Source organism: Somniosus microcephalus, chromosome 23 (genome assembly GCF_052327205.1).
Source record: "Somniosus microcephalus isolate GS21.2 chromosome 23, FLI_Smic_1.0, whole genome shotgun sequence".
Taxonomy (NCBI): Eukaryota; Metazoa; Chordata; class Chondrichthyes; order Squaliformes; family Somniosidae; genus Somniosus; species Somniosus microcephalus.
The window spans coordinates 16,772,705-16,916,883 of NC_141009.1; the positions used below are offsets into that span (position 1 = coordinate 16,772,705).

The 144,179-nt window shown below is 45.8% G+C and overlaps 3 protein-coding genes across 10 annotated transcripts in view; 1 reads left to right on the top strand and 2 right to left on the bottom strand.

Annotated features, from left to right (window-relative positions):
- Positions 1–15,911: 15,911 nt before the first annotated feature.
- Positions 15,912–65,211, bottom strand: LOC147101686 (bile salt-activated lipase-like). 2 transcript variants are annotated; one of them, XM_085965490.1, is made up of 13 exons: positions 65,136–65,211; positions 63,161–63,308; positions 62,596–62,744; positions 59,366–59,507; positions 52,190–52,285; positions 45,734–45,910; positions 42,116–42,246; positions 39,536–39,643; positions 36,517–36,628; positions 33,749–33,923; positions 23,268–23,471; positions 18,382–18,561; positions 15,912–16,199 (listed from the first exon to the last, which is right to left on the bottom strand). In XM_085965490.1, the coding sequence occupies exons 2-13, from the start codon at positions 63,216–63,218 to the stop codon at positions 16,034–16,036; spliced, it is 1,698 nt and encodes a 565-aa protein (XP_085821616.1). In that variant the 5' UTR covers positions 63,219–63,308; positions 65,136–65,211; the 3' UTR covers positions 15,912–16,033. The 2 variants fall into 2 exon arrangements, with proteins under 2 accessions (XP_085821616.1, XP_085821617.1); XM_085965491.1 differs by having other exon boundaries at positions 63,161–63,304; positions 65,136–65,209.
- Positions 65,212–102,765: 37,554 nt separating this feature from the next.
- kyat1 (kynurenine aminotransferase 1) lies at positions 102,766–141,180 on the bottom strand. 3 transcript variants are annotated; one of them, XM_085965496.1, is made up of 14 exons: positions 141,064–141,180; positions 134,658–134,757; positions 129,489–129,547; positions 127,516–127,657; positions 124,097–124,246; positions 122,434–122,520; positions 120,067–120,192; positions 115,495–115,615; positions 112,243–112,319; positions 110,294–110,383; positions 108,057–108,243; positions 106,120–106,196; positions 105,371–105,457; positions 102,766–103,811 (listed from the first exon to the last, which is right to left on the bottom strand). In XM_085965496.1, exons 2-14 carry the CDS (start codon positions 134,727–134,729, stop codon positions 103,743–103,745), a joined length of 1,344 nt encoding a protein of 447 aa, XP_085821622.1. In that variant the 5' UTR covers positions 134,730–134,757; positions 141,064–141,180; the 3' UTR covers positions 102,766–103,742. The 3 variants fall into 3 exon arrangements, with proteins under 3 accessions (XP_085821622.1, XP_085821623.1, XP_085821624.1); XM_085965497.1 differs by having other exon boundaries at positions 141,090–141,178; XM_085965498.1 differs by lacking the exons at positions 127,516–127,657; positions 129,489–129,547; positions 134,658–134,757; positions 141,064–141,180 and adding an exon at positions 127,305–127,323.
- Positions 140,866–144,179, top strand: part of lrrc8aa (leucine rich repeat containing 8 VRAC subunit Aa) — a 61,907-nt gene continuing 58,593 nt past the window's right edge. For 2 of the 5 annotated variants that reach the window (XM_085965493.1, XM_085965495.1), the window contains exon 1: positions 141,401–141,622. The gene's annotated coding sequence lies outside the window, so the exon portion shown is untranslated. Of the gene's footprint in view, positions 141,323–141,400; positions 141,623–144,179 lie in introns of those variants that run through there. The other 3 variants (XR_015073340.1, XR_015073339.1, XM_085965494.1) reach the window with 2 other exon arrangements.

Genomic DNA, 144,179 nt, shown 5'->3' on the forward strand with positions numbered 1-144,179 from the left:
GTGCTGTTGCTGCCTTGTGAGTGTTTGATGGGACAGTGCAGAGGGAGCTTTACTCTCTATGTCTGGAGTCACATATCGGCCAGACTGGGTAAGGACAGCAGATTTCCTTCCCTAGAGGACATTAGCGAAACAGATGGTTTTTAAAATGATAATCCAGTAGTTTCATGGTCACCATTACTGATTCTAGCTTTTTATGCCAGACTTATTTAATTAACTGAATTAAAATTTCCCAGCTGCCATGGTGGGATTTGACTCATGTCTCCGGATCATTAGTCCAGGCCTCTGGATTACTAGTCCAGTAAAATAACCATTATGCTACTGTACCCCTAACTCTTCCAAAGCTATCCCTTTAATAGAAGACACCCGTTCATGTTTTCCCATCAATATGATTGCATCTCTCAATATGATTGCATCCTTTCTTTACCTAGAGAGTGGTTAGAACATGGAGTAGTTGAGGCGAATAGCATTGATGCATTTAAGGGGAAGCTAGATAAGTACACGAGGGAGCAAGGAATAGAAGGATATGCTGATAGGGTTAGATAGGATTAGATGAAGTAGGGTCGAAGGAGGCTCGTGTGGAGAATAAACACTGGCATAGACCAGTTGGGTTGAATGGCCAGTTACTGTGCTGTAAATGGTATGTAATTTACATCAAACGGTATGAACTAAACTAAATTTTAATTTAAACAATATAAAATGTTGCAATTCTGATCAGCGCTATACTTCTTCAAACAGTATAATTTTTAAGTATAAATTACGTGCTTGTTTCACATGGGTGATGCAATCTCTATTTCCCACGATTTCTTTGATTGTAATTTTCAAATGATTCAATCCGTCCCTGAACAGCCATTAATCAATAAGCAGCAGCAAATTAGATCCCAACTCCACACAAACCGAATAAGCAGCAGGCTCATACCAAACTCTTAATAAAGAAGAATAATAGACATCATGAAGCTAAAGGAGCACCGTAAACCCTGTTCTGTCAAAAATGTAAGTAACTCTGCATGGTTTTATTCCAACATTACAAGCACTATAGAAATCACGTGGGAAATATAAGGAGCAGAGGGTCAACAATTGTTCAACCAAACCAGATGGGATTGCAAAACGTACGTCTCATTGCTAAAGAATAACTATTTTCTCTCAATATGTGTTTCTGTCTTTTTGGAATTTTGTTTTTGCTTTATTAATTCTTTCCACTAGTAATCATGAGCTGCTTAAACATTTAGGGAGATGAAAACTAATTGGCAAGAGTCATCATGGATTTATCAAAGGGAGCTCATGCAAGTAACAAAGGTTGTAGATAGGAGGTGACAATGCAGATGTGGTTTACTTTCTGTCTCAGGGAAAACTACTTGAGAAAATTAACAGCATTTGGCTGAGATAGAATGGCTAAGTGGTAGTAATCAAAGAGCCTGTAAATGACAAATATTCCAGATGGAGGAATGTGATGAGTGAGGGCTCGATGTTGGGACTGATGCTCACTGTTTCCTAAATCATCTGGAGGAAGGTGTTGGTAACTTCATCTCAAAGTTTATGTTAGAGCGGTTAATACTGTGGAAGATGAGGAAAAGCTACAGTAGCTACTTATATTGTTTGAGGAGGTGGGCTGATAACTGGCTGATGCAATTTATAATGTAGATAAATATAAAGTCATGCACTTAGGAATATGAAATAAGCAGAGGGATTATAGGACTAATGGGAAAAAAATCATCTACTTGTCATTGCCCGGATTTTCCAATTTGGTGGGAATCCCCCACCCCCAATATTGTTGGTCAAGCAAGCACTTCTGTCCATCCATCTCACTCCTTCCTCATCCTAGTAGATCTTCTGTGGTCAAACTAATTACAAACTAATTACAATCATTGTGGTGGTCTCCTGGCGGTATGTAAACCCCGCTGGGTTGTCCATCTTGGGTAGGGGGTGGGAACTCATTGCAGTACAGGTGTCTGCCGTGGCTCAGTTGGTAGCACTTCACCTCTGAGTCAGAAGGGCTCAAGTCCCAATCCAGAAACTGGAGCACAAAATCTAGGCTGTCACTGAGGGAGTGCTGCACTGTTGGAGGGTTCATCTTTCGGATGAGGCGTTAAAAGTCTGTCCTCACAGGTGGACGTAAAAGATCCATGGCGCTATTTCGAAGAAGAGCAGGGGAATTCTGCCCAGAGTCCTGGCCAATATTTATCCCTCAACCAACATCACTAAAAAACAGATTATCTGGTCATTATAAGAGGTGGTAGACAGTGGGAAAGAGTGGCCCTTGGAGTCCTCAACAATCACTCCAGACCTCATGAAGTCTCATGGAATCAAGTCTAACATGGGCAAGGAAGCCTCCTGCTGATTACCACCCTCCCTCAGCTGATAAATCTCCTCCATGTTGACCACCACTTGGAAGAAGCACTGAGGGTAGCAAGTGTAATGATCAGTAACCTGTCATTCTAGAATGGTACACTAGGTGGAGCTGTATGTTGCTGTATGTTTAGCTGTATATGTATATATAAGAGTGGGCTACCCACGATGCACTAGGCTACCCAGAAGGCAGTAGTCAAGATGGATGCTATAGAAGTCCACATGGCATGAATAAAGTGACTAGCTAGAAGCTAGCTGTTCATAATGAAAATGACTAGTTATTAATGAACATAACATGGTACCAGGATTGGTAAAATCTGCTGAATATTGTGAAACGCGACATGGAGCATTTGAAGCCACCATAGGGTTTGAAACTCACGGGGAATGTCGACTGCAATTGGCGGACTTTCAAACAACAATTCGAACTTTACATTGCTGCCATCGGATTCGGTACGAAGCCAGACGCAAGGAAAATAGCGTTGCTGCTCACGGTTGCAGGCCCGCAGGCGATAGAGGTATTTAATACGTTTGTATTTGATCAAGAGCAGGACAGAAAAAAATTGGACGATGTGCTAAAGAAATTTGATACACATTGTTCTCCCAAAAAGAACGAAACCTATGAGAGATACGTGTTCTGTTCACGGACACAGCAGCAAAATGAGACTTTTGATAGCTTTGTGACCGATCTAAAACTGAAAGCACAGACATGTAATTTCTCTGATCTGAAATTATCCATGATTCGTGACCAGATTGTGTTTGGTATTCATGATAAAAAGGGCAGGGAACGTCTGTTGAGAGAAACCGAACTAACATTGGAAAATGCTGTGAAAATATGCCAAGCCAGTGAGCTAGCTCAGAAGCACGCGAAGACTTTCAGTGAAATTAATAATAATGCGATTGTAGTAAGTGATAGTGCTACTGTCGGTGCTGTGTCCTACAAAGGAAAGAAACGTGGGCAGAACAGAAATGAAAAGCAATCGGAGGAAGGAATTTTGAATTGTAAACGCTGTGGTTACAAACACCAGTCACGAAAATGCCCAGCATTTGGAAAAATGTGCACAAAATGTTGTGGAAAGAATCACTTTGCCAAACAATGCTTTTCAAAAGTAAAAACACAAGAAACTATCCAAGAGCAAATCGATGACAATGCCGCAACTGAATCTTGTCAATCACCACCAGAACAATCTAACACAAACACACATACAGGCTCTCATGAAAACACATCAGACTTACCTGTGCTGAGAAGATCCACATGTGAAGTAAAAAAGCCTGATAGACTTAATCTTTGAGTATAAAGTAAAGCTTTGAAAATGTGTTGACTGTTGTGAAAATGTTTATGTTTATAGAGCACTAACAAAAGTATTACTGATATCATCTTTATCATTTTTCTTGAAAGTTGATTGATATTGATTTTGTTTAACCTCAAAGAAAGGGGGATGTAATGATCAGTAACCTGTCATTCTAGAATGGTACACTAGGTGGAGCTGTATGTTGCTGTATGTTTAGCTGTATGTATATAAGAGTGGGCTACCCACGATGCACTAGGCTACCCAGAAGGCAGTAGTCAAGATGGATGCTATAGAAGTCCATATGGCATGAATAAAGTGACTAGCTAGAAGCTAGCTGTTCATAATGAAAACGACTAGTTATTAATGAACATAACTAGTGGCAGCACGGTGGCATAGTGGTTAGCACTGTTGCCTCACAGTGCCAGGGACCCGGGTTCGAATCCGGCCTCGGGTGACTGTCTGTGTGGAGTTTGCACATTCTCCCCGTGTTTGCGTGGGTTTCCTCCGGGTGCTCCGGTTTCCTCCCACAGTCCAAAGATGTGCGGGTTAGGTTGATTGGCTATGATAAAAATTGACCCTTAGTGTTAGGGGGATTAAATACGTGGGGTTACGGGGATAGGGTGGGATATGTATTGGTGTAGGGGTTACGGGGATCGGGTGGGATAAGTGTCGGTGCAGGCTCGATGGGCCGAAATGGCCTCTATCTGCACTGTGGGGTTTCTGTGATTCTGTGATAACAGCAAGGGCACAGAATATACTCTAGGTGGGGGACTTCAATGTCCATCACCAAGAGTGGCTAAGTAGCACCACTACTGACCAAGCTGCCGAGTCCTGAAGGACAAAGCTGCCAGACTGGGCCAGTGGCAGATGGTGAGAGAACCAACACAAGGGAAAAACCTACTTGACCTCAACCTCACCAATCCACCTGTTGCAGATGCATCTGTAGGCGTGACCACCTCACAGTCCTTGTGGAGACAAAGTCCTGTCTTCACACTGAGGATACCGTCTATCGTGTTGTGTGGCACTACCACTGAGCCAAATGGGATAGATTCAGAACAGATCTAGCAGCTCAAAACTGGACATGCATGAGGTACTGTGGGCTATCAGCAGCAGCAGAATTGTATTCCACCACAATCTGTAACCTTGTAGCCTGGCACATCCCGCACTCTACCATTACCATCAAGCCAGGGACCAACCCTACTTCAATGAGGAGTGTAGAAGAGCATGCCATGAACAGCACCAGGCATACCTAAAAATGAGGTTCCAACCTGGTGAAGCTGCAACACAGGATTACATCCATGCTAAACAGTGGAAGCAACATGCTATAGACAGCTAAGTATCCCACAATCAATGGATCAGATCAAAGCTCTGCAGTCCTATCACATTCAATCATGAATAGTGGTGAACAATTAAAAAACTAACGGGAGGAGGAGGCTCCATGAACATCCCCATCCTCAATGATGGCGGAGCCCAGCACGCAAGTGCAAAAGACAAGGCTGAAGCATTTGCAACCATTTTCAGCCTGAAGTATTGAGTTAATGATCCATATCGGCCTTCTCCTGAGGTCTCCACCATCACAGAAGCCAGTCTTCAGCCAATTCGATTCACTATTTGTGATGTCAAGGAACGGCTGAACGCACTGGATACAGCAAAGGCTATGGGATCCGATAACATCCTGGCTGTAGTGCAGAAGACTTGCGCACCAGAACTAATTGGCCTCTAGCCAAGTTGCTCCAGTACAGCTACAACACTGGCCTCTACCCGACAAAGTGGAAAATTGCCCAGTTATGTCCTGTCCACAAAAAGCAGGACAAATCCAATCCAGCTAATTACTACCCCATCAGCCTACTCTCAATCATCAGCAAAGTGATGGAAGGTGTCGTCAACAGCACTGGTGACCAGCACTAAGCCACCAATAACCTGCTCACCAATGCTCAGTTCGGGTTCCACCAGGACCACTTGGCTCCAGACCTCATTACAGCCTTGGTCCAAACATGGTCAAAAGAGCTGAATTCTAGAGATGAGGTGAGAGTGACAGCCCTTGACAACAAGGCAGCATTTCACCGAGTGTGGCATCAAGGAACCCTAGCAAAATTGTAGCCATTGGGAATCAGGGAGACAACGCTCCACTGGCTGGAGTCATACCTAGCACAAAGGAAGGTGATTGTGGTTGTTGGAGGCCAATCATCTCGGCCCTAGGACATTGCTGCAGGAGTTCCTCAGGGCAGTGTCCTAGGCCCAACCATTTTCAGCTGCTTCATCAATGACCTTCCCTCCATCATAAAGTCAGAAGTGGGGAGGTTCGCTGATGATTGCACAGTGTAAAGTTCCATTTGCAACTGCTCAGATAATGAAGCAGTCTGTACCTGCATGCAGCAAGACTGGGACAACATTCAGGCTTTGGCTGATAAGTGGCACGTAACATTCGCGCCACACAAGCACCAGGAAATGACCATCTCCAATAAGAGAGCGTCTAACAACCCACCTTTACATTCAATGGGATTACCATAGCTGAATCCCCCACCATTGGGGGTCACCATTGACCAGAAACTTAAGTGGACCAGCCACATAAATACTGTGGCTAGAAGATCAGGTCAGAGGCTGGGTATTCTGCGGCGAGTGACTCACCTCCTGACACCCCAAAGTTTTTCCACCATCTACAAGGCACAAGTCAGGAATGTGATGGAATACTCTTCACTTGCCTGGATGAGTGCAGCTCCAACAACACTCGAGAAGCTCAACACCATCCCAGACAAAGCAGACCGCTTGATTTGCACCCCATTTACCCCCTTAAACATTCACTCCCTCCACCACCGGCACACTGTGGCTGCAGTGTGTACCATCTACAAGATGCATTGCAGCAGCTCACCAAGGCTTCTTCGACAGCACCTCCCAAACCCGCGACTTCTACCACCTGGAAGGACAAGGGCAGCAGACACATGGGAACACCATCACATAGAAACATAGAAGATAGGAGCAGGAGTAGGCCATTCGGCCCCTTGAGCCTGCTCCGCCATTCAATGCGATCATGGCTGATCATCCAAATTCAGTACCCTGTCCCTGCTTTCTCCCCATATCCCTTGATCCCTTTAGCCTTAAGAAATATATCCAACTCCTTCTTGAATATATTTAATGAATTGGCCTCTACTGCCTTCTGTGGTAGAGAATTCCACAGGTTCACCACTCTCTGGGTGAAGAAATTCCTCGACCCAATCTCTCCTCATACGTCATTCCTGCCATCCCAGGTATCAGCCTGGTGAATCTTCGCTGCACTCCTTCCATGGCAAGAACATCCTTCCTCAGATAAGGCGACCAAAACTGCACACAATACTCAAGATGTGGTCTCACCAAGGCCCTGTACAACTGCAGCAAGACATCCTTGTTCCTGTACTCAAACCCTCTCACTACGATGGCCAACATACCATTTGCCTTCTTAACCACCTGCTGCACCTGCATGCTTACCTTCAGCGACTGGTGCATAAGGATGCCCAGGTCTCGTTGCACTTCCCCTTCTCCCAATCTATTGCCATTCAGATAATAATCTGCCTTCTTGTTTTTGACACCAAAATGGATAACCTCACATTTATCCACGTTATATTGCATCTGCCATGCTTCTGCCCAATCGCCCAACCTGTCCAAATCATACTAGAGTTTCTCGGCATCCTCCTCACAGCACACACGCCCACCCAGCTTTGTGTCGTCTTCAAACTTGGAGATATTACATCTAGTTCCCTCGTCCAGATCATTTATATATATTATGAATAGCTGGGGCCCAAGGACCGATCCCTGCGGTACTCCACTAGTCACTGCCTGCCACTCGGAAAAAGAGCCGTTTATTCCAACTCTTTGCTTTCTGTCTGCCAACCAGTTCTCTATCCAAGTCAATACCTTGCCCTCAATCCCATGTGCCTTAACTTTACACGCTAATCTCTTATGCGGGACCTTATCGAAAGCCTTTTGAAAGTCTAAATACACCACATCCACTGGTTCTCCCTTATCTATTTTACCAGTTACATCCTCAAAAAATTCCAGTAAATTAGTCAAGCACGATTTACCTTTTGTAAATCCATGTTGACTTTGTTCGATCCGGTCACTGTTTTCCAAGTGCTCTGTTATTACATCTTTTATAATGGACTCTAGCATTTTCCCCACTACCGATGTCAGGCTTACCGGTCTGTAATTCCCCGTTTTCTCTCTACCACCTTTTTTGAACAGTGGGGTAACATTAGCTACCCGCCAATCCGTGGGTACTGTTCCAGAGTCTATCAAATTTTGGAAGATGACCAGCAATGCATCTACTATTTCTAGGGCCACTTCCTTAAGTACCCTAGGACCTTTGTCCTCCTTTGTTGAATCCTAAACTGCTCCCAAACCTCAGGTTTACTGCTTTTTCTTGCCAATTTATATGTCCTCTCCTTGGATCTTATGCTATCTCTAATTTCCCTTGTTAGCCACGGTTGAGTCACCTTTTTTGTTTAATTTTTATGCCAAACTGGGATGAACAAATTCTGTAGTTCATCCATGCGATCTGTGAATGTTTGCCATTGCCTATCCACCGTCAACCCTTTGAGTGACATTCCCCAATCAATCCTACCCAACTCGCGCCTCATACCATCGTAGTTTCCTTTATTTAAATTCAGGACCCTAGTCTCTGAGTCAACTACTTCACTCTCCATCTTAATGAAGAATTCGATCATATTATGATCGCTCCTCCCCAAGGGGCCTCGCACAACAAGATTGCTATTTAATCCTTTCTCATTACATAATACCCAGTCTAAGATGGCCTGATCTCTAGTTGGTTCCTCGACATATTGGTCCAGGAAACCATCCCGTATACACTCCAGGAATTCCTCCTCCACAGTATTGTTACTAATTTGGTTAGACCAATCTATATGTAGATTAAAGTCACCCATGATAACTGCTGTGCCCTTATTGCACACTTCTCTAATTTCCCTTTTAATGCCATCCCCGACCTCCGCATTACTGCTTGGAGGTCTATATACCACTCCCACTAACGTTTTCTGCCCCTTGGTATTTCTCAGTTCTACCCATACAGATTCCACATCATCAGAGCTAATATCCTTCCTTACAATTGTGTTAATCCCCTCTTTAACCAGCAATGCTACCCCACCTCCTTTTCCTTTTTGCCTATCTTTCCTGAATATTGAATACCCCTGGATGTTGAGTTCCCAAACTTGTCCACCCTGGAGCCATGTTTCCGTAATCCCAATCATATCATATTCGTTCACCTCTATTTGTGCAGCTAATTCATCCACCTTATTACGAATGCTCCTCGCATTAAGACATAAAGCCTTCAGGCTTGTTTTTTTAACGCTCTTAGATCTTTTAGAATTATTTAAACCCTTGATTTCTCTGCCACTTTTGTTTTTCTCCTTCCTGTCTTTTGCTTTTATCCTTGTTTCCCTTTCCTCTGTCTCCCCGCTCAGGTTTCCAACCCCCTGCCATTTTAGTTTAAACCCTCCCCCAGAGCACTAGCAAACACTCCCCCTAGGACATCGGTCCCGGCCCTGCCCAGGTGCAAATCGTCCGTTTTGTACTGGTCCCATCTCCCCCAGAACTGGTTCCAATGTCCCAGGAATTTGAATCCCTCCCCCTTGCACCATTCCTCTAGCCACATATTCATCTAAAATATCCTTCTATTTCTACTCTGACTAGCATGTGGCACTGGTAGCAATCCTGAGATTACTACCTTTGAGGTCCTATTTTTTAATTTACCTCCTAACTCCCTATATTCAGCTTTTAGGACCTCCTCCCGGTTTTTACCTATATCGTTGGTACCTATATGCACCACGACAACTGGCTGTTCACCCTCCCCTTCCAAAATGTTCTGCAGCCGCTCTGAGACATCCTTGACCCTTGCACCAGGGAGGCAACACACCATCCTGGAGTCCCGTTTGCGGCCGCAGAAACGCCTATCTATTCCCCTTACAATAGAATCCCCTATCACTATAGCTCTCCCACTCTTTTTCCTCCCATCCTGTGCAGCAGAACCACCCCTGGTGCCAGGAAGTTGGCTGCTGCTGCCTTCCCCTGGTAAGCCAAACCCCCCCCATCAGTATCCAAAGTGGTATATCTGTTTGAGAGGGGGATGGCCACAGGGATCACCTCCAAGTTCCCCTCCAAGTCGCACACCATCCTGACTTGAAAGTATATCGCTGTTCCTTCATCGTCGGTGGGTCAAAATCCTGGAATTCCCTCCCTAACAGCACTGTGGGAGTACCTTCACCTCACGGACTGCAGCGGTTCAAGATGGCAACGCACCACCACCTTCTCGAGGGCAGTTCGGGATGAGCAGTAAATGCTGGCTTTGCCAGCAACGGCCACATCCCATGAATTAATAATAAAAAATATTGCATTACTGCTTGTGGGGCTTTGCTGTGCGCAAATTGGTTGTGGTGTTTCCTACATTACAATAATGACTACACTTCAGAAGTACTTCATTCATTGTAAAGCACTTTGGGACGTCCTGAAGTCATGAAAGGTGCTAATATAAATGCAAGCCTTTCTTTAGTACTTGCCATAGCGTGGCATGGTTGGTATAGCTGGTCATGGTGAAAGAAACTGTTTATTAAAAATATTTTCACAGTACGATCAATTGCACAATGAATATGCAGTCATTCACAACCTTAACATCATGACACTAGGAACACAACAGCATTTCTGGCACCACCTTTGCTAAAGGATTGATGACTGAAAATATGTCAGATGACAAATTTTTATCAATAACATTTAATTTGAATAAACTGGGCAGGTGTGTTCAACACCTTAGACCACAGTGGCCAGGAAGCTGATGAAAAGACTCCCTAACTTATTTCCCACCCCTGATTTCCCAGAAACTGCCTGAAAATGGATGGAAACAGCTCAAAAATCCACTCCCTTGTCTCTTCAAGTATATTATCTATTCAATCCTACATGAACCTGCAGTGTTCAGGAGAGACAAGTAGGCTTGCTTCTATGAACACAGTATGTTATGGAGCACATTTCTTGCTTTTTGCTTTAAATCACATTTTGTCTCTGTCTTCACCATATGCTACTTGCATTGATGTATTTCGCAAGAGTATATAACACTCCATAACCACAACGATTGCTGGTCTATATTGAGTTGCTGAGAATCGAGATTGTTACAGGAAATGAGCAGGATCAGCACATTATTTTCTCCTGTATTATGACAGAGCTCCACATAGTGGTCAAACTGATTAGAAATGTGAAGTTTACAAAATCAACTTGCATTTATTTGGCACTCATCACATGGCTAAGCAACATGGCATTAGAGAGAATTTGAGAACACGGGCATAGTACTGAACTCTGACGGTGGAGCAGGATTGGAACAGTAATCTACAGGCAGAAGAGCAGAGAGTGCGAGCAGGGACATATGGCTAGAGAAAACTGCTCAGAAAGGGTGAAACAAGGTTCTGGAGGGATTTGAAGACAAGAATGAGGATCTTGAAGTTGATTTCTTGGGGTACAGGGTGCCAGTGGAGATTGGCAAAGACAGCATTGATCTGCCAGGAGTGGACGTAACCTGTGGAATTCTGGATTAACTAAATTTGTAAACGATGGAGGCAGAGAGGCTGATGAGGAGGGCATTTGAGAAATTAATCCTCAATGATGAAAGCATTAGGATTGCACTGGTGGCGGAGGACAAGTGAGATTTTAGCAGCAATGTTATGGAGATGAAAAAATGTGGTCTTGGCAACAGGTTGGATCTGGAATTAAAAAATCAACTTGGGTTCAAACGAGATGCTAAGGTTGCACATGATAGTTCACCTGAGAGGGGACTCAGGCAGGTTGATGGAGTTACAGCCAGCGACACACAGGCACTGACAGGCGGCAGAAATTATGACTTAATTTTATTTTGATATTGAACTGAAGGAAATTTTGACTCATACAGAACTTGTTGTTAGATAGGTGGTTGGAGGCAGTGCTAGTAATGGACAAGTAAAGTTGGATGCGGAAGATGATATGCTTATGAATGATGTCAAATGGTAGCGTATAAATGATGAAATGCCTGTTGTTTTCTATGACTGTGACCATGGTGCATCATTCTCCTTTACCTTTCTGCATGCTTTCATGCCATCCGCCTGCAGAGCCTCTCCTGCATTGTTTGGCTCAGTGGGACTGCCCTCACTGGTTCCACTCTTTCCTATCTGATCATAGCCACAGCATCTCCAGAAATGGTTTCTTTTCCTGTCCTGCATCATTAGCTCTGGAGTCCTCCAAGGATCTATCCTTGGCCCCTGCTCTTCCTCATCGACATGCTGCTCTTGGTGACACCATCCGCAGACAATTTATTTCTCGCATGTTGGCAGCCAGAAGAATTTTTTCCCATCGACATAGCAGCCAATTGTCCTAGCAGACAGCTAAGTTCCTTGACCTATACACTTAAATCCACTTGCCATTGTTGGGATGAGTTTTATCAGTTCTTAGCCAGGCTGTGTGGAGAGCCTCATGAAATTAAAGCACTTAGTTGCAGTGGCATAGCAAGGTGTTGTGGAATAATGTGATACAGATTTAGTTCCCCACTTGCCAAGTTCCCATTCCCAGCCTTGGTGCACAAGGTGGTGTGAAGCAAAAAGAAGAAAAGATCCAATAAATGGTAAGACAATTTTTTTTCTAGTTTGGCTACTCAGCGGGTAAGAGTGCTGTCAACAACAAGAAAATGAACTAAAGGGGCAGTTGGGGGCAAGGCTTATATATGGTGAAATAAGGAAAGATCACATGAACAATGAAGCTAATTACTCACATAAGAAGTAGGAGCAGGAGTAGGCCATACGGCCCCTCGAGCCTGCTCGCCATTCAATAGGATCATGGCTGATCTGAACCTAGACTCACGTCGACTTCCCTGCCCACTCCCCATAACCCCTAATTCCCTTATCAGCTAGGAAACTGTCTATCTCCATTTTAAATTTATTTAATGTCGCAGCTTCCACAGCTCTCTGAGGTAGCAAATTCCATAGATTTACTACCCTCTGAGTGAAGAAGTTTCTCCTCATCTCAGTTTTGAAAGGGCAGCCCCTTATTCTAAGATTATGCCCCCTAGTTCTAGTCTCACCCATCAGTGGAAACATCCTCACCGCACCCACCCGATCAAGCCCCCTCACAATCTTATATGTTTGGATAAGATCGCCTCTCATTCTTCTGAATTCCAATGAGTAGAGGCCCAACCTACTCAACCTTTCCTCATAAGTCAACCCCTCATCTCTGGAATCAACCAAGTGAACCTTCTCTGAACTGCCTCGAGAGCAAGCATATCTTTTCTTACATATGGAAACCAAAACTGTACGCAGTATTCCAGGTGTGGCCTCACCAGTACCCTGTATCACAATGCACAGTATTCAGTTTCACCCATGGAAGTAATGGCAATTACAGAATTATGTAAATATTGAATTTCTTTGGACGAGGAAGCTCACACTATAGTAAGTTACCCAACAGTTTGTTAAAGTTATTCCTGATTTTGCACAATGTTGCTCAATACCGTAGTTTTCTACTGTACTATAAAAAAAATATGCAATGTGACAATCTTTCCAAACTACAGAAAGCTTTTTGCGTGGTGTCAATTTGAACAAAATTGGCTAATCACATCTTGCCTTGATTTCTTAGCCAAAAGTAACTTTTTGTTCAGTTGAATATGGAACTATTACAGTTGGCAAAATAACCAACTCTCAGCAGAGGAAGAACAAAAATTGAATAAAATGTTTAAAATTGAAAGTTTGTTTTACTTGGGACCTCTTGGTTTTAGTTCTGAATTGCTCGTCTCTATTTTTTTTATCCTTTCATATTCCTTTTTTTCCCCCCAAAATGTTCTGCTCTCCTCTCCTGAAGGTTCTGACTCAACAGGGGTATCAGAGGACTACCATTCTTGTGTGTGCACCTAGAAAATGAGTGTTTGTGAGCTATTCAGCTGTGGATAGCTTCACAGCTAAGCTTGATCTGAGGAAATTAGGGAAGGGGGAAGAGAAGGGAAAAAAATAAAATTATTAAAGGCAATGGTTGTGTCCTCGGTAACTGAATTTTTCATTATATAAAAATGAAGGTGGATTAACCACTCCTGATGCAGAAGCAGCAGAACTGGATCGCAACAAGCGCACCACTCGCAGATTTTCTCAAAAGGTGATCTTCCACAATCTTGCAAAGTCAGCTCATTAACATATGAGCATGGATTTTCCTCTTTCCTGTGCCCGGTCAAGAACAGTTTCCTGGGGCTCCCTTAAGGTACATCACTGGACTTGCGCCTGTAGCAGACGCAGGCCCAGTGTTAGGATTTTAACAAGGCAGGAAGGTCATACCGTTATGGACAGATATCAGGAAATTCTTCTTCCTACAAAGAGCAATCCTAAGACCACGCACTGTTTTTAATATATAATAGATTGCTGTCATGCGAAACAAACTTGGTATTTCATGTTAAAACCTTGTTAACCTAGGGCCCAAAATAATGATGTGAGCTAGTAACATACGAATGATTAATCCAATTGTCCAAAATACCCCTTTGCATTATCTTAGCAGAGATACTAACCCACTTATTTTAGATGGGCTTGTGTCTCCATTGAAATAACAGAGGGGAATTTCAGACAAACTCTAGGGGCTGGATTTTCATTGAGGAGTCGGGTAGGAGGCGGGACTACAACATTCGGGGTTGTAGTCCCGCCTCCATCGAGTTCTAGCCAACCCACGCGATTTTGACTTGATTGACCTTATTGAGCCCGCCCAGTGGGCTCAGCAGGCCAATTAAGGGCCACCTGGCAACAGGTGACATCACAGATTGATATTTCATCTGTCAAGACCTTTCGACAGATGAAATATCAGCGTTTCACAGCTGTTTGAAGCTGTCAAACACTGACAATCTGTATTCTGAGTTAATTCCTTCCTCTCAGGATGATTTAGAGATCTCCCCGGAACAGAAAGCTGAATGCTGCAATTTTTGACAGCTCGCAGCCATTCTGCTTTCTGTGCCGGTGAGATGAGGGACTCCCGAGACCTGAAGGAAGGAAGGCTGTAAAGGTAAGTAAAAGTATGTAAAACTTCTTTAAACACACCAAACACACTTACCTTTGCACTCATGCACCCATCACTCACCTGAACACCGGACATCTCGGCCCCTCCAAGCCCTTCATCCCGACGGTCCGCCTCCTCTAACTTGGTGTGGTTTGGAGCCGTCAGGAATCCCACACTTCAACACTAAAAATAGGGATTAGGCTAAAAATTGCCTGTTAACTACCTGTTAACAGGCAGTTAATTGGCACTAATCCCCTTCCCGTCTCGGGGAGGCGGGTCCCAGTGCGGGGCGGGTACCCGCCTCCTTTGAAACTGGGTTGGGGGCGGGATGGGGTCAGGACCCCCCACACGCCTCCAATCCCGCCTCCACGGCCCAATGAAAATCCTGCCCTAAGCATTTGTATGTTTGCATTACATAGCTTAATTTCAGGGCCCTGGTAAGCAATGCTAGGATATATTAAACTTAAGAAGATTGTTTATATTTTTTTATTTAAAGACTTAAGTGAAAGGCCAATGCCCATTGTGTAGAATACCACCTGGGTTTAAAGTAGCAGGAGAAAAAACAAGGCAAAGTATTGTTTAACTGATGCCAAATTTAGATTTTAAAAGTCTGAAAGTTGTACAAAGATGGGAGAGATGATTAGGCCCTTTACGGCAGGTCTTTGCCCACTTTGCGTTCACACGTACTTCCATGGTTTTACCAATTCAGAGACCAGAGACCATACCTATGAGGCAGGAGTGATGTCAACATGCCTCCCGCCTCATTTTTCTGGTTCTCCACCTGGTAGAGGCCCATGCAAATTGGCTTCCTAGGTTGTGCCCAGCCCCCTCGGATTGGAGAATCTGAGAAGAGGCTGTGAGCAACCTCTTTCTACCTCCAACAAGCTAAGTGATTTGTATTTCAGGAACAGCAGGAAGATCGCGGAGACCCAAGACCCTCTGGCTACTGGTTTTGGACAGCAGCCAGAAAATGCCAAAGCCAATAGCAATTACTGCCGCTGCAAGCCGAAGAGGCCTTCGGCGTGGCAAACTTTCTTCCCCTGCTTTTAGGTGCGTCTTTTCTAAGAGGCATTTCTGTGTCATGCGAAGGTCAAGGGCCATAGAAATGACTTGGACCTGCAAATATGAGTTGATTCAGATTCTTTCTGGCACCAATGAATTGCAGTTTTGAAGTCAGAGTAAAAGGCAAGTTAGCATAGGAGACAATGCAATGAAACTGGATTTGAACAGCGAGGGTCCAGACTACAAATTAACCACACCAAAATCAAAAAGCAAATACTTCTTTATTTGTATTTTTGGCATAAGAGATTTGAAAGCTGCAAAGGACATTAATCACTCAGAAAGTTAACAAAAATGGCATGCGCATTTGGGTTGCCACTCATTTGAGTTTACAAGTTTGGGAATGTGAGAGTCCAGAATGTTACAAAATCTTCACGCAGATGCTGCTTCACAGATTCCTCAGTGAGGGGATTATTGATCTCCAAATAGTATGCATCTGTAATATCATACGGTTGCCAAAGATCAGGAACTACAGAGCCTCCTTCATTAGGATTTCTGTAACAAGCAAAAATATTTAGTCCATTGTAACACAACAACTTGTATTTATATAGCATCTAGTAATGTAGAAGAAATCTCAAAGTGCTTCACAAAAGAGTAATCAGACAACAATTGACACCAAGCCAAAAGGATGCAGATATTTGGAGAGGTGACTGAAGTGGGTTTTAATGAGGGTCTTAAGGAGGAGAGGGAGGTGAAGAGGTAGAGAACTTTAGGGTGAGAATTCTAGAGCATGGGGCCAAGACAGCTGAAGGCACACCACCAATGGTGGGGTGACTAGAATAGGGGATGCACAAGAGGCTAGAGTTGGGGAAAACGCAGAGATCTTGGAGGATTGTAGGGCTGGAGAAAGTTAGAGATGGGGGGAAAAATTCAGTATCACCCTGTTTGGGGCGCCATTAGCGGCCGTGCGCAAAGTTTAGCACCTGGCGCTAATTATCGCCTCTGACGGCAAACTTGGCTGGAGGTGATTGGAGCGCTAAATCAGATGCTTCACACCTGTCTTAAGGCGCAAAGACCGAGGAGCGAGGCGCTACCTCAGAGCGCTGGCGAAGCTCATGTGATGTCAGTCAGCAATGGAACACAGACAGACTGGCGCCGGCCAGTTCTTAAAGGGGAGGTCTGACGAAAGGTCATCGACCTGAAATGTTAACTCTGTTTCTCTCTTCACAGGTGCTGCTTGACCTGCTGAGTTTCTCCAGCATTTTTCTGTTTTTATCTTAAAGGGGAGGGTTAATTTTGCACTCCATCCACTCCTGCTCATTGCAGCCTTGAATCTCGGCCTGGAGAGACCTGTACATCAAATATACTGGAAAGAACAATGGAGAGACCCAAGGAAAGAGCTCAGAGTGCAGCCCCCACAGTCTCTTCTAAATAGATACAAGGAAGGGCAAATCAAAATGAACCTGCAAAGTGCTGCTCAGTATGCAAAACTCCTTCACACAGTGTTGAATCTCTCCAGAAGTCTCTCTCTCAGAATGCGTGGTGCAAAAATGTCACCAACAAAAAAAGGCAGGAAGCAGTCGCCTTTAAATAGCGCTCCCCCAGTCCCTTCCTGACTGCAAAACGTTCCCCTCAACCTGTCATTGCTAGCAGCAGGCGGTAAGGCAGGGGGCGCCACTCAATACCCGGTCCGGGGTGCTACCAGGGCGTTGCGCACTCGACTGACGTCACGATCTGCCGGCGCAGGAGATTGTGGCGGTAGTGTTTAGTGCCGCCGCAAAATGTCTAGTTAATTTCGCAAGCAGCGCAAACATCGCCGCACCCGGGCACTAGTTGCTTTGCGCCCCATTAGAGCCCTCTTAAGGCGCTAACAGGAGGCGCAAACAACTGAATTTTTCCCCCAGGGAAAGGTGATGTCATGAAGGGATTTAAATGCGAGAATGAGAATTTTAACTTTGAGGCATTGGGGAACCAAGAGCCCAGTTGGGTCAGTGAGCACAAGTGGATTTGAGTGAGCGGGACCCGGTGTGGGATAGGGTACCGGTGGATGAGCTGAAGTTTACGGAGGGTGGATGATGGGTAGCCAGCCACGAGACATTAGAATACTGGAATCTGGAGGTGACTAAAGCATAGATAGGGTTTCAGAGGCAGGTGGGCTGGGGCACACGTGGAGACGTGTGATTTTAGAGGTGGAAGTAGGCAGTCTTTGTAATGGGGAGAATATGGGGTCAGGAGCAAAGCCCAGGTTCAAATAAGATGCTGAGGATCCGAACCGTCTGTTTCAACTTGAGACAGTGGCTGAGGAGGGGAAATGGAATCGATGGTGAAGGTACGGAGTTTGTGGCAGAGGCCAAAGACGTGGTTTGGTGTTTTTTTTATTGGAGGAAAATTTTAACTGGAGGAAATTGTGGTTCATCCAAGACTGATCAACTATAGAGGGACAAAAGTCTATCCTAATCATTTGAAGGAACAAAACTTCCTTAATATGCTAATATTTGAATTACAAAGACATTGGGTGTCGGTGTTCCACAGGATCGCTACCTGATTACTATTTGAATGATTGGCATCTGATTGGTAAATCTTGCAAACACTCTATTCTAAACGAAAGCAAAATACTGAAAATGCTTTTAATTCTCCTTCAGATGCAAAGGCAGGTTCCAGTCAGACCTGAGCCTTTAAATAAAATCAGACTGAATATTCTTTTAAAATTATTATTATTATTATTCAGTTTGCTTACCCAGTATAAGCGAAGTTAGTCCAATACCCAATCATGTACTCAGAGATTTTACGATCAGTCGGAGAGTACTTCTGTGATTTACTGAATGGTATTCCAAAGACGTAGGGCAACTCCTCACAGTGGGAAACTCCTTTTCTTATGTTTGTATAAGAAAACACATAGCTATATGTATATGCATTCCTGAAAAAGGAAGTAAAGGGTAACAGTAAAATAAAGATAAAAACTGACGTACCATAGAACCAAAAAAGCTTACAGCAACGAAGAAGCCGTCTGGCCCAAATTGTCTGTACAGCTCTTTACCAAACTAATCCCACTGCCCTGCTCTCTCCTCATAATCCTGTATCTTCCTCTGCTTGAAGGGGTAGAATTTCCTATGTATTTGCACCCAGAGACTCGTGTAAATGGAGTGTAAAGCAAATAGCTGATGTAAAGATCAAGGAAACTTGGGCACAAGTGTGTTACACAGGTAGTCACACTACGCCCGAATTTCCACACTCTTATATGCCCATCTATCGATTCCTGACCCTGAATGCACTTTGGCTCATTATAATAGCTCCGCCCCAAGCAAATAGCCGTACACATGAATTTCCTGCAATTACGCTGGTTCAAAACTTTAAAAAGCATATTTTAGGTGCAGCAGGAAAACAAAGTCATTTTTCTGATGTTTTAGTGCTATTTTTGAGCGATGTTTAAGATATATATATCCTCACTGAGACCTCCCACTTATTTTCTGTTTCGTTGAATCCATTGTTATGGCATACATATAAGTCATGTTAAAAATTTAATCGCATATTCTAAAACATGCTTTGGCTAATGTGCCTGGATGATAGTTAGATTTCAATGTGACAACCATTTCAGATCAAAGTTGCAGCCTGTATTTGTGTTGCAGTGCTTTATGGCCAAGAATGCTTTGCATTCATAGAACTCTAAGGTTATATGGCAGCGTTGGATGGGCGATTAGTGAAGAAAGAAGGACGGACTTGCATTTATGTCATGCTTTTCACATCCTGGGGACATGTTTCACAGCCAATAAAATACTTTTGAAGTGTAGCCGCTGTAGTTATGTAGGTAAACACGGTAGCCTAAAAGAGTAACAGGTCTATAGATGCATTTTATGACATGTATACTTGGGGCAGATACTCAGTATAGGAAACATTTAGGTAGCCTTACCTTGGCATCGCCCCTCTAGTCTACCATCTTCTTCTATAGCTATATGCTTTAGGTGTTACGGAGAGCATTTACCCTGTCAGCTATCTCATGCCAGGCATCTTTCAACAGTTCTTTTCTGGGGAGGGTGCCCTTGAGTGTCAACCAGGGCAGCCCTCCTTTACCTCGCTTCTTGCAGTAGTACCTCAAAGACAACATCCATAAATGTGGTTGTGCAGTGGCTAGAGTTCTCTATTGCACAGAAATAGTGCATCCCTTCCCTTTTTATATAGCGAATTTAAGTTGAGAACAGCTGTGTGAGAAAAGTCAGTGGGATTCCCATGTTGTGAAGTTTCCGATAAATTAACGCATGGGAAGGAATCTCTATCCTTTAGGTTATTACGCTTTGTCTTCCACTTTATCCAAACCAGTTTGAAAGGGTTATGTTGAATGGGATATCAACATCTACAAACAACCCAACTGCTCACACATGTTGGTGTATTTGGCAGGTCTTGGTTGTCCTGAAATCATTCACAAAATCTTCAATACCGTGAAATGGTTTCAAACATTTTCTAACATATCTCTGATATTGTACCAAAATACTGTATAAGCAATTTCTATGTATAAGGTTAAACTTAGTTGGTTGTTTGTCTAGAAGTTCAAAGATTTATTATTTTTTATACTTTTAACCTGCATTATATTAAAACAAATGGAGTCAAAACATCATCGCAGACGGGGGTGAAATTGGATTCAACCTGAAAATAGGCGCAGGGATCGCGGTGCGCGACCTGCCCATGCCCGTTGAAAGTAGTGCAGGCAGCATGCAAAATTTGTGCTGCCTGCTTATTAACATGATTGCAGCGCTGAGCACAGCGCTAAACGCGATGCTGGTTGGCTCAGCGCTCAACAGGGGGACCAATATCGGGTGCAGCTGCTGTCCAATTAAAGTTTGCCTGCAGAGTGAAAGGCTGTCTGCACTTCTTAAGGTGCTTTGTTGCAGAAGTACCTCATTGTCACTAGCTGCAGCAATGGCACAACAGGGGAGAGAAAGGGCACCTCGCTTCTCTGATGCAGCACTGGGGGCCTTGGCCCAGGGGGTATATAGAAGGAGACAGGTCCTCTACCCGCAGGGGGGCAGGAGACCTTTGAGACACACCGTCAGAAGGCAGTGGGAGGAGATTGCGCAAGCCGTCAGTGTCACCAGCATTGCTGCCAGGACCTAGATCCAGTGCCACAAAATGTTTAATGACCTCACACGAGTGGTCAAGGTGAGTGAATGCATCTTCAAATGCCATATCCCACCAGCTGCACCACTAGCCTCACACACTGCTCAATGCATCATACCTCCATCACTCACCTACCAGCAATCTCTAGCAATCACGACTCATACCTCACCCTCACACACTTACCACTGCTGCAAGCCTTACACCCACATCTCACACCTTGCACACAATGTCAGCTATTCAACTATGACAGGCAGATCACCCAAACACATTGTACCACACTCACTGACACACTGCACCCAAACACATTGTACCACACTCACTGACACACTTCCCTTTCTCTTGCAGGCCACGGTAGCTCACAACTGGCGTGAGCAGAAACAGACAGGCGAAGGGCAAGCACGGCTGCGCAACCTTACTGCATTGGAGGAGACTGTGCTGCAGATAATTGGAGGGGCCGTCACTGAGGCCGTGGTGAGCAGCGAGGTTGAAAGCATTGATGGACGGTATGCAGGATATGCACATGGTGAGTCACCGGGCACGAGTGGGATGCAGCCAGGCTAGGGGAAAGGGTAGCGCAGGTGCCAGCTCCCCGGAGGGCGAGTTCGCACACGAGTTCTGCTACACAGGACTCATATGAGGACTTTGATGGGGTGGCCTTCAGAAAAAGGGTAATGGGCATCCACACAAAATTGCTTGGTGCAATGGCAGACCTGCCAGAGAGGCTCTTGTCACTGTCAAGGAGCATGGAGGAGTCCGGCTCTAACATTGCACGGGGGCTTTGTGCGGAGCTTGGAGCCTGTGATTTCCAGGATGGAAGTGATGGGCAACTCCATTAGAGCACTTGAGGATCCAACCATGATGTTGGGTGTGATGGTCGATATCGCAGCTTCCATTGCAGTACAAATGGAAGTGACCCAACATCAGAGTGCTGCAGTGGAAGCTCAGACTGCTCTCATGCAAGTTCAGCTTGCTGCCACCCAAGCTCAGCCAGCTCTCATGCAGGATCAACTTGCTGTCACCCAAGCATCATGAAATGGGATACCCGCTCCAGCAGCATTATATGAGTGCTGGCCACGTGTGGTGGAATTGCGAAGGGGAGTTATCAGCCAGGTGTAGAGGGGACAGCCCTTGTCTCTGAGCAGCCACACTCAGGTTCGACGTGGTGACTGGACTGGCGCAGGATGAAGGCATCATGACTGCTGCCAGGATACCGGGCATTCACCATCATGATGTGCTGGGCGTGGTCGCACACCAACTGCACATTAAGAGAGTGGTAGCCTTTGCGGTTGGGGTACATCTCAGAATTGATATGCGCCACCCGCAAAGCCACGTGTGTGTAGTCGATGGCGCTCTGCACCGATATCTTGGCAAAGCCACATGCGCGCTCCTCCTCCTCTCTTTTCAGAGAGAAGACTATGAAGTCCCTTCTCCTGGAGTACAGAGCCTCTATGACCTCCCAGATGCAGTGATGGACGACGCATTGGAAAATGTTAGCTATGCCGCCTGCTCCAGCCTGGAAGGATCTGGTAGTGAAAAGATTCAGGGCCACGGTCACCTTGAGGGCCACTGGCAGCGCCATCTTCACCCTGCTCTGAGGCCGCAGGTCTGATTCCAAGAGGTGGCAGAGTTCTGTGACCACCTCCTTGGTGAAGCGGAGCCTCCGAATACACAGCTCCTGGCTTGTGCAGGTTGGAGAAATGCTCCCTGAAGACCCTAGGTGGGTAAGGCTGCTGAGAGCCCTCCTCCCCCTCCTCCTCCCTCTGCAAGCAGCTTGTCTTTGCTGCCTCTGCTCCATCTCCCTATCATGCTGCAGCGTGAGGGGAACTGCAAGTAGAGCCGCAATGACTGGGAGCAAGTGGTGTAGTCACAGACCTTCCAGTAGCAGCCAATGCCTTCCCAATGTCCAGCAGCACTCCCTGCACACTTTACCAACTTTATAAATGTGTTCCAGCAAGCCAGTATTGATATAAACTCTGCAAGAGCCAGTGCAAGAGAAAAAATCAATTTACCTCTAAGTTGGATGTATCCCTTTAAATTGTGCTGGTCCCTCCAGCAGCTGAACTCGCATTCAGCTGTGCGTGTTTAGGAGAGGGTATTGATTGTAACGGCGACATCCAAAATGGCAGGTCGCGCGTCAAATCAGCGTTGCCCTCTGATTGGCGTCACGATCGGCCTCATTTGAATTCTACCGCAGCACGCAGGCAATGGCCTCGCTACCGACCTGTCCAAAATGGCATCCACTGTGGCCCTCGCTGGAAGTGAGGCAGCCGCCATTATTTTGCCAAAACAGACCTTAACTGCTGGTGCTAAGCAGAGAAATTTCGCGACCAATATTTCTAGAAGATTGTATGTAAATTATTACACAATAGTTACAGCACGAGAATATCCAATTACCTTCTTAAAAGTCCCCTTAGCCTATTCATCACAAAATTGAATTTCTCACACTTTCCCCAACCATGGAGCCACACAGGAAATTAGCAATTGATTTAAAAAATATATCCTTGCGTGACTTACTTGGCATTTTTTTGGTGTAAATCAAGAGTTACTTGGGTAGGAACCAAGAAGATCAAATCTGTTTCAAAATCAATAATTGCTTGTTTAATTTCTTTCTGGGTGTTTAAGTTTCCATTTGCCTGGCTGTATATGTCGTAAACACTATCTATAGCTTCCTTGTCCTTATTGGGGAAGACTACCTTAATCAAGGTGTAAAAGCTCTGCCTGTGGAAAAAAATGTTTTGAAATGTTATTTCCACCAAACCAAATATTTTAAACATTGTATCCCTTCTTATTTGTGACTATGCATTGCTAAGATCTGCTTTCACATATTTCTTTATCAACACCTGCCTCCACCTCTCATTCACCCCACATGGATTCCTGTTAAAGTTTCACTCTTCCTCATTTGGAGCCATTCATGACCAATAATACCTTTATGATACTCAGTGCTTTGCTGACGACTGCTCATGACTACATACGGTCCACCCTGACATGGCATTGCATGTATACTCTCAAACTGTCTCTTCAACAGCATCCGCTCAATCTATACCATAGCTTTTTCGGTCTTCAGTTCCATGTCGTCCTTCTCATCTGAAGTTTTAACAAAAAACTTATTTTTTCCTTTCAGATATTAAGAACCAAAGGCTCAACCAACTTTTGGTTGCCATCCCACCCTGTGATTCCTCTTTCACCTTTATTCTGCTTGTATCTCTCTAAACGTCATTCCTTGCCAAGTTTTCAACATCTCCTCTGACCTTCCCTTTTCTGACCATGAGTGATACCACTACACCCACCCCTCCAACATGGAGCTGAGCTCTTCTTTCACCACCTCCAACTCTGTGCCTTTCTTCTTGGCTACCCTCTTGCCCCTTCTGATCCCTTCTTCTGTCTCCAATATTCTCAATCCTCCTAAATCCCGCTCTCTGTCTGCCTTCCCTTCCCTAGATATCAGCCAAGTTAAGTTTCTCTACTACCTTTACCCACTCCAATCTATCTCGCTCTAAACTTGTAGCTCTCCTTTTCTGTAGCTCCAACCCTGATAGCATCATCAAAACTGCTGTCAAAGGCGGCACTTTTGTAGGACAGAGGAACCTCTACCTGGCTGAGGCTGAGTATCAAATATCTGACTCCTTCTGTCTTCTCTGGACCATAATCTTCAATATCCCACTGCCTTCAATCTCATTGTATCCCAAACCTGTGCAACCCATTTCTACCCCTCCTCAAGATGCACAAGCAGGACTGTCCTGGAAGATAAATTGCTTCAGCCTGCTTCTGTCCCACGGGAACTAATGTTCTTTCATCGAGACTCTGTGGGGGAAATTTTTGTCTGTTGTGCTAACTGGGCGAGTGGCAAATGTTGCAATTGCACCAACTGCATCATCTTGGTGATCGGGCCTCTTTAGCATGCAGCGATAAGCACCAAAGCAGCTCGCCATTCGGGAAGGATGGACAATTAGTCAGCTCCTATGCCCAAATGACTGACAGACTGGGCCTAGAGGGTGAGGCGATCCTGGGGGTGGGGGGTAGGAGGGGCGTGGAATTGAAGGCTGCACAGGGACTGGTAGCAGTCACCTTATTATCCTTTATCTCAATCCATAACGTCTCTACTTATATCTGGAATAAGTCCAAGTTTAATTATTTTGCTTACCTTCATATCTTTTACATAAATAACAACACTCCCTCCTGGCCTATCCTCTATCCTTATGTATCAATCTATATCCTTTGAGTTGTACCACCCACTCTGCATCATTATTTAGCCACAACTCTGTAATATTATAACATCATGATCCTTGTCACCAGCATTTAGCTCAAGATTACCTAATTTATTCTTAACGTTCCTTGCCTCCACTCGTTGATGCAGTTCTTGCCAGAATTCCCATTTCTCCTGACCTCTCTTACTTCTTTGGTTTACTTTCATTCTTTACATGCTCTACATTCCCTGCTTTCACATACTTTCTACGTGATTCAGTTCTATGCTGTCTATTTCCTGATCTTTAAATGCCCCTCTGTCAGCTATACCACTTGAAATCCACCCTCGCTATCCTTTTTATCCTCTTCACCAGTACATTGGTGCCAGCACAGTTCAGATGATGGCCCCCCTCCTGTCCCAGAACTCACCCTAGCGCCCCAACAATAACCTTCTCTTCTACAATATGTTTCTGGCTACATTTTGAACAGTCTAATCCTATCATACCTATGCTGTCCAGCAAGTGTCACCAGTAGTAAATCAGAGATTATGAGACTCGAGGTCCTTTTCTTTATTTAGCACCCAGTTCCTAAAAATCGAATTGCGGGAACTCCAGCCTACTCTTGCCGAATATTTCTGGTTCCCTCATGATCTATAACAGCTAGCTGATCCCCATCCCTTGCCAGAAGTTTGTCTAGCTGCTGCATCACGTCTCTTACCCCATCACCAGGGAGGCAACACACTATGCAGGACTCCGTCATGGTTGCAAAGCATGCTATCTATGCCTCTGCTTACAGAATCCCCTACTAGGACTATATTTGTCTTTTTTGCAACATTTCCTTCCACCTCTTGGATATCCTCTTCCATTGTGAAGCCCAATTGTTCATCCGGATTACCTTATCTCAAGTCACTGTTGCTGTCTTCCTCATAGCAATCTAAATCATATAGCCTAGTGGTGTCCTGCATGTTCTCTCTCTTCCTCCTCTCCCTGCAGATGGTCAATCATTCCTATCCTCTCCCCAAACTCTCCTCTTTCACTCAACTATCTGCTTGTGGGGTGGCCACCCTCTGGAACATGTGATCTTGAATCTCCTTGCTGTGCTACATGTTATGCTGTGGAGATTTGCTCCACAAGCTCATCAATCTTGCAACAGCAACAACTTGCATGTATATAGCACTTCAACATAGAAAAATGTCCTAAGACACATAACCGAGGTGTAATGAGACCAAAATGTGTGACAAGACAAAGAAGGGTGAACAAAAGCTTAGTCAAAGAGGTGGATTTTAAGGAAGACCCTAAAGGAGGAAGTAGAGGGGTTCAGGGAGGGGATTCCAAAGAATGGGGCGGTTGAAGGCACAGCAGCTAATGGTAGAGTGAAGGTTTGGGGGTGGAGAGAGGGGAAGCAAAAAAGTCCAGTCAGAAGAGCAGAGATATGTCCGTGTGTAATTGAGACACGGACTGCAGGAGTAGGTTACAACAGGTGTTTACTGAGTGGAGACAAAACTGGAACTACTATGCAAAGTTACTACACAGGCTTATATACAGGGTGGTCACTACTGGTACTGCAGTACACAGGGGCTGCAGAATATAGTTCCTTCTGCAAAGTACATACACTACAATTCCTCCCCTTTTAGCTAAACAGTACATAACATTCGATTAATAATTAAACAACATATTTACAATTACAGTTGCTCGATACATTAGCTGAAGTTAAGCAATTATAAGTTCAGTCTTTGAGGAGGCTTCCTGATTCTGTCTGGATAACGCCTCGTTGGGGTATCAGGTTCTTCTGGCAAAGTTGATTCGGGATCAACGTCGTTGTTTGGTTCGTCTGCTTCCAATATCACCGATTCTGAGGTAGATGCAGTTGGTACTTCGGTTTCATCACCAGGTGTATCGGATCGTGGTGTGGAATTCACGTTTTCCAGTGACTCTAGAATCTGGTCAGCATGGCGTCTTACAATGCTCCCTCCAACGTCCACGTTATACATTAGAGGTCCTTGCCGTGTGCAGATCGTTCCTGGCTGCCATTTCTCTGTGCGGTAGTCCCGGGCCAAAACTGGTTGACCTATCTTAAAACTCCTGGTCGGCCTTTCATTCATATTCTGAAACTGCCTGTTCTCCACATCTCTTCTGATGTTTGGCTTAACCAAATCCAAGTGGCATCGTAGTCTTCGATTGAAGAACATCATGGCTGGAGTTTGGTTGGTAACCGCCTGTGTCGCATTCCGGTAGGCAAACAAGAAGTTATCCACCTTGTGTTGTAGGGGTATGTCTTCATTACACATTGCCTTGATAGCCTTCCTGAATGTTTGAACGAACCTCTCAGCCAATCCATTGGTGGCTGGATGATATGGGGCGGATGTGTAATGTTTAACACCATTGTTCTTTAAGAACCTCCGGAACTCTTCAGACACAAACTGTGGTCCATTGTCGGAGCAAATCTGTTCAGGCAGCCCATTTCTGGCGAATATGGTTCGTAAGACTGTGATAGTTTTTTCTGTGGTGGTTGAGGACATTTTTATTACCTCTGGCCACTTTGAATGTGCATCCACCGCAATTAAAAACATCGAGTCCATAAATGGACCAGCAAAATCAATGTGTACCCTTTGCCATGGAGATGAGGGCCACTCCCATGGATGTGGTGGGGCGTTTTGGGCCTTCTGGCATCCTGTACAGCTCTTGGTCATCTCTTCGATTTCTCTATCGATTCCCGGCCACCACACAAACGCTCTGGCTAAGTTCTTCATTTTTACTCCTCCCAGATGACCCTCATGAAGCTCATTGAGCACTCTATCCTTCAATTTGGGTGGAATTACTACTCTGGATCCACACATCAAGGTTCCTCTGCACACTGACAGCTGTTCTCTTCTCGGCGAGAATGCTGGCAACAGTGGTTCGTCATGTGCTGGCCATCCCTTCACCGTTAAATCATAGACCCTGGAGAGTGTCGGGTCATTTCGTGTTTCCTTTTCTATGTTTGCATTCGTCACAGGTAGACATTCGACTATGGTCGAGTGGAATATCTCCACAGGATCCACTGCAGGTGTTTCTTCCACCGTCGGCAACGGTAGGCGCGACAATCCATCAGCATTCCCATGCTGTTTAGTTCCTTTGTACTCGATGTCATATTGGTGTGCCCCTAGGAAAAGGGACCACCTCTGTAGCCGTTGTGCTGTCATTATCGGGACGCCCTTCTGAGGGTTGAAAATGGAGACAAGAGGTTGATGATCAGTTAGTAGAGTAAATTTCTGACCGTGCAGGTAGTGATTGAACTTCTTCACCCCCCACACCAGGCTGAGGGCCTCTCTGTCAATCTGGGCGTAGTTACGCTCGGCAGAAGTTAACGAGCGTGACGCAAAAGCTATCGGCCTCTCTGAACCATCAAGGAATTTATGTGACAGTACCGCTCCAATGCCGTAGGGAGACGCATCACACGCCAGTCTTATCGGTAGTGATGGGTTGTACTGAGCCAATACTTCTCTTGAAGTGATTAGGTCTTTACTCTTCTGAAAGGCCCACTTACATTCATCGCTCCATTTCCATGCTACTCCAGTTTGTAGTAGAGCGTTCAGTGGGTGCAGAATTGTGGACAAATTCAGCAAAAACTTACGGTAGTAATTCACCAATCCGAGGAATGACCTCAGTTGCGACACATTTTCAGGCGCTGGATCCTTAACTACCGCTTCAATTTTGTCAGGGGACTTATGTAACCCCTCTTCATCAATCACGTGGCCACAATACGATATCTGTTTCTTAAAAAACTCGCACTTGGGGCGATTGGCTCGTAGCCCATGTTCTCTTAGTCTAGTGAGCACCTGCTCTAGGTTGGCAAGGTGTTCACTGTCATCTTCACCTGTCACTAGGATGTCGTCCAAGTAACACTGAGTCCCTGGAATCCCTTGCAGGACTTGTTCCACCGCTCTTTGCCATATCGCCGGAGCTGAGGCTACTCCGAATACCAGTCGATTATACTGGTAAAGACCTTTATGAGTGTTTATCGTGAGATACTTCCTAGAGGATTCTTCAACCTCCATCTGCAAATATGCTTGCGCTAGGTCAATTTTTGTAAAACGCTTCCCTCCAGATAGTGAGGCGAAAATGTCTTCTATCCTCGGGAGAGGATACTGCACTGTGTGAAGGACTGGGTTCACCGTCACCTTGAAGTCCCCACAGATGCGAACCTTCCTTGGCTCCTCAGACTTATTGTTTAACGTATTCTTCATGACAGGAACGATGGGTGTCGCCCACTCGCTCCAGCCTACCTTAGATAACATGCCTGCATTCTCCAGATTCTCCAGCTCTGCCTCGACGGCTGGGCGAATTGCATACGGTACCGGTCTTGCTTTGAAAAACTTGGGAATTGCATTCTCTTCTATTTTTATCGAGGCGGTTACGCCTTTAAGAGTTCCCAGTTCTTGTTGAAATACCTCTTTGGCGTTAGCTAAGATTTTTGACAATCGTCCAGGTGTGACGTCGTCATCCTTTTTACCAGCCACAGTCAGTGCCTGAATGGAGTGCCAGTCTAAACTTATCTTTCTGATCCATTCACGTCCCAATAACGGTGGTCCACCATCTTGCAGTATGTACAGATACAATTTCTGTATTTCCTTGCCGTTGTATTCGACAGGCACCCTTATTTTCCCTCTGGGGTATACTTTCTGCCCCGTATATGTCTTCAAAACAAGGGTATGTGTGAGAATAGCCGCTCATAGTCTCGTCGATTCATGACGGTCAGGGCTGATCCTGTATCCAATTCCATTTTGACTTGGGACCCTGCTATCGTGAGGGTGACCCAAATGGTTCGGTGATCCTCTTTTGCGATTACATTGTGAAGTTTGAGACAGCTTAGTCTCTTGTTCCCGGATTCACTATCGCTCTTCTGGTCTTCGGAACTACTGTCCGTCATCTTTTGTACTTTCCTGTACTGTTCCTTAGTAGCCTTTTTGTTGTCGTTAGTCTTCTTTCCAGACCTGCAAACTCGTGCAATGTGTCCCATCTTTCCACATTGCCTGCATATTTTGTCCTTGGACCAGCAGTCCTTCTGGTCATGGGTTGTTCTGCCGCAGCGATAACATTTTTCAAATCCCCGCGTCATTTCATGGGTGCCGTATTCTTGTGGCTTTTGCTGTATTTCCGCAGCTCCCCTTGCTGCTGCTTCGTACGATACTGCCACGCTGAAAGCCTTATCTAGCGTCAGCTCTTTCTCTGAGAGTAACCTCTTCTGGGTTCCTTCACTCAGGAGTCCACAGACAAATTTGTCCCGTAGAGTGTCTGTCAGTCCTGCTCCGAACTGGCAGTGCTTTGATAGCTTGCGTAGTTCCGTAAGGTAATCAGCATTGCTCTCATCTTTATGCTGATTTCTCCTGTGGAATTTAAATCTTTCTGCTATCAGCAGCGGTGTAGGATTTAGGTGTTCCTGTAGGATATCAACAATTTCGTTAAAACTCTTCGCCATCGGTTTGGCTGGAGTGATCAGGTTCCGCAATAGGCCGTATGTTCTTGCGCCCATTAAGTTTAGTAGTACCGATGCCTTTTTCTCATCGGCTGCTTCATTTGCTTTGCAATATACTTCGACTCTTTCCACATACGTGGTCCAGTCTTCTATTGCATTATCGAAGGCAGTGATATTGCCAGTCTTCGGCATCTTGGAAATCTAAGATGGCGCCTCCCGCGCTTTGCCTTCTTCCCCGATTGAACAAAATGGCGCCTCCCGCACTTTCTGTCTTCTCCGCTGCTGCTAGCGCTGTTACTGGCGTTTTTATGCCTTGATGGCGACGCCCTATGGTTTTCACGCACTTCCCCCCCGCGCTGCTGCTAACGCCGCTCTCCGCGGTCCCCGTGGCAAACTGCAGCTCCTCGCGGCTTTCTGCGCTTCTAATTTCTTTTATTTTCCCGTCGTCTGAGCAAACCCTCCGGGACACTTTCCTCCCTCTTCTCGGGTCTGTACGCTGCCCGGCTTCGTAGCACCGGCCGCGCCCTGTGTGCTCCACCCTCTCTCCCTCTCTATTCTCTTCCCGACAACGCTGCTCGGCCCCGTTGAAAAGCCACCCGATCGAGCTCTAGCCCGCCGCAGCCCAGGAAGGATCAGTGTACTACCTGCCACCAGCCCGATTAGCTGGAACACCAGAGACAGGATAACCAAGCCCCGCTCTCGACAGCCTCTCCTGCAAATCTTCAACTCCGATGAATCAGAGGCGGTTGTCCACGGTCGACGCCCGTTTCTTCTGTTTGTTTGTTTTTTCTTTCTTCCTTCTGGCCTCGACCTCCAACAACTTCGCTTCAGGGATGGATCCCCATGAGGTGGTGCAGAACTAGGTAAGTTCGGATCTGCTCGTCGCCAGTATTATGTCCGTGTGTAATTGAGGCACGGACTGCAGGAGTAGGTTACAACAGGTGTTTACTGAGTGGAGACAAAACTGGAACTACTGTGCAAAGTTACTACACAGGCTTATATACAGGGGTGGTCACTACTGGTACTGCAGTATACAGGGGCTGCAGAATATAGTTCCTTCTGCAAAGTACATACACTACAAGAGAGTTCAGGGGAGGTAAGTTGTAGGACTGCAGGAGGTTACAGAGATAGAGGGGGGGAAAGTTGTGAAGGGGTTTAAACACGACAATTAGAATTTTAAATTGGAGGCATTGGGGGGCAGGGGGCCGGGAGCCAGTGTAGGTCAGAAAGCACGGGGTAATGAGTCAACTTGGTTTTGAATGAGCTGAGGTTTACTGAGGGTGGAAAATGGGGCTGGCCAGGAGATCATTGGAGTGGTCGAGTCTGGAGGCGACAGAGGCGTGGATGAGCGTTTCAGGAACAGATGGGCTGAGCTAGGGATGGAGGTGGGCAGTGTTATGGAGGTGGAAGTAGGTGGTCTTTGTGATGGAGAGGATATGAGGTCGAAAGCTCAGCCCTGGATCGAGTAGGACACCGATTGCAAATAGTCTGGTTCAGCATGAGACGATGGCTGCAAGAAAAATCCTGAAGTAATGTCAGTGAATCGGAATGTACAAATTTGTTATTCTGCTTAATTTCCTAATTACCCTCTCGGGCTGAATTAACACTAGTGAAGTTTAAGCCATTTGAGAGCCTCAAAATAGAATTATTGTGGGAATCCTATAGAACAAGCTGATTAATTAAAAAACTAAAATAATTAACATTTCTATTTAATATTGTTGAAATAAACAAAAAATTGCAACATTAACGTTCTGATTTCCAAAACAAAGGAAACATGACCCTCAATTACTAATCTCACTCAGAGAGGCAATAAGGACATCCGATGTGAGAAATGGAAATATTACCAGTGCCACAGGGGTTGCTGTCCTAAGGGCTACTGCTTATTGCTGGGCATATTAGAGTGATTTACCCTACAGGTGGCAATGATATACCTGACCTGGGAGTGTTTGATGTTGACACTATTGTAAAAACCCAACTGGATCACTGATGTCCTTTAGGGAAGGAAATCTACCGTCCTTACCCGGTCTAGCCTATATGTGACTTCAGACCCACAGCAATGTGGTTGACTCTTAACTGCCCTCTGCAAGCCACTCTGTCGTATCAAAAAAAAACTGCTACGATGAACTGCAGCAGTTCAAGAAGGTGGCTCACCACCACCTTACCAAGGGCAATTAGCGATGGGCAATAAATGCTGGCCTTGCCAGCGACACCCACATCCCATGAATTAATACATTTTTAAAAAACGAGTCACAAAAAGATGCATTAGGACAGGTGACCAAAAGCTTGGCCAAAGAGGTAGATTTTAAGGAGCGTCTTAAAAGGAGGAGAAAGTGGTGGAGAGGTTTAGGGAGGAAATTCCAGAGTTAGGGCCTAGGCAGCTGAAGACATGGTCGCCAGTGGTGGAGCGATTAAAATCGGGGATGTGCAAGAGGCCAGAATTAGAGGAGCGCAGAGATCTCAGAGGGTTTTAGGGCTGGAGGTGGTTACAGAGATAGGGAGGAGCGAAGACATGGAGGGATTTGAAAACAAGGATGAGAATTTGAAAATCGAGGCGCTGCCAGACCAGGAGCCAATGTAGGTCAGTGAGCACAGGGGTGATGGGACTAAGTGCAAATTAGAATATGGGCAGCAGAGTTTTGGATGAGCTCAGGTTTATGGAGGGTGGAAGATGGGAGGTTGCCAGGAGAGCATTGGAATAGTCGAGTCTAGATCAGTGGTTATTGACAACCTGCCATTAAATAATGGCTAGGTATTTCTTATTACTTTTATGAGATCTTCGTCTATTGTATCTTCATCCTAGCTTTAACATTTCATGATCCTTGGGTTATTAATGTACAGTAAAGTATCTAAAACCTTGTAACTGAGTAATATATGCATTAAACAAATTCATTATTCATGTTAAATTAAAAATGTTCTAAACCTTTACGTAACTACACTTCTTCTTTGCTGATACAGGAAACTTTGTGCTATCCGGCACCGACGGGACCGAGCTGTTGCCGTTCCCTCAAAACTGCCGGACAAACCAGCGCTAATGTTGAAAGATACGGAGATTTTGAGCTCCGTATCTGGCAACAAATCCTGTTGCTTAGCAACAGCTTCTAAACAGTCCAAGCGTCTCTGTAGCGTCTCTGTAGCTTAGCAACAGCTTCAGCGAGACCTTGCAGAGCTTGACTGTTGAGAGAAAAAAGCAACGAAAAGAAAAAAAACCTAACTAAACGGCTCCTGATTTTTGCCAGTGGCTCGAGCATTCCGGACAGTTAGCCTCCGGATAACACAAAGTTTCCTGTACATTGATAAATAACTTTTCCTAGCAAAAAAATTGAACACTAAATGCATAGTTTTATTTTTAAATATTTTACCTTGTAACTACGGTCAAGTCGTCAACATCAAACATCGCAAACATGAAACCATCCCAGTTGTTAACACCAGCAATGTAGTCCACATCAGCAGCATTTGAGAACAGATTCTCAGGATCATCAGGAATAAAGTCACCATCAATCACAGGAGCCCAGATTACTGCTCGTAAAGCAGGAACTATATGACAGAAAGGCAAGATTTAATTAGCTCCCTAAACTAAAAGAACCTCTACCACCACCACTGTTTTCTAGGATCAGTTAAGAAACTGTTGACCCATCCAGATGGAGTCACAGCATTTGTCTGAGCTAAACTTTTTTCAATCAACTGCAGAGAGAAGGGGAAATAAAGAAGGAAACGCGAGAGGTGCATAATATGGAAGAAAATGTTGCAGGAGTAATGTGAACGTTGATGGCGTTAGTATTTTTAAATCAGCTTAATTAATGCCCATCAAATTCTGTTACAGCTTGGTGCATATATAACAATATTTGGGAAGCCTGTCTTAGGAGTCACTTGTGCCACCCCGATGGACGATAGCACCACGGCATGATAATGTTTGGAACTGAGCACATGGCAAGGAAATTGGATATTAATTTGAGTGCATTGTTTCCCTTTTACAGTACATTTAACTGTATAGGGCATTGCCAGGATTGACGATAATCTGGAAATTGTTCAACTATTAGTGGATGTCTTCCAACCTTGGTAATCCTGTGAGGACGAATGTTCTTTAGAACAGGAGACCTGGAGTTCTGTCACTGCCTGGTTCCATGCTTATCTATCTAATCGTAGCCAGAGAATCACCTGTAATGGCTTCTCTTCCCACTCCCGCACCCTTACCTTTAGAGTCCACCAAGGATCTATCCTTGGGTCCCTCCTATTTCTCATCTACATGCTACCCCTCGGCAACATCATCCGAAAACATGACGTCAAGTTCCACATATATGCTGATGACACCCAGCTCTACTTCACCACCACCTCTCTCGACCCCTCCACTGCCTCTGATTTGCTACACTGCTTCTCCGACATCCAGTCCTGGATGGGCAGAAACTTCCTCCAACTAAATATTGGGAAGACCAAAGCCGTTGTCTTTGGTTGCCGCCACAAACTCTGTTCCCTAGCCACTGACTCCATCCCTCTCCCTGGTGAGGCTGAACCAGACCGTTTGCAACCTTGGCGTCCTAGTTGATCCTCACGTGAGCTTCCAACTGTTAAGTCTGTGAGTTGTTCAAGTAATTAATACTCAGACTTAATCAGTAACAATAAAACAGGTCTTTACTGGTTGGAGGTAGGGACTACACTGAATACAAGATTACTGCACAGTGCTTATATACCGGTGTGTTCACCCCCGGTATTACGTCTACAGCAGCCTGAGAAAGTAGTACATCTCTTAAGGTGGAACAGGCTTAAGCTCTCTTAAGGTGGAACAGGTTACATACACAACACCAACCACATGTCTGCTCCATCACCAAGACCGCCTACTTCCACCTATTGACTATTCCAACGCTCTCCTGGCTGGCTTTCCATCTTCCACCCTCCATAAACTTGAACTCGTCCCAAACTCTGCTGCTATCCTAACCCATTCACCCATCAGCCCTATGCTTGCTGACCTACATTGGTCCAGCAAGCTCTCGATTTTAAAATTCTCATCCTTATTTTCAAATCCCTCCATGGCCTCGCCCCTCCCTATCTCTGTAACCTCCTCCAGGCCTGCAACCCTCCAAGCTCCCTGTGCTCCTCCAATTCTGGCCTCTTGCGCATCCCCACATTCCATCACTCCACCATTGGCAACCATGCCTTCAGCTGCCTAGACCCTAGGCTTGGAATTCCCTCCCTAAGCCTCTCTGCCTCTCTACTCTCTCTTCCTTCAAGACACTGCTTAAATCCTACCTCTTCCGGAACATCGCCCGACTCCACCCTTGCCTCAGCTCATCTGCTGCTGAAACCCTCATGCATGCCATTATCACCTCTAGACTTGACTATTCCAATGCACTCCTGGCCGACCTCCCATGTTCTACCCTCCATAAACTTGAGGTCATCCAAAACTCTGCTGCCCATGTCCTAACTCGCACCAAGTCCCGTTCACCCCTCACCCCTGTGCTTGCTGACCTACATTGGCTCCCAGTTAAGCAATGCCTCGATTTTAAATCGAGCCTTGGTTCCGAATCCCTCCATGGCCTCGCCTCTCCCTATCTCTATAATCTCCTCCGGCCCCACAACCCTCTGAGATATCTGCGCTCTTCCAATTCTAGCCTCCTGAGCATCCCCAATTTTAACCGCCCCACCATTGGTGGCCGTGCCTTCAGCTGCCAAGGCCATAAGCTCTGGAATTCCTGGTTCGGTGTCAAATTTTGTTTTATAATGCTCCTGTGAAGCGCCTTGGGACATTTTACTACGCTAAAGGCGCTATATAATACAAGTTGTTGTTGTTGATTGCTCTTGAGAAATGTCAGCGTAAAAATTTTACTTTAACTCAAAAGGACATCACCTTTACCCACTATTGTTTCATTTGCAGAATGCACCATTACGTCACTTGCACTTGATTCCATCGCAAAAAGTGATAAAGATCTGGCTTTTCTTGCTCCTTAAACAAAAAGATTTGCCAAGCACTTTTCAAGAAGACATTACCTCTTTAATCCAGTTATCAATGGACATATGCCCAAAGTACAAGAATTGCAAACACATTCAGCATCAGACATCTTAAAAATAGAGAAATTAAGAAAATAACATATCATAGAATCATGGAACTAAGTTAACAGTTGTCATATTAACTTACTCAGTGGTACCCTGAAAGGCATGGCCAAGGCTAGGATTGTTGCATCAACTTCTCTTAAACAGTTTATCATCATTTCAGTGTCAATGCTTGGACAGTCCACTATCTCTGCAATCTACCAGTCAAAAATAAAGACTTTATTTATACCACTTCTTTTAGTACATGTACAATAACATTTCATTGTTATATTAGCGAAAAAGAACCCAGGAAGGATAGTACTTTCAACCTAAAGTATTACATTCCCACCCACTACCCTCCACCCCATAACAGAGAGCTGCACCACTCAAACTTAGCAGATGTTTCTCCTTTTGAATTGAATTGACTTGCTTTCCAGTCCTGGACGTTGTACCCTGTGCTCCCACAGCACCAGAAAATGTAGTTCCTCGTTGGGATTCATGTTCTCAGGTAACACTGAAATTCCAAATGTCACTGGAGTATCACATTCACATTAAGTCCCGAGAATGCCAATTTATAAAACAATGAGCATTTCTTTGCACAACTCTCTTCGGGCTGGGCGACCTAAAATGGTAGGTCAGCATCAAGGTGCCTTGTGACTGTTCAGATTTGGACTTTTTCTTAACAGATAGGAGAAATAAACAAAACATTTTTAGAAACTTTATATATATTTTATATTGAATATATATATACACCCCACAATACCGTTCTCCTGTAAATGATAAGCAGTCTGCTTTAATACAATGGGCCCAATTAAGATCAATGCTGATAATCTTAAATTAATTACAATTTAAAAATGTCTCTGTCCAAAATCATTTCCATTCAGTAGAATATAAAACATTGTGGCTGAAGGAGGGAGTTTCCACATCAGACATAGACTATTTCTGCTGGCTTATAGTTTTATTTAAACAGTTGTGATGTTACATAGAATTACATAGAATGTACAGCACAGAAACAGGCCAGTCAGCTCAACTAGTCTGTGCTGGTGTTAGAACATAAGAAATAGGTGCAGGAATAGGCCATTCGGCCCTTCAAACCTGCTCTGCCATTCAATAAGATTATGGCTGATCTTCTACCTCAACTCTACATACCCACACTTTTCCCATATCCCTTAATTCCCTCAGTATCCAAAAATCTATCGATCTCTGTCTTGAATATGCTCAACGACTGAATATACTATTCTATATATTCTACCTATCTCATCTCAGCCTTTCAGCATATCTTTATTACAAAGGATTGGAGTACAAGAGTTGTCAAAGTTAGGAAAGTTAGTAATCTTATTGCAGTGCAGCTGCATTTTTAAAATTGATAATATAGAAGAAGGGTCAATGCACACAATACCAAAACAAACATAAACACAGTTAAAATGATATAATTGGCATAAAAGGTTCACATTTGAGCTACGCACAGTGTTGCCAATGCTGCTCTGAAGAGATTCACAAAACCACCCCCTGGTGAGACTCAGATTCTAATGCTCCCTGTGAGAAAGCATTCTACTCAGTGCATCCAGTGGCACGTCAAGGATTGGAAACTCACTCTGTGGAGATTTGTAAGGATGAACCAACATCTTACTGCTTTCGAAGCAACTAATAGATGCACCAACTGGCTGTGCCCAGGGGCCTACAATTTGGGTTACTCAATATACTAGCCTGCGAATTGGGGCGGAAGCCACTTCCACTCATTTTTTGCTCCAAAATCGATGCGCCCACATGCCAGCCATTTTTGGGGTCTTTCACTCTGCAATCTGCCTGGCAAGTCCTCACGCAGTTTATTTAAATATATTAAAATGTGGACCAGTGGCATTGGTGCACTGAAATTCTGAAAGTTACGCTCGCAGTGCTCCAGGAGGTAACTTGGAATGAAATGTTTAAAGCCTACCTGTTGGCCAGGATCAGCTCAGACTGGCAGAAATTAGGAACTTTCCTTTCATGCAATTTTCATCGACAGTGCTGGATGTGCCTCTGACTGCCTGTGAGACTGTGAAACCCCAAGATATTTCACGCCCACTCCCCACCCACAGTGAGAGGTACTGAAAACCATGGATGGGATTCCAAGGGGAATTACTTTGTCGTTATAATGAAGGAGGTAAAGCAGCAGGATAGGATGGAGGGTAGAAAAAGAAAGCAGCATATGAGGAGGATTTAAGATATTACACCACCCCTCAATGAATTTGCATGCCACATAGGACTTAAGCAAACCATGGTGAGGATCTGTTGGGAGCTGGATGGTGGACCAGAAGATAAGTTTTAAAGTTTTATTTTAGGCTTCCTGGTGGGCCAGGAGGTTGGAGGCCTTGGGCCACGGGTCCCCAACTGTGGCTTCCTGCCGCCAAATACCCACTGCCGCCAGCCAGCCAGGTAGTCAATCTGGCCGGGTGTCGGGCGAGAATCTGGAAAGATTTATTCAAATGAGGCCCTGTCATTAAGACCGTCGGGGCCTCCACGTCCCAACGACCTTCCCTGTAAGCTGCGCTTTGTTCCACGCGGCCTGCTTCTTTTAATGCGCGGTCCTTTTAAATTTCTGTGCATGAGCGGTACTTACAATGGAAGAGCCGGTGAGCGGCCTGCGCGGAATCTTGCCGGTTGCAGCCTCACAGCTTAGAGTGAACATTGGTTCCCGACCTTGCTGGGTTTGTCACCCACTATCGGGCTCCCGTACACCCTTCCTACGCTCCCCCTGTAACAATCGAGGCCGTTGTCTCCACTGGGAATTTCTAAGGAGAGCTTATTTGTCCGTTTACAAAAATGTGACATATCTATAGTACTCTCATTGAAGAATGCCAATGTATTGCTTGCATTTGACATAATTGTGATAAAGCGACGCTGATTTCTTCTAAAAGTGGAACTACTAATTGTTGAAAATAACTGGGTTAATACCTGCATGAAAATAATGCACACAGGAATGTAGAAAAGTGTCTTAAGCATTTGGATGTGAACTTGGCTTGATCGAAAGTACTACCTCTATACGCTTTCCCTCCAGAATTCGGTGATGATCCTGCTTTAAACAACTGAAAGTTTAGCATAATAATGGTAATTCCTTCCCAGTGCTTTTCAGTTGTTCTGCCTACCTGTTGGGCCCAATGAAGAGGATCATTTACTAAAGCAAATGGACTATTCGCGACTCCACTCTCAGAAATGGCTCCCTTGATTATACCTTTGTTGTGTGGGCTCAGTATCTGTGGAGGAAGAAGAATCCAGATAAAATCAAGTTTAGATGGAATAGGTTGGTCAAGTGCCAAATTATAATGAGGTCTGTATGCCCTCTTAGCCAGAGCTGTTGTTGTATGTGGCTGCTTGATATGAATGAGTTACTGAAGAAATCATTTTTTTTAATTGGTCATTCCATACAATGAGCAAATGATGTTCTACTAACTTTTTTCTTTTTGGCTCACAGTTTCACAATTAGATTTTGACTTTGCTACTCAGCTCTTTCACACATGGATACCCCCAACTTTTTGTTATTTTTACTAGTTAACCAGCTCATCATTTGCTTTAGATACTCATCTAAAGGATCTTTATTACAGATTTATTGTGATCGGCTGTTTTTTTTCTCCATCCCTACTAACAAAATAGTATTCAGTGAAATAGCACACAATACCTATAGGCATGCATTCCACTGATACTTCTTCTGTCAGCTGTGGCTCAGTGGGTAGCACCTTCGCCTCTGAGTCAGAAGGGTGTGGGTTCAAGCCCCACTCCAGAGACTTGAGCGAAAAATCTAGGCTGATACTCCAGTGCAGTGCTGAGGGAGTGCTGCACTATCGGATGAGACATTAAACCAAGGCCCTGTCTCAGGTGGACGTAAAAGATCCCATGGCACTATTTTGAAGAAGAGCAAGGGAGTTATCCCAGGTGTCCTGGCCAATATTTATCCCTCAATCAACATTACTAAAAAAGACAGATTATCTGGTTATTATCACATGCTGTTTGTGGGAGCTTGCTGCGCGTAAATTGATTGCCATGTTTCCTACATTACAACAGTGACTACACTTCAAAAAGTACTTCATTGGCTGGAAAACGCTTTGGGGCGTCTGGTGGTCGTGAAGGGCGCTTTATCAATGATCAGCCATGAATGGTGGAGCAGGCTCGAGGGGTCAACCTAGATTTTTTGCTCAAGTCTCTGGCGTGGGACTTGAACCCACAACTCCTGCTCTTATTTCTTATGTTTCTTATGTTCTTTATAAATGCAAGTTTTTCTTTTTTTTCCTCTGTGCTTATTTGAGTTTAACTGAAACAAACAATCACAGAGAAGAAATATCAATGCAATGATATAACGCATCAAGCAATAAAAGACATTAAAGAAATAAAGGACATGTGAATAGCTGTGGAAGTGGGAAGCCGAAGGAAAATGGGAAAGATGGAAAACCTGGAGGTCAAGTTTGAAATTAAGACATGTTTGACTATAACTACACTAAGGGATTCTGGTCAGAATATACAGTAAAGGCAATCCAGTATAAGTGCAGCTCCAGCTTTTGTCGTGCTCAGATGATGGTTAATTATTTTGGCTGAGATTTTCTGATTTGTTTAAAGTGGGAGTCCATCCTCACATAATGTGGTCAGGCTGATTATTTCTTGCACTTAAAACAAATATTATTATCCAATAATGTGAATTAGGTGATGGAAATAATACGGAATGTCGGAATTTAGTGCTAAAAAAGTTGATTTATCAAATAATTTGAATTAAGCAACTTTGAATTGTGAGGAGCAGACTGAATTACATTTATCAGCTGTAAGAGTCAACCCTGCTTAGCTTAACTGGGTTAATATGTTGGAGACATGATCGAGGTATTCTTCATATGTCCAACAAAAAATGGCTATGTTATCAAAATATACTTGGTGTAATAGGACGCAACCTTAGCATCCTCTTTGACCGTGAGCTGAGTTTCCAAACACATATCCTCTCCATCACAAATTCTGCCTCCGTAACATCATTCGTCTTCACCCCTGCCTCAGCTTATCTGCTGCTGAAACCCTTATCCATGCTTTTGTTAATTCCAGACTTGACCATTCCAACGCTCTCCTGGCCATCTTCCACCCACCATAAACTCTACTACCCGAATCCTAACCCGTTCACCCATCGCCCCTGTTCGCTGACCTACATTGGGTCCGCCAATGCCTCAATTTTAAAATTCTCATTCTCGTGTTCAAATCTCTCCATGGCCTCGCCCCTCACTATCTCTGAAACTTCCTCCAACCCTCCAAGAACTCTGCATTCCTCCAACTCTGGCCTCTTCTGAATCCCCACTCCCTTCGCCCCACCATTAGTGGCTGTGCCTTCAACCGTCTCGGCCCTACGCTCTGGAATTCCCTCCCTAAATCTTTCGGCTTCCACCTCTGTCTCCTCATTTAAGACCCTCCTTAAAACCTACCTCTTTTAGTCGCCCATCCTAATATCTCCACCTTTGGCTCGGTGTCAGTTTTTGTCTGATTACACTCCTGTGAAGCTTCTTTGGAATGTTTCCTACGTTAAAGGCGCTATATAAATGCAAATTGATGTTAAAATCCCTACCCCCTGTCAGAATGGAATCCACCAGCTGCTGGAATGTGGAATGTTTTACAGTGCTGTAAATTACACTTGTTTCTATTTGATAACTACATTGCTACAACCCTGGCCACACTACCAGAGCTATAAATTAACTTTTTTTTACCTGAAAATTGACACTTGCGCCTCCTGCTGACTCTCCAAAGAGACTGATAAGGTTTGGGTCTCCACCAAATGCTTTGATGTTTCTTGTTACCCAAGTAATGGCTTCATGCTGATCCCAGAGCCCATAGTTACCTGGATTAGAGAAGTTAGTTGGAAGTTATACATTCTTATGGTGAAAGAGTCAGGTTGTTTACAAATCAAACATTCTTGTACCCTTTTCATACCAGACTTACTTCCTATTTATTGGCCCATAATTTCCGATAGGAGGCTTCCTGCGTGCAGATGCCTCCTATCGGAAAAAAATCCACGAGGTGTGTACACTTCCGCTCCTGGGCCTGTCCACAGTCGAAATGCGCAGGGCCCACGTAGCCCAGGGGTGCACGCGGTTCGCTAGCGTCCCTGGGATCACATGGGCCAGGCCAGCAAATGAAAGAAGGGATTCCCCCTTCATACTTTTGACAGATAGAACTGTCAAGAGTATGAATGGGGATGACTGAAAAAAGACACTAAAACATTAAATAATTTTTTTTTTAAATATCACGTTTTTAAAATGAGTTAAAATTACATTACATGAAATATTTTAAACAAAAATGTAAATATTTTGAAAAAAAAATTAAAGTTTTTAACGGGACTAAAAATAAACTTACCTTTTTTTAAAGTATTTTAAAATTATAAATGAGTGAAAAAATTTTTTTTTACTTTTTTTAAACTCTTATGCTGGATTCTTGACAGATCGGAAATGCCAGTTTTCAGCGCATGCCTGAAACCGGCATTTCCGATGTCCCTATGGGTGTGTACACAGCTCGTATACACCTGTAGGCATCAGAAAATACGGGCTAATGTTCCCCTAAACTGTGGCTCAGCTGGTAGCACTCTCGCCTCTGAGTCAGAAGGTTGTGGGTTCAAGTCCCACTCCAGAGACTTGATCGCAAAATCTAGGCTGACGCTCCCATTGCAGTGCTGAGGGAGTGCTGCACTGTTCGGAGGTGCCGTCTTTTGGCATGAGGCGTTAAACCGAGGCCCCGTCTGCACATAAAAAAACAATAAAAGAAAGGTGGTGCCCAATATAATCACCTCCTACACTCAAAACCTTCAACACCATCCAGGATAGAGCAGTCCCTTGCCACCGGACTTGGTATCCATCCTTTCTATCATAAGCACACCATAGCTGCAGTATGTACAATCTACAGGATTCATTGCAACAACTCACCAAGGTTAGTTTGACAGCTCATCCCTCCCCTTGCACTACATGGAAATAATTATCCATCAAGGACTGCAGTGGTTCAAGGAGAAGGCCTACTGACATCTTCTGAGGGCAACTAGGGATGGGCAATAATTGTGGCCTTGCCAGCATCGCTCACATCACAAGAACAAAGGTGTGAGATTCATGCTCATGGCTTCTAATCGCAATACAGAGTATGCACGTTTCCGACTAAAATGAGAAAATCGTAGAGCAAGTCACTCCAAGCCACTCGCACTTCCTAATCACTTGCCCAAGAGCCAACTTGGGCAGAGGCATTGCAGCAGGCTCAGATTTTATTAAAGTATTCTACAAATAAAAGATGCACAACTTTAAATCTCTTCAGAGTAATAATTAGGTTGCTGCGCACTACATGGCAGGAAGATAATAGAGGAGTTCAGTTGGCACATTGAATGTTGAAAACACAACTCAAGTAGTTTATCAATGTCATCTGAACCCAGAGATGTGTTCTGCCATTGTGCAATTTTTGGGCACATCATTTTTGCTGGGATGGGGGGCTGCCTACAGATATGGGATCAGCTTCCACAATTATGCCAATGACACCCAGCTCTAACTCTCCACAAGATCTCTCAACCGCTCCACTACCTCTGTTCTATCAAACTACTTGTCCGACATCCAGTCTTAGATGAGCCACAGTATCCTCCAGCTAAACATTGGGCAACTGAAACTGTTGTCTTCAGTCCTTGTCACTAACTCCGTTCCCTCACCACTGACTCCATCTCTCTCCCTTGCCATTGCTTCAGGCTGCACCAGATGTTTGCAATCTCGGCATCCGATGCATCTTGAGCTGAGTTTCAAACCCCATAATCCTTTCCATCTCAAAGACTGCTTAGTTTCATCCCTGTAACTTCTCTTGCCTCCGAACCTATCTTAGCCCATTCGCTGCTGATACCCTCATACATACATGCCTTTGTCACCTCCAGACTTGGTTACTCCAATACTCTCCTTGCTGCTCTTCCATCCACCATCTTCCAGAAATTCCACCTCATCCAACATATCCTATCTTGCACCAAAATCCTGCTTGCCCATTACTCCCACCCTGGCCAACACTGGTTCCTGGGCTCCAAACGCCACTAATTTATAAGTTCCATTCATTGGTCTGGAATTTAGATTGTGCCTGAATCGGGCACGATCCTGATGCAGCGCACACTGCGCGTGCCTAATGAGGCCAGTGGCAGAACCACGGCAAATTGGTCCGCCAGTCACTTTAGGATACTACTGAAGAGCTACAGGCGCCATTTTCAGTCATAGAGTTAGCTCGCCGGTTGCATGAGGGGACAGCAAGATCAGCCGGCTCAGAGGAGGGCCTCATGAGAGTCCGGGGCCAGAGGAAATTGGGAGGGGGGATGGGCGACAGCCGGCAGCGGCCCACAGTTTTCATGGGGAGCCAGGAGGAGCACATGTGCTCCTCCTGGGTCCGCAATAAGGTAAGTAAAAAATATTAAACTTACCTTTTGTGCAGCAGCCTCCAGCGGTTCCTTTAAGGACCGCTCGTATGGCTACTGAGCGCCTGAAGAAAATGACTAGCATGCATGCCACATGCTGTGACCATTCGCAAAGCAATTTGGCAAAGAGGCCTGAAACCGGCATTAAGCCCCCGGTTGGCATATGGAGTGAGCCTAACGTCAGTTTCAGGCAGGCGCCCTGGATGCCCATTGAGCGGCCCTAACCAATATGGCAGGCGACACACTTCCAGCGCAGAAAGAGTGTACGCACACCGCCCACCATATCGGACCCTTAGGCACCCGTTTTACATCTGTGAAACGGGTGCAGCACGATCCAATTTCTAGGCCATTGTCTTCAAATCCTTTCATTGGCCTTGCCCCTCCCTATCTCTGTAACCTCCTTTAGCCCTACATCTCCTCCCGCCAAACTCTCAATTCGTCTGGCTCCTGCCTCTTTTAACCCATGCCATTGGCCGTCATGCTTTGAACCACCTAGATCACATTCTCTAGAACTCCCTCCCTAAACTCCTGCATCTCTTCACCTTCTTTTCCTCCTTTAAGACCCTCCTGTTTTAGTCATCCTTCCTAATCTCTCCTCTCTGGCTTGCCGTTTGTTTTCCTCGCATTGCTGTGAAGCTCTGTTGGCTATTTCTCTATACTAAAGGCACTGTGTAAATGTAAGATGTCGTTCTGATAGCATGCCCAAGATTGAAAATTCACCAGACCGAGAAACATGAGCCCAAACACACATCCTGTCAGGGGATATTTTATAATGAGGTGGGGGCATGAAAAACCTGACTTTTATTTAAGGTTCTGATACCTGCTGCAGCCTTATACTGTAAATGGCATGCTGAAATTTTGTTCATACCTGTAGTTCTCATTAAATGGTTTCAGCAACATTGGTGAAACTGACCTGGTGCATTTGCATCTCCTGTACTTAAGAAACCCAGGGGTCCCAGGCGGTAGTTAAATGACACGATGACAACATCCCCTCGGGCAGCGATTTGCGCTCCGTCGTATAAGCTGGCTGCAGATGATCCAATAATGAAAGCACCTCCATGGATCCAAATCATGACTGGTAAATCCTTTCCTGGATAAATGATGTTTAAAAAAAATATATATTTGTTTTTAATAGAAATTCTTTTTTCAATCCATTTATACACAGAAAAGAAGTGGAGGTATGAATTCCATCATTAAATTAATCATCAGAAAATTGCGCGCAGTGAAGGCTTTCAGTCAGAAGTGCAAAGCTGGAAGATTATCCTTTATGTGTATACAGAAAATAAGGGGGGATGAGAGAAGGATTTCACAGTGACAGGCCAGTTAGTCTGACATTAGTTGTCGGGAAAATGCTGGAATCCATTATTAAGGAAGTGGTAACAGGGCACTTAGAAAATCATAATATGATTCGGCAGATTCAGCATGGGTTTTATGAAAGGGAAATTGTGTTTGACAAATTTATTACAGTTCTTTGAGGGTGTAACTACCAGGGTAGATAAAGGGGAACCAGTGGATGTAGTATACTTGGATTTCCAAAAGGCATTCGATAAGGTGCCACATAAAAGGTAAGGGCCCATGGGATTGGGGGTAGTATATTAGCATGGACAGACGATTGGTTAACAGACATAAAACAGAGATTACGGATAAATGGGTTATTTTCAGGTTGGCAGGTTGTAACTAGTTGGGTGCCGCAAGGATCAGTGCTTGGGCCTCAGCTATTTACAATCTATATTAATGGCTTAGATGAAGGGACCGAGTGTAATGTATCCAAGTTTGCTGATGATACAAAGCTAGGTGGGAAAGTAAGCTGTGAGGAGGACACAAAGGACTGGATTTTCTCATTGGAGGCGGGACTTCTGGTTTACAGGTTTCAGTCCCACCCCCAGCGACGTCTGACTAACCCATGCTTTTTTCCCGTGATTGGCCTTGTTAAGCCCGCCTTACCGGCCAATTAAGGGAATGCCAATGACAGATGACATCAGCGTATGACGCTTCATCTGTCGAAAAAATTTTGACATGATTTGTCAGCGTTTGACAGCTTTAAGAAGCTGTCTTATTGCAAGGGGATTGGAGCACAAGAGTAAGGAAGTCTTGCTACAATTGTACAGGGCTTTGGTAAGACCACACCTGGAGTACTGTGCACAGTTTTGGTCTCCTTATCTAAGGAATGATATGCTTGCCTTAGAGGCAGTGCAACTAAGGTTCACTAGATTGATTCCTGGGATGAGAGGGTTGTTCTATGAGGAGAGATTGAGCCCATACTCCCTGGAGTTTAGAAGAATGAGAGGTGATCTCATTGAAACATATAAGATTCAGAGGGGGATTGACAGGGTAGCTGGAGAGTCTAGAACTAAGAGGCATAGTCTCAGGAAAAGGGGTCAGCCATTATAAGACTAAGATTAGGAGGAATTTCGTCACTCAGAGAGGGTTGTGAATCTTTGGAATTCTCTACTTTCTTAAATTCTTTTATGGGAGTCGCTAGCAAGGCCAGCATTTATTGCCTATTCCCTAATTGCCCTTGAAAAGGTGGTGGTGAGCCGCCTCCTTGAACCGCGGTGAAGGTACTCCCACAGTGTTGTGAGGGAGGGAGTTCCATGATTTTGACCCAGCGACGATATACTTCCAAGTCAGGATGGTGTGTGATTTGGAGGTGGTGGTGTTCCCAAGTGCCTGCTGCCCTTGTCCTTCTAAGTGGAAGAGGTCACGCATTTGGGAGGTGCTGCCAAAGAAGCCTTGGCGAGTTACTACAGTGCATCTTGTAGATGGTGTACACTGTAGCCATGGTACACCAGTGAATGGGGTGCCAATCAAGCGGGCTACTTTGTCCTGGATGGTGTCGAGCTTCTTGAGTGTTGTTGGAGCTTTGTCTTTTGCACTCGCGTGCTGGGCTCCACCATCATTGAGGATGGGGATATTCATTAGAGCCTCCCCCTCCTCCCATTAGTTGTTTAATGGTCCACCACCATTCACGACTGGATGTGGCAGGACTGAGAGCTTTGATCTGATCCGTTGATTGTGGGATCTCTTAGCCCTGTCTATAGCATGCTGCTTCCGCTGTTTACAGATTGTGGTGGAATATAATTCTGCTGCTGCTGATGGCCCACTGTGCCGTATGAATGCCCGGTTTTGAACTGCTAGATCTGTTCTGAATCTATCCCATTTAGCACGGTGGTAGTGCCACACAACACGATGGAGGGTGTCTTCAGTGTGAAGACGGGACTTTGTCTCCACAATGTGCGGTGGTCACTGCTACCAATGCTGTCATGGACAGATGCATCTGCGACAGGTAGATTGGTGAGGACGAGGTCAAGCAGGTTTTTCCCTCATGTTGGTTCTCTCACCACCTGTCGCAGGCCCAGACTGGCAGCTATGTTCTTCAGGACTCGGCCAGTAGTGGTGCTACCAAGCCACTCTTTTGTGATGGACATTGAAGTCCCCCACCCAGAGTACATTCTGTGCCCTTGCAAATCTCAGTGCTTCCAAGTGGTGTTCAACATGGAGGAGTACTGATTCATCAGCTGAGGGAGGGCAGTAGGTGGTAATCAGCATGAGGTTTCCTTGCCCATGCTTGGCCTGGCCTGAAGTCATGAGACTTCATGGGGTCCAGAGTCAATGTTGAGGACTCCCAGGCCCACTCCTTCCCAACTGTATACCATAGTGCTACCACCCCTGTTGCGTCTATCCTGCCGGTGAGATAGGACATACCCAGGGATGATGATGGAGGAGTTTGGGACATTAGCTGAAAGGTATGATTCTGTGAGTATGACTATAACAGGCTTGACTAGTCTGTGGGACAGCTCCCCCAATTTTGGCACAAGTCCCCAGATGTTGGTGAGGAGGACAATTAAGGTCTGGCATCACATATAGGCCAGACCAGGTAAGGATGGCAGATTTCTTTTCCTAAAGGACATTAGTGAACCAGATGGGTTTTTACGACAATCCGATAGTTTCATGGTTACCATTACTGATACTAGCTTTTTATTCATGGTGGGATTTGAACTCACGTCTCTGGATCATTAGTCCAGGCCTTTAGATTACTAGCCTAGTAACATTACCACTATGCTACCATTCCCTGCTCCAAAGGGCTGTGGATGCTGAATCGTTGAGTATATTCATGACTGAGATAGATAGATTTTTGGACTCTAGGGGAATCAAGGGATATGGGGATCAGGCAGGAAAGTGGAATTGAGGCTGAAGATCAGCCATGATCTTATTGAATGGTGGAGCAGGCTCGCGGGGGCGTATGGCCTACTCCTGCTCCTAATTCTTATGTTCTTACTGAGAACAGTAACCTGATTCCAAAATAACTTGAAAAGAGTACAAAAGCAAAATACTGCAGATACTGAAAATCTGAAATCTAAACAGAAAATGCTGGAAACACTCAGCAGGTCAGACAGCATCTGTGGAGAGTGAGTAACAAAGTTAACGTTTCAGGTCGATGACCTTTCGTCAGAACTGGAAAAGGTTGGAGATGTAACAGGTTTTAAGCAAGGGGCAGGGAAAGTGGGGAGGGGAGGAAAGAACATAGGGAAGGTGACGTAAGAAAACTACTAGGCACTTGGTCTAAGCGTTAAAGCTTTAATCAACTGTTTTACAGCATGGAGATCTAGTTGTGTCCTTCACTAGTTCCTGTTAAGGAATGTCCTGAGCAAGCTGGGCCCATGCCCGATTATTTATACTCTCCCTGGACAGCGCCACCAGCAGGCCGCCCAGTATTATTTCATAAGTCATTTCCACATGAATGACAAGATTCATGTCAGAAGGTCTGTGATAGGGTGGAAGGCAGGAGAGATTAAAAGACAAAAGGGATGATGGTGCAAGGTGAAAGGAGATGGTAATGGGACAAGTAAAGAAACAAAAGATGGGTCTAGAGGAGGTGTAAATGGGAATATCAGAATCTTGAGCAACAGCTGCCGTCCAAAAAAATGGGGGCAGAAGATATGATCTGAAATTGTTGAACTCAATGTTGAGTCCGGAAGGCTGTAAAGTGCCTAATAGACAGATGCGGTGATGTTCCTCGAGCTTCCGTTGAGCTTCCTTGGAACAGTGTAGGAGGCCGAGGACAGAGTGGTCAGAGTGGGAGTGGTCCGGAGAATTAAAATGATCGGCGACCGGAGGCTCGAGGTCACGCTTGCGGACTGAAATTAAAATTACATTTTTCCTCAGCTTTCTTCCCCCCCCCCCACCTGAATAAATGGTTGAATGGAAGAATACCTTTCAAATTGTAGCATTCATGATCACTACAGATTTAAAACAATGTCTTCCTGTGATATAGAGACAGACAGCAACACAGTGGTGGTAAAGGTGGAGGCATGCATTCATCTGTTTGGTTAGCTGTATGACCGTTTCTGCCATAATGTAGGGAGAAAAGTTGCTCAAAAGGGCTTCTCAGATTGTCTCTAACATTATTGCCCTTCCTTTCATTTTGGAGTTGAGTTTGGTTGTAACAACTTTCTGCTTGTGAGCTTCCTGCTCACAATTCCCCCCCCCCCCCCACATTAATTTTTGGAAAAGAAAATTCTAAGTCTGGCGAGTGCAGAAGCGAAATACCCTGGCCAGTAAGTAGAGGAATGTGATTTTTTTAATACTTTGTGGCTTCTTTCATTAGATCCATGGGGCTATAAATCGGCGCAATCCCGCCCAACAGGGACAGCAGAATGAGATGCATAGCTTGTCCCTGGCTTGGTGGAAGAGTGTCAGGCAGGTATGCCAATTACGAGCAGGCTTATCGGCCCGCCATCCAGTCAAAGTGGGACCCTACTGGGGCCTAAGCCTGGATCGTATCCAGGACCCCTGAAGATTGGCAACATTTTGAAAGTATTTTTGAGCCCCTTATAAAGAAGGCCAACGGGCAAATGTCGGTCATTTTACCTGGGAGGGGGGCCCAGCATTCTTCACCAGGATTCCCAGCCAACCCCTCTGGCAGATGTCTAATGCAATGCTAGCGGGAGCGGCTCCTAGGAAATTCAACCCCCCGCCCCCATTGTTTCCCTTTGAACCAGTGCAAGTTTCATTTTCTTTTCCATTTTCTCTCTATTTTTCTACCCGCCTTTTCTGAAGGGTCCAGCAGCACGGGCACTAATGACACTCTGGTATGTCAACCAAATGGCAGTTCCTCACATGTCAACCCCCCACAGTGAGTGTTGGCAGGCAATGTTGTGAGGGGCATTGCAGAGAAACCCAATCTTCTGGCCTGACATCCACACATGCAGTTTCTAGCTGAGTTTATTCGATAGTAGACAGGAGCCTGGCTGATATTTCCTCTCCTTAAACTAGGGTTCCTGTGGGTGACTGTAGCACCCCAAGTGCTGCTTGATTGAAATCCACCTGGGAGCTTCTGGTCTGTATGACTTAGTATTACATTAGGCAATGAACTTTTGACGAGATCATTGTGAGTTATTGAAGTTACATGATTTGAGCAGTTACATACAGCTTAGAAGTTGCACTGATGTGGCTCCTGAATTCATCGGAGCTGTTGGGAAAGAGTTTTTGGGGGTGAAATTCTCCTCATTTGTGCCTCCAGTGGGAGGTGCTAACAGGGCGCAAATGGCTTTTCGTCCCCCCGAAGCGATAACCGCGCCTCCCGCGAAATTCCGCGGGAGGTTAGCGGCGGTGCTGCCAGGTATCTTCTGCACCCAGAGATCATGATGTCATCTCCAGGCGCAGCACCCCGGTTGCGCCTCGGAAGAAAAATCCGCACGCGCGCCTCACAGCAGCGCCGAGCGATGTTACTGACTGCTGCAGGGGTCGCGAACAGTGAGGCCGGACACTCGGGGGGGGGGGGCACAACTTGGGCGGCCGGCCAAAAAAGAAAGCCAATTTTTGTTTGGTTTGATTTTCGGCCACCAGTCGCTGCGTCCGTGCCGTGATCGCTCTGCTTGTTGCCTGGCACACCCGCACCCCGGTGGCCCAGAAATCTACAATGAAATCTGCAGAGCTCGCAGCAGGGGGGGCTTTCTCTTTAATGCAGGGAAGAGCCCCTGCAACGCGGCAGCGCCACGCGTGGCCACACGTAGCACTGCTGAGCACATCGCCCCGGATCGGGACATTCCCCGCCTCTTGCGCTCCAAGAGGCAAGGGGAGCGCTTGATTTAGCGCTCCACTTCCCTCGTGGAGCAAAAAGAGGGAATTTAACAAATGTTTGAAAAGGTTCGTGCCTGATGCTAACTTTACAAACATTTTTCACTTAGCGCCCCAAACGGCCCTCTAGGGGAACTTCTCCCCCTTTGTGTCCAACAGCTTGAAAATAACCAAAAATACATGCACAATAAAACAAAAATCTGAAAGTATTTGTAGCACCACAAGCTTCTATGTAAATTTTCCTTCATTAAAGAAAACTGCAGCATTTGACAAATTTATGTTACCATACCTGATTGTGGAGACCAAACATTTAGGTAGAGGCAGTCTTCCTTCCCAATATTCAATTGTAAGCATGGACTTCCATACTTCGTAGCATCCAAGATGTCTGTAGAAAGGACAGAATTGTAAATAAATGTAGGCAAGAAGTATTGCAGACACAAACATTGCATTCATATTCCTCTTTGATCCATTTTGTGTTCATCACATTTACCGTATACTGCTACTTTATTTAATTCCATGGCTCCCTTCAATCTAACTTCTCCCTCATCATCTCCTTTCTTTCCTTTGCTTTGTGTCAGCTGTGGCTCAGTGGGTAGCATACTCGCTTCTGAGTCAGAAGGTTGTGGGTTCAAGTTCCACTCCAGAGACTTGAGCAGATAAAGCTAGGCTGACACTCCCAGTGCAGTGCTGAGGGAGTGCCGCACTGTCAGAGGTGCTGTTTTTCGGATGAGGTGTTAAATCAGAGGCCCCGGCTCTTCTCTCAGGTGGACGTAAAAGATCCCATGGCACTATTTCGAAGAAGAGCAGGGGAGTTATCCCTGGTGTCCTGGGCAATATTTATCCCTCAATCAACATTGCTAAAAAAAATAGATTATCAGGTCATTATCCCATTGCTGTTTGTGGGAGCTTGCTGTGCACAAATTGGCTGCTGCATTTTCCCACATTACAACAGTGACTCCACTTTTGAAAAGTACTTCATTAGCTGTAAAGCGCTTTGAGACGTCCGGTGGTCGTGAAAGGCGCTATATAAATGCAAGTCTTTCTTTCTTTCCCTTATTATACAATATTGAGACCATCTAACTAATTATCCAAGTATGTCCAATTGACACTGCATCATGGGGACAACCATGTCAGTTTGAAGCAGAATGCGGAACATGCCTGCCAATGTGCAACCTGATTGCAATAACTTTCTGCCCATTGTACAATTAGCTACAGTTAAGTGTGAAAGTTATATTTGTGTCACTTCAGACCTCAGCATTTATTATACAGAAATTAATTTTCCAAAAATGCGTGGCCAGCCAGTGAGGCTCCTCATTGATACTGCGCGTTCAAAAGTTTGGACCTCTAGTCCCTAAAATGCAGTATACGATTAGTGAGCTCTTAAAAAAAAGCATGGGCCACTCAAGAGCAGTTAGCTTGAATTTCTGCACAGCAAGACATGCATGACGAATCTGATTGAACTTTTTTTTTGAGGAAATCATATAGGTTTTGAAAGTCTGTTGGAGGGGAGTGCATCCCCGGTGGAAGTATGGGGATGTGCCCAAATGCAACCTCCACTGTCTGAGCCCAGAAAAAGCTCATTGGGGTCATAGAGGACCCACCAGTCTTGGGACTTTAGCAGGTCAGGGTGACGCCATACTAAAGAGTCTAGAAAGGCAGACTGAAGGCGAGGACAAGGGATGATGGGCCATTCCTCACAAAGGGGATGTGGCTTCCCCCAGCAGTCCCCAGTGTAAAGGGCCACTTGCAATAATTTTTACAAAAGCATCGTGACCTTGATCTATGGATGTCCCAGTCCCGATGATGGCCTGGTCCTCCATGTGGGATTCACAGCCACCCCATTGGCGAGGAACGCCTGGTAAGACCAGGTGCACCTACACTGATCCTACACTGGGGTGTGACTGAGGGCCAGTTGCAGGAACCCCCCGACTTAGTGAAGTTGAATTAGTACTGTGATGAAATATGCCATTCATCACTCACAGTATTCTCTGCCTGTGACTGTGGTTTAGTTTCAGTTTCATTTCCCTTACCTCAGTTCCGTTTCCTCACCATTGTATTGTAATGTATTGTGTGTAGGGCTCCGCCCATACCTGGCCCCTATGTAAGCTGGCTCAGCCTGCCTCGCATCCAGTACAGCAGACCTCTGGATGGAAGATACCTCTCCACTGTGTGTTACCTTCTAAGTTAATAAAAGCCTTGTTTTGTTCCGCTAACATTGAGTCTCGGATTTATTGAGGCACATCAATTTTATTAACTTACTTTTCAACACAATGGATCAACTCTTGAAACCCGAACGTTTGGATTTGGACCAGCATGCTTCGGACGCATCGGCACGCTTCGGACACTGGTTTATGTGTATGGAATTCTTCCTGGACAATTCCGCAGCCGTCAAAGGCGCCACGGACGCTGCAAGTATGAAACTCGGAATCCTGCGGAATTGGGTAAGCCACCGGGTTTACCCCCTCATCCAAGACGCCGACACGTACCTGGCCACCTGCGACATCTTAAAGGCGCATTACCAGCAGCCTACGAATGAGGTGTATACTAGACATCTGCTCGCTACTCGCGCACAGCGACCTGGGGAATCGCTGGATGAGTTCCTAGGCACCCTGAAAACGCTTGGCAAAGACTGCAAGTGCCAAGATGTAAAAGCCGCAGTGTACACTGACGAGCTTGTTCGCGATGCCTTTATCACAGGCCTCAGCTCCACTTACATCCGGCAGAGACTGCTGGAAAAAACGGGATTGGACCTGAAACAGGCTGTGGACACAGCGCGATCCCTGGATGTGGCCCAGAGAAACTCGGACGCCTGCTCTTCAGCCCGCGCCGTCCACGCCGCCACGTGTGCACCAAGGGCGCCGCCATCTTGGAAGGCATCTTCCCCGCCCGGCAGCCCGACACCGTCGGGGCCCCGCTCTCCCCCCAGAAGCCCTACGACAGCCGCGACGCGTCGGGGACCCAACTGCTACTTCTGCGGGCAGCCGAAGCACACCAGAAACCTGTGCCCGCCGAAAGGCACCACCTGCTTTAAGTGCGGTAAGAAGGGGCACTTCGGGAAGGTGTGCAGAGGGAACCCCGCCGGAAAACCCGCCACCGCCGCATGTGCGCCGTGGGAGCGGCCATCTTGGATGCCATCTTGCCCGACCTCGTGGGGTCCGCCATCTTGTGAGCAGACAGCGTGGACGCCATCTTGTCTCGATCAGGGCCCTACAGTGGCATCGGTCACAGTGGACCAGACCAGGCCGCACCCGCTATCCAAATCAATGGTGGACATCGAGGTAAACGGGTGCGGGGTTAAATGTTTAATTGACAGTGGAAGCACGGAGAGTTTTATCCACCCTGAACTGGCACAACAACTCTCCCTAAAGGTGGTCCCTACTCGGGGTACCATCTCTATGGCTGATAAAACCCAGACATCGATCATTATGGGTTACTGCACGGTACAATTGTCCGTTAACGGAACTGTATATGATAATTTTAAAGTACTAATCATGAAGAATCTATGTGCGAGCGTGATCTTGGGCCTGGATTTCCAGTGCAACCACCAAAGCATCACGCTCAAGTACGGTGGGTCCCAGCCGCCCCTCACAGTGTGCAGTCTGGCTACCCTGAAGGTAAAGCCGCCTTCGCTATTCGCGAACCTTACTCCCAACTGCCGGCCAATAGCGACCAAAAGCAGGAGGTACAGCTGGGAGGACAGGCGGTTTATCGCGACCGAGGTAGACAGGCTCCTGAAAGAGCGCATTATTGAACACAGCAACAGCCCGTGGCGCGCCCAAGTGGTGGTGGTAAGGGGTAGCGAGAAGAAACGGATGGTGATCGACTATAGCCAAACGATCAACAGGTACACCCAACTAGACGCCTACCCGCTACCCCGCATATCAGAAATGGTGAACCAAATCGCCCAACACCGGGTGTTTGCCACCATCGACCTCAAGTCAGCGTACCACCAGCTCCCTATCAGACCAGAGGACCGCCTGTACACCGCCTTCGAGGCGAACGGACGCCTCTACCAATTCCTCAGAGTCCCCTTTGGGGTGACGAATGGGGTCTCGGTCTTTCAGAGGGAGATGGACCGCATGGTCGATGACCACCACTTGCAGGCAACCTTCCCCTACCTTGACAACGTCACCATCTGCGGTCACAACCAGCAGGATCACGACTCGAACCTCGAGAGGTTCCTGAAAACCGCACAAAAACTCAACCTCACCTACAACGAGGACAAGTGCGTTTTCAACACCACGCGCCTCTGCATACTAGGCAGCGTGGTGGAGAATGGGGAAATCGGACCAGACCCCGACCGATTGCGCCCCCTACGGGAGCTGCCCCTGCCCAACACTCCCAAAGCCCTGAAAAGGTGCCTGGGGTTATTTTCTTATTATTCCCAATGGGTCCCCAACTACTCCGACAAAGCCCGCCCCCTCTTGAAAGCATCCTCTTTTCCGCTCTCTGCTGAGGCCCACGCCGCCTTCAAAAGCATTAAGCAGGATATTGAGCAGGCCACGCTACAGGCAGTGGACAAGAACACTCCATTTCAAGTGGAAAGTGATGCGTCTGACTTTGCCTTGGCGGCCACCCTCAACCAGGCGGGGCGGCCCGTAGCTTTCTTCTCGAGGACCCTCCAAGGGCCCGAGATCAGACACTCCTCCGTGGAAAAGGAGGCCCAAGCCACTGTGGAGGCAGTGCGCCACTGGTGCCACTACCTAGCCGGCAAACGCTTCACCCTACTTACCGACCAGCGGTCGGTAGCGTTTATGTTCAATAATAAACAGGGGGGGAAGATTAAAAATGATAAGATTCTTAGGTGGCGGATCGAGCTCTCCACCTTCGATTATGACATCATTTACCGGCCAGGGGCCCTTAACGAATCCCCTGATGCCCTCTCACGAGGGATGTGTGCCAGCGCCACCGGGGATCGGCTACAGACCCTCCACAACGACCTCTGCCACCCAGGGGTCACGCGACTGTTCCACTTCATAAAGTCCCGCAACTTACCCTACTCGATTGAGGAAGTTCGGTCTCTGACCAGGAACTGCCGCACTTGCGCTGAGTGCAAGCCTCGGTTCTACCGCCCAGATAGAGCCCACTTACTCAAAGCTACACGGCCCTTTGAGCGGCTCAGCTTAGATTTCAAGGGCCCCCTCCCGTCCGTCGACCGCAATGTTTACTTCCTGAACATTGTGGACGAATACTCCCGGTTCCCATTCGCCTTCCCCTGCCCAGACATGACCAGCGCCACGGTCATTAAATGCCTCAACAGCCTGTTCTGCCTGTTCGGTATGCCGAGCTACATCCATACGGATAGGGGGGCGTCCTTCATGAGTGAAGAGCTACGCCAGTACATGCTGTCCAGGGGGATCGCCACGAGCCGTACCACCAGCTACAACCCCCGGGGTAACGGTCAAGTGGAGCGAGAGAACGGGACAGTATGGAAAGCAGTCACTCTAGCTCTAAGGACCAAGGGCCTCCCTATCTCCCGCTGGCAGGAAGTCCTCCCAGATGTGCTCCATTCGATACGGTCGCTATTGTGTACTGCCACTAATGCCACGCCTCATGAACGAATGTTTGTCTTTCCCCGGAAATCCACCTCAGGCATATCCATGCCGTCATGGCTCTCCACCCCAGGTCCGGTATTCATGCGAAGGCATGTGAGGGGCCACAAGATGGACCCTCTCGTGGAGTCAGTGCACCTACTCCACGCCAACCCCCAATACGCGTATGTCCGGCACGCCGACGGAAGGGAGGACACCGTGTCCATAAAAGACGTCGCCCCAGCCGGTAACGACAACAACCACGACAACAGCAGCAACAACGATCACAGCAACTCTTACCCACCCACTACTTACCCACCCACTACTCTTTCATCACCCCCGGAAGAACATCGACCAACGGTACCCCCACCAACTACCCCTTCAACAACCCTGGCGGCACCCCCGGCAGAGACCCAGGAGGCCACCGGGGACACCCAGCCGACACCCGTGGCACCACAACAGCCACGTCGGTCACAGAGGACTATCAAACCCCCGAACAGACTAAATCTATAGAAGGGGTGAATGTGATGAAATATGCCATTCATCACTCACAGTATTCTCTGCCTGTGACTGTGGTTTAGTTTCAGTTTCATTTCCCTTACCTCAGATCCGTTTTCTCACCATTGTATTGTATTGTAATGTATTGTGTGTAGGGCTCCGCCCATACCTGGCCCCTATGTAAGCTGGCTCAGCCTGCCTCGCATCCAGTACAGCAGACCTCTGGATGGAAGATACCTCTCCACTGTGTGTTACCTTCTAAGTTAATAAAAGCCTTGTTTTGTTCCGCTAACATTGAGTCTCGGATTTATTGAGGCACATCAAGTACAAAACATTGGCTAAGCTACAGTTGAAAAATTGAAACTGATCTACGCCAGTAGCAATAAATGGACTCATAGCAAATCGGCACCCTGCTTTACTCCACGCCCAATTTTATTTCCATTGGAGTAGACCAATTTCACCCCCATTGTGTGCAGTTCTGGATGCCCCATTATAGGAAGGATATTAAAGTCATGGAAATGGTACAGCAAAGTTTCACTAGAATGATACCAGGAATAAGAGGTGTAGTTGTGAAAAAAGGCTTGAAGAATTGGCCTTTTTTCACTGGAATAGGAAAGATTAAGGGGAAACATAATAGCTGTTTAAAAAGTACTGAAGGTTTTTAAAGGGTAACTAATGAGAGATTGTTTTCACTTGTTAACAAACTGGTAACAAGACACATAGATTGAGAGCTATCAGAAAAGCAATGGAGAAGATGAAAGAATTATTTTCACACACAAGGCTAATAGAACATAGGAATCTTTTACCACAAGTGGCTATTGAGGCAGAGATTTTAATAACATAGGGAACTGTAAAAATATTGGATCGATACAGGGAAAGGTCAGGAGAATAAAATTGAACTGAGTTGAAGAAACAGGAAGGCAAGTGGCTCCCTTCTGTGTAATTTCTAAGATTGTATATTAAGGACGGCATCACAATAAGAAGAACCAATCAACAAAATAGTATTTGTAACAATTAAAACATTGCTCCAGGATAAAGCTCCACCATGACCATATCCTTGAATATGTTGCCAAAACCATGCCCCCTCCTATTTAAAAAAAGCTAATTTCTAAATTTTAAAATATGACAATAAAATAAAAGCTATGTTATAACTGGAGAGATATTATTACATATAAATGAATAGGAAAAGGTTTATTTTTGAAATGTAAATGTACAGACATAACTCTCCAGAACAGACTAATCAAATAATAATGGAGAGAGCGATTTGCTGTTAATAAGTGACTGTTTAATCCTGAGGGAGGTTGCCTTATGCAAACCACCTCCACATCAAGAAAAAAATACTTGCACTTGTGTTAAAATACACATCGGTGTCTGACTTTTCTATCCGATTAAACATAACTTTTCATTTATTGTTGAGTGTTTGTATCTAGTCCTACCGGTCCACATTTTGGGTGGCCTAGGTTTCCGAAATCGTTCTGGAGGTGCAGCAAACGGAATCCCTTTGAAAACATCAATATTCTTGGAATTAACTGTCTCCACAGATCCCTTCACAGGTCCGTATTCAGTGTCTACAACTACCTACACATAATGGAACAAGTAAAATACATAGATAAGCAAGTACACAAGTTGCTTTCCCTTCGAACACCCAACAACAACTCGCATTTAAATAGTGCATTTAACACAGAAAAACATCCCAAGGAATGTCACAGGAGCATAATCAGATAAAAACTAACACCAGGCCAAAGAAGGATATATTAGGATGGGTGACTAAAAGCTTGGTTAAAGAAGTATTTTTTAAAGGAGGATATAGGTGGAAATGCCGAGAGGGTTTAGGGAGGGAATTCCTGAGCGTAGGGCCTAGATGGATGAGGGCACGGCTGCCAATGGTGGGAAGAAGGGAGAGGGAGCTGCACAAGACGCTGAAGGTAGAGCAGCGCAGAGATCTCGGAGGGTTGTAGGGCTGGAGGAGGTTACCGAGATAGGGAGGAGCGAGGCCATGGTGGGATTTGAACATGATTATGAGAATTTAAAAATCATTTAATTTAGACTGGGGAGTTGCGGACACCTAAAAAAAAATGGGCCCTGTGAATTTAGCAGTGGGACCAACGCCTGCTCAAATAGGGTGCTGGCCATCCCACTGGTAAATTGGTATGCTCTGTGCTCGTTTTACACCCGAAAATACCAATTGCTACCCCTTTATCTTGTCTGTATCTCTCTTAAGAACTGAGCAGAAACTAAAACAGATATCAAGATCAAGGATTACAGACTCGTTTATATACACTCCCAATTCATGATGTGCACACATGGGAACCCTGAATACGAGCTATTCATCAATTGTCCTTTTCAAGCATAACTGACCATTGTCAGTGCATGATATAAACTTAATGGAGAAAGCCACGTGGCATGTTTTAGAAACCAACAATTATTATTGAGAGACTGCTGGTGTTGTGTAGCTGGTCACCACCACCAACAAAAATTTACAATTATATGTAGAAAATATCCCAAGGCACTTCAAGGAAATGGGAGGAAAATGGATGCCAGACCAAATAAGAAGAGATTAGGAGGGATGACCAAAAGCTTGGTTAAAGAGCTGGGCTTTAAGGATGTTTTTAAAAAAGGAGAGGAAGGTGGAGAGGCAGAGGGGTTTAGTGAGGGAATTCCAGAGAGTGGGATCTAAGTGGCTGAAGGCAAAAGCCACCAATAATGGAATGAAAGGAGGATGGATGTACAAGAAGCCGGAATTAGAGGAATGGAGATCAGCAGAAAGCAGAGCTGTTGGATTGAAGGAGGTTACAGAAATAGCAGAAGGAAAGACTATGGGGAGCTGAAACAGAAGAACACAAATTAAAATTTAACCCACAGGGGAACCAGGACCAAATGTAGGTTAGAGAAGGCAGGGGTAATGAGGGGATAGGATGCAAGCAACAAAGTTCTGGACGAGCCAAAGGTTGTGGCGAGTGGCAACTGAAGGCTGGCAAGGAGAGACTGGAGTAATCAAATCAAGAGGTGATAAAGGTATGTATGAGGTTTTCAGTAGTGGATGAGCTGAAGTAAAGGTGGAGATGGGTGATCTTATGAAAATGGAAGTAAGCAGTTTTTTGTGATGGAGTGATATGGGGTCAGAAACTCAGTTCAAAGTCAAACAGGACGCTGTACAGTTTGGTGTAACCTAAGACAGTGGCCAGAGAGTGAGACGAGGGAGCGGAGTTTGTGACCCAAAGACTATGATTTCAGCCTTCCCAATATTTTGTTGGACAAAGTTAAGACTCATCCAAGACTGAATGTTGGACAAGCAGTTTGATGGCAGAGCTGTGAAGGGGTTGAGGGAGCTGCTGGAGATTTAGAGGTATACAATGTCAGGTGGAAACTGATCTGTGGGAGTCCAGAACAAGGGACGCTGTACAGAACCTTAAAATTAGGACTAGGCCATTCAGGGGTGAAATCAGGAAGCACTTCTTCATGCAAAAGATAGAAGTCTGGAACTCCCAGAAAGCTGTTGAGGCTAGATCAATTGAAAATTTCAAAACTAAGATTGATAGATTTTCGTTAGGTAAGGGTATTAAGGGAATATGGAACCAAGGCGGGTAAATGGAGTTAAGATACAGATCAGCCATGATCTGATTGAATGGTGGAACAGGCTTGAGGGGCTGAATGGTCTTCTTGTTCCTATGTTCCTATGATCCATGTCTGCAGGTGGTGTTGCCAAGAGGCAGCATGTTAATGAGGAAAAGAAAGGGGCCTAGAATGAATCCTTTGAGTGTAAGGGTGGGAAGAAAGGCCTTTATTGAAGATGGTTTGGCTACGATTGGATAGGTGGAATCAAGTGAGACCATTCCCAGAATTGGGACGTTGGAGGAGTGACATTGCAGGAGGATGGTGTGGTTAACATGTTGAAGACTGCAGAGAGGTTGAAGAGGAATAATGCACAAAGGTTACAGTAACAGAAAATGTCATTCATGGTTTTGGTTAGGGCCCTTTGGAGTTATGGGCAGAAAACAGATTGGAGGGAATCAAACGGGGAGCTGTGGGAGAGATGGGAGGTGACAACATGTTCAAAGAACCTGGAAAGAAAAGGGAGATTAGAAACGAGGCATTAGTTAGCAAGGAAAGATGGGCAAGCGTGTGTTTTTTTGCGGGGCGAGGAATGACAACGAGTTTGAAAGGGGGCGTGCAGTGCTTGTGAGGGATCCATTTACAGAGTCAGCTAGCATGGGGGCAAGGAAGGGAATTACAGAGGGAGAGTCCCAATAAAGGTTCCATCTGGACCACTTAGAGCATAAAGCTGTTTAGTGAAATGTACCTTCCTGTACTGTATAAACCAGAGCACAGAAGGCATGAAGTTAGATCAACACAAAGTCAAAATCAAAGTGATGACTGGATGGATGAGATCAGAAACTCTCCCTACAAGATATGGTGGACATAAAGCCGCCTTATCACTCTGCGCCACAGCTTGTTAGAGCTGCAACATGCCCACACCATTTTCTGCTCTAAAAGATCAAATTGCCAATAAATTCTTTGACCACAAATTACTCTGTAAATCACATTGGTGTATTACTTCATTTTGAATTAGCGAGTTTTAATATTTGTTATGTGAATCTGTTAAAGTCATTTCAATAATTTTTTTTCAAGAAAGCAAATACATTCCCTTTAAAGATTATGCAGTTACCCCGTCTGTATTTTCCCAAAGTCTTTGCATATCCATTCCTTCACGACTGCCAATGTTTTCAGCATGGTCATAACCTTCTGGAATATCAGGATTTTTAAACTCAAGGCTATTTTCCTTCTCAATTTCAGTTTCAGGTGGGTGCAAAGAGACTGTCAAACAGAAAACAGTTACAATAGTGTCAGTTCGATTCGCTTTTGTTACACTATTCCATCCTTTGTGGTGGTGCATTAACGTGCCAATGTTAACATTGTTCGTCCCATCAGTTGGGAATTTGCAGTGTTTAATACTTTTCTTTTTACGGCTAAATGTAAGCAAGTATATTTTAGCTGCTTTTTTCTGTGTTATACAATGCACCTTAGAGAGACTCCATCTCTAATTAAAACTTCCAAATTGCTCATTAAATTTCGGTTACTGTCAGCATCTTTCCCAGTTTCTCCCATTCACATTTGGCTACAACTGAAGTTTGGATAATTCCTTCAGGATGTGCTTGAGTCCTGAAAAAAGTTACATTTTAATTTGTGTGTCAATTGTCAATAAGAACCGTTAGCATTTAACATGGACTTACCTGCTTGTGCGCCTGACCCTAAGGCAATCAGTAGTATCACAAGTAGAACTGTCTCCATAGCTTTATCCTTTTAACTGCTAATTCTTTTGTCTATCCTTTTCTCTTTGTATATCCAGGAGTTGCAATGAGTGCACTGTCCTTATCCTGGCTAGACAGAAAAACAGTTAGACTGGTATTTAGAAGAAAGCTCAACAGTAAGAGAATGACCACTTGACAATGTCTGATCTGCAAATTCTTGGAAACCCATCTGAACGTAAGAAACATAGAGAAAAATAGGAGCAGGAGTAGGCCATTTGGCCCTTCGAGCCTGCTCCGCCATTCAATATGATCATGGCTGATCTCTATCTCAATATCATATTCCTGCTCTCTCCCCATACCCCTTGATGCCTTTTGTGTCTAGAAATCTATCTATCTCCTTCTTAAATATATTCAATGACTTGACCTCCACAGCCTTCTGCTTCTGTGGTAGAGAATTCCACAGGTTCACCACCCTCTGAGTGAAGAAATTTCTCCTCATCTCAGTCCTAAATGTCCTACCCCGTATCCTGAGACTGTGACCCCTCATTCTAGACCCCCCCCCCACCCCCCCCAGCCAGGGGAAACATCCTCCCTGCATCCAGTCTCGCCCTGTCAAAATTTTATAAGTTTCCACAAGATCCCCTCTCATTCTTCTAAACTCTAGTGAATATAGACCTAGACAACCGAATCTCTCCTCATACGACAGTCCTGCCATCCCAGGAATCAGTCTGGTGAACCTTTGCTGCACTCTCTCTATGGCAAGCATATCCTTTCCTGGGTAAGGCAACCAAAACTGCACACAGTACTCCAGGCGTGGTCTCACCAAAGCCCTGTATAACTGTAGTAAGACATTCTTTCTCCTGTACTCAAATCTTCTTGCAATGAAGGCCAACATACCATTTGCCTTCCTAACTGCTTGCTACACCTGTATGTTTGTTTTCAGTGACTGGTGTACAAGGACACGCAGGTCCCTTTGTACACCAACATTTCCCAATCTATCACCATTTAAATAATACTCTGCCTTTCTGTTTTTCCTACCACAGTGGATAACTTCACATTTATCCACGTTATACTGCATCTGCCATGTATTTGCCCACTCACTCAACTTGTCTAAATCGCCTTGAAGCCTCTTTGCATCCTCCTCACAACTCACAATCCCACCTAGTTTCATGTCGTCAGCAAACTTGGAAATATTACATTTGGTTCCCTCATCCAAATCATTGATATATATTGTGAATAGCTGGGGTCCAAGCACTGATCCCTGCGGTACCCCATTAGTCACTGCCTGCCACCCCGAAAAGACCCATTTATTCCTACTCTCTGTTTCCTGTCTGTTAACCAATTTTCAATCCATGCCAGTATATTACCCCCAATCCCATGTGCTTTAATTTTGCACACTAACCTCTTATGTGGGACTTTATCAAAGACCTTCTGAAAATCCAAATACACCACATCCACTGGTTCTCCCTTGTCTATTCTACCAGTTACATCCTCAAAATAAAAGTGCCTGGAAGCTCTAGTGATACAGCACCAGCCTCTCGTTCTGACACCTGATTATCCACATTCAGAAAGAAACATCACTGGTAATTATTCCTCAATTTCAATTGATCCAAATCTATTGAAGGCAAAAATATCAGGGTCTTTTTAAGCTTGAAAAGTTAATAGTCTTTTTTGACATGACACATGTGCATTTAGTACTCAAAGTACACATCACACTAAAAGGGAAAGTAATTCTACAGATACCATGGCAGATACTTATAATAGAGTTCACCCTATACTATCAATGTCAGATAGCTTTCCATACAAAGTTTCACAACAATGATTATTATTTCAATTTTGAATGATTGTTATTTTTCTGATTCCTGTGAAAGGCTGAGGTGAAGTGCAGATAAAAACATACAATTGTACAATGTTATAGCCTGCATTGTTTGTAGTTACCACTTCATTCTCTACTTACCTCTTTCAGCGTTCCTTCACTGTTGGTCCCTGTTGTTTGACAGAGGCGCCTCTTTGTCCTCACCCTTCTTCACCCGTTGGTCAGCTTTTCCGAAAAGCCAACCTATATTTATAGTAAGTCACCATATATTGCTTCAGGTCAGTGCACCAATCAACATGGACATTGGGCAAGACTACACTTTGGTACGTTAGCCTGTGGTATCTGTAAAATGAGAATTGCAACAATATATTGGCTAATTTTAAACATGTGCGTTTAACAAGATCGTTGGTTTAGCCCATTGTTGCGACCTAGTAATAAATTGGTTTTCTCATTATTGCCGCAGTACAATACTTGAGTCACTAAAACCAGGCCCTTGAAAGTTTTCGTTGATGTGTGGAAATATGGAATACCTGCACTGCGAGAGGTCCCAAACACAGAGCAACAACATAGATCGCATATACTGTGGGTTAAGAAAATCAAGTTGCAAATTAATATTTTCAAGTAAATAAGAGCGTAACATTTGGTGGAAAGCAGAACATTCCTGTTTCTGTGGAGTTTTGGCCAACATTTAACTGGTTTTCTGGATCTTTTAAGTTACAGATGTGGCGACGCCCCGAGAGACATCTCCGTGATCCACACCAGCTCCGGTCATTTCTGCTGCCTGGCTAGAGATCTGTGTGAGAACAGATTACTGGACAGCAATGAGGCTGATGAAGCCCTGGATGAAGATTACTTCAATCTGATTTCCCAAATTAGTAAATCCAGACCAGGCGGACTGCTGTAGATTAGAGTCTAAATTCCTCAATTTAATGAGCAGCCAAAGCGTTCATTAAAGAACATAGAAACATAGAAAAATAGGAGCAGGAGGAGGCCATTCGGCCCTTCGAGCCTGCTCCACCATTCAATGTGATCATGGCTGATCTTCTATCTCAATACCATATTCCCGCTCTCGCCCCATACCCCTTGATGCCTTTTGTGTCTAGAAATCTATCTATTTCCTTCTTAAATATATTCAGAGACTTGGCCTCCACAGCCTTCTGTGGTAGAGAATTCCACAGGTTTACCACCCTCTGAGTGAAGAAATTTCTCCTCGTCTCAGTCCTAAATGTCCTACCCCGTATCCTGAGACTGTGACCCCTCGTTCTAGACTCCCCTAGAACCTATAGCTGAGCTAAGCACCTCTACTGCAGAAGGTCTCAAGGTGGCCATGCTCTCCACGGTGGTCTGCAGCTTGGTCAGCACTGCACAAATATGAATTTTGCACTCCTCCACGGATGCCCCCAACTTGTACATGTTGCTTGGTACATTCTCAGATACCTCCACAAACTGTAAGCTACCAGAATGCATTCCAGCAACTAACTGATTCCTTTTTAAAAGAACTTATGGACTCTGCTTCAACAGCTTCCATTTATATAGTGCCTTTAATGTAGTAAAACGTCCTAAGCAACGTTCCCTCTAAGCTGCACGGCCACGCAGTCCGCGACCGGTTTTTCTAATGTTATATTTTTGTGCATGCGCAAAACTGTGAATGGGCCATGCAGCCCCTTAAAGGGGCTGCGCACCCGGAAAAAAAAATTTAGGGGGAACATTGGTCCTCAGGCGCTTCACAGGATCGCTATCAAACAAAATTTGACATTAAGCCACATAAGGTGATATTAGGACAGAGCTTGGTCAAACAGGTAGGATTTAAGGAGCGTCTTAAAGGAGGAGAGGGAGAGGTAGAGAGGCGGATAACAATTTGTGGCAGCTAATTCCAGTGTTCGGCAAAAGTGCTTGAACCGGTGTCTGTTACTGCCTCATGCACAAGCAAGAATTCTGTTCATGAATATATGGCAAGAATCATCCTTTCTATGGGTATTAGGCTATTTGGACAGTGATTAGGGGATTATACCATTCAATTGATGGAATGTGCTTGTTCCACCTTTTTAACTTTTAATATGCAATAATTCAAGTTAAACAATACATGTTCACCTGCTGGCTCAGCAGGTTTATCTGGTGAGTAGGTGACCTATATGAGACTGAGATAGTCCCAAGTTAGATCCCTGGGAGTAATCATTGATTATGAGTCTATGATATATTTTTGGGATTACTGTCTGACGTTAAAGCTCTTTGCACAAACTGATTCTGTCAGTATTGTGTTGAAGAGGCTTACAATCCATCAAGAGAGCCCTCTGTGTACTCCCACTCAGCTGTGGCTCAGTGGCAGCATTCTCACCTCTGAAGGCAAATGGTATGTTGGCCTTCATTGCAAGAGGATTTGAGGAAAGGAGCAAGGATGTCTTACTACAGTTATACAGGGCCTTGGTGAGACCACACCTGGAGTAGTGTGTGCAGTTTTGGTCTCCTTACCTAAGAAAGGATATACTTGCCATAGAGGGAGTGCAGCGAAGATTCACCAGACTGATTCCTGGGATGGCAGGACTGTCGTGTGAGGAGCGATTGGGTCAACTAGGCCTGTGTTCACTAGAGTTTAGAAGAATGAGAGGGGATCTCATTGAAACGTATAACGTTCTGACAGGGCTAGACAGACTGGATGCAGGGAGGATGTATCCCCTGGTTGGGGGGGGGGGTCTAGAACGAGGGATCACAGTCTCAGGATATGGGGTTGAACATTTAGGACTGAGATGAGGAGAAATTTCTTCACTCAGAAGGTGGTGAACCTGTGGAATTCTCTACCACAGAAGGCTGTGGAGGCCAAGTCACTGAATATATTTAAGAAGGAGATAGATAGATTTCTAGACACAAAAGGCATCAAGGGGTATGGGGAGAGAGCGGGAATATAGTATTGAGATAGAGGATCAGCCATGATCATATTGAATGGCGGAGCAGGCTCGAAGGGCCGAATAGCCTACTCCTGCTCCTATTTATCTATGTTTCTATGAGTCAGAAGGTTCTGGATTCAAATCCCACTGCAGAGACTTGAGCACAAAAATCTAGGCTGACACTTCAGTGCAGTACCGAGGGAGTGCTGCACTCTCAGAGGTGCTGTCTTTCGGATGAGACGTTAAACTGAGGCTTTGTCTGCTCTTTCAGGTGGACGTAAAAAATCTCATACCACTATTTCGAAGAAGAGTAGGTGAGTCATCCCTGGTGTCCTGGCCAATAATTATCCCTCAATCAACATAACAAAAACAGATTATTTAGTCATTATCACATTGCTGTGCTTGCTGTGCACAATTGGCTGCCACGTTTCCTACATTACAACAGTGACTACACGTCAAAAGTACTTCATTGGCTGTAATGCGCTTTGGGACGGCCAAGGTCATGAAAGGCGCTTTTACATAAGAACATAAGAAATAGAAGCAGGAATAGGCCACTTGGCCCCTCGAGCCTGCTCCGCCATTCAATAAGATCATGGCTGATCTTGGGCTCAAAGCCACTTCCCTGCGTGCTCCCCATAACCCTTCACTCCCTTATCTTGCAAAAATTTGTATATCTCCACCTTAAATGTATTTAATGACCCAGCCTCCACAGCTCTCTGGGGCAGAGAATTCCACAGATTTACGACCAGAGAAGAAATTCCTCCTCATCTCCGTTCTAAAAGGGCGACCCTTTATTCTGAAACTATGCCCCCAAGTTCTAGATTTCCCCATGAGGGGAAACATCCTCTCTGCATCTACCTTGTCGAGCCCCCTCAGTATCTTATATGTTTCAATAAGATCACCTCTCATTCTTCTAACTTCCAGGGAGTATAAGCCGAACCTGCTCAACCTTTCTTCATAAGTCAACCCCCACATCTCTGGAATTAGCCTAGTGAATCGTCTCTGAACTGCCTCCAATGCAAGTACATCCTTCCTTAAATAAGGAGACCAAAACTGTACGCAGTACTCAAGGTGTGGTCTCACCAATACCCTGTACAGTTGTAGCAGGACTTCCCTGCTTTTATACTCCAACCCCCTTGCAATAAAGGCCAACATTCCATTTGCCTTTTTGATTAATTACTGTACCTGCATGCTAACTTTTTGTGTTTCATGCACAAGGACCCCCAGGTCCCTCTGAACTGTAGCATTTTGTAATCTCTCTCCATTTAAATAATAATTTGCTTTTTTATTTTTCCTGCCAAAGTGGATAACCTCACACTTTCCCATATTATACTCCATCTGCCAAATGTTTGCCCACTCACTTAGCCGTTCTATATCCCTTTGCAGACTCTTTGAGTCCTCTGCACAACTTGCTTTCCCACCCATCTTTGTATCATCTGCAAACCTGGCTACATTACACTCGGTCCCTTCATCCAAGTCATTAGTGTATATTGTAAATAGTTGAGGCCCCAGCACCGATCCCTGTGGCACCCCACTAGTTACCATTTGCCAACCAGAAAATGACCCATTTATCCCAACTCTCTGCTTTCTGTTAGTTAGCCGATTCTCTATCCATGCTAATTATATTACTCCCAACTCCGTGAGCTCTTATCTTATGCAGTAACCTTTTATGTGGCACCTTATCGAATGTCTTCTGGAAATCCAAATACACCACATCCACTGGCTCACCTTTGTCCACCCTGCGCATTACATCCTCAAAGAACTCCAGCAAATTTGTTAAACATGATTTCCCTTTCATAAAACCATGCTGACTCTGCTTGACTGCATTATGATTTTCCAAATGCCCTGCTACTGCTTCCTTAATGAAGGACTCCAGCATTTTCCCAACGACAGATGTTAGGCTAACTGGTCTATAGTTTCCTGCTTTCTGTCTCCCTCCTTTCTTAAATAGGGGTGTTAACATTTGCGGTTTTCCAATCCGCTGGGACCTCTCCAGAGTCCAGGGAATTTTGGTATATTGCAACCAATGCATCCACTATCTCTGCGGCCACTTCTTTTAAGACCCTGGGATGCAGGCCATCTGGTCCAGGGGACTTGTCGCCTTTTAGTCCCATTATTTTACCAAGTACTTTTTCCTTAGCGATAGTGATTGCCTTTAGTTCCCCCCTCCCTGTGGCCCCTTGATTATCCATTATTGGGATGTTGCTAATGTCTTCTACCGTGAAGACAGATACAAAATATTTGTTCAGAGTCTCTGCCATTTCCCCGTTCCCCATTATTAATTCCTCAGTCTCTTCCTCTAAGGGACCAACATTTACTTTAGCTACTCTCTTCCTTTTTATATACCTGTAGAAGCTCTTACTATCTGTTTTAATATTTCTTGCCAGTTTACTCTGATAATTCATCTCTCTCTTTATTATTTTTTTAGTCATCCTTTACTGGTTTTTAAAAATTTCCCAATCCTCTGGCCTCCCACCAATTTTGACAACATTGTATGCCTTTGTTTTCTATTTGATACCATCCTTTACTTCCTTAGTTAGCCACGGATGGTGCTCCCTTCTCTTAAAATCTTTCTTTCTCACTGGAATATATTTTTGTTGAGAGTTATGAAATATCTCCTTAAATGTCCGCCACTGCATTTCAACTGTCTTACCCTTTAATTTATTTTTCCAGTCCACTTTAGCCAGTTCTGCCCTCATGCCATTGTAATTGCTTTTGTTTAAGATCAGGACACTGGTTTGAGATACAACTTTCTCACCCTGCAACTGAATTTGAAATTCAACCATGCTATGATCACTCTTTCCTAGAGGATCCTTTACTATGAGATCATTTATTAATTCTGTCTCATTACACAGTACCAGATCCAAGATAGTCTGCTCCCTGGTTGGTTCCATTACATACTGTTCTAGGAAACCATCCCAGATGCACTCTAAGAACTCCTCCTCAAGGCTACCATGGTCAATTTGAGTTGTCCAATCAATATGGAGATTAAAATCACCCATGATTATTACCGTACCTTTTTAACAGGCCTCCAATATTTGTAGATTTATACTCTGTCCAACATATAAATGCAAGTCTTTCTTTCTTGATCCTCAGGAATATGAACCTGGAAGCAGTTTATAGAGCAAGGATGATAGGATTCTACCATAAAAATTTGTGGAAAAATGAGGAAGAACCTTGGAGTGCAGGACTGAATAATGCAGATTCTCTACTTGGACGGGGATGGGGGTGAAATTCCTGCTTTATATTAATTAATTTTTTTTAATTAGTTTTTATGGGATGTGGGCATCACTGGCAAGGCCAGCATTTATTGCCCATCCCTAATTGCCCTTGAGGAGGTGGTGGTGAGCTGCCTTCTTGAACCGCTGCACTCCGTGTGGTGATGGCGCTCCCACAGTACTGTTAGGTAGGGAGTTCCAGTATTTTGACCCAGCGACGATGAAGCATCGGCGATATACTTCTAAGTCAGAATGGTGTGTGACTTGGAGGTGGTGGTGTTCCCATGCGCCTGCGGCCCTTGTCCTTCTAGGGGGCGGAGGTCGCGGGTTTGGGAGGTGCTGCCGAAGAAGCCTTGGCGAGTTGCTGCAGTGCATCTTGAAGATGGTACACACTGCAGCCACGGTACAACGATGGTGAATGGAGTGAATGTTTAAGGTGGTGGATGGGGTGCCAATCAAGTGGGCTGCTTTGCCCTGGATGGTGTCCAGCTTCTTAAGTGTTGTTGGAGCTGCACTCATCCAGGCAAGTGGAGAGTATTCCATCACACTCCTTACTTGTGCCTTGTAGATGTTGGAAAGGCTTTTGGGGAGTCAGGAGGTGAGACACTCGCCTCTGATCTGCTCTTGTTGCCTCAGTATTTATGTGGCTGGTCCAGTTAAATTTCTGGTCAATGGTGACCCCCCAGGATGTTGATGGTGGGGGATTCGGCGATGGTAATGCCATTGAATGTCAAGGGGCGGTGGTTAGACTCTCGCTTGTTGGTGATAGTGATTGCCTGGCACTTCTGTGGCACGAATGTTACCTGCCACTTATCAGCCCAAACCTGAACGTCGTTCAGGTCTTGTTGCATGTGGGCATGGACTGCTTCATTATCTGAGGAGTTATGAATGGCGCTGAACACTGTGCAGTCATCAGCGAACATCCCCATTTCTGACCTCATGAGCTAACCATCATCCTTTCCTTGGTGGGAAGGGATCATAGGAGAACAATACTGGGAGATACTGGGCCCATTCAGGTTGCACAAGCACTTCTATTGTAATTATTCTTTCGCATTGCCCCCATGTTTATTGTTTTGCATGGAAAGGGCGATACAGGGGCAGCTATCATTCTCAATTTTACTGTGATATTTGTGCCAATGTCTGCGAGGCTAATGTGACAGAAGTTAAGCTCGTTACTAACCTGTTTGTATTGGTCAGTATTTCATGTCGTAGCTTCTGGTTCAATCTAAAAAATAAATACAACTTTATTCATTAAGGGAAAAAAATCCAAAATGAATGGGTGGGACTCTATGGGCAATGGAAAGCATGTAAATATGTATCTAAACTTAAAAGAAAGAGTAACAAACATTAAAATAGGAATATGTTCATACCAAGTTCCCGAACATGACTGAGCAGCACTGTGTGGTAAGATATCTAACAGAATCTTTGGCCAGTTTTCTTACAACACCCTCTCAGCAAAAGTTTGCACCGTTAGATTCTATCTCGAGAAGCGTTTCATGAAATTTGGCTTAAACTTCAACGTTTAAAATATTGCTTAAGATTTGTTGTGTGTCGTCAAATCTTCTTTCTGTTACTAAACCAATGAAAGTGAATATGCACTTAAACATTTTTGAAAATTCTCATTACAATTTCAGATTTTCCTGCTTCACAGAGAACAGTGGCAAGAAAATTAGTCCCATTCCTCACAAGCCAGATGTTGATACGAAGGGAAAAGACTGAACTGTGTTTTCTGTTGTTGTTAAGGACAAGAATACCATTTTTAAATGTATTTTCTCTCTTGCTCCTTTCTTGAATTTACCAGCAGCATCATTGGCAGAAATCATGGTGCGCACGTGACCAGCTCACAGTCCTCTGCCACATTCTTCTTCTTAGGCAGTCCCTCAGAACCGAGGATGACTTGCTTCCACATTAAAAATGAGTTCTCAGGTGACTGATGAGTCCAATGCGGGCCCTACAGTCTCTGTCACAGGTGGGGCAGACGGTGGTTGAAGGGGCGGGTGGTTGGGGTGCTTGGGTTGACGTGCGCTCCTTGCGCTTGGCTTCTACTTGCTCCCGGCGAAGAGACTCGAGGAGTTCGGCGCCTTCCCGATGCTTCTCCTCCACTTTGTGCGGTCTTGGGCTGGGATTCCCAGGTGTCGGTGGGAATGTTCCACTTTTTTGAGGAGGCTTTGAGGGTATCCTTGAAGCGTTTCCTCTGCCCACCTGGAGCTCTCTTGTCATGTCGGAGCTCCGAGTAGAGCGCTTGTTTTGGGAGTCTCGTATCGGGCATGCGGATGATGTGACCCATCCATCGGAGCTGATCGAGCGTGGTCAAAGCTTCGATACTGTGGATTGTTGGCCTGAGCGAGAACACAGACGTTGGTGCGCCTATCCTGCCAATGGATTTGCAGGATCTTACGGAGGCAGCATTGGTGATACCTCTCCAATGCTTTGAGGTGCCTGCTGTAAATGGTCCATGTCTGTAAAGCATACAGGAGGGCGGGTATCACTACTGCTCTGTAGACCATGAGCTTAGTGCCGGGTTTGAGGTCCTGGTCTTCAAACACTCTCTTCTTCAGGCGACCGAAGGCTGCACTGGCACTCTGAAGGCGGTGTTGGACTTCGTCATCGACGTCTGCCCTTGTTGACAGTAGACTCCCGAGGTATGTGTAGTGTATGTACCTTTAAGAGCCCCTGTGTACTGTAATACCGGTAGTGACCACTCGGGTATATAAGCCTGTATAGTGTCTTGCATCTTTTAGTTCACCTCCAGACTTTGTTCAGTATACACCTGTTAAACCAACTCCTGCATTCTGTGTCTCTATTAACACACGGATACAACAGTGGTGACGAATTAGAAACGGACTTACCTGCAATTCGGCAGCACCTCAAGGAGATCGATTCCTCAGACGAAGGTCGAAGAAAAAAAAAGAAAAACTGTGGTTTCACCAGCTAGCCGGGCTGGTGGCAGGTACTGCACTAATCCTTCCTGGTCGGCGGGCTGGGGCTCGATTGGGTGGCCCTGCAGTGGGGCCGAGCAGCGAGTCGGAAGGCGGAGGCAAACAGAGATGGAGGGTGGAGCACTCGGGAGACGGCCGGCGCTGCAAAGCAGGTCGGCGTTCGGACCAAGCAGAGGGAGGGAAAAGTCCCAGAGAGTCCGGCGGGAACGAGTCTCCAACTATTAAAAATATCTGTGTAAATAAAAACCGCGGAGATCAGCGTTGTCAGCAGCGGCAGCGGCGGGAAAGCGCGGGAGGCGCCATTTTTTTCTCGGCAGGGAAGAAAGGAAAGCGCGGGAGGCGCCATTTTTGATTTTCAGGATGCCTAAGACTGGCAATATTACTGCTTTCGATAGTGATATAGAGGATTGGACCACATATGTGGAAAGAGTGGAGGTATATTGCACAGCGAATGAAGTAGAGGATGATAAAAAGGCATCGGTACTTCTAAATCTGATGGGCGCAAGGACATACGGGCTGTTACGAAACGTAATCACTCCAGCCAAACCGATGGGCAAGAATTTTAAGGAGATTGTTGATACCCTACAGGAGCACTTAAACCCAACACCGCTGCTGATAGCGGAACGATTCAAATTCTTCAGGAGGAATCAGCACAAGAATGAAAGTAACGCTGATTACCTCACCGAATTAAGAAAGCTGTCAAAGCACTGCCAATTCGGGGCAGGACTGGCAGATTCTCTACGAGACAAATTAGTCTGCGGTCTCCTAAGTGAAGGAACACAGAAAAGGCTACTTTCTGAGAAAGATTTGACACTGGGCAAGGCTTTCAGTGTGGCTGTATCATACGAAGCAGCAGCAAGAGGAGCTGCAGAGATACAGCAAAAGCCACAGGACTTCGGCACCCATGAAATGACACGGGGTTTCGAGAGATGTTATCGCTGCGGCAGATCCACCCATGACCAGAGGGACTGCTGGTTCAAGGACAAAGCATGCAGGCAATGCGGAAAGATGGGACACATTGCACGTGTATGCCGATCTGGAAACAAAAAATCCACTGACAGAAAAAAAATCAATAAGGAAAAGTACAGAAAGGTACAAATGATGACGGACAGTCGCTCCGAAGACCAGAAGAGCGATAGCGACTCCGGAAACAAGAGACTAAGCTGTCTCAAATTACATAATGTAATTGCCAAAGAAGATTACCAGACCATTTGGGTTACCCTCACGATAGCGGGGTCCCCAGTTAAAATGGAGCTAGATACAGGATCAGCTCTGACCGTCATAAGTCGACGGGATTACGAGCAGCTATTTCCGCATATACCTTTGAAAGACACATCCATTATCTTGAAGACATATATGGGGCAGAAAGTATACCCCAGAGGGAAAATAAGGGTGCCTGTTGTATACAACGGCAAGGAAATACAGAAGTTGTATTTATATGTTCTGCAAGATGGTGGTCCACCGCTGTTGGGACGTGAATGGATCAGGAAGATACGTTTAGACTGGCACTCCATTCAGGCACTGACGGTGACCAGTAAGAAAAAAAATGATGATGACGTCATACCTGAACAATTAAAAGACATCTTGGCCAACGCCAAAGAAGTGTTTCAACAGGAACTAGGAACCTTGAAAGGCGTCACCGCCTCAATAAAAGTGGAAGATGCAGCAATTCCCAAGATTTTTAAGGCAAGGCCGGTGCCATATGCAATTCGTCCAGCAGTCGAGGCAGAGCTGGAGAATTTGGAAAAGGCAGGAGTGTTATCCAAGGTAGATTGGAGCGAGTGGGCAACACCCATCGTCCCGGTCATGAAGAAAACGTTGAATAATGATAAATCTGAAGAACAGAGAAAAATTCGCATCTGTGGGGACTTCAAGGTGACTGTAAACCCGGTCCTTCACACGGTACAGTATCCTCTTCCAAGGATAGAAGATATTTTCGCCTCACAAACGTTTCACCAAAATTGACTTGGCACAGGCATATCTACAGATGGAGGTTGAGGAGGCCTCTAAAAAGTATCTCACGATAAACACACACAAAGGCCTGTACCAGTACAATCGACTGGTTTTCGGAGTAGCATCAGCTCCAGCTATCTGGCAAAGAGCTATGGAGCAAGTCCTGCAAGGGATTCCGGGGACTCAATGCTACCTAGACGACATCCTTGTAACAGGAGAAAACGACAACGAGCACCTTGCCAATTTGGAGCAGGTGCTCACTAGGCTGAGAGAACGGGGCCTACGAGCAAATCGCCCCAAGTGCGAATTTTTCCAGAAACAAATATCATATTGTGGCCATGTCATTAACGAAGAAGGGTTGCATAAGTCACCTGAAAAAATTGAAGCGGTCATAAAAGCCCCAGCACCTGAAAATGTCTCACAGTTAAGGTCGTTCCTGGGATTAATAAATTACTATCATAAATTTTTACCGAACTTGTCAACGGTTCTGCACCCTCTTAACGCACTGCTACAAACGGGAGTAATTTGGAAATGGAGCGAAGACTGTAAACGTGCCTTCCATAAATGCAAAGGCTTGATCACGTCCAAGGAAGTGTTGGCTCATTGCAACCCATCACTGCCAATCAGACTGGCGTGCGATGCATCCCTTACGGCATAGGAGCGGTATTATCGCATAGATTCCCTGATGGCTCGGAGCGGCCGATAGCTTTTGCGTCACGCTCATTGAACTCAGCTGAGCGTAACTATGCCCAGATCGACAGGGAAGCACTCAGCCTGGTGTGGGGAGTGAAGAAATTCAACCATTACCTACACGGACAAAAATTTACCTTGTTGACTGACCATCAACCCCTCGTCTCCATATTCAACCCTAAAAAGGGCGTTCCCATTATGACAGCGCAAAGGCTACAGAGGTGGTCCCTTTTCCTAGGGGCACACCAATATGACATAGAATACAAAGGATCAAAACAGCATGGGAATGCTGACGGTTTATCGCGCCTACCATTGCCAACAGTAGAAGAGGCACCTACAGTGGACCTAGTGGAGATGTTCCACTCAACCATAGTGGAATGTCTACCAGTAACAAATTCTACCATTGAAAAGGAAACGAGAAATGACCCGACTCTCTCACGAGTCTACGATTTAACGGTGAAGGGATGGCCAGCACATGGCGAACCACTGTTGCCAGCATTCTCGCAAAGAAGAGAACAGCTGTCAGTGTGCCGAGGAACCTTGATGTGTGGATCCAGAGTGGTGATTCCACCCAAACTCCAAGATAAAGTGCTAAAGGAGCTTCACGAGGGGCATCTGGGTGGAGTGAAAATGAAGAACCTAGCCAGAGAATTTGTGTGGTGGCCAGGTATCGATGGAGACATCGAAGAAATGACCAAGAGCTGTCTAGGATGCCAGAAGGTCCAAAACGCCCTACCACAAGCCCCTCTACATCCATGGGAGTGGCCCTCATCTCCATGGCAAAGGGTACATATCGACTTTGCTGGTCCATTTATGGACTCAATGTTCTTAATCGTGGTTGATGCACACTCCAAGTGGCCGGAGGTAATAAAGATGTCCTCCACCACCACGGAAAAAACCATCACAGTATTAAGGACCATATTTGCCAGGAATGGGCTGCCTGAACAGATCTGTTCTGATAATGGACCGCAATTTGTGTCCGAAGAATTCAGGAAGTTCTTAAAAAACAATGGGGTTAAGCACTACACGTCCGCCCCATACCATCCCGCCACCAATGGATTAGCTGAAAGGTTTGTCCAGACCTTCAAGAAGGCCATAAAGGCCATGGGTAATGAAGACATAAATCTACAACATAAGGTAGATAACTTCTTGTTTGCGTACAGGAATGCAACACGTGGTTACAAACCAAACTCCCGCCATGATGTTTTTCAATAGAAGACTAAGATGCCGGCTGGATTTGATCAAGCCAAACATCAGAAGGGACGTAGAGAACCGGCAATTTCAAGGCATGAATGAAAGGCCAACTAGAACCTTCCAGATAGGTCAACAAGTTTTGGCCCGGGACTACCGTTCCGAGAAATGGCAGCCTGGAACTATTTGCACACGACTAGGACCGCTGATGTATACCGTGGACATTGGAGAAAGTACAATAAGGCGCCATGCTGACCAGATCATAGAGTCATCCGAAAAGGGACAACCTACACCACAACTCTATACGCCTAATGATGAAGCAGAGATACCCATAGTATCTACCTCCGATCCGGTGATACTGGAACCAGATGAACCCGACACTGGCATTCAAGCCGAATCGACCTTGCCAAAAGAACCTACTACACCACCGAAAACTACTACACCACCGAGGCGTTATCCGGACCGAGTCAGGAAGCCTCCGGAGAGACTGACTTATAATTGATTAACTACAGCAAATGTGTAGATTATTGTTCTTGTAAATATGTTAATTAATAATTACTTAAAATGTTATGTACCAATTATCTAAAAGGGGAGGAATTGTAGTGTATGTACCTTTAAGAGCCCCTGTGTACTGTAATACCGGTAGTGACCACTCGGGTATATAAGCCTGTATAGTGTCTTGTATCTTTTAGTTCACCTCCAGACTTTGTTCAGTAAACACCTGTTAAACCAACTCCTGCATTCAGTGTCTCTATTAACACACGGATACAACAGTATGGAAAGTGGTCCACGTTGTCCAAGGCCTTGTCGTGGATTTTGATAATCGGGGGGCAGTACTGTGTGGCGGGGGCAGGTTGGTAGAGGACCTTTGTCTTACGAATGTTTAGTGTAAGGCCCATGCTCGCGTATGCTTCGGTGAAGGTGTTGACAATGGTTTGGAGTTCGACCTCCGAGTGAGCGCAGACGCAAGCGTCGTCTGCATACTGTAATTCGATGACAGAGGATGGGACGACCTTGGATCTGGACTGGAGGCGACGGAGGTTGAACAGTTTCCCGTTCGGTAAATTAGCTCCACTCCAGCGGGGAGCTTACTGAGGGTGAGATGGAGCATTGCAGCAAGGAAGATCGAGAAGAGCTTTGGTGCGATGCCACAGCCTTGTTTGACCCCAGCCTGTATGTGAATTGGGTCTGTAGTGGAACCATTGGTCAGGATCACGGCTTGCATGTTGTCATGAAACAGGAGGAGAATGGTGACAACTTTTGAGGGCAGCCGAATTTGAACAGGACACTCCATAATCCCTTACGGTTGACAATGTTGAAGGCCTTTGTGAGGTCAAAGAAGATCATGTACAGCGGTTGGTGCTGTTCCCTGCACTTCTCTTGTATTGACGCGCAGTGAAGATCATGTCCATTGTGCCCCTTAGTGGGCGGAATCTGCATTGCGACTCTGGGAAGAGCTCTTCAGCCACTGGGAGAAGGCGATTGAGGAGGATTCTTGCGATGACTTTCCCCGTGGCAGACAGCAGGAAAACTCCGCTGTAATTACCACAATCGGACTTGTAACCTTTCTTGAAGATGGTCACAATTACGGCATCGCTGAGATCCCCTGACATGCTCTCCTCCTTCCAGATAAGAGAAATGATTTCATGAATTCGCGCCAGTAGTGCTTCTCTGCTATGCTTTAGTGCCTCAGCAGGGATTCCATCTGCTCCTGATGCCTTGTTGTGCTTCAGTTGTCGGATGGCCTTTTCAACCTCATGCCAGGCTGGGGTTGTGCTGAGATGGTGGTGGGTAGCATGCTGCGGGATGGAGTTGAGGACACTCGCGTCGAAGACAGAGTCTCGGTTAAGGAGATATTCGAAGTGCTCCTTCCAACGGGCACTGACTGCCTCCCTGTCCTTGATGAATACCTCTCTGATCTTGGCCCGCAGTGGGGTAGGACCTTGGGTGATTGGGCCGTAAGTGATCTTGACTGCGCTAAAGAATCCACGCACGTCGTGTTTGTCGGCTAGCTGCTGGATCTCCTACGTTTTCTCCACCCACCATCTGTTCTTTAGGTCACGAGTTTGTTGTTGGACCTCGACCTTCAGGCGACTGTAGAGCTGCTTTCTTGCTCTCGGGTTCTGTTGCTCTTTCCAGATCAGGAATGCCTTGCGCTTGCGGCTTGATATGCTATCAATGACTCAAAGACAAGGATTCAACTGAAGGCTTTTAATCACTAAGAACATAGCAGTATAGCAGGTCTTCCCACATCGGGTTCGTCTGGTAGTAAGTGACTCATACAGCTCCTGAGACCTTTATATGGCAAAAGACAGGGGCGTAGCCAATACACACAAATTTCTCTCCACGGATGTTGCCTGACTTGCTGAGTTTTTCCAGCATTTTCTGTTGTTATTTAGGAACAAAAGGGGGCGGTTCACAATACAAGCAGGTAAAATACAAGCAGGTAAAACACATGGGTTGATGAAGGCATATTTCATCACATTCACCCCTTCTACAGATTTAGTCTGTCCGCGGGTGTGATAGTCCTTCCTGAACGTCGCAACAGTACCTCGGGTTCCAACCGGGAGTCCGTGGTGCCCTCCTGGGCATACCCATGTGCTGGGGGTGTTGCAGGTACTTCAGGGGGTGGTGAGGATACCTCTGGGGATGGTGGAGGTTCTTCTGGGGGTGGTGGTGATGGGTCGTCGTCGTCGCTTCCTGCCGAGGCGAGGTCCTTTATGGACACGGTGTCTTCACGCCCGTCGGCGTGCTTGACGTACGCGTACTGTGGGTTTGCGTGGAGTAGGTGTACTGCCTCCACGAGGGGATCTGTTTTGTGGCCCCTCACATGCTTCCGTAACAGGACTGTCCCTGGGGTGGAGAGCCACGAGGGTAGGGATACTCCTGAGGTTGATTTGCGGGGAAAAACAAACATCTTCTCGTGAGGAGTGGCGTTAGTAGCAGTACACAGTAGCGACCTTATCGAGTGGAGTACGTCTGGGAGGACCTCCTGCCAGCGGGAGGTGTGGAGGCCTTTAGACCTTAGTGCTAAGGTGACCGCCTTCCACACTGTCGCGTTTTCCCTCTCCACTTGCCCATTACCCCGGGGGTTATAACTAGTGGTCCGACTCGTGGCTATCCCCTTTGACAGCAGGTATTGGCGCAGTTCATCGCTCATGAACGACGCCCCCCTGTCAGTGTGGATGCAGTTAGGCATGCCGAACGTGCAAAACAGGTTGCCGAGGCACTTGATGACCGTGGCACTGGTCATATCTGGGCAGGGGTAGGCGAATGGGAAGCGGGAGTACTCGTCCACAATGTTGAGAAAGTACACATTGCGGTCGGTGGAGGGGAGTGGTCCCTTGAAATCTAAGCTCAGGTGCTCGAATGGCCGTGTAGCTTTGATCAGGTGGGCTCGGTCGGGTCTGAAAAAACGGGGCTTGCATTCCGCACAGGTGCGGCAGTCCCTGGTCATAGACCGGACCTCCTCGATGGAATAGGGCAGGTTACGGGATTTTATAAAGTGGAATAGCCGGGTGACCCCCGGGTGGCAGAGGCCATTGTGGAGGCCCTGTAGCCTGTCCCCCTGGATGCTGGCACACATCCCTCGTGATAGGGCATCGGGGGATTCGTTGAGGGCCCCCGGCCTATATATTATGTCGTACTCAAACGTGGAGAGTTCGATCCGCCACCTGAGAATTTTGTTGTTCTTGATCTTCCCCCTCTGTTTGTTGTTAAACATGAAGGCTACCGACCGCTGGTCGGTAAGCAGGGTGAAGCGTTTGCCGGCTAGGTAGTGCCTCCAGTGCCACACTGCCTCCACTATGGCCTGGGCCTCCTTCTCTACCGAGGAGTGCCTGATCTCAGGCCCTTGGAGGGTTCTTGAGAAAAAGGCTACGGGCCGCCCATCCTGGTTGAGGGTGGCTGCTAAAGCGAAGTCGGACGCATCGCTTTCGACCTGGAAAGGGATGTTTTCGTCCACTGCCCGCAGCGCGGCCTTCTCAATGTCGTGTTTAATGCTGTTGAAGGCGGCGTGGGCCTCGGCCGTGAGCGGGAAGGACGTTGATTTCAGGAGGGGACGGGCCTTGTCGGAATAATTGGGGACCCATTGGGCGTAATAGGAGAAGAACCCCAGACATCTTTTCAGGGCCTTGGGAGTGTTTGGTAGGGGTAGCTCCCGTAGGGGGCGCAATCGGTCGGGGTCCGGACCGATTTCCCCGTTTTCCACCACGCAGCCCAGGATACAGAGGCGCGTGGTGCTAAAGACACACTTATCCTCGTTGTAGGTGAGATTGAGTCTGAGGGCGGTTTTCAGAAATCTCGCGAGGTTCGAGTCGTGGTCTTGCTGGTCGTGGCCGCAGATGGTGACGTTGTCCAGGTATGGGTAGGTGGCTGTTAACTGGTTCTCATCGACCATGCGGTCCATCTCCCACTGGAAGACCGAGACCCCGTTCGTTACCCCAAAGGGGACTCTGAGGAAGTGGTAGAGACGTCCGTTCGCCTCGAAGGCGGTGTATGGACGGTCCTCCGGCCTAATGGGGAGCTGGTGGTATGCCGATTTTAGGTCGATGGTGGAAAACACCCGGTATTGCGCGATTTGGTTTACCATATCCGCTATGCGGGGCAGAGGGTAGGCGTCTAGCTGGGTGTATAGATTAACCGTCTGGCTATAATCTATCACCATCCGTTTCTTTTCGCTACCCTTAACTACTACTACCTGGGCGCGCCACGGGCTGGTACTGCATTCGATGATACCCTCCCGCTTGAGTCTTTCTACTTCCGACGCAATGAACCGTCTATCCTCCCAGCTGTACCGCCTACTCTTGGTCGCTATGGGTCGACAGTTGGGTGCGAGGTTGGCGAACAGAGAGGGCGGCTTGACCTTCAGGGTAGCCAGACCGCACACTGTGAGGGGCGGCTGGGACCCACCGTAGGCAAGCGTGATACTTTGGTGGTGGCACTGGAAGTCCAGACCCAAGATCACGCTCACACAGAGATCTGGCATTATCAATAGTTTAAAATCTCTGTAATCATTGCCTTTTACCGACAACATAACCGCGCAGAAACCTGTAATTTTTGAGGTATGAGTCTTATCGGCCATGGCGATTTTGCCCTGTGTGGGGACTATCGTTAGAGAAAGTTGTTTTACCAGGCTAGGATGAATAAAGCTTTCGGTGCTCCCGCAGTCAATCAAGCATTTAACCTTGTTCCCGTTTACCTCTATGTCCATCATCGATTTAGACAACGGATGTGGCCTGGATTGATCCACTGTGATCGAGGCCACCAGTGGGTCCTGGAGGTCTGTGTAGTCGGGGCAAGATGGTGGACTCCATGAGGGTGGACAAGATGGCTTCCAAGATGGCTGCTCCCACGGCGCGCACGCGGCGGTGGTGGAGTTGGAGGCGGGGTTCCCTCTGCAGACTTTGCTGAAATGTCCTTTCTTCCCGCATTTAAAACAGGTGGTGCCCTTCGCTGGGCACAGATGCCTGGAGTGTTTGTCCTGGCCGCAGAAGTAGCATTTCGGGCCCCGATGCATCGCCGCAGTAGTGGGGCTCCTGGGTGGGGGCTGGGGCTCCGATGGTGCTGGGCTGGCCTGAGACCTGGGAGGTGAAGATGGCTTCCAAGATGGCGGCCCCCATGGCGCGCACGAGGCGGAGTGGGCCGCGTGGCCTGAGGAACAGGATTCAGAGTTCCTCTGGGCCATATCTATAGCCTGTTTTAAGTCCAGTCCCTCCTTTTCAAACAGTTTCTGCCGAATATAATTTGAACTGAGGCCCGCAATAAGGGAGTCTCGAATCAGCTCCTCCGTGTACACGATGGCAGACACGGCCTTACAGTTACAGTCTCGGCCCAGTACTTTTAGGTTTAGTATAAAGTCCTCTAGTGACTCACCATGCCGCTGCGTGCGAGTAGTCAGAAGATGCCTGGTGTACACCACGTTTATTGGCCGCGCGTAGTGGGCCTTCAGGATGGTGCAGGCATCCTCGTAGCTGGTGGCATCTTGGATGAGAGGGGAGACCCGATGGCTCACCCAGTTTCGCAGGATTCCCAGTTTCATGTCTCCGGTAGCGGTTTCGGCTGCGGCTATGGCAGTGGATGAGTTTGCAATGAAAAATTCGAAGCATTGGAACCAGTGTCCGAACTGTGTGGCTGCGTCTGAGGCATGGGGGTCCAGATCCAAGCGCTCTGGTTTCAGGAGTCGATCCATCTTGGTGTTTTAGTGATTAAAATTGATATGCCATCAATGACTCAAAGACAAGGATTCAACTGAAGGCTTTTAATCACTAAGAACATAGCAGTATAGCAGGTCTTCCCACATCGGGTTCGTCTGGTAGTAAGTGACTCATACAGCTCCTGAGACCTTTATATGGCAAAAGACAGGGGCGTAGCCAATACACACAATAGGAACAAAAGGGGGCGGTTCACAATACAAGCAGGTAAAATACAAGCAGGTAAAACACATGGGTTGATGAAGGCATATTTCATCACACGGCTTATTAGCTCCTGGATCTCCTGGTTGTTCTCATCGAACCAATCTTGATGTTTCCTGGTCGAGTGGCTGAGCGTCTCTTCACAGGTGCTGATTATGGAGGCCTTGAGTGCAGACCAGGTGCTGTGGGCACTCTGTGTCTCTGCATCACTGGGAGTCATCAGGTTGGTTGTGAGGTGCAGGCTGAATAGGGCTTTCTTAGCAGGGTCTTTGAGTGCTCCAGCGTTGATTTTCCTGCGGCATTGTTTCTGTTACCGCCGCTGTTTTGGGGCTACATTGATGGAGATGACAGAGCGGATTAGACGGTGGTCTGTCCGGCAGTCGTCAGCTCCTGTCATGGCGTGGGTGATGCGGACGTCCTTGCGGTCCCTCGCTCGGACCATGACGTAGTCTCGCAGATGCCAGTGCTTGGAGCGAGGGTGCTGCCATGAAGCCTTGTACTTGTCTCTCTGATGGAACAAGGTGTTGGTTATGACAAGGCCAATGAAACCAATGAAAGTGAATATGCACTTAAACACTTTTGAAAATTCTCATTACAATTTCAGATTTTCCTGCTTCACAGAGAACAGTGGCAAGAAAATTAGCCCCATTCCCCACAAGCCAGATGTTGATATGAAGGGAAAAGACTGAACTGCATTTTTTGTTGTTAAGGACAAGAATGCAATTTTTTAATGTATTTTCTCTCCTGCTCCTTTCTTGAATCTACCAGTAGTATCATGCGCACGTGACCAGCTCACAGTTCTCTGCCACATTACAACAGTGACTACACTTCAACAGTACTTAATTGGCTGTAAAGCACTTTCAGACATCCTGAGGTGGTGAAAGGCGCAGTATAAATGCAAGTTCTTTCTTACTTTGCATAAAGCAAAAAAAAATGCAAATGTTGGCAGTCTGAGGCAAACACAGAAAACCCTCTTCAGGTCAGTCAGCACCCGTGAAGAGTCAGTCAAATGGTCTACACCTGAAACTAACTCATCGGTTCTCTCCACAGATGTTAGCCGATCTGCTGAATATTTCCAACGTTTTCTTTTTTTGTTTCTCTACTAATGCAGTTCTGAAACTGGCTGCTAAGAGCTTTAAACCAATGGTCCTCCTTCTGATGAGTTCCATTGACTGTATTTTGACTTGCAAATAGCTTGACAATTGAAAAGTAGCAAATAGGTTGTGTGAGCTAGGAGCATACGGCTGAGAAAGTGTATTCAATTGTAGGCACAACACACATGAGCCGTTTTAAACTGAGGTGCGTCCTTTAATCAAAGCAGTAACACACAAACTTCCTGTTTCTTGTGCATCCCAAACAGGTAGGTTAATAACCCCATTGATTGTCCCCTGAGTAACCTATGGATATTAATAGCACTGAACATTTGCTGAACCCGTTTCTCAACTACCTTGCAATTTTGTACACATCTTAATTTGTACTTTACTCATCTCTATATGTGCTAATACCCTCTCTTCTCATGTGCCATTTAACGAGGATGGTCTCGATTTCCATAGAATCATAGAATGATACAGTACTGAAGGAGGCCTTTTGGCCCATCGTGCCTTTGCCAGTTTTTTGGTAGAGCTATCCAATTAGTCCCTGCTCTTTCCTTATAGCCTTGTAAATTTTTTACCTTCATGTATGTATCCAATTTCCTTTTGAAAGTTACTGTTGAATCTGCTCCCACCACCCTTTCAGGCAGTGCATTCCAGATCACAACAACTCGCTGCATTAAAAAAATCCTCATGCCGCCTCTGGTTCTTTTGCCAATCACCTTAACTCTGTGTCCTCGGGTTACTAACCCTTCTGCCACTGGAAACAGCTTCCCTTGTTTACTTTATCAAAACCGTTCATGATTTTGAACACCTCTATCAAATCTGCTCTTAGCCTTCTCTGCTCTGAGGAGAACAACATCTCCAGCCTCTCCACATAACTGAAGTCCCTCATCCATGGTACCTTTCTAGTAAATCTCTTCTGCGCCCTCCCTAAGGCCTTGACATCCTTCCTAAAGTGTGGTGTCCGGAATTGAACACATTGCTCCAGCTGGGGCCTAACCAGTGTTTTATAAAGGTTTAGCATAACTTCCTTGCAGTCTGAGCGTGTGTGGCGTGCACAACTTCGCAGGTTTCTTCAGTAGCATTTAGCTAGCCAAAGGACAATGCATCTTTCTTCATCTTGAATAAAATCTGTTTGATAGATTTACCAAATCATTTGGAAAAAAAAGCTAGAGGACAAATTTTGGAAGCTTTACTCAGGTCCACTGTCTTCTGTGTTGTGCCGTGGCCTGGAGTTCCAATGACCGGAGCTGCAACTTTTTTTATCGGCTCCATACAATAGGGGCTGAGGAGCCACTGTTGGCTGCTTTTGCAGTTGGGATGCTAAACTGCCTCCCCCACCCCACCCAACCCATCTACCCCTGCCCTACGCACTTCCACCTAGTTGCTCTCTACTTGCCTAGATGGCTGCAGCTGAAGAAGCTCGACACTCTCCAGGACAAAGCAGTCCACTTGATCGCCATTCATATACTAGCCTACACATCCAGCCCCTCCATCAGCGGAGTACCGTGGCTGCAGTCTGTATCATCCACAGGACATACTGCAGCAACCCACCAAGGGCTCTTCGGCAGCATCTCCCAAACCCATGACCTCATCCACCTAGAATGACAAGGGCAGCAAGTGCATGGGAATACCCTTGCCACCAAGTCACATACCATCCTGACTTGGACATATATTGCCGTTCATAGTCGCTGGGTCAAAATCCTGGAACTCCCTACCTAACAGAATTGTGGGAGTGCCTTCAGCACACGGACTGCAGCGGTTCAAGAAAAAGGCCCACCACCACCATCTCAGGGTAACCAGGGATGGGTAATAAATGGCAGCCTTGCCAGCGATGCCCACATCCTGAGAATGAATTAAAAAATACATAAATAAAGGCCGCACATTTATAGTTTTCACAGAATAATGGGCAGTTGGGGGAAGTTGATCCCAAGCACCAATAAAAATTCCAGAATGGCATTTAATAGAAATAGAATTTGACTTAATCAGTAACTGCAAATCAGTAACGCTGAGGTTAACCGCTACAAGGAATACACACTCCTATTTCCTCCAACTCACCATGAGCATTGCTGTGGGAGATCTACTAGCGTTACAGATATATTTTTGTGTGTGAAAGAGAAGAGTCATTGTGTTTTGAATAACTATTGTACTTGCTACACACATAACTTTTCTGAGTCAAGCTTGTTAGCAGGTTGATGTCCACATGTGGTTGCATGTATTAATTTTCTCATTAACAATTTTCCATATGTCTCTGTTAAAAAGGCTGCATGCTTAGCGCCTCGATGGCTCAACTAGATAAAGCAGTGTGGAGCTGAGCGACATAGACTAGCATAGGTCCCACGTTTGATATTGGGCCTTACATAGGATTACATAGGATATACAGGCCATTTGGCCCAACCAGTCCATGCTGTCGTTTATGCTCCACTCGACCCACCTCCCGTCTTTCCTCATCTAAATATCAGCATAAATCTCTATTCCCTTCTCCCTCATATGCTTATCTAGCCTCCCCTTAAATTGACCAGGGTTCCTGCTCTTAATTGCTATCCAACAATCTTTCTTAAGTATATCAGCATTCTATCCTTTGTTTGGGGTTGGGGTAATATAGTAGCATGGATAGAGGATTTGTTAATGGACAGAAAACAGAGAGTAGGTATAAACGGATCTTTTTCAGGTTGGCAGGCTGTAACTAGTGGGGTGTCGCAAGGATCAGTGTTGGGGCCTCAGCTATTTACAATCTATATTAATGACCTAGATGAAGGGACTGAGTGTAATGTATCCAAGTCTGCTAATGATACAAAGCTAGGTGGGACAGTAAGCTGTGGGGAGAACACAAAGAGTCTGCAAAGGGATATAGATAGACTGAGTGGGCAGTAAGGTGGCAGATGGAGTATAATGTAGGGAAATGTGAGGTTATTCACTTTGGTAGGAAGAATAGAAAAACAAAATATTTTATAAATGGTGAAAACTTTCAAATGTTGGTGTTCAGAGAGATTTGGGTGTCCTTGTGCAAGAAACACAGAAAGCTAGCAGGCAGGTACAGCAAGCAATAAGGAAGGCAAATGGCATGTTGGCCTTTATTGCAAGGGGGTTGGAGTATAAGAGTAAGGAAGTCTTGTTACAATTGTACAGGGCCTTGGTGAGACCACACCTGGAGTACTGTGCACAGTTTTGGTCTCCTTATCTAAGGAAGGATACACTTGCCTTGGAGGCGGTGCAATGAAGGTTCACTAGATTGATTCCTGGGATGAGAGGGTTGTCCTATGATGAGAGATTGTGTAGAATGGGCCTATACTCTCTGGAGTTTAGAAGAATGAGAGGTGATCTCATTGAAACATATAAGATTCTGAAGGGGATTGACAGGATAGATACTGAGAGGTTGTTTCCCCTGGCTGGAGTGTCTAGAACTAGGGGGCATAGTCTCAGGATAAGGGGTGGGCCATTTAAGACCGAGATGAGGAGGAATTTCTTCACTCGGAGAGTTGTGAATCTTTGGAATTCTCTGCCCCAGAGGGCTGTGGATGCTGGGCCTTTATATTCAAGGCTGAGATAGATAGATTTGTGGACTCCAGGGGAATCAAGGGATATGGAGATCGGGCGGGAAATTGGAGTTGAGGTCAATGATCAGCCATGATCTTATTGAATGGCGGAGCAGGCTCGAGGGTCCGTATGGCCTACTCTTATTTCATATGTTCTTATGTTTGAAGTATAGGGATATCAGTGTCAACCTCTCCATGGCTTTTTGGTTCTGTGTAAAAACAAGCTAACAGCAATTGCTGGGGCACACCTTTTACACTGCATGAAACTGATGTCAAAACAGCTTATAGTGATGGTGAGCCTGTGCTTTTTCCCCAGTACAGACAATGTTGGCAAGCTCTAAAGTCTGGAGAATGCCACGGTTTAACAGTCCAAATTACGCAAGGAAACCTGTTGCAAATCTTCCGTTCCTATAGCAATCTAAACATGACCCTTCAGATAGTATTGCATTACAATTTAAAACTGTCATGAAATTATGCAGAGGATTAGCACCTGTATTTTTTTAAAAAGAGGTACTAATAAGTGAACAAATTGGGTATTTATCTACATTACAACAATGACTGCACTTCAAAAGTACTTTGTTCGCTGTGAGGCACTTTGGGATATCCTGAGGTTGTGAAAGTAGCTATATAAGTATAAGTTCTTTCTTTATTGGCTGAATAGAGATGAACAGAAATTAGTGTTTACATAGTATACAGCGTGATTCAAGCATTTTCTTGTGTTAATTATAGCTGTAACACTAGTTCCTGTGCATTTGTGCCTATGTTTGACAATATACGATGGGTAGGTCATGTCTGACTAATCAATTGAATTTTTTGAGGAGATGAATAGGGGAGTGCCCATAGATGTTGTCTATATGGCCTTCCAGAAGGAATTTGACAATAGCCCAGAGATTACTGTTGGTGATTTTAACAGACTTGCGTACATCTGACATTCCTGTCTGCTATTTTAATACAAGCATGAACCGATCTATTTTGAATGTTATGTGATATATCAGTCATTTGTCCCAAATATTTCCAGCAGTAATTTCTAGGCTGTATGAGAGGGCTGTCCTATGAGAGATTGTGTAGAATGGGCCTATACTCTCTGGAGTTTAGAAGAATGAGAGGTGATCGCACTGAAACATGCAAGATTCTGAAGGGGATTGACAGGGTAGATGCTGAGAGGTTGTTTCCACTGGCTGGAGTGTCTAGAACTAGGGGGCATAGTCTCCGGATAAGGGGTAGGCCATTTAAGATGGAGATGAGGAGGAATTTCTGCACTCACAGGGTTGTGAATCTTTGGAATTCTGAGGGCTGTGAATGCTGAGTCTTTGAGTATATTCAAGGCTGAGATAGATAGATTTTTGGACTCTAGGGGAATCAAGGGATATGGAGATCGGGCGGGAAAGTGGAGTTCAGGTCAATGATCAGCCATGATCTTATTGAATGGCGGAGCAGGCTCGAGGGGCTGTATGGCCTACTCTTATTTCTTATGTTCTTATGTTTGAAGTATAGGCATATCAGTGTCAACCTCAGCCAATTCGATTCACTCCACGTGATATCAAGAAACGGCTGAGCGCACTGGATACAGCAAAGGCTATGGGCCCTGACAACATCCCGGCTATCGTGCTGAAGACTTGTGCTCCAGAACTAGCTGTGCCTCTAGCCAAGCTGTTCCAGTACAGCTACAACACTGGCATCTATCCGACAATGTGGAAAACTGCCCAGGTATGTCCTGTCCACAAAAAGCAGGACAAATCCAACCCGGCCAATTACTGCTCCATCAGTCTACTCTCAATCATCAACAAAGTGATGGAAAGTGTCATGGACAGTGCTATCTGAGCGGCACTTACTCACCAATAACCTGCTCACTGATGCCCAGTTTGGGTTCCGCCAAGACCACTTCATCAATGACCTTCCCTCCAACATAAGGTCAGAAATGGGGATGTTCGCTGATGACTGCACAGTGTTCAGCGCCATTCGCAACTCCACAGATAATGAAGCAGTCTATGCCTGCATGCAACAAGACCTGGACGATGTTCAGGCTTGGGCTGATAAGTGGCAGGTAACATTCGCGCCAAAGAAGTGCCAGGCAATGACTATCTCCAACAAGCGAGAGTCTAACCACCTCCCCTTGACATTCAATGGCATTACCATCGCCGAATCCCCTACTATCAACATCCTGGGGGTCACCATTAACCAGAAACTTAACTGGCCCAGCCACATAAATACTGTGGCAACGAGCAGTCAGAAGCTAGGTATTCTGTGGCGAGTGTCTCACCTGACTTCCCAAAGCCTTTTCACCATCTACAAGGCACAAGTAAGAAGTGTGATGGAATACTTGATATACCTATCAATTCATCCAATGAAAAGCGACGAGTTAAGAAAGTAACTATAGGTTTTTATTGGCTAAATAACAGAGCCCACCCTCGTGGGTGATCGGATACAACAAGGAGGAATGCCAGCCAGTCGACTACCTTTATACCTGGGCAGGTAGGTGGAGTCATGGGCGGAGTCAGCAGTGGTCAGCCCAGGTATAGCAGCGTGACAAGAGGCGACCTCGTATAGTGATACAACAGTGTGAACAGTGATAACCATAGAGTAACGATATAACAGTGATAACTATAGTGTAACGATAGTGAACGATAAAAGTGGTTTACCACATTCACCCCTTGTTTAGATTTGAGTCCGGCAGGGTGAAGTGTACTACCAGTTCTGGTATGTCAGTCTGTCCGGAGGCCTCGTAAGCCTTTCTGATCGTCGCAGCGGCGGTGTTGCATTATCCGGTGTTAATGCTGGTGTCTGCGTGGTCGGCGAAGGCTCGTGGGGTTCCGGCATGCCGTCTACCTGGTCTGGAATTGGGGGGGTGGTGGGGGGGGTGAAGGTGGTGTCTCCGGAGTGCCCGAGGGTGCGAGGTCTCGTAAGGAGACTGTGTCCTCCCGCCCGTCTGGGTATGCCACATAGGCGTACTGGGGGTTGGCGTGCAGGAGGTCCACCCTCTCGACCAGGGGGTCCATTTTATGGGCCCTCACGTGCTTTCGCAGCAAGACGGGCCCCGGAGAGGTCAGCCAGGTTGGTAGCGTGGTTCCCGTAGTCGACTTCCTGGGGAAAGCAAACATTCGTTCATGGGGGGTGGCGTTGATGGCAGTGCAAAGTAGTGACCGGGTGGAATGCAGCGCTGCCGGGAGGACTTCCTGTCAGCGGGAGGTTGGGAGGCCCTTAGACTTTAAGGCTAAGAGGACGGCCTTCCATACCGTCGCGTTCTCTCTTTCTACCTGGCCGTTCCCTCGGGGGTTGTAGCTGGTGGTCCTGCTTGCAGCAATACCTCTCGCTAGTAGGAACTGACGGAGTTCCTCGCTCATGAAGGAGGAGCCCCGGTCACTATGTATATAGTTTGGGAACCCGAACAAGGCGAAGAGGTCGTTCAGGCATTTAATGACCGTGGTACTGGTCATGTCTGGGCAGGGGAAGGCAAAGGGGAAACGAGAGTACTCATCAACAATGTTGAGGAAGTACACATTACGGTCAGAAGACGGGAGGGGCCCCTTAAAGTCGATGCTCAGGCGCTCGAAGGGGCGGGTGGCCTTGATCAGGCTTGCTCTGTCCGGCCTAAAGAAGTGCGGTTTGCACTCGGCACAGGTCTGGCAGTTCCTGGTCATGGTCCTGACCTCCTCGATGGAGTAGGGCAGGTTGCGGGCCTTAATGAAGTGGTAAAGTCTGGTGACCCCGGGGTGGCAGAGGTCGTTGTGGAGGGTCTGAAGTCTATCACTTTGCGCGCTGGCGCATGTAATTCGTGACAGAGCATCGGGGGGTTCGTTCAGCTTACCTGGCCGGTACAAGATATCATAATCGTAGGTGGAGAGCTCGATTCTCCACCTCAAGATCTTGTCATTCTTGATTTTGCCCCTCAGCTTGTTATTAAACATAAAAGCGACCGAACGTTGGTCGGTAAGGAGGGTAAATCGTTTGCCTGCCAGGTAGTGCCTCCAGCGTCGTACCGCCTCCACAATCGCCTGGGCCTCCTTCTCGACCGACGAGTGTCGGATCTCAGGGCCCTGTAGGGTCCTTGAGAAGAAGGCCACCGGTCTCCCCTCCTGGTTAAGGGTGGCGGCTAGGGCAAAGTCGGATGCATTGCTCTCGACTTGGAAGGGGATGGACTCATCCACTGCGTGCATAGTGGCCTTGGCAATGTCTCCCTTAATGAGGGAGAAGGCTGCGCACGCTTCCTCCGTAAGGGGGAAGGATGTGGACTTCATGAGGGGTCTGGCTTTGTCCGCATAATTGGGCACCCATTGGGCATAGTAGGCGAAGAGCCCCAGGGTTCTCTTCAGTGCCTTTGGACAGTGGGGGAGGGGTAGCTCCATGAGGGGGCGCATTCTTTCGGGGTCGGGGCCGATGACTCCGTTCTCTACTACACAGCCGAGGATGGCAAGGCGCGAGGTGTTAAACACACATTTATCCTTATTGTAGGTGAGGTTCAGCCGTTGGGCCGTACGGAGGAATCTCTCCAGATTAACATCGTGGTCCTGCCGGTCGCGGCCGCAGATGGTGACGTTATCTAGATAGGGGAACGTGGCGTGCAGCCCGTTCTGGTCAACCATCCGGTCCATCTCCCTTTGGAAGACCGAAACCCCGTTGGTGACGCCGAAGGGAACCCTAAGGAAGTGGTAGAGGCGGCCGTTCGCCTCGAAGGCTGTATACTGGCGGTCCTCAGGGCGGATAGGGAGTTGGTGATAGGCCGACTTAAGGTCGATGGTGGAGAATACCCGGTACTGCGCAATCTGATTGACCATATCAGATATGCGGGGAAGGGGGTATGCGTCCAGCTGGGTGTACCTGTTTATGGTCTGGCTGTAGTCGATGACCAGGCGGTTTTTATTGCCGGTCTTAACGACCACGACCTGGGCACGCCAGGGGCTGGTGCTCCCCTCGATGATGCCCTCCTTCAGGAGACGCTGCACCTCAGAGCTAATGAAAGCTCTGTCCCCGGCGCTGTACCGCCTGCTCTTGGTAGCGACAGGTTTGCAGTCGGGGGTGAGGTTAGCGAACAGGGAAGGTGGCGGGACCTTGAGGGTGGATAGGCCGCAGGTGTTACGCGGTGGGCAGTTTAAAATCTGCTGGTTGTCGACTGTGAGTGGGGGGAGGGGTCCGCCGTATGCTAGCGTGACGCTTTGGAGGTGGGATTGGAAGTCTAGGCCTAGTAGGATGGCAGCGCATAGCTGGGGCAGGACGAGGAGTTTAAAATTTTTATACTCCGTACCCTTAACCGACAGGGTCACAACACAGTAGCCGCTGATGTCTGTGGCGTGTGACCTCGATGCCATCGAGATCCGGTTGCGCGTTGGCAGGACAGGGAGGGAGTAGTGGCTCACCGTGTCTGGGTGGATGAAGCTCTCCGTGCTTCCGCTGTCAAACAGGCAGGTCGTGGCGTGGCCGTTTACTTTGATGTCCATCATCGACTTGGACAGGTGGTGCGGGCGGGCCTGGTCCAGTGTGACGGAGGCTAGTGTATAGCTGAGCGAGTTGTTGTAGTCTGCGGTTGAGGCGGTAGTCGGGTCTAGAGGCACGGTGGCGGTCGGGCGTGGTGGGTAAAATGGCGTCTCCCACGAGGTTGGACAAAATGGCGGAGAAGATGGCTGCCCCCATAACTCACATGAGGCACTGCTGGTGTCGGTTGCCTGTATCAAAGATGGCCGCCCCCATGACTCACATGTGGGGATGCTGGCCTCTGTTGCCTTGAAGGAAGATGGCCGCCCCCACAGCTCGCATGAGGCACTGCTGGCCTCTGATGATCCACCTCTGCAGGCCTTAGCGAAGTGGCCTTTCTTCATGCAGTTTGAGCAGGTAGAGTTCCTGGCTGGGCAGCGCGACCTCGGGTGTTTCGCCTGGCCGCAGAAGAAGCAGCCGGCGGCCCGATCGCGGGGGTCCGATGTCGGAGCTGGTACCGGGGGTGGCGGTCTCGATCGGGTCCGGGACGCCGACGCTGAGGTAGGTCCCAGGGGGGTTGCTGCGGGGGGTATCGCGGTCGGGGTCGGTCCCAAGTCCCAGGGTCGCGAGTTACAGTACCTTGAGTATGCCTCGAGGTCCCGATGTGCCACCTCTAGGGAGAGAGCGAGGGCTGCAGCTTTGTCCAGGTCGAGGTCCCTTGCTTCCAGTAGACTTTGCCGTGAGTAGTCGGACCGCAGGCCTTTCACGAAGGCATCGCGGACATTGTCTTCAGTATTTTCTGCCGCCGTTACCGCTTTAAAGTTACAGTCTCTGCCGAGTGCTTGTAGCACCCGTAAAAATTCCTCCACGGTCTCTCCTGGCTGTTGCAGGCGGGATCTTAGGAGGTGTCTGGCATACATGGAATTTACCGGGGTTTGGTACTGTCTTTTCAGCCGGTTGATGGCGTCCTCGTATGTTTTAAGGTCCCGGATGAGTGCGAATACTTTAGGGCTCACTTGGGCGTTCAGAACTCTTAGCATGGATTTCTGAGGCACGCCGGATTCTCCCAGGTAGGCTTCGAAGCAGCTCAGCCAGTGTTCGAAGTCAAGGGCTGAGTTTGCTGCCTGTGGGTTTAGATCCAGGTACGGTGGTCTGAGGGCTCGCAGCCAGGCCGGCTGCTGTGGCTGTTGTAGCTGGGCGTCTGGCTGGTCGTTTGACTGCTCAGGTGTCGACATTTTAAAATTTAGCCAATAAAATTGATATACCTATCAATTCATCCAATGAAAAGCGACGAGTTAAGAAAGTAACTATAGGTTTTTATTGGCTAAATAACAGAGCCCACCCTCGTGGGTGATCGGATACAACAAGGAGGAATGCCAGCCAGTCGACTACCTTTATACCTGGGCAGGTAGGTGGAGTCATGGGCGGAGTCAGCAGTGGTCAGCCCAGGTATAACAGCGTGACAAGAGGCGACCTCGTATAGTGATACAACAGTGTGAACAGTGATAACCATAGAGTAACGATATAACAGTGATAACTATAGTGTAACGATAGTGAACGATAAAAGTGGTTTACCACAACTCTCCACTTGTCTGGATGAGTGCAGCTCCAACAACACTCAAGAAGTTTGACACCATCCAGGACAAAGCAGCCCACTTGATTGGCACCCCATCCAACACCTTAAACATTCACTCCCTCCACCACCGCCGTACCGTGGCTGTAGTGTGTACCATCTATAAAATGCACTGCAGCAACTTGCCAAGTGTTCTACGTGGAGTGAACACACGAAAGGCTGCTGGACCGGATAACATCCCTGGACGGGTACTCAAGGAATGTGCTGATCAGCTGGCTGATGTCTTCACCGCCATCTTCAATCTGTCATTGGCCCAGGCAGTCGTCCCTACATGCTTCAAGACCGCTACCATTATTCCTGTGCCAAAACAAACGGCTGTGACGTGCCTGAATGACTATCGACCTGTTGCACTCACACCCATCATAATGAAGTGTTTCGAGAGACTGGTCCTGGCTCACATCAAAGCCAGTGTTCCCGCCTCTCTTGACCAACACCAGTTTGCCTATCGTGCAAACAGATCAACGGAGGATGCAATCACAACTGCTCTACACTCTGCACTGAATCACTTAGATGGTAAAGAGACCTACATCAGAATGCTGTTCATAGACTACAGCTCAGCATTCAACACTATCGTCCCCAACATTGGCCACCAAACTCCAAACTCTTGGCCTGAACACTTCCCTCTGCAACTGGACCCTGGACTTCCTAACAAACAGACCCCAGTCTGTCAAATTAGGTAACCACACCTCCCCCCCCACCCGACCCTGAACACAGGGGCCCCACAAGGATGTGTGCTGAGCCCCCTCCTCTACTCCCTCTTCACCCACGACTGTGTGGCTGTTCATGGTTCCAACACCATCATCAAGTTTGCGGACGATACCACGGTAGTAGGCCAGGTCACCAACAACGATGAGTCAGCCTACAGGGAGGAGGTCCAGCATCTCGTGAAGTGGTGCGCCGATAACAACCTGGCCCTTAACATCAAGAAAACCAAAGAAATCATTGTGGACTTCAGGAAGTCTAAAGGCGGAAGTCACACCCCCATCCACATCAATGGGGCTGTGGTGGAAAAGGTGGACAGCTTTAAGTTCCTCGGAGTCCACATCACGGAAGACCTCTCCTGGTCCCTCAATACCTCCTCTCTGGTGAAGAAGGCCCAGCAGCGCCTATATTTCCTAATGAGGCTGAAGGGATGTAACCTGTCACCCCTGATCCTCTCTAACTTTTACCGCTGCACAATAGAGAGCATCCTGATGAACTGTATCACAGTATGGTATGGCAGCTGTAGCTACTATGACCGGAAAGCCCTGCAGCGGGTAGTCAAAACTGCCCAACGCATTACCGGCACCCGGCTACCGACCATAGAGCACATATACCAGAAACGCTGTTTACGGAGGTCACAGTCAATCATCAAAGACCCTACCCACCCCAGCCACAGTCTGTTCGCTCTCCTGCCATCTGGGAGACGCTACAGATGCATTCGCACCCGTACGACCAGATTTAGGAACAGCTTCTTTCCCAGGGCTGTCATCCTACTGAACTCCACAAATAAACTCTAAAGCCTGCACATCTGCCAATGCACTTTATTATGGTTATGTTTATGTTAATGTATTACAAGCCAAATGTATGTTGAATGTTTAAATGTCTTAATCTAAATGTACACTCTCGGGAGCCGCAAGCCTACATTTCGTTGTACTGCACTTGTGCACTAACAATGACAATAAAAGTTGATTTGATTTGATTTGATTTGATTTGAAGGCTTCTTCGGCAGCACCTCCCAAACCCGCGACCTCTTCCACCTAGAAGGACAAGGGCAGCAGGCGCATGGGAACACCACCGCCTCCAAGTTCCCCTCCAAGTCACACACCATCCTGACTTAGAAGTATATTGCCGATCCTTCATCGTCGCTGGGTCAAAATCCTGGAACTCCCTACCTAGCAGCACTGTGGGAGTACCATCACCACACGGACTGCAGTGGTTCAAGAAGGCGGCTCACCACCACCTTCTCAAAGGCAGCTCGGGATGGGCAACAAATGCTGCCCTTGCCAGCGACGCCCACATCCCATAAAAACGAATTTAAAAAAACAAACCTCTCCATGGCTTTTTGTTTCAGTGTAAAAACAAGCTAACAGCAATTGCTGGGGTTCACCTTTTGCACTGCATGAAACTGGTGTCAAAACAGCTTATAGTGATGGTGAGCCTGTGCTTTTTCTCCAGTACAGACAATGCTGGCAAGCTCTAAAGTCTGTGGAGAATGCCACGGTTTAACAGCCCAAATTACACAAAGAAACCTGTTGCAAATCTTCCGTTCCTTTAGCAATCTAAACATGACACTTCAGACAGTATTGCATTACAATTTAAAACTGTCATGAAATTATGCAAAAGATTAGCACCGAACCAAATGGGTATTTATCTCTCTTCTTTTCTTAGGCAGTCCCTCGGAACCGAGGATGACTTGCTTCCACATTGCTCTCACAGAATAGGCTGAATCGCCTTTCGTTTCATTTTTTTTTTTAAATGGCAAAGGAGGCCAGGGAATAGTGTAATTTCTCCTCCAGAACCTGGGTTTCAGTGCAGACAAATTAAAATCTCTTTTTATTGGGTATAAGAATACTACGTGAAATAAGTTTGTGGCATTCTCAGCCAAGTTTCTAACGGGTGCGAGACCACAACAGAAACTACTCAGAATTTCCCATAGGTGCTACTGAATTGGCAATCACAAGAGACCATAAGGATGGCTGGGATGGAGAATGTCACACTCATGCAGTAAGGATTAAGACCAGTTGTTACGGCAAAGTAGTTGGAGTTTACCTCTCTATCTGGTACATGTTATACCTAACTTAGGTGTGTTTGGTGCAGAGACTGGGTGTCAAAAGTTGAAACATTTTTAATTTCCCAGCATTAAAATCTTAAATGAGCACAAAAAACATGAAAAACATATTTGAAATTTCAGTAAACTATATAGTCATATACTTTTCAGTCACTCTTCATAGAGAGAGGGTGGACTAGTTGTCAACTGTAACACCATATTCCTCTGTGAAAAAATATTTCATCAAACTATATTCTTATAAACCAGAGGCAATTTAGTAAAATATTTGATTAAAAAATCATACAGGAAAAATATCCTATGATTACAACACAGAATGTTACTTAAAAGTGTTCCCACTAGTAGTTTAGTGAAAAATAGATTCGAAATTAGTGGCTGTGATATTAGGGGAAGAGGCTTAATGCATTGTAATGACATTCCTCTGTCTGTCATTGTTATGCTTATTTTTGTGTATAACTCAAAGATGCTGTGTATGTATAAACAGGAAATCCTTTTTTCCAAAACTTCAGCATTTAGTCTTCAGTTAATCTGGTTTGTAAAAGCACAGACGTAGTACTAATCTATTATGGTCATATAGTGAATGAATCTTTTTACAGCTATACTGGTACCTGTTTGGTACAAATACTAACTGCACAGATCTGTTCAGTTTTGTACTCCGTGCAGCACTGAATTTCAGTCACTGGATTGTGCTTTTGTGCTGGAATATGGAACCAAAATCTAGTTGCAGTTGTGTACTACTTATACATTTTCAACAAGTCCCACAGAAGTCTCTTGAGTGTGCACATTCTTGTGAGATTTCCAGAATTTTAATGTACTATTGATGGAGCGTGCATCCATTCTGAGACTCGAACTTGCGGCTGCAGCAATGTGAAGCTAAAGTTCAGTTAATTGCACTCCTATAACGCCTTGCTGTGGTTTAGTGTTATTGTTTTACGTTCTGTTTGTGACTTTCTGAATCTGCATGATGCCCGCACCACAAGCAGATAGATGAGGGATAAAGGAAAATACAAAATTGTTAGATGACCGAGATGATCTTTACATTCTTTTTCCGTTTCTCTTTTAAGCAGGTTACAGGTCATTCCTTTCATTTTTTTCTCCCCTCTCTTTTGTTCTGATTTTATTAAAATGCTTGTTCATCTTATTTCAGGTCTGATGAAGGACATTACTTTTTGTTCTCGCCACAGGAATTTGGTTCTGCTCGTTAATCAGTCTCAATCTTACATTTTACTCAGTTAGCTATTAATATTGAGGTTTTACAGCTTCACTCTCCTCATGTGAGAGATTTAATTTTTTAACATTCCCTGTAATCCTGATCCTGGTGTTTTCAGATAGCAGGTTGCAGAAGGGTAGAGTTGTAGCACTTCACTTTCCAAAGACTGATTACTGGGTTACACATAGAAACATAGAAGATAGGAGCAGGAGTAGGCCATTCGGCCCTTCGAGCCTGCTCTGCCATTCAATGAGATTATGGCTGATCATCCAAATTCAGTACCCTGTCCCTGCCTTCTCCCCATATCCCTTGATCCCTTTAGCCTTAAGAAATATATCCAACTCTTTCTTGAATATATTTAATGAACTGGCCTCCACCGCCCTCTGTGGCAGAGAATTCCACAGGTTCACCACTCTCTGGGTGAAGAAATTCCTCATTTCAGTCCTAAATGGCTTACCCCTTATCCTTAGACTATGACCCCTGGTTCTGGACTCCCCGGCCATCAGAAACATCCTTCCTGCATCTAGTCTGTCCAGGCCTGACAGAATTTTATAAGTTTCGATGAGATCCCCTCTCAATCTTCTAAACTCCAGTGAGTATAAGCCCAATTGACACAATCTCTCCTCATACGTCATTCCTGCCATCCCAGGTATCAGCCTGGTGAATCTTCGCTGCACTCCTTCCATGGCAAGAACGTCCTTCCTCAGGTAAGGCGACCAAAACTGCACACAGTACTCAAGGTGCGGTCTCACCAAGGCCCTGTACAACTGTAGCAAGACATCCTTGTTCCTGTACTCGAACCCTCTTGCTACGAAGGCCAACATACCATTTGCCTTCTTAACCGCCTGCTGCACCTGCATGCTTACCTTCAGCGACTGGTGCACAAGAACACCCAGGTCTCTTTGCACTTCCCCTTCTCCCAATCTATTGCCATTCAAATAATAATCTGCCTTCCTGTTTTTGCCACCAAAGTGGATAACCTCACATTTATCCACATTATAATGCATTTGCCATGTTTCTGCCCAATCACACGGTGTGACTTGCTTCATGTCTCAGTGAGTTCGGAATCTATTTTTAAAAATTCAGGTTTCCAAAGTTTTTTTTTTTTTTTAAACGTTGCTTTTTGTAGGTTTTGTTTTCACAATTTACCCATTCAAGGATTGCTCTGATATCTCAACGAGTACCTCCAAGAATCGGCAATACTATACTTCATGGGGAAAGGTTTAAACTAATTTGTCGGCAGGGAGAAGGGGGGGAATCAGAATGATGCATGAGAGAGGAGAAACAAGGTGTACAGAGAACTGGGAGAGACAAACATCATTAGAATAAAGAGTAGTTCAGAAATAGGAGGGATCAGGCAGGGGAGAAATACAAGGCAGAATAAGATGGGTTTGGAGTGCATGGACGTAAATGCACGGAGCTTGCCAATTAAAGTTGGTGAGCTGCAGGTACAAGTTGCCACATGGGATTCTGATATAGTGGCAAAAACAGACACCTGGCTCAAACAAGGGGAGGAATGGGAACTTAAAATTCCTGGCTACAATCTATTCAGGGAAAATAGGGAAGGATAAAAAGGAGGGGGTGTGGCATTATTGGTCAAAGATACTGTTACAGCCCTGGAAAGGGGTGATGTGCTTGAGGGCTGAAAGACAGAATCTATTTGGATAGAGATAAGGAGAACAGGAGCTGTTACGCTGATGGGTGTATACTACACGCCACCAAATAGTGGGAAGGAGACGGAGGAACAAATGTGTAGGCAAATTTCAGAAAGATGCAAGAACAATAGACTAGTGATAATAGGGGACTTCAATTATCCTAATATAGACTGGGAAAAATAAGTGTAAAGAGCAAAGAGCGGGAGGAATTCCTGAAATGGGTACAAGAGAACTTTGTTGATCAGTATGTTTCCAGCCCAACAAGGAAGGGAGCAGTGCTGGATCTAGTTCTGGGGAATGAAGTTGGGCAAGTGGAACATGGTTCAGCGGGAGAGCATTTGGGAAACAGTGATCACGGTATCATTAGGTTTAGCGTAGTTATGGAAAAGGACAAGGAACAATCAAATGTAAAAATACACAACTGAAGGAGGGCTAACTTCAGCGAGTTGAAAAGGGATCTGGCCCAGGTGGATTTGAATCAAAGATTGGCAGGTAAAACAGTAAATGAGCAATGGGAAGCCTTCAAAGAGATGGTTCAGGTACAGACTAAACACATTCCTATGAGGGGGGAAAGGAAGAGCATCCAAAGCTAGAGCTCCCTGGATGGCTAAAGAAATTAAGATTCAAATGAAACAGAAAAAGGAGGCTTATGATAAATGTCAGGTTCATAATGCAGTAGAGAACCAAGCTGAATACAGAACGTGCTGAGGAGAACTGAAAAAGGAAATAAGAGGGCAAAGAGAGTGTACGAGAATAGATTAGCTGGTAACATAAAAGGGAACACTAAAGTTTTTTTATAAATAGTAAAAGGATCATCAAAGGAAGGCTGGGGTCGATTAGGGATTAAAAAGGAGATAGAATTTTCTTCACTGATTGGTTATGTTTCTGTGTTTTTCTATTTTGTAATTGTTTATCCCACCAGTTGCAATCTACAATAAACATTTGCCACCCCCAATTTTTTTTTCTGATATACTCCACAAAAAAGAGATGCAACTGCCGCGCCTGCCTAAACACCAGCTACAGCCTCCTGCTCAAAGAGACAGAACCACCTTGACACTGCCTCAGTCTCAGCTATGAGATGTCTCAACAGGGATAAGCATCAGCTGGCCAGAGACCCAATTCAAACAATACCACGGCAGATGCACTAAAATATAGAAAGAAAACATTTTTAATCACACACAACGTTGAAAGGTGAAAATTAGATTTTTTTATTCAAGTTCATGTTCTGACATTAGGACACAGCGGAATTTAAGTAAAGCATACAGACCGGGAGAAATAAAAATCAATCTTCGCTTACAGCAATGAGCTTGCTGCAGAACAAACTATCTGGGTGATCATGGTAGTAGTCTTACAGGTTGTACATACATAGCATTCTGACTATTTACAACTGTAGCATTAAGTAAATCTTAGTTCAGTCTTAATCTACACAATAATCCAACTGCTGCAGAAAAAAAACCACAGCAGATTACAGCTAATCACACCATTTATGTAACCAGTTCATTAACCAAACAACTCAAATCAGCTCACAGGTAAGGCACCAAATAAACAGGTGCGAACAGCACTCATAATTGAACATCTAAAATAAAGTAAATTAAACTCAAAATATAGAAAAATAATTATGAGCATTTCAGTACTTATGCCCCAATTACTTCCACTGAGGTTAAACCCCACATTGTCCTGGCCCTTTGCATTCCACTGCCTCTCTCTGTTCGAGATCTTGCCAGTTCCTGCACCATTTCCCAGCTGAGGCAATCCACTCCTCTGCCAATATTGTTCGAGTTGGTCGCTGGGATGAGTCAGAAATGACTTGTGGGTGTGGGGGGGGGGGGGGGGGGGGAGGGCGGAGTGTGACCACTTCATTGATTTTCCCTCTTTTCCTATGGAGTAGGACCCAGGCTCCCTAGCACTGGTACAGTTGAGATCAGAAACCCACACCGAGGGCTTAAGAGCTTCTGACCACTTCATGCTTCATTAGTGCCTCAAAACATGGCCAGAAAAGACTATCTTAAGCAGCATCCATGGCCATTTTTTTCTTCGAACTATGTTATCACTAAGTATTTATGTGTGGATTTGAAGATTTTACATTATTACAACTAAGACAAAAATAAAAAAATGGACAATTACTGAATTAGAAAATAATAAATTCACTGTGTTGGAGCAATCACTGGGTCAGCTTCGCACTATTCCACTCTTGCAGGATCTGTTCTGCCTTGCTTAGTGTTGAGTCCTCCTAGAGAATTTAACACAGGAAAATGGTTTAAACAGCCTTTATGCATTACATTTCCTTAAATTTGCCCACTCCTTTTCCCAAACACGTTCTTATATGACTGGTATCTGGATTCAAGTGCGATCTGAGTAGATAAATTAAAGGCTTTCTCTCTGCTAAGTGACAAAAGTGAAATAAGTTTGTTCTCAACACAGGTCTCAGGGGATACAAGCCCAGCAGTGTAGAGGTGCCCTCAAATTCAGCATAATGGGCACTACGGTAGCATGGGAACTGGAAATATCAAGCTGTTATAGGGTAGGGGCTGGTCTTCTAAGGTTGAAGCTGAAAGGATGACTGCATTAGAGAGAGGGCATTCTGCAACTAGATTTGGGAGTGTTCCTGCCATTGGGTGTGGCTAGGAAACCAGCTCCATTTCTCAACAAGAGTATTCTTAGGCAGGAAAAAAAGGCAGTCACACAAAAGTAATTAAAAGACGGATGTTGGGAAGAAATGCACATTTGCAGTAAGACAGACAGAACAGGCATTTATATAGCAGCTTCCATGATTGCAAGATGCCCCAAAGCACTTCACAGCCAATGAAGTAATTTTGAAGTGCATACAATTTGTGCACAGCAGGGTTCCACAAACAGCACTGTGATAAATGACCAGATAATCTGTTTTTATAATAATGTTTGTTGAGGGATAAATGTTGGCTAGGACGCTAGAACTCCTCTGCTTTTCTTCCAATATCACCATAGGATGTTTTATGTCCAACTGAGGGGGCAGCTGGGTCTTCTGTTTAATGTCTCATCTGAAAGACCACACCTCTAATACTCCCTCAGTACTGCGCTGAAGTATTAACCTAAATTATGTGCTCAATTCTCTGGAGTAGGGCTTGAACACATGACCTTCTGACTCAAAGACTGAGCAATTCTCTGATCTTGGCTTGGGCCATTGGAGTTGTAGGGCTCTCTCTCAGCGAAGTGTAGATGCTTCCTGACTAGAATGCAGGAAGGAGGGAAAGTAATAGAAAATAGTATGTAACTTGTAGCACAGGCCTGCAAATTGCTCAAAGAGCTTGAATGACGTGGGGGGGGGGGGGGGGGGGGGGGCAGCTGAATATACAGTAGAAAGAAAAATTTGAAGTCTGGTGTAGAGTTCTGACTTTTCACAAAGCCAAAAGATAGGGGCCTCCCATTATATATTCTTCTTCTTCTTCTTAGGCAGTCCCTCGGAACCGAGGATGACTTGCTTCCACATTAAAAATGAGTTCTTGGGTGACTGATGAGTCCAATGCGGGACCTACAGTCTCTGTCACAGGTGGGGCAGACGGTGGTTGAAGGGGCGGGTGGGTGGGGTGCTTGGGTTGACGTGCGCTCCTTGCGCTTGGCTTCCACTTGCTCCTAGCGAAGAGACTCGAGGTGTTCGGCGCCTTCCCGGATGCTTCTCCTATTATAGCATGCAAGACTTACATACCTATTATAAACTGCAGCATGTAAGAGTTGTATAACCTCTATACTGCATCGCCTTCTGCTTTTCACAGAAATAAATACAGTTGTGTTACAATCCCTACTACAGCTCACCTTAACAAAACAGAACCGTATGAAGTTTTGAAAGCTCTTTTTATGATCAGAAGAATAGAAAGCAGACACTGGAATGGTGGCCATGCCCTGTGAATAAAAGCAATAGCAGAGAAAAGTGTCAGAACATTAATTTTTCTTTGCCAAACAATTAATGTAGTAAGATTCCACTCCCCCCGGCCAGCTGTTCCTGATGCTAGAAGTTCTGTTGCTGGATGTGGGCTATTAAAGGTTAACTTTGTGCATCAAATGTATAGAAAGGATATTCCTGTGTCTTTCCCATCATTATAGAGTTCCTAATCTCAGTCATGTGATTGTGGAGACTCCAAGGGAAGGTAACAAACACAGGAAGGAAATGTACAGAGGTTATGTCACTTTTGCTGCACAGCTTCTACTGACCGGCTGTACAGTGGGGGGGGGGGCTGGATTCTGGTGAAAATATGAACTACCCTGGTTTATAGTGTACAACGTACCTGGTGATAAGTGCATGAGAGATAGGCAACCTGGATGAGCCATAATGTGAACCAATTCAGTCAGCAGTGCATAATGTTCGAAAATTCTCCGACAGATTCTATAGGTGTGTTGTCGTCACAATATACCGAATCTCGGACCACAAATACAGAGCCGGTTCAAGCATCGGAAAAGGCTGTCACAACAGGTTGTTCACATTCAGGAGCAGTGAACAATGACAAATTCTAGTCAGCTATCCTCAATTTTTACACAGTTAACGCCATCATTTCATAGCTACGCACCTTATTGAGTATGAGCCACTTCACAAACCTATAATCATACGGCTGCTCAGTTTCGGTGGAGTTTGGCAGGTCAACCTCTGATAGGAAAAGGTACAAAACAAGTCAGCCAGTCACTTCACAAAAAATAATCCTGTCCAATTCCATTTTATTGTGTTAACGCATAGTGTATAACTCAAAAATACACCGGTGGAGGATGAGGTGAAGCGAGGAAGCAGAGGACTCAATTCTAAGCCTGCTTCAAGTGCATCTTAGCAGCCAGGTTCATGACCGCAATGGTGCAGGTCGCCATACTCTTGGCCACATACAATAACAACAGCAACTTGTATTTATATAGCACCTTTAACGTAGTAAAACGTCCCAAGGCGCTTCACAGGAGTGCTACAAGACAAAAATTTGACACCGAGCCACATAAGAAAATGTGGGAGGCCAGCCAGGAGTGCGTTGGAATAATCAAGTTTAGAGGTAACGAAGGCATGGATCAGGGTTTCAGCAACAAATGAGCTGAGGCAAGGGCGGAGAATGTTACGGAGGTGGAAATAGGCGGTCTTTGTTATGCCGCGTATATGTGGTCGGAAGCTCATTTCAGGGTCAAATATGACACCAAGGTTGCAAACAGTGTGGTTCAGCCTCAGACAGATGTTAGGGAGAGGGATGGAGTCAGTGGCTAGGGAACAGAGTTTGTGGCAGGGACCAAAGACAATGGCTTCAGTCTTCCCAATATTTAATTGGGGAAAACTTCTGCTCATCCAGAATTGGATGTCCGACAAGCAGTCTGACAACTTAAGAGACCGTGGAGGGGTCGAGAGAAGTGGTGGTGAGGTAGAGCTGGGTGTTGTGAGCGTACATGTGGAAACTGATGCCGTTTTTTCAGATGATGTCACCAAGGGGCAGCTTATAGATGAGAAATAGGAGGGGGCCAAGGATAGATCCTTGGGGGACCCCAGAGGTAACGATGCGAGAGTGGGAAGAGAAGCCATTGCAGGTGATTCTCTGGTTACAATTAGATAGATAAGAATGGAACCAGGCGAGTGCAGTCCCACCCAGCTGGACGATGGCGGAGAGAAGTTGGAGAAGGATGGAGTGGTCAAACGTGTCAAAGGCTGCAGACAGGTCAAGAAGGAGGAGGAGGGAAAGTTTGCCTTGGTCACAGTCATAAAGGATGTCATTTGTGACTTTGATGAGAGCCGTTTCGGTATTGTGGCAGGGGCGGAAACCGGATGGAGTTCCAGGAAAGATGGGCATGGATTTAGGAGGCGACATACAGTGCATGGTATGGGGAGAATTATACCTTAAAATAACAGGAAGTCTCATTTTAACATGGGTGAGCACGTGGGATTGGGTGCGGGGTTAAATCGGGAAAAACTCCGAGCGCTTTGGGAAGCCGGCTCCAATCCTCCGACTTCCGTGTTTTATGGAGATGGGACAAGGGGCTGGAAGCCTTTGATTTAACCTGCTTTGCAGGTTTTACTGTGGGCAGCCGGGTTTCCCAGGCCTCGGGAAAACCGGCAGCTGAAGAAAGAATTGGACCCCCCCCCTCCCACCCCGGGGTCGTGGATTGGCACTACCTGGTCCCGTGGCCTGCTCCAGAGTGCTTCCCGTCCGACTGGAAGCCAAGCCTGCCAATCAGGCTGACTTCCGGGTGAGGAACCTGTCAGGGCCAAAAGAGGCATGCTGTGGAGTTCCACAACATGCAGGGAAACCCAGACTTCCAACCCCCGACTACAGAATCCGCCCCAGTAAATATCCAGGCTCATGTATTTTTTGCTACTTGTTGCTACCTAAAAGACTGTATTTGATAGGTGGTCTCTGGAACAACAGCTACACTGGTTCCATATTGCACACTGCCCAGACATTACAGCATCATAGAAAATAGCAAATCCCATCAGTCTGTTTGTATGGTTTGTACTTTCCTTGTGATAACCAAACTGGCTACTCACTGACTGCTGAGATGTCCACGATCAAGAAGTAACCGCCCTCCGGTATAATTGGCTTTAACCCCACAGAAGTGAGGCAGGCAGCCAGCCGATCACGCTTCAGTTGCAGCTCCTGACATAAGCTGGTGAAATAACTCTCCGGCTCTCCCAGACGTCCAGATTCTCTCTCAAATCCCTCTGCTACTGCTTGCTGAGGACAGAAAACGACTGTTTTTTTATATAGTGCAGCCTACTTCAAATGAAGTTTAGCCGTGTTGACTTTGCAGATTCAAAAGCCATTTTTATATTGCGTCGTACACAATTCGTTGCTGCAATTTACAGAAAACCAACTCATGATTAAACTCAGGAAAAACTCAGCAGGCCAGGCAACATCCGTGGAGAGAGAAACAGAGTTAACGTTTCAGGTCGAATCCCTTCTTCAGAAGGGTTTCGACCTGAAACGTTAACTGCTTCTCTCTCCACTGATGCTGCCTGGCCTGCTGAGTTTTTCCCAGCGTTTTCTGTTGTTATTTCGGATTTCCAGCATCCGCAGTATTTTGCTATCGTAATGATTAAACTCCTTGGGGGGAGGTAAGGAGGAAGTTAACTCAAGTCTCTTTGGGCTCAACTTGGGTCCAAGATGATACACCTGAGAATGGATAATTGGAACTAATCTGTGGTAGATTCAGTAATCGATACCTCAGTTGGGCAGGTTAACAGTACTCGAGAGAGCTGTTGCTGACTGACCAGCCTGTGTGACTCATTGATGAAAGTGGCAGGGTAGATCTGAGGGGCCTGGCATTGTTCTCACTTGCCGAAATATAATTCTGCAAATAAATGCCCCAATGGATAAGGTGGTCTTAACTAGACAAATTTACCAGTGCTCTGTGCTGTATGGTTTTAGCTGATTAAACTCCAGAATACACCTATTCACTACCTAATCATTAGCTTTTGCCAACTTGTACCTAACTGCAATTTCCATTTATGTATCACCTTTAGCATTGAAAAATGGGGGGGGGGGTGCAGGGAGTGAAAAATAAATAGATAAAATAAATATACAGGAAGCTTTCATTTAACCGGAGGTTAAATGTTCGGAAAGCTCGATCTACCGGCAAAATTCAGGAGCCATTTCCTATAAGTTTTTTTTACTTCTCGTTGCTTTTTTTTTTCCAGTCAGGCTCTGCAAGGTCTAGCTGAAGCTGTTGCTTAGCTACAGAGACGCTTTTAAGCTGCGGCCGACTGTTTTGAAGCTGTTGCTAAGCAACAGGGTTTGTTGATTTACACGGAGCTCAAAAGCTCTGTATGTTTTAACATTAGCGCTGGTTTCTACGGCAGTCTTGATGGTACGGCACCAGCTCGGTCCCGTCAGTGCCGGATACCAGAAAGTTTCCTGTAGTTACAGATGCCAAGTCAAGGTGGGAGAATTAGGAGAGGTGACTAAAAGCTTGGTTCAAAATATGGGGTTTGAGAAGGTTTTTGAAGGGGAGAGGTGGAAAACTTTAGGGAGGGCGTTCCAGAGAAAGGGGCTGAGATGGCCGATGGCCCTGCCACCAATGGTTGAACAGAGGTAGGGGTAGGATGCACAGAATGCTAGACTCAGAGAGTTGGAGGGTGTGAGGAGAGGTAAGGCTGGAGGAGACTGCAGAGGGGCGAGGCTGCTGAGCGATTTGAAGTTGAAGACAAGGATTTTAAATCCAATGTGTAGGGGACTGGGAGCCAGTGTAGATCAATGAGGATGGGAGTAGTGGACAAGCAGGACTCAGTGTGACACGTGCTGGCTGAGTGTTTTGGGTTTAGGTAAGTGGCGTGTATCCTTACAGGCAGAGTGTTTCCACTGCACATGATGCAGATGGAACCTCCACATATTTAGGTTTCTCAGTACTCTGGCTTGGGGACTCATAAGCCTGCTGTTGGATTTTTCCACCTCAAGACTCATGGCTCACTTGTCTCATAGCTCAAAGAAACCCAGCAAAGAATATGTTTAAGTTTGTTCTGAAGAAAGAACTGTTCTGAATTTAGCAACATAGCCCAGAGAAGTCGCAAAAGCAGACAGGAGAGCTCTGGAAATGTCTCACTGATGTTGTACTGGTTGGGGAGGGGGAGCCCTTCTGAATCTGTAGTTCAGATGCATTATTAGGGCAATGCAAGGTGAGCTCTGTACTACACGGCATATCATTCCACATCTCGATGGGCACATAACTAAAAACATTCACCATTGTACATTCATAGCTGTGAAAAGCAATCCCTTTGGTACTTCTCACCTGTGCTCCAGTGGCACAATGGTAGTTTGAGTTCTGATGGACAGTCTGTAAGTGCTTGATGATGTCCTTAGGTCCAATTGCCCAGCCAACCTACAATAAGCCAGGCAGATAGAATATCTCAAAATCTGTAACCAGAAAATATCTAGACGTCTTTGTATTTTATACTTAAATAGAGTATAAGCTGTTTAGAGTATAGGGATTCCTGGGGTGAGGGGCCATATAGCCTACTCCTGCTCCTCATTCTTATGTTCTTATAACAGGTTGATTTTTGCATGGGAATTTTTCTATTATAATCAGCTTATTTAACTCTGAAGGCATAGTAAACTTAAGTGCTGTGATCAGCTGTAGTACCAGCTGCAATGCACTGGCAATACCAGTTGTAGTGTGGCTGGGTGCACATAGTTCACCCTGCATTGCCCTAATAATGCACCTGAACTACAGATTCAGAAGGGCTCCCCCTCCCGCTCCCCATAACCATCATGACAACAGCCAATGTGCTGGGTACTGAAGTTTAACTTTATGTTAACTCTCTTCTGATGTTTCTAACTACTGTAGCTGAGCTGCAGTGCACTGGATCAGGTGATTCAATGTATTGGGATTCGGGATCTACTTTATCATCCCATCACATTGCAGCTGATCTCAAATCCTGCTGCAGCTCCAGCTCAGCTAGTCCAGTTCTAGCCAGTTCACCCATAGTAACGAAAAGCATCAGAAGAGAGTTATCAGTTAATCCCAAAACCCGAACACAAGAACATAAGAAATAGGAGCAGGAGTAGGCCATTTGGCCCCTCGAGCCTGCTCCGCCATTCAATAAAATCATGGCTGATCTGATCTTGGCCTCAACTCCACTTTCCCGCCCGCTCCCCATTACCCTCGACTCCCCTGTAGCTCAAATGTCTGTCTATCTCCGCCATGAATATATTCAATGACTCCGCCTCCACAGCTCTCTGGGGCAGAGAATTCCAAAGATTCACGACCCTCTGAGATTAGAAATTCCTCCTCATCTCCGTTTTAAGTGGGCGACCCCTTATTCTGAAACTATGCCCCCTACTTCTAGATTCCCCCATGAGGGTAAACATCCTCCCTGCATTTACCCTGTCCTGCCCCCTCAGAATCTTATGTGTTTCAATAAGGTCACCACTCATTCTTCTAAGCTTCAGTGAGTATAGGCCCAACCTGCTCAACCTTTCTTCATAAGACAACGCCTTCATCTCAGGAATCAACCTTGTGAACCTTCTCTGAACTGCCTCCAATGCAAGTATATCCCTCCTTAAATAAGGAGACCACAACTGTACGCAGCACTCAAGGTGTGGTCTCACCAATGCCCTGTACAGTTGTAGCAAGACTACCTTACTTTTATACTCCATCCCCCTTGCAATAAGGGCCAACATTCCATTTGCCTTCCTAATTACTTGCTGTACCTGCAGGTTAACTTTTTGTGTTTCATGTACAAGGACCCCAAGATCCCTCTATACCGCAGCATTTTGTAGTCTCTCTCCGTTTAAATAATAATTTGTTTTTTTATTCTTCCTACCAAAGTGGATAACCTCACATTTTCCCACATTATACTTCATCTGCCAAATTTTTGCCCACTCACTGAACCGGTCTCTATCCCTTTGCAGACTCTTTGTTTCCTCCTCACAACTTACTTTCACACCTATCTTTGTCTCATCAACAAATTTGGCTACAATACACTTGGTCCCTTCAACCAAGTCATTGATATAGATTAGCCAAACTAGTTGCTTACAACAGGTGCTAATTCGCTGGTTAAAACTGCATTAGAATTCAATCTAAGGAACAGATTTTACTATTACTTAGTTAGGGATTCGCGATGTTGTCTGTTGCAAGCAGTTGCCCGTCCATTATACAAAAAAAAAGTGAATTGCACTATAATGAATCAGCACTAAAGTTAGTTATTGCAATTTCTCTGACAACTTTCTCCGACTCACCTTCCACCCTGTAGCACTGAAGGTTTTTCCTGCACTTCCAACAGTGATTGTCCGCTCCCACATCCCTGGTAGGCTGGCTAGGAATAGGAACACATAAACAGTAGCTAATCAGAGGTGTGTGTGTGTGTGTGTGTGTATAGTGGGGTGAGGGTTGTGGAGGGGGAAGAAGACACTAAAGGGGTAACTTTTACAAGCCTCCACACTGATATGGAGCTTCATTAGCAGGATGTGGAGTTAGAGCTATAACTGTGTAGCCCTGATTTTCCAAACTGTAATTGCTGTCAGCAGGGCTCCGTGCCCAGAGTTGAACCTCATAAGAAATACTATCCAAGCAAAATTGGTGGTAAATCTGTTACTACTCACCCACAGGGATAATAATTGCATCAAACTACGATATAAATTATTTAGTCAGATCAAAACAACAGTAACAACAAGCAACTTGTGCTTATAGAGCACTTTTAACATAAAAATGTCCCACGGCATTTCATAAACAGGTGGATGCAGAACCTATGCAGAGTCAGGAAAGGAGAGATTAGGAGTGGTGACTGAAAGTCTGGTTAAAGATTTAGATTTTGATGAGGTTTCTAAAGGGGGTGAGAGGGGCGCAGATGGAGGGAATTCCAGAGCATAGGACCCTGGTGGCTGATGACTCTACCATCAATTTGGGGGGGGGGTGGTGGCAAAGGAAGGGGGAAATGCACTGAAGGCCCGAGTCAGAGGTATGGAATGGTCAAGAGGGAATGTAGAGCTGGGCGAGGTTACAGCTACAGGGAGAGATAAGGAGGGATTTTAAAACTCAGGCACTGATGGATCAGGAGCCAATGTAGATCAGCCAGGAAAGGGGGTGACAGGACTTAGTGTGAAACAGGATTATGTGCAGCAGAGTTTTTAGCAAGTTGGAGTTTATGAAAGGTGGAGGATGGGAGGCCAGCAAGGAAAGCACTGGAGTAGTTGAGCCTGGAAATGGTGCAGCCATCTGTACGGATTTCAGCAGTGGATGGGCTGAGGTAGGGGCAGAGGCGGACAATGTTATGGAGATGGAAGTAAGCTATCTAAGTACAGGAAACTTTTGTTTAACCGGAGGTTAAAAGTCCGGAAAGCTCTATCTACCGGCAAAATTCAGGAGCCGTTTTCTATAAGTTTTTTTACTTCTCGTTGCTTTTTTTTTTTCCCCCAGTCAGGCTCTGCGAGGTCTGTAGCTAAGCAACAGCTTCAGCTAGAGACGCTTGCAGCTGCAGCCGACTGTTTTGAAGCTGTTGCTAAGCAACAGGGTTTGTTGATTCACACGGAGCTGAAAAGCTCTGTATGTTTCAACATTAGCCCTGGTTTATACGGCAGTTTTGATCTAATGGCACCAGCTCGGTCCCGTCAGTGCCGGATACCAGAAAGTTTCCTGTAATGGAAAGGATATGGGTTCAGAAACTCAGCTCAGGGTCAACCAAGATACTGAGGTTGCCGATAGTCCAGTTCAGTTTAAAGCAGTGGACAGGGTGGGCACTGGAATCAGTGGCAAGAGAGTGGTGTATGTGGCAGGAGCCAAAGGTAATAAGCTTCAGTCTTCCCAATGTTAAGCTGAAAGAAGTTATCCAAGACTGGATGTTGGACAAGCAGTCTGATAGCACATAGGCAGTTGAGTTCAGAGAGATAGTGGAAAGATTGAGCCTAAGGTAACCCTGTGTCTGGGAATCATGTTGCTAAGGGGCAACATATAGTTGAGAAAGAGGAGGGGGCCAAGGATGGATCCTTAGGGGACTCTGGAAGTGACACTTTAGGGAAGGAAAGAGAAGCTGTCACTGGAGATGCTCTGGCTATGTTTGAATAGGTAGGAACAGAACCATTTAAGGGTGGTCCCACTAACTTGGGCAACCGAGGAGGATTGTGTGGTCAAACTTGTCAAGCGCTGTGGAGAGGTTGCTGAGGAAGAGTCATAGCCACAGAGGATGTTGTTCATGACTTATAGCATCATCTCAGTACTGTGAGGAGGATGGAAGCCAGACTTGGAATTCAAATAGGGATTTATGGGAAAACTAGGCACCAGACAGGAAGATAAAGACATGTTCAAGGACCTGAGAGGAAGGGAAGGTTGGAGAAAGGGCAGTAGGAAGGAGCAAGGGTAGGTTTTTCCAGGGGGGGGGGGAAGTAGGGCGATAACAGCAGTTTTGAAGGGGATATGGGAAATACCTGAGGAGAGAACCGCTGAAAATACCAGCTAGTACAGGGATCAGGAAGGGAATCTGGGTCAGGAGTTAAGTTAGAAGGCGATTGAGGGAGCAGGGGGCAAGATGAGCTTAGAAAGGACAGTGGGGAAGATGGAGGATTCGGGGGTAGAATGGGTGCGGGGCTGCGGGAACCCTGGGGCAAGGAAAACGGGACTATTGAGCAGAGGTATCTGTACGGATGATCTCAATCTTGGTAATAAATAATACCATGAACTCCTCGCATTTATGTTCAAGATGAAGGGGAAGGGAAGAGAGATTTAAGGAGGCAGTTGGTCGTAGAAAAAAAAGGATGATCCTGGATATCTGGAGTTAGAAGAGTAAATAAATGGATAGTGGAGAGAAACTCACTTGCTAATTTAATATTTAAGAGCTGTTGGAGATACTATATCAGCAGTAGCTGCGTGAGGTGCTTTCTTCAGTGCAGTAAGCTGAACCTTTCTAAAAATGTTTCAGGGTTTTGGGGCAAGAAAAGACAAATTCTCTTTTGTGTAATTTTGTTAGACCATTATAATCATTCACATTCATAGCAGAGTGTTAATTACTGTGCAACAAAGTTATGCAATGAACTGAAGCATATATTCAATGGAAAGAGAAGGGAACCAACAGTTTTTTTTTTAAAAACTAGTTACAGCCCTGTCCCCATACACAGAAGCTGGCTCTCAAAGCAGTTTTCTGTGCCTACCAATTACAGTCCTAATTTCCAAAACAGAATAACAAGGATTTGAATCAAAGGGCTGCCTGTCACTCCAATCCACAGTTGATCAGTTGATGCATTTGATCGGTTTTCAGCTGGGTCAAAGGGGAAAGTCCAGTGTGAACACAACATCCACAGAAGGGGAATGAAAACGGATGACCCTCATTGTGCTCTTCTTGTGCGATTACGGGCAGACAGTTGATCACTTAAGCTGAAGGAAGTAACACGGAGATGAGATAGATTATAAGTAAACCTGATGTTAAAATCAGGGTCTCTCGTTCTAGAACTGTTCATGTTTACACACATTTGGCTAAGATTGTTAAGATAATGTTTTCTTACCAATTCGCACGTGCTCATTAGCATCATACACCAGCCACTCATACACCTCGTCACTAATACACACCACATTGTGTTTCACACAGAGATCTGCGATCACCTGCAACTCTTCACGTTTGAAAACCTAAGTTGGGGTAAAACAAAGAGCAACTGTTCAGTAATATGTTTGAAGTAGATGGAAACCAACCTAAACTTCCTTCTTCCTTTGTACTCTGTCCTGCTAGATTAATCTTTCTTTCATCTTTCTTGAGGCTTCCCTTTCCAGTCAGGTCACAGAACTGACTCCATTTCCGTTTATTCATGAGAGAGGAATGTCAGTCGCACGCTAGAACATCTTTGTTTCCACTTGTCATTTATTCCTCATTCCGAACATGCCTGGCTAAAGTGGATACGATTGTTTGGCCATTCACAAATGTCTTATCAAGCACAACCTGCAGCCTTCATTTTCATGGAGGAAAAAAAAAATGGCTTTTTTCTCAGTATTGCATTTTGTGACAAAATGACACATGTAATGAGTACACCATGTCACTGAACTATTAAAAAGGATATGCATTTGTAGAACACCTCATCATATCTCGTGAACATCCCAAAGTGCTTTACATAAAATGAATTACTTCTTGTTGAAATGCCGTGTGTTGTCGCCAAATGTGGCAGCTATTTTCCCCACAACAAGGTGTCACAAACAGCAAAGAGGTGAATGACTAGTTAATCTACTTTTTGGTAATGCTCATTGTGGGAAGAATGTTGGTCAGGATGCCGGGTGAACTCCGCTCTTCTTCAACTAGTGCCCTGGGGCTAGTCCTTAATATCCACTGGAACAGGCAGATAGGAACTGTTTGGCTAGTGAGCCTTCATTTTATAGTATGTCTCAGACTGATGAAAGTCAAAGTAAATTGTTAACATAGATTAATTCTGGTGTTAGGCAACAGGTATGGAAGATGCTTATTTTAACAATGCAACATTCCAATTTAAGTATTCGGTTCCACAAAATACGAATTCACAATTGTGGTCATGAATTGTAGGCAGGTTGTAAAGATAATAATCTGAAGGTCGCTGAATTGTAGGTAGATTGTAAACACACAGTCTGCCAGCTGAAGCATGCTTCACAAGAATTCTGACATCAAGGCCCAGACATTTACTGGGGCGGGTTTTGCGAGTGGGGGTGGGGGGAGGAGTTTTGGTTGGGAAACCTGGAAGTCCTGGGGGTGGGGTGGGGGGCGGGGCTCCGATGGTGGGGAGGGAAGCAGGCAAGCTTGGTGGGCTGGGAAGAAGCGCTCCAGCTCCTCTAGGCTCACGAGCGGTGCTGTAAAGGCACTTACCTGTTACACGAAGCAGTCCTCACCTCCCTTTAGCTGCCGGGTTTCCCGAGGCCCGGGAAACCCGGCCAGCCAGGGTTAAACATGGAAGATGGGTTAAATAAGAGCCATGCAGCCTCGTTATAATATTTATATTATAACGTTGGTTGCCTCCCACTGTCCCGCCTCCATTAAAACCGGAAGTGGGCGGGTTTGAACTTTTTTACAATTTTCACATCTCACCCGACCCAATCCCACCCACTTTTAAGGGTTAAAATTCCACCCCCCCCCCACAAGAGTCAAAATGGAGAAGAGGTAGATACATAAATTATGTATTATCAGTAGAGATTTAGCTTGCTTTGTAAAGTGATTGTAGCCTCTATTATATATATTAAAAACAGTAGGTGAGTCACAACATTCTATTTGAAAATGCATCGAAAACCCCTGTCAAATGATTAGAATCATAGAATTTTACAGCATAAAAGGAGGCTATTTGGCCTATCGTGCCTGTGCCTTCTCTTTGAAAGAGCTGTCCAATTTAATCCCACACCCCAGCTTTTTCCCATAATCCTGCAAATTAGTCTTTTTCAAATACATGTCGAATTGCCTTTTTAAAGTTCCTATGGAATCTGCTTCCACCACTTTTTCAGGAAGTGCATTCCAGATCTTAACAACCCTCTGTGTGAAAATAAATTCTCCTCATTTCCCCTCTAGTTCTTTTGCCAATTATTTTAATTCTATAACCTCTGGTTACCGACCCACTTGCCAGAGGAAACAGTTCCTCCCTATTTGCTCTATCAAAACCCCTCATATATTTGAATAACTATTAGGTCTCCCTTAACCTTCTCTGCTCTAAGGAGAACAATCCCAGCTTCTCCAATCTCTCCACATAATTGAACTCCCTCATCCCTGGCATCATCCTGGTAAAGCTGCTCTGCACCCTCTCCAAGGCCTTGACATCCTTCCTAAAGTGTGGTGCCCAGAATTGTACACAATAGTCCAGCTGAAGCATAACCAGTGACTTGTAAATGGGTAACATGATTTCTTTGTTTTTGTATTAACTGCCCCTATTTACAAAGCAAAGTATTGCATACGCTTTCTTAACCGCCTTATCAACTTGCTCTGCCACCTTCAAGGATTTGTGACTATGCACCCTCAGGTCCCTCTGCTCTTGCAACCGCCCTCAAAATAGTACCATTTACAGGAAACTCTTTTTTATCCAGCACCAACAGGACTGGCGTGGTGCCGGTTTATCAAAAAGTCCGGATTACAGAGAGAGGTATAGTAAAAGGTACGAGAGCTCCGTACACAGCAACAAATCCAGGCTTCCCTGTTGCTTAGCAACAGGTGCAGGAACTCCGGCCACAAGATCCAAGCGTCCCTGTTGCTTAGCAACAGGTGCAGGAACCCGGCCACAAGATCCAGGAACGGCCACTAATATGAATTAAAACTTACCTGAACCTACTCCTGAATTTTGCCGGTTAACAGAGATTTCCGGTTATTTAGGTGCCGGTAAATCGAGAGTTTCCTGTAGATTATACTGCCTCTCCATGTTGTTCCTCCCAAAACGCATCGCTTCACACTTACCCACATTAGATTGCATCTGCCATGCATCTTCCCATTTCACCAGTCTATGACCTCCTGAAGTCTGCTACTATCCTGTTCCCTATTTACTACGCTGCCCAAGTTTTGTATCATCTGCAATCTTCAAAATTGTACTCCCTATACCCAAGTCCAGGTCATTTATATATAACAAGAAAAGCAACGGTCCTAATACCGACCTCTGGGGGACCCCACTGCACACTTCTCTCCAGTCAGAAAAACTGGATGGCACTTTTCCCATGAAAATGTTCTGCCAACACCGGTTAGACCTGTAGGTGGTGCTGTGATAGAGGTTTTGTTAAGGTTTCAGCTAACTGCTGTAACTCCCCAGCTGCTAACAAAATAGTGATTTTATACTCAGAGCTTATGATTTTCCTTTGAAGTATCGGCCATTTTCGAGCAAGTTAGGAGCACTAAACGGAATAAAATGGGGCGGCAAGGCCCACCACCTCAAATCTGCTCCAGAAAAATTGCACCAGACTTTTCCTCTCCAAAATCCACCATTCTCCTTCAATGTCTGCTAGGAGTCTGCCCTGACATATGTAAAATGGAATCAGGTAGGCATGGCCAATGTTCCTGCTGCATTTCGCCAACTTCCAGCCCAACCCGACCCCAAGTAAAACCGCCACTATATCAGCGGCAGTATGAGCAGCACGCCAGTGCCTCTGAGGGGGATACCGCATTGAGAAGGACCTTCTGTTTGCTGGAGGTAAAGGTTAATTGTTCTTTGCCTGCAAATTGATTTTAGCTGGTTGGTACTCTGGAGGTCCTGTCAACACTATTTCTGCCATATTTAATCAGCTTGGCAGAAATCACAGTTTTGGACTGTGGGCATGGATTTCTCAATGAGAATCCCGCTATTTCTATGATTTGAAGAGGAAGAGGAGGAGGAAATGGAAGTGGCTCGATAATAGGGAGTTAGACTGAGATCACAGAAGATGCTTGCTTCCTACATGTAGGTACCCACTCAACAGAATGTACAGACCAAGAAGGTCTTACTTAGATTTCTCTGTACAGCACTGCTTCAGGAGACTGCACTACCCCTGCAGACAACTGGGGAGGTATGTCAACTGCTTTCCAAAGACTTGCAGTCCACTTCCACCAGAAGAACAGCAATGTCTGTACCAGTCAATGTCACAGCTGCCTTGAATATCTTTGCAACTGGATCCTTCCAAGCAGCATCTGGTAAACGTTGCCACATCAGTCAGGCAGCAGCTCAACTTCCCCTCATCCCTGATCAGCTTCCTCACCCTCCCGCCTTGGTCCAATTATCCCCTAACCCTGCTTGACCTGAATACAGCACTTGGTATTGCCTGTGTGTGTGCAATATATGTACTAAACGTTTGAACAGTATGGCATTTAGTGGTAGATCATCAATAATTACTCCACAATGATTTATATTAACAGGCTTTCCAATTCAAACAATTCCATTATCCATCAAATAGATGTCTACATCTGACATTGGTCTAATGAAGGAAAAAACGGAGATGACATATTCTATCCCTAAGGATACTGATAGTGCTCTAGTGAAGACCTAAACAACTCCTCCATGAATGCAGTAGGCATATTCTAGGATTTGGACTTGAATCCACAACAACAAAAAGGTCTTAAATAAACATTAATTACAAGCAGCTGTCATAAGGCAGCCTCTAACTGCACAGTTCCTCTTCGCTCTTACCTTGCCAAGAGGGTTGTTTGGAGTGTTGATAATGATTGCTTTAGTACGTTTGCTGAATTTATTTGCTAGTTCAGCAGGATCCAATGCCCAGTCAGCACTGGTCATCAATCTTCCAGGTACTGGTTTCTGAAAGAATAGGTAACCTTTTAACTTGGTAATCTGTAGACGGTACTTCTGCATTGTCCAGTCAACAGGAATCTCCCCCCCACACCCATCTTATCTGCGCAATTCAAGACTTAATTCCTACATCTGCTTTGGGTGCTGCTAAGAAAAGGGTTTTACAGAAGTTATGCAAAAGACAAATGAGTTCTATAGTATAAAATATCATCCCCATTCAAGAATATAATTTATGATATTTACAGCAATAACAGCAGAAGTCCTAAATAGTCTTTCAGATACTAAATACACAATTGTGTGATGACTTGCAGACAATTTCAAGAATACTTAGGCAATGTCACTCTTCTCTTATTCCAAAGAGTTCAGTTCTGTCCAGAATGTCTTCAATTTTAGTCAGGATAATACAACAGGACTCTCAAGCTTACTTGCAGGGTCTAGAACCATTTCATGCAGCAGGCGCACCTGTGATTACCACTGATAAACAGCTAAAATGCGCATGGGATTGATGTCAGAGGCCGAGACAGAATTTAGGAACCATAAGTTCTATTAATGACATTTTTAAAATTCATTCATCGGTTGTGGGCGTTGCTGGCAAGGCCAGCATTTATTGCCCATTCCCAATTGCTCTTGGGAAGGTGGTGGTGAGTTGCCTTCTTGTACCGCTGCAGTCTGTGAGGTGAAGGTACTGTTAGGAAGGGAGTTCCAGGATTTTGACCCAGCAACAATGAAGGAATGGCGATATATTTCCAAGTTAGGATGGTGTGTGACTTGGAGGGGAATTTGCAGGTGGTGGTGTTCCCAATTGAGATAGCCATAGACAGAAAGCAGCTTGTTACTGTTAGCCCATTAAATGAGAATTAGACACTGTAAACACAAGAGGAAATCTGAAAACTACTGCATCAAGAATAATTTTGAAATTAGCTGTTATTACTTGGCAGTATGCATTGTAGGCTCAAAGGATGAGCAGCAACCACCTATGCTTTTACAGCACAGGTCTTATGCTGCTATCCTTAGTGCAGAGCCTGAATTGCATGTAGCCTTTGGCAAAGGCACCCTGAAAAACTAACTCTCTAGTTAACCAACAACAACAACTTGTATTTATATAGCGCCTTTAACGTAGTAAAACATCCCAAGGCGCTTCACAGGAGTATTGAAAGACAAGAAAATTTGACACCGAGCCACATAAGGAGAAATTAGGGCAGGTGACCAAAAGCTTGGTCAAAGAGGTAGGTTTTAAGGAGCGTCTTAAAGGAGGAAAGAGGTAGCAAGGCGGGGAGGTTTAGGCAGGGAATTCCAGAGCTTAGGGCCCAGGCAACAGAAGACACGGCCACCAATGGTTGAGCGATTATAATCAGGGATGCTTAAGAGACTAGAATTAGAGGAGCGTAGATATCTCGGGTTGTGAGTCTAAAGGAGATTACAGAGATAGGGAGGGGTGAGGCCATGGAGGGATTTGAAAACAAGGATGAGAATTTTGAAAACCCCCTAAATCTGGTGTATAGAATAGCCTGATGCATTTTCCAACAAAATTGGCAGTGTTTGGTCAGTTGGTGCTATGGGCAGAAAAATCACTGGTTACCATGGGAGTGTTTATATATCTGTCCCCAACTTGCAGAAGTGCAGGATCTCATCTCACGTAAAATAAGAAACGTGAATTTTAACATCAAACATAGCAATTTGAGAACAGCAACGCTCGACCAGGGGCTTGTGTCATGTCCTCACTAGTGTACGCGATCCGCTTTAGCATTCATTTCTGGCTTGGATCAGGAAAACATTTGCACATGGAGAATTTTTGAATTAGAGTGCTCTACACTTTTTTAAATTTAATTGTACATCATTGTTCAGGATTCTTCAGGATCTGTTGAGTGCACCTTCCATGAGTGGAGAATATTAAGACACGATTTATTTGACTTGGTGCCTTTTCTAAGCAAAGCCAGGAATGAAAAAATAAACATAAGAAATAGGAGCAGAAGTAGGCCATTTGGCCCTTCAAGCCTACTCCGCCAGTCAATAAGATCATGGCTGATCTTCTACCTCAACTCCACCTTCCCGTCCTATCCCCATATCTCTCCAGTCCCTTAGTATCCAAACATATATCGATATCTGTCTTGAATATACTTAATGACTGAGCATCGACAGTAATAATAATAATAAACATACTAGGTGAGGCATGAGTTGTACTGTCATTCTATTCATTAAATTAAATACGCTATCAGTTGGTATCAGTTTGATTTGGCTGCACAGACTCACCGGATGCAGCGGGATAAACACTGGCCGGCCACCTGCCATTCGCACCATTGGTTCGTAACAGTCAAAGTAAGGCTCAATAATAATCACCTGTATTGGGACAAGAGAAATTGGTCTCAATCAAGTGTAGGAATCCAGGCTGATTCTTTTCCCCCCTCCCTAACCCTGGACGCTGAAGCTAATTGTGGCACTGCTGCTGCCACCCAGCCGATGCTGAGATCGGCTAACTCAGCACAGACTAGGAATCAAATCTGGTACCTTCTGGTCTGTATGGCTGAGTTACACTCTCATTTTACTAACTGAGCCATTGAAGATGGAGAGGGATGTTTTTCATTCGAGGGTGGTTTTGGTCATTCAATTTTACGCGTTAGCTGTTGTGGGAATGTTTCTTTTTTTGCATTGGGTCATTCAGCTCTGCCTTTTAATGTTAGCAATTCCTCGTTAAAAATGATTACAAAATATAGGACTGAAAATAGATTGTAAAAGCTATCTAATAAGCTGGACAAAGTAGTCCGTGGTGTAAAATGAACAATCGATTGTAGCTGAGCTACACTGTTGGATGCCAGTGTTACGAGAAGGTAATGGCTTCTGTTCATTTATTATGCAAAAACACAAGTTAATTTTCCACAGAAAAACGTGACCAACTGCTGAAGATGTTGTGGCTCAGAAGTGAGCTGCTCTACTTGTTGTGCAAACACCACAAAATCCCACCATGTAGAAAGAAGGTTCTTTAAGAAAAACCCTCAGGATTGAGGAGATATTGAACCAACCAAGTGAATTAAAAATGGGAGGCTTCAGCTGTGTGCCTCTGCACCTCTACCGATAATTTATGGTGCGTTTATATTCATCGCTTCTGATAGTGTAAACAAACCCAGCTACTCTGTGAAGTGCAGCTAACAGAAGGAGACTTGATTGAATTGATAGAATGTAAAAGCATCTTTAGTTTCCTCACAGGATCAGGCTCCATAAGCTCCTCCAAGTAGGGCTCCCCATAATATTAATCGCACTGGTTTAAAACAAAGATACTTGATTTTTAAAGTAAAATGGATTGTGCATGCAGACCTCACAGTATGTAATTTTTACAGGAGATGAAAAAACAGTTTTGTGCTAATTAATAGCAGCCCTCACTAAACCTATGCCTACATAATTAACTAAACTGGGCTCAAGTACAATCCAATAATTACTTTAATTTGGTTAAGTTAAAAGCTTGGAGTGTCACCTTAAAAAAGGTTCAACAGCAATTAAAAGTTAATACTATCAATGGCAGTACAGGAAACTCTCTTTTAACCGGCACCTAAATAACCAGAAATCTCTGTTAACCGGCAAAATTCAGGAGTAGGTTCAGGTAAGTTTTACTTCATATATTAGTGGCAGTTCCTGGATCTGTGGCTGTGTAACTGGGGTTCGTGCACTTGTTGATAAGCAACAGGGACGCTTGGTCTGTGGCCGGAGTTCCTGCACCTGTTGCTAAGCAACAGGGAAGCCTGGATTTGTTGCTGTGTACGGAGCTCTCGTACCTTTTAAACTATACCTCTCTGTAATCCGGACTTTTTGATAAACTGGCACCACGGCGGTCCCGTTGGTGCCGGATAATAAAGAGTTTCCTGTACTCTGCTGTTGCTAAAATAAGTCTAACTTTTCTGGGGCATCAACAATTTCCACCTACTTCATCTTCATCGTCAATCAGTGCCTGGAAGAAACAGAACAGGGCCTCGTACGCCCCAACTGTCACTAGCACCTCTCTGAATGGATCAATGTCTTGCCCCAGTAATTTCCCAAAGAACTTTGCCAGGATCTTCACCAGTGGAGGGTGACCCTGAGAGGGGCGAGGAAAGAAAAAAAAGAGAACAATGTAAGCAGCGTGATGGAAATACAACGCATTTTTACTAAACCCATAAATGGAAGTCCCAACATTAGTTAAGCTAGGTTACACCAGAAATGACCATTACATCACAAAAATAACTTATTGGTCAGTAAATCCTTAAAAAATACGTTGAAAAAAATTAAAACTATCATTTGTGTAAAGTACTGATCAGAAAAAAAAATTATTTTAGGTTTTTTTTTGCACATATCGTTTCTGATCAGAGTCAAGTTTGTTCAGGATATGGGCAACACTGCCAAAACCATATTTGCTGCTCATCACTAGTTGCCTGGAATTTTACAACTTATTAAGCCACTTTAGAGGGAACTAAGAATCAACCACATACTGTATAACATCACGTGTAGGCCAGAATGCGTGGCAGATGCTCTTCCCTAAAAGACATTAGTGAATCAGATAGGTTTTACGACAATCCAGCTTTCATGGTCATTTGTTCTTGTTCAAGCTCACAAATGACCAATTTCACCACTGCCTGCTGGGTGTTGAATTTATGATCTCTGGGCTGCTAGCCCAGTACCATAAACACTACCGTATCAAATTATAATCCCTTTCCCAGACTGTAAACCAGTGGCGTTCATAATATGGTCACTTACGGCCCACCTCACTTTTACTTGTGGCTCTCAGGTGATCTGCTGCTCCACATGTCTGTGGGCATGAATTCAAAGCCCACCACTTCTGAAATATTGGCAGAACCAGAACTAGTAGAGGGAAAGAGAGAGACAAAAAAGTCTAAAAAAGCAAAAATAAGCAGTTGGAATTGCTTTAAGGTTGGTCGGAGAGACTGTTTCTGGAGCACGTCACTCCTCGTGATATTTATATAGCGCCTTTAACGTAGAAAAACATTCCAAGGAACTGCACAGAGGCACAAGGAAAAAGGAGAGATTTAGAGCAGTGACCAAAAGCTTGGCTGAAGAAGTGGCTTTTAATGAGGGTCTTAAAGAAGGATAGGGAGATAGAGAGGCAGAGGAAATTTAAGGAGGTAATTCCAGAGAGCGAAACATACACGGCTGAAGGCATGGCTGGCAATAGTGGAGAAAAGAGAGAGGAAGATTCACATGAGGTTAGAGTCAGAGGAATGGCGATTTCGGGGGGGGGAGGGGGGGGGGGGAAGGTGTGGAGAGTTGTAGAGCTGGAGGAGGTTACAGAGATAGGGAGAGCGGAGACAATGGAGGAATTTACACATGAGGATGACAATTTTAAATTTGAGGCACCGGGGAACGTTTAGCGAGAACATGGGTGATGGGCAAGCGTGGCTTTGAGTGGTATAGGATAGGATTTAATGAGGATTAATTCTGTATCATACACTTGCATCTCTGATTTGCAAACTGGAATTTTACATAATTTGTAAAATAAAAATTGATGACATTTGAGATTAAATTAATTTATTAACATCAATATTTACCATCTATGCAACAAATCAAGATATCCACCATACTGACTTTGGCCTTATCTTTAGTGTTAATGCTATCAGGAACTCCTCCCTGGGACATTTGTAACGAGAAAATAGCAGGATTTCCTATCATTGAGCTGAATGCAAGCATAAGATATTCAAGTTGAAGTATCCCACTCTCTTTACTGAAAATATCCTTTTCAGTTTTGGCTGGGGGAGGAGGTAACTAAGAGGCAGAAGATGGATCAGAAAAACCAGAATAAAATCCTAACTGAAATGGACAGGGAAAAAAGTGAATGGTCACTGATGGAGCATTTCTTAACTTGTCCTGCTTGTGGATCTTAGTTCAAATATTAAACTCTTCCCCCCCCGTAAATTTCCCCCCTTCTTTCTTTTTAATTTTCCTCCCCATCTTTCCACAGGTGCTGAATCATAGAATAGTACAGCACAGGAGGCGGCCATTCGGCCCATCGAGTCTGTGCCGGCTATTTTGAAGAGCAATCCAGTTAGTCCCACGCCCCTTCTTTTTCCCCATATCCCTGCATTTTTTCCTTGTTCTAGCATTTATCCAATTCCCTTTTGAAGGCTACTATTGAATCTGTATTCACCACCCTATCAGGCAGAGCATTCCAAATCCTAACCACTCGTTGCATATAAAAGTTATACCTCAGTTTTGGCTGGGGGAGGAGGTAACTAAGAGGCAGAAGATGGATCAGAAAAACCTGGTTCTTTTGCCAATTACCTTACATCTTATGCCCTCTCGTTATCGACCCTTCAGCCATTGGAAGCAGTTTCTCTTTATTTACTCTATCTGAACCCTTCATGATTTTAAAAACCTCTATGAAATCTCCTTTTAGCCTTCTCTGTTTCAAGGGGAACAACCCCAGCTTCTCCAGTCTATCCACATAACTGTAGTCCCTCATCCCTGGAACCAGTCTAGTAAATCTCTTCTGCACCCTCTCCAAAGCCTTCACGTCCTTCCTAAAGTGTGGTGCCCAGAATTGGGCACAATACTCCAGCTGGGGACGAACTAATGTTTTATATAGCTGACTCTTGTTAGTACTGGCCACTCTCCGACACCTTGTCCAAGTGACCATCCTGCATGTGTTAATCTAGATAGTGAGTGTCAGTAAACTATTGAACTGCAAAGCCTGATTTTGTTCTGACATGTGATTCACATAACACCTTCCAGCAGAAGGAAAGCAGTCAGAAGCAGGAACACCGGGTGATTTTCCATCTCTTGCTCAGAGGTGCTGAGGCCAACTGTAATGATCCAACGGCTGCACTCAGCACAGATTGTGGATCTTCTCCTCTACATTATCCAGAGTGGTGCCTTTACCCATTAGACAATTGAGCCGGGGGGGTTGTGCTATTTTTCTTTTACAATCCTCCATCACCGTGAGTGTCAGGGTGCTCGTGGCCACTAGCCATTCCCATTTCAACATGGATTATGTAGGAGTATGAGTGTCTAATCAGCACCGACGGAAAATAAAGATTAGAAAAGATATTACTACTGTAAAAGAGAGGTTTGCACAACAATTTAAGATTTTTAGTTATCGCTTGGCTCAATGAAAAAGTCAGACCTGCCATGCAGCATTCCATTACCTTGATCATTTTGTGTGATCAGAATGAACACTGAGCAGGGTGTTGGCTGCAAGCATCCAAGCAGAGTGAACATCTTTTGGGAGTATTCCTTTAATATTAAATGACCCATCTCAAAATGCATTATAAAGCTGCTCTTCAAAGTTAGTTCAATAACTCTCCAGTGCACGAAGCGATCCTATGTTTTGCTGTATTATCAGAGATAAAAACTCACAAAAGCCCTGGTATACTGGTTCAGGTCACTGTTTATGGCCCTCGTGAAAGCTTCTTTTATAAAGTTCGGTGGTGAGAAGTCAGGAAATCCCTGCCCCAGGTTGACAACCGGATAGTCGGCAGCAAGCTGTGTAAATTCTACCCTGAAAACATTGGAAAGAAAACACACATCAGAAATCTTATTAGCTACTTCCACACCTCTCTTCCTGGTATTCAGCACAACTGCCCTGCTGTGAGGGGGGAGCAGGTCACTAGGTACCAGGCATCTCTAGAAATTCTGCTTTACAACTGACTGCTAACAGGCTCAAGAGTGCTGCAGGTAAACCCAACCTCGGAACTTTCTCTCCCGTGAAATGGGCAACAGGATCACCTCCATTTTATATCTCCTGCAAAGGCCAACAGAGCTGCAGCACCCTCTGTGGCGCACTCCATTCGTCCTTAGATGCACTGTGCCACTTGAAGAATACTATTTTTTTTTTAAATCTATAACTTTAAAAAACAAATTTAAAGCAGCCCTAAAGCTTTAAAAAATACTGAGTCATGAAAGCGTAGCATCACCACCCTTCTATTATACATTTTTTGAGCACCCACTGTGAGGAATCTTGCCACTGAGAGCATTTATTGGAAACAAAAGAACATAAGAAATTGGAGCAGGAGTACGTCATTCGGCCCCTCGAGCCTGCCCTGCCATTTAATAAGATCATGGCTGATCTGATCTTGGCCTCAACTCCACTTTCCCGCCCACTCCCCATAACCCTCGACTCCCCTGTAGCTCAAATACATCTCTATCTCCGCCTTGAATATATTCAATGGGGGAAAAATTCAGTTGGATGCGCCTCCCGTTAGCGCCTTAAGAGGGCGCTAATGGGACGCAAACCAACTAGCGCTCGGGCGCGGCACTGCCCTGCTCACGCCCCGGCCACAATCTTCGGAGCGCCCCCTGAATTACTGCCGGACGCTATGTCCGACGGGGTCAGGGGGGCATACCTGCGGCCGGGGAGGCACAATTTAAAGGCGAGGTGCGGGGCAGCCATTTTTGTTGCTGGCCGCCTGCCAGCGCTCCCGTCCCCGGCCTGCTGAATCCTCCCCCCCCCCGCGGAGTGCCGGCTGTGCTCCAAGAGCCCGGCACTTCTCGAGTGCCGGGCTCTTTTGCCTGCACTCCCGATCCCCGGGGGCCCAGCTGGGCCCCAGGTCGCGCTGCACAAGGCCCCTCCCCTTTAAGAAGGGAGGGAAGGCCTGCAATACCGCGGCGCGACGTGCCGCAGTGCAATATTGACTCACAGCGCCCCAAGAGGGATGCGGGGCGCTTCCAGTAGCGCCTCGCTTCCCTCTTGGGGCGCAACCACTCAAATTTCCGGCGCGGGGACGCTAATTTTTCCCCCCGGCGAAGTTAGCTACTCAATTTTTAGCCCAATGACTCCGCCTCCACAGCTCTCTGGGGTAGAGAATTCCAAAGATTCACGACCCTCAGAGAGAAGAAATTCCTCCTCATCTCCGTTTTAAATGGGCGACCCCTTATCCTGAAACTATGCCCCCTAGTTCTAGATTCCCCCACGAGGGGAAACATCCTCCCTGCATCTACCCTGTCCAGCCCCCTCAGAATCTTATACGTTGCAATAAGACCCCCCTCTCATTCTTCTAAACTCTAATGAGTATAGGCCCAACCTGCTCCACCTTTCTTTATAAGACAACCCCATCATCTCAGGAATTAACCTCGTGAACCTTCTCTGAACTGCCTCCAATGCAAGTATATCCCTCTTTAAATAAGGAGACCAAAACGGCATGCAGTACTCCAGGTGTGGCCTCGCCAGCACTCTGTACAGTTGTAGCTGGACTTCCCTACTTTTATACTCCATCCCCCTGGCAGATGTGTTGCTCCATGATATTGCATCCACTGAAATCTGGCAGCAGGCAAGGTTCCTCGATGCCTGTTTGTGGTCGGTAACTTACCCCACAGGCTAGACAGTAACTTACCAAATATTCTTGTCTAATCCTTCAATTCTCCGAGCATGTATCTGACGGGACATCTTTACCTGAATAATGCAGAGAGACCAATTTTTTTATTTACAATAATCAAATATACCAAAATCAAGCAACTAAATAATGAACAGCACCAAACCATAAAGAAATGAAGTTAAATCTTGTATATGGCCCGCGAGGCTCTTCAAAAACAAAAGTTTGGAGATCCCCGATAGAGGAAACAGCATTCCATGAACAAATTGGGGGGGGGGGGGGTATAGTTAATACTGAGGAGACTGCAATAGAATGCAAGACATCAATAAACTTGCAATAATGGGTGTGTAAATGGCAAATTCATTTCAAATTAGATAAGTGTGAGGTAGTACATTTTGGTAGGAATAAGGAGGCCACGTACTCCTTGGAAAATAAGAGTCTAAATGGGGTAAAGGCGCAAATGGACCTCGGGGTACAGGTTCACAAATCACTAAAATAGCAACGCAGGTTAACAAGGTCATAAAAAAAGTGCAAACAAAGCACTGGGGTTCATTTCTAGAGAAATAGAATTCAAAAGCAGGGAAGTTATGTTAAACTTGGATAGGACCTTGGTTAGACCACACTTGGAATACTGTGCACAGTGCTGATCTCCATATTACAAAAAGGATATAGAGGCAATGGAGAACTTGCAAAAAAGATTTACAAGGATTTTGTAAAAAGGTAGGATGGGAAGAGAAGACTGAGGGGTGACTTTGATAGGGCAGATGTAAAGATGTTTCCACTTGAAGGGAAGTCCAAAACTTGGGGCCATAAATATAAGATAGTCACTAATAAATCCAATTAAGAAATTCAGCAGAATCTAATTTACTCATGATGACTTGCTACCACAAGGAATAGCTGAAGCAAATAGCATAGATGTATTTAAGCTAGATAAGTACATGAGGGGAAAAGGAATAGGATTCCTCAGGGCAGTGTCCTAGGCCCAACCATCCTCAGCTGCTTCATCAATGACCTCTCTTCCATCATAAGGTCAGAAGTGAGGATGTTCGTTGATGACTGCACAGTGTTCAGTTCCATTCGCAACTCCTCAGATAATGAAACAGTCCATGCCCGCATGCAGCAAGACCTGGACAACATTGAGGCTTGGGCAGATAAGTGGCAAGTGACATTCGCGCCACAGAAGTGCCAGGCAATGACTATCTCCAACAAGCAAGAGACTAACCACCTCCCCTTGACATTCAGTGCCATTACCATCGCCGAATCTCCCATCATCGACATCCTGGGGGTCACCATTGACCAGAAACTTAACTGGACCAACCGCATAAATACTGTGGCAACAAGAGCAGGTCAGAGGCTGGGTATTCTGTGGCGAGTATCTCACCTCCTGACTCCCCAAAGCCTTTCCACCATCTTTAAGGCACAAGTAAGGAGTGTGATGAAATACTCTCCACTTGCCTGGATGAGTGCAGCTCCTACAATACTCAAGAGGCTCGACACCATCCAGGACAAAGCAGCCGCTTGATTGGCACCCCATCCACCACCTTAAACATTCACTCCCTCCACCACCGGCGCACCGTGGCTGCAGTGTGTACCGTCTACAAGATGCACTGCAGCAACTCGCCAAGGCTTCTTCAGCAGCACCTTCCAAACCCGCGACCTCTACCACCTAGAAGGACACGGGCAGCAGGCGCATGGGAACACCACCACCTCCAAGTTCCCCTCCAAGTCACACACCATCCTGACTTGGACATATACGTCGTTCCTTCATCGTCGCTGGGTCAAAATCCTGGAACTCCTTCCTTCACCTCACGGACTGCAGCGGCTCACCACCACCTTCTCAAGGGCAATAAGGGATGGGCAATAAATGCTGGCCTTGCCAGCGACAGGAATGAATTAAAAACAATATGCTGATAAGGTGAGATGAAGTAGGTTGGGAGGAGGCTCGTGTGGAGCATAAACACCAGCATAGACCAGAATGGCCGGTTCCTGCGCTGTAAATTTCTATGTAACACACAGAAGAGTTGGTGATGTATTTGCAACACTGTTGCAGAAGATAGCAGATCTAGGCAACAATCCACGCTCCTGTTAGAATAGATGGTTACAATTTCCAGAATATCTAATATAAAAAGGATACGAAAAAGGTAACAACCCGTATTTTCCGAACGCAGGCCTTCTGCGTGCAGAGGGCTGCGCAGCGATCTGGAAAAATCTACGCCCTTACCCGAGGGCTCCTGGGACGCACACGCTTCCGATCCTGGGCCTCTCCAAACTCCAAGTGCGCAGGGCCCACGTATCCCAGAGGCGCAGGTAGTTCGCAGCGTCCCTGGGATCACGTGGGCCAAGGGGAGCCAATCAAAGGGAATCTACCTTCATACACTTGACAGGAAGACCTGTCAAATATATGAATGGAGATCACCCCAAAAACATAGTAAAATTTAGATAAATTTTTTTAAAAATCACATTTTTAAAATGACTTGAAATTACAATAAATTAAATATTTTAAACAAAAATTTTAATTTTTGGAAAAAAATTAAAGTTTTTTACGGGGCTAAAAATAAACTTACCTCTCTTTAAAGTATTTTTAAACGATAAATCAGTGAATTTTTATTTTTATTTTTTAACACTCTTAACCTGGTAAAAGCAGGCCTTACGCCCAGCAGGCATAAGAATTGTAAGGGTTTTCTGCGGGTGGAGGGTCTCCAAAAAGCGGAACTATCCGCCCGCAGAGGCCCTTCTCCAGGGCAGCCAGAGGATCTGTCAAGACCATTCTTGACAGATCGGAAATACCTGTTTCCAGCGCATGCGCTGTGCATGCCTGAAACCGGCATTTCCGATGTCCCTACGGGTGGGTATACAGCGCTGCATACCCACCCGTAGGGATTGGAATATCTGGGCCACTAAACCTTGGGCCATCCTTAGCAAGCTCAGAATGTCAGGAAGAACGAACTTATATATTTAATATAGTGCCTTTCATTTCGTCGGGACATCCCAAAGCATTTCACAGCTATTGAATTACTTTTGAAGCATAATCACTGTCACTAATGTTATGTAGACAAACACGGCAGCCAATCTGCGCAAGGAAGCTCCCACAAACAGCCACGAGACAAGTTAATCTGTTCTGGTGGTGTTGATTGAGGGATAAATGTTGGCCAGGACACTGGGAAAACTCCCCATCTCTTTTCTGAATAGTGCCATAGGATCTTTTATATCCACCTGAATAGGCAGATGGGGTCTCAGTTTAATGTCTCATCTAAAAGATGGCACCTCCGACAATGCAGCCCTCCCTCAGTATTACAATGATGTGTCAGCCTAGATTATGTGCTCAAGTTATGCAGTGGGGCTTGAACCAAAGTCCTTTTGACTCAGACGCGAGAGTACTACCATTGAGCCAAGCAGGCACCTACAAGTACAGTAGTAGGCAGAAGAATAATCAGTGAGCCAACGAAGTTATAATGAAACAAAAGGTGGAGGGGAATGGGTAATGGGCAGTGCATCGCATATAGCCAACTGAAGCTGAGAAACAGCGAGCATCACCTGGCCTTAGGACATTTATCTTCACTAAAGGCACAACATAAATCAGAGTTGTTGTTACTCTGTGCCATCCTAACTTTGCACGAAATATCATGCATGCGTTTGTTCTAATATCCCTGCTGTACACTTTGGCTTTTCTGAGTCGCCCGACTTCAACCACCTGCGGCTAAAAATATCTCTCCCTCACAACACTAATTTCATCAACTATCTCTACCACTCCACCAACCTTAACAACTCTTCAGAACTTTTCACCTTGCTGTCAAACAAAATTAAACCTCGCATCTCTGAATTCTCCTCTGATTAAATCATAATACTCAAGTGTCATCGATCCTCACTATTGACAGCGGTTCCTTTTCTTCTCTTCTACTGATCAGACTGGCTCAAATTACTTTATCATCATGAATGACCTCATCAATCAGCTTGGTCAGTACAGTTGTTATCAGACTGAAGGGTTCATAGCCGAAACATCATAACTTGTCTTCCCTTCAGATGCTAACTGACCTCCTGTGTATTTCCAGTATTTTGCTTTTTTGATTTCTGTCTGGGATGTCGATCAGTGAATTAGCATTTAAAATACTTCCTTCATTAAAAGGTAGCCTTTAACTTCAAAAATTCTTGAGCAAAGATTTATATAATGCAAACAATTCCTGAACAGTCTTAGCAGTTTTCAATACAGCACTTAGAAAGCAAAATAACAACAGAAAATGCTGGAAAAACTCAGCAGGTCAGGCAACATCCGTGGAGAGAAATTTGAATTGACATTTCGGGTCGAACCCTTCTTCAAAACTGGAAAGAAAAGAAAATAGATCGAAGGCAGGGCTGCGATCGGACAAAAGAAGTGAAAGAGACAAAAGAAGTAGAAGAGACAATAAAAGGTATTCGAAGCCAGACGAGATGGTAATAGGCTGCGATTAGGTGTGAAGTGTACTGGCAGGGCAAGAGATAGCTGCCAGGTGGGAGAGTGAAACAAAAGGAAGGGGGGGGGGGTGGAAAAGGAGGGAAAAATTACAGGTAAAAAATTAATAGGGGCCGAGGTTATGATCTGAAATTGTTGAACTCGATATTGAGTCCGGAAGGCTGCAAAGTGCCTAATCGGAAGATGAGGTGCTGTTCCTCGAGTATACGTTGAGCTTCCATGGAACAATACAAGAGGCCAAGGACGGTGAGGTCCGAGTGGGAATGGAGCGGTGAATTAAAATGACAGGCGACCGGGAGCTCGGGGTCACCCTTACGGACTGAACGGAGGTGTTCCGCAAAGCGGTCACCCAATCTAGAAGCCGAGTACATAACTACGACCGACAATGCATTGTGCTACTGAAGGAAAGCTTCATCAAGGACATCATCCTTTGGATGAACCATTAACCCTGTGCCCCTGATCTGGTGGAAGATCCCGTGGCACTATCTGGTGAGAAGCAGGGAGCATTCTCCTGAGTTCCAGGGCAACCTTCTTCTTCCAACCAACACCACCAAAAAATAAATTAATTGGTCATTGTTGTTTGTGGGTTCCTGCTCTGTGCAAAATGGCTGCCATAGTTCCCTACATTACAGTCACCTCACTTATACAGGAAACAGTTTTAAGTCACTACTAGAGATGTCTTCCTTCCTTTACTGCTACGTGACTCTTCATTGCTAAGTTATTACAGAAAGAGAACTATTCACCTTTTCCTTATGCAAAATGTTGCTGATCAAGCTGTTATTTCTTATGATGCTTTGTGTTGGTCCTCTAAGCATATCCACTGTCTCCTCCGTCACTAGCAACCTGTAAATATAAAAACTGTTACAACCTACCCAGTCTTCTGACCATCATCTGTTGAAAATGGAAGTACAATACGCTGAATAGCCTTGTAATTACAGACATTCACCAGCTTTAATGAGCTGTATTATACCATGAAGAAAAATAACAATATGAATCTTGGCACAATGTATATGTTATAAAATGCTCTGAAGTAGGGTGATTTTCCCTAATTTTGTATAGATTTGGGTTAAATATATACTGAACAGCAATATATATATATATATATATCTGTCAAATGTTATCTGATATCACTCCTGTAAAGCCTGTTGGGATATTTTTCTATGTTAAAGGTACAATATAAATGCAAGTTCTTGTTGTCATAGAAATGTTTTTCGATGTGGTTTTATAATAATGGTAAAAATAGCCAGGAATTAATTGCAATACATTTAATTTTATTTTGCAAAAAAAGCCTGACTAAATTCCAGCTAATTATTTTGCACAAAAATGAATATCTCTGGAATAGTTTAATAGCCATCAAGAGATAGCTTTTAAGTACATTAGTTTTGCATCCATTTCCCTTGTAGAGATTGGTACAGTATGAGGAGGAGGGGTTATATAAAAGGTGGCGAGAAGAAAACATAAACTTATCCAAGTTCTTCCAGGCTCTTAATGATATTGCTATACCTCATGCCATTTATCGCACTGTTTCAGTAGATCATAAACTACAATCTTGAAAGCTCAGTGAGTTTATTTTTTAAAATTTTGTTTATTGGGGTGTGGGCGTCGCTGACAGGGCCAGCATTTATTGCCCATCCCTTATTGCCCTTGAGAAGGTGGTGGTGAGCCGCCTTCTTGAACCGCTGCAGTCAGTGTGGTGAAGGTACTCCCACAGTCTTATTAGGGAGGGAGTTCCAGGATATTGATCCAGCGACGATGAAGGATCGGCAATATACTTCTAACATGGGATTGGGGGCAAGGTATTGACTTGGATAGAGAACTGGTTGGCGGACAGAAGGCAGAGAGTTGGAATAAACGGGTGCTAGGGTTTGGATGATCAGCCATGATCTCGTTGAATGGCAGAGCAGGCTCGAAGGGCCGAATGGCCTACTCCTGCTCCTATCTTCTATGTTTCTATGTTTTCCGAGTGGCAGGCAGTGACTAGTGGGGTACCGCAAGGATCGGTCCTAGGACCCCAGCTGTTCACAATATATATTAATGATCTGGACGAGGGAATTGGATGTAATATCTCCAAATTTGCAGACGACACAAAGCTGGGTGGGAGGGTAAGCTGTGAGGAGGATGTCGAGAAACTCCAGTACGATTTGGACAGATTGGGTGATTGAGCAGAAACATGGCAAATGCACTATAATGTGGATAAATGTGAGGTTATCCACTTTGGTGGCAAAAACAGGAAGGCAGATTATTATTTGAAAGGCAATAGATTGGGAGAAGGGGAAGTGCAGAGAGACCTGGGTATTCTTGTGCACCAGTCGCTGAAGGTAAGCATGCAGGTGCAGCAGGCGGTTAAGAAGGCAAATGGTATGTTGGCCTTCGTAGCAAGAGGGTTCGAGTACAGGAACAAGGATGTCTTGCTACAGTTGTACAGGGCCTTGGTGAGACCGCACCTTGAGTATTGTGTGCAGTTTTGGTCACCTTACCTGAGGAAGGACGTTCTTGCCATGGAGGGAGTGCAGCGAAGATTCACCAGGCTGATACCTGAGATGGCAGGAATGACGTATGAGGAGAGATTGTGTCGATTGGGCTTATACTCACTGGAGTTTAGAAGATTGAGAGGGGATCTCATCGAAACCTATAAAATTCTGTCAGGCCTGGACAGACTAGATGCAGGGAGGATGTTTCTGATGGCCGGGGAGTCCAGAACCAGGGGTCATAGTCTAAGGATAAGGGGTAAGCCATTTAGGACTGAAATGAGGAGGAATTTCTTCCTGTGGTGAACCTGTGGAATTCTCTGCCACAGAGGCCGGTGGAGGCCAGTTCATTAAATATATTCAAAAAGGAGTTGGATATATTTCTTAAGGCTAAAGGGATCAAGGGATATGGGGTGAAGGCAGGGACAGGGTACTGAATTTGGATGATCAGCCATGATCTCATTGAATGGCGGAGCAGGCTCGAAGGGCCGAATGGCCTACTCCTGCTCCTATCTTCTATGTTTCTATGTCAGGATGGTGTGTGACTTGGAGGGGAACATGACGGTGGTGGTGTTCCCATGTGCCTGCTGCCCATGTCCTTCTAGGTGGAAGAGGTCGTGGGTTTGGGAGGTGCTGCCGAAGAAGCCTTGGCGAGTTGCTGCAGTGCATTTTGTAGATGGTACACACTGCAGCCACGGTACGCCAGTGGTGGAGGGAGTGAATGTTTAAGGTGGTGGATGGGGTGCCAATCAAGCGGGCTGCTTTGTCCTGGCTGGTGTCGAGCTTCTTGAGTGTTGTTGGAGCTGCACTCATCCAGGCAAGTGGAGAGTATTCCATCACACTCCTTACTTGTGCCTTGTAGATGGTGGAAAGGCTTTGGGGAGTCAGGAGGTGAGACACTCGCCGCAGATTACCTAACCTCTGACCTGCTCTTGTTGCCACAGTATTTATGTGGCTGGTCCAGTTAAGTTTCTGGTTAATGGTGACCCCCAGGATGTTGATAGTGGGGGTTTCGGCGATGGTAATGCCATTGAATGTCAAGGGGAAGTGGTTAGACTCTCGCTTGTTGGTGACAGTCATGACCTGGCACTTCTGTGGCACGAATGTTACCTGCCACTTATTAGCCCGAGCCTGAACATCGTCCAGGTCTTGTTGCATGCGGGCATGGACTGCTTCATTATGAGGAGGTGTGAATGGCACTGAAAACTGTGCAGTCATCAGTGAACATCCCCATTTCTGACCTTATGTTGGAGGGAAGGTCATTGATGAAGCAGCTGAAGATGGTTGGGCCTAGGACACTGCCCTGAGGAACTCCTGCAGCAATGTGCTGGGGTTGTGAATGATTGACCTTCAATCACCACAACCATCTTCCTTTGTGCTAGGTATGACCCCAGCCAGTGGAGAGTTCCCCCCCCCTCCGATTCCCATTAACTTCAGTTTTACTAGGGCTCCTTGATGCCAGACTCGGTCAAATGCTGCCTTGATGTCAAGGGCAGTCACTCTCACCTCACCTCTGGAATTCAGCTCCAGTGAGTAGGTGAGCTAACAGATCAAAAATGCCCCAGACTTGATCCTTGATCTGCACTTGAGTTAGCCTACCTCAAAATAGGGAGGAGGCAGCAAGAGAGGTGCTATCATTAGTCTCAGCACCCTCTAGATAGTGATAGGAAAATTGGCTAGGGTGTCAGGTCATTGGATAGAGACAGGATAGGGGGTCAGCTGTGGTGCCCCCACAGACTACCCAGACTCACAGATAAGCTTCATGCATGAGCAATGGTCACTTGGACAAGGTACCACAGGCATCAGATGCTCGTTAAACCGTACATCAGAAAAGAGACAATTCCTTCAGGAAATTATGAGAAAACCAGCGAGAAAATCATTATTCTTCAGGAAAAAATGGCCATTGTTTTCGTGGCCCCCCCCCCCCCGACAAACTGTTCCCTTGCCAACGATTCCACTGCCCACCTACTGTCTCAGATTGTTTGCAACTTCAGTGTCCTATTTGACTCTGAGTTGAGCTTCCGACCTCCTCCATTCTCCTTCACATCTCCGTCTTACATCACCCATCTCTGCCCCTGGCTCAGCCCATCTTTTACTAAAAGCCTCATCCATGCTGTTGTCACCTCCACAGTTGACTATACAATGTTTTCCTGGCCGGCCTCCCATCCTCAATCCTGCATAAACTTCAGCTCATCCAAAACTCTGCTGCTTGTATCCTATCCTGCACCAGGTCCCGCTCATCCATCTCCTCTGTGCTCGTTGACCTACATTGGCTCCCGGTCTCGCAAGGCCTCCAATTTAAAATTCTCGTCCTTGTGTTCAAATCCCTTTATGGATTCGTCCCTATGCTCTGTAACCTCCTCCAGCCGTACAACCCTTGAGCATCCCCCACTTCCTTCAACCACCATTGGCAGCTGTGCCTTCAGCTGTCTAGGACCTAAATTCTGGAATTCCCTCCCTAAACCTCTCTCTCCTCCTTTAAGACTCTCCTTTAAAACCTAACTATTCCATCAAGCTTTTAATCACCCCTCTTAATATCTCCTTTGGCTTGATATATATTTTGGTGTGATTGATTACGCTTCTGCGAAGCCCCATAGGATATTTTTCCACATCAAAGGCACTATATAAACGCAAGCTATTGTTGCTTTTGTCAATTCCCCTGTCTCCTGTCCTGCACGCTGTCTATGGTCTGGACACTCCCCTGGATTCCTAATGAAACTCATTCAGTTCACAGCCAGAAGACCCATCTTTGGTACAACAGATTAAAAAAATACCCCCGGTGGGCTGCAGTTCAAGTATTTATGTCACATATCTCTCTCTCTGAGAAAATCTGTGGCCTCTGGCATCAAATTTCAGATGTAGGAGTGTTAAAGGAAGATCGTCTGAATGATCGAGTGAATGTTTTCCTTAATGCACACGTTATGATTATTCCGTCAAAACTTCATTTAATCGCATTGATTCTCTTTCACATATTGGAACTGAATGACTCTGTAAAATACTTTAGTTTATGCTAACCTCCAAATAGTAAGTTTATGCATGTACTTTTTGTAAATCATCTACAGATGAATTAATATTTCTAAATTTATATTTATGCATTCAAGTGCCTCATTTTCAGCACAAAATAAATCTGCCCTTGGTTAATGTTTGATGAAGTGTTACTCATTTCAAGTAACAATCATTCAATTTGGGGTTTTTTCCACAGGGAGTCTAATTTGGCTTTGCTCGGGTCAGTGCCCAACTTTGGATTTGGGCTGCCTGTAGACTACAACTGTAGCATTGGTGCAAAGCAAAACCACGAAGGGCATGACCCCTTAAAAGAAAGGTGATCTCTTTAATCAATCAACACAGCTCACAGACGATGAGGGGGTTCAAATGGGTTGTGTGACCTGATCACAAATGTTACCCCTCTGGTCTCTCCTGGTGCAAGCTCTGCAGGTGATAACTCCCAACCTCAGCAATTGAAATATTTTTTTAAAAATTAGATACTTAGAAACAATTCAAATAAAAACCTTAAAAACAATCAAAACTAAACTAAAAGACTTGCATTTATATAGCAAAGCGCTTTACAGCCAATGAAGTACTTTTTGAAGTGTAGTCACTGTTGTAATGTAGGAAACACGGCAGCCAATTTGTGCACAGCAAGCCTCCACAAACAGCATTGTGATAATGACCAGATAATCTGTTAATGTTGATTGAGGGATAAATATTGGCCAGGACACCAGGGATAACTCCCCTACTCTTCTTCGAAATAGTGCCATGGGATCTTTTACATTCACCTGAGAGCAGAAGGGGCCTCGGTTTAACGTCTCATCCAAAAGACGGGACCCCCGACAGTGCAGCACTCCCTCGATACTGCACTGGAGTGTCAGCTTAGATTTTTTGCTCAAGTCTCTGGAGTGGGACTTGAATCCACAACCTTCTGACTCAGAGGCGAGAGTGCTGCCCACTGAGCCACAGCGGACAGAAGAAATGTCAGTGGAATGCCTATAGGTATTGTGTGCTATATCACTGAATACTATTTTGTAGTAGGAAGGGAGAAAAAAAAAGCCAATCACAATAAATCTGTAATAATGATCCTTTAGATCTAAAGCAAATGATGAGCTGGCTGACTAGTAAAAATAACAAAAAGTTGGGGTATCCGTGTGTGAAAGAGCCGAGCAGCAAATTCAAAAATCTAATTGTGAAACTGTGAGCCAAAAATAAAGATTTGAATGTTTTTACTGTCCAGGTCTCTGGAGTGGGACTATGAACCAACAACCTTGTGTGCTGCCCACTGAGCCACTGGCTGGCACCTAAACAGGGGAGACAACACCCATTACCATCTCCTTTTGCCTTGAATATCTCTTAACCTCTCCTGCCTTCTATCCTATCACAGACCTTCCCTTTTGTTCTTTCATCCCCTCCTTCCTTTACTCCTACATTTGCTTAAAAATCTGTTCCATTTCCTGCTTTTTTTTCTAGTTCTGACGAAAGGTCATCGATCTGAAACGTTAACTCTTGTTTCTCTCTTCGCAGATGCTGCCTGACCTGCTGAGTATCTCCAGCATTTTCTGTTTTTTATTTGAGACAACACAGCAACTAGGGGTCTGGCATCGAGAACATGCTGACCCCAAGGGTCAACTGGTCCCCCAGCCGCTGAGTATTTCCAGCATTTGTGCGTTATATTTTAATCCTCACTTACTGGCATGGTAGCTTCTTCTCACTTACTCGCACTCTACAAATCAATGCCAGGCCCGGCCGTTGTTGTTGTCGCTGTTGCTGCCTCCACTCTGGCCTCGGAGGGGAGCCGCAGTGTGACGCCGCTTTCAGGGTGGGACACACACGGGGCGGATCCTTCGCCCACCCCCCTGCGCGCCCCCACCGGACCCTGACAAGAAGTGCACACACTGAACTAACCCTCCGCAAAATGGCGTCGGCCTGCCGGGTTCCTCAACGTTAAGGTAGTTTATGTGCTTTATTTATTTTTTAATGACTTTCGGTGCAACGTCTTTATTTCTTTGTTGAAGTATTGGCGTAAAATGTGAAAGTTGCACGTACGCGAATTCCGGAGTCGGGGCGGGGGAGGAGAGACGTCGCGCCTATTCCGGCCGGCGTGTGACGCCACTTCCGGCGGGGTGGGTGGTTGGGGGGAAAAGACCCCCCTCCTCTAAAACCACCGGGAAAGAAGCGGACCGAGCGGGTAAAGAAGCCCCGCACCGTCCCGGGAAGGGAGAGCGGGGCCCGCTGTCGGCGCCCGGGAGGTGAGCTCGGACTGCGCGGAGTGTTTTTGTCACTGAGCTGCTTCAGCGGCCAGTGTTACCGGCTCTAACTTGGGGTTTGCACCTCGCTGCTTGACTGGGCTCTGGGAATGGTTGGCAGCCCGGGATCTGGGAATGGCTGGCAGCCTGGGCTCTGGTGGGAATGGCTGGCAGCCTGGGATTTGGTGAGAATGGCTGGCAGCCTGGGATCTGGTGGGAATGGCTGGCAGCCTGAGCTCTGGGAATGGCTGGCAGCCTGGGCTCTGGTGGGAATGGCTGGCAGCCTGTGATCTGGGAATGATTGGCAGCCTGGGATTTGGGAATAGCTGGCAGCCTGGGATCAGGGAATGGCTGGCAGCCTGGGATTTGGGAATGGCTGGCAGCCTTGGCTCTGGTGGGAATGGCTGGCAGCCTTGGCTCTGGTGGGAATGGCTGGCAGCCTTGGCTCTGGTGGGAATGGCTGGCAACCTGGGCTCTGGGAATGGCTGACAGCCTGGGATCCGCGAATGGCTGGCAGCCTGGGATCCGGGAATGGCTGGCAGCCTGGGATTTGGGAATGGCTGGCAGCCTTGGCTCTGGTGGGAATGGCTGGCAGCCTTGGCTCTGGTGGGAATGGCTGGCAACCTGGGCTCTGGGAATGGCTGACAGCCTGGGATCCGCGAATGGCTGGCAGCCTGGGATCCGCGAATGGCTGGCAGCCTGGGATCCGCGAATGGCTGGCAGCCTGGGCTCTGGTGGGAATGGCTGGCAGCCTGGGCTCTGGTGGGAATGGCTGGCAGCCTGGGATGTGGTGGGAATGGCTGGCAGCTTGGGCTCTGGTGGGAATGGCTGGCAGCCTGGGCTCTGGTGGGAATGGCTGGCAGCCTGGGATGTGGTGGGAATGGCTGGCAGCTTGGGCTCTGGTGGGAATGGCTGGCAGCCTGGGCTCTGGTGGGAATGGCTGGCAGCCTGGGCTCTGGTGGGAATGGCTGGCAGCCTGGGCTCTGGTGGGAATGGCTGGCAGCCTGGGCTCTGGTGGGAATGGCTGGCAGCCTGGGCTCTGGTGGGAATGGCTGGCAGCCTGGGCTCTGGTGGGAATGGCTGGCAGCCTGGGCTCTGGTGGGAATGGCTGGCAGCCTGGGCTCTGGTGGGAATGGCTGGCAGCCTGGGCTCTGGTGGGAATGGCTGGCAGCCTGGGCTCTGGTGGGAATTGCTGGCAGCCTGGGCTCTGGTGGGAATGGCTGGCAGCCTGGGCTCTGGGAATGGCTGGCAGCCTGGCATTTGGTTGTAATGGCTGGCAGCCTGAGCTCTGGGAATGGCTGGCAGCCTGGCATTTGGTTGTAATGGCTGGCAGCCTGAGCTCTGGGTATGGCTGGTAGCTTGGGCTCTGGTGGGAATGGCTGGTAGCTTGGACTCTGGTGGGAATGGCTGGCAGCCTGGGATCTGGGAATGATTAGCAGCCTGGGAATGGCTGGCAGCCTTGGCTCTGGTGGGAATAGATGGCAGTCTCGACTCTTGGAATGGCTGGCAGACTGGGATCTGGTGGGAATGGCTGGCAGACTGGGATCTGGTGGGAATGGCTGGCAGCCTGGGATCTGGAGGGAATGGCTGGCAGCCTGGGCTCTGCTGGGAATGGCTGGCAGCCTGCGATCTGCTGGGAATGGCTGGCAGTCTGAGCTCGGGTGGGAATGGCTGGCCGGTGGGAATGGCTGGCAGCCGGGTCTGCCGGTGGCGGTGGGTTGGCAGCCGGTCTGCCGATTGGTGGTGGGCTCACAACTGGGGCTCTCGTGGCAGCAGACTGTTGGCTACGTCACTGGTATTATCAGACAACAGCCCAGACTTCAGTGCCTGTTTGGCTAAGAACCAAGTTGCTGATGTCCATGAGCTAACAGCTGGGGATTCGGTATCCGTTGTCTGGTGATCAGGTGGCTGTGGACTGGATTTGCGGTATTGATTGTAGCTGGTCGGCTCTGTGTCATTGATGACTCAGAGGTGACATAGGATTGTGATAATTAGAGGCTGGTGTGTGGAGATCAGTGGCAGTGGGGTGATGTCGAATCCGCCATGGTTGGGGCATCTGAAATGGGATATCTAGTACGATAGCAAAATGCTGCGGATGCTGGAAATCCGCAATAACAACAGAAAACGCTGGAAAAACTCAGCAGTTTTTCTGGAGGCCCCCAAACTTGCTTTTTAATCTGTTTCATTTCCTGCTTTTTTCTCAGTTCTGACGAAGGGTTTCGACCTGAAACGTTGACTCTGTTTCTCTCTCCACGGATGTTGCCTGGCCTGCTGAGTTTTTCCAGCATTTTCTGTTGTTATTTGGGATATCTAGTAGTTGGTTATTCATTAGGTTTTTATAAGCTGAGTTATCATACTTTTATTCTTTTAGACAAATTATCATGTATCCAGAGATGGTGGTTGATCAGATTTAATAATGTGTGGAATTTGGAAAGTTTTGAGTGTGGCAACAGAAAGACAGGTAGGTAATTGTATTATCTGATGTGGTGATCCCTAGTCTGTACTGAGTTACTTAGTCGCAGTGAGGTAGCAGTGTACGCAATACTTTGTAATATCCTGG

Excerpts from the sequence above, each read along its gene's own strand:
- LOC147101686 (XM_085965490.1), bottom strand. The coding sequence starts at position 63,218 with ATGGAGACAGTTCTACTTGTGATACTACTGATTGCCTTAGGGTCAGGC. Across the intron at positions 45,911-52,189 it reads TGTTTGGTCTCCACAATCAG|GAAAGGATTTACCAGTCATG; the intron begins GTATGGTAACAT and ends TCATTTATCCAG. Across the intron at positions 23,472-33,748 it reads GACTTGACCGTAGTTACAAG|GCAGAGCTTTTACACCTTGA; the intron begins GTAAAATATTTA and ends TTTTTTCCACAG.
- kyat1 (XM_085965496.1), bottom strand. The coding sequence starts at position 134,729 with ATGCTTAGAGGACCAACACAAAGCATCATAAGAAATAACAGCTTGATC. Across the intron at positions 115,616-120,066 it reads CAAACAACCCTCTTGGCAAG|GTTTTCAAACGTGAAGAGTT; the intron begins GTAAGAGCGAAG and ends ACCCCAACTTAG. Across the intron at positions 110,384-112,242 it reads TCAGTGCTACAGGGTGGAAG|GTTGGCTGGGCAATTGGACC; the intron begins GTGAGTCGGAGA and ends GGCTTATTGTAG.